This window comes from Pyrus communis, chromosome 1 (assembly GCF_041283825.1).
Source record: "Pyrus communis isolate YQ-2024b chromosome 1, ASM4128382v1, whole genome shotgun sequence".
Classification (NCBI taxonomy): Eukaryota; Viridiplantae; Streptophyta; class Magnoliopsida; order Rosales; family Rosaceae; genus Pyrus; species Pyrus communis.
In genome coordinates this window covers 14,025,840-14,166,291 of record NC_142565.1, presented here as the reverse complement: position 1 = coordinate 14,166,291, position 140,452 = coordinate 14,025,840, and the positions used below count along the sequence as shown (strand labels likewise).

Here is a 140,452-nt window from a genome sequence, read left to right as displayed (position 1 = left end):
TTTACCTCTGACACAGCTAGACGACGCTAAAGTTTCAAAACCACTGCAAAGTTTCGTAAAACCCCTTCCAAAGGGGGCGGAACCAAGCACTTTTCCAACCAAGGTTTTGACCCAAACACCTACAAACTTATGTCAAAGGTTGGGTATGATTTTGCCACCCTTTTAAATCTTGGAAAGAAGGTTTCAAACACCATCAACAACAAAGAATGTGACTTCACCAAGACTCAAAAGAAGTTAAAGGAGTATGTTTAGGGAGTTGACAGCAACAAAGCTAGACTTGGCTTCACACCAAATACACCCGTGAAGATTTCAAGCAAAACAGAAAACGTTAGCGCTCAACACATCAACGTTAGTGTTGAACAAGATCAAAATGAGCCTAAACCAGCCCCTTGAACGTCAATCTTTGATAGGCTGAATCATTCAAAACCCAGAATTTCGGCACTTGATCACATTGGTAGTCAAGACCAAACTTCCATCTTCAAACAGCTCAGCACATCGACACCCCAAAGCTCTGTTTTTGAAAGGTTGTCAAAACCTAAGCAACAAAGCAACACGGCTAGCTCTCCTCCATGACAGTCATCCTTGGAAAGACTTGACTGTCTAACAGTAAAGGATGACGTTGGAAGCTCGATTCTTTCATAGATGAAGTGCCAAACAACCTTGGAAGTTGACACAAAGGACAACTGAAGGTAAAGAGGCATATCATCATCCACACTGCCAATCTTCATGCCAACAAGCCCAAGAGGATGACACTGAAGAGGAGATCCAAGATGTCTTCCACATCCCAATCTAAAAAGACAAAGAAGACGAAATCCCTGAGGAAGACATCACTGTTGCACCACCACAGCTCAAGGATGGGAGGTAAGCCACAGTCAATGATCTCAATGAGCTCAACTTAAGCCCAAGCGAGGAACCAAAGCTTATCGATCTAACAAAAGAAAAGCTTGACGGTCTAACAGTAAAGGATGACATTGGAAGCTCGATTCTTTCATAGATGAAGTGCCAAACAACCTTGGAAGTTGACACAAAAGGACAACTGAAGGTAAAGAGGCATACCATCATCCACACTGGCCAATCTTCATGCTAACAAGCCCAAGAGGATGACACTGAAGAGGTGATCCAAGATGTCTTCCACATCATAATCCAAGAAGACAAAGAAGATGAAATCCCTGAGGAAGACATCATTGCTGCACCACCACAGCTCAAGGATGGAGGCAAGCCAAGGTCAATGATCTTAAGGAACTCAACTTAAGCCAAGCGAGGAACCGAAGCTTATCTTCGTAAGTGCACTACTAAGTGCGGACAAGATCGAGGAATACTACCAACTGCTAATGGAGTACAAAGACGTCTTTGCTTGGACCTACAAAGAAATGCCTGGCCATAACCTTACCATCGTTGTGAATCTTCTTGCAATCAAGCCTAGAACGCGACCAATAAAGCAAACTCAAAGGCGCTATCAATCCGAGATCATCCCACAAATTAAGGCTGAGATTGAGAAGATAATCAAAGTAGGCTTCATTCGAGAGGTGCAATACCCCAAATGGATTTCCAACGTTGTCATTGTCCTTAAGAAAATTGGACAAATACGTGTTTGCGTAGATTTCCGCAACCTTAACGATGCTTGCCCGAATGATGACTTTCCTTTGCCAATCATCGAAATCATGGTGGATGCAACCATTGGCCACGAGGTACTATCATTCATGGACGACTCTTCAGGGTACAATCAAATCCGTATGGCTCCCGAAGACGAGGAACTAATAACCTTCCGCACTCCAAAAGGTATCTATCGCTACAAGGTAATGCCATTGGGCTTGAAGAACGATGGGGCTATATATCAACGTGCAATGTAGAAGATCTTCAATGACATGCTACACAAAAATGTAGATTGTTACATAAATGACATAGTTGTCAAGACCAAGAAGAGATCCAATCACTTGAAGGATTTACAAATGGTGTTCGACAAACTACGGCACTATAACCTCAAAATGAACCTACTGAAGTGTGCATTTGGTGTCATTTTTGGGAAGTTCCTCAGCTTCATTGTCAAGCACCGTGGCACTGAAGTAGACCAATCGAAGATCAAGACCATCGTAAGCATGCTCGAACCAAGGAACTTACACGAGCTAAAAAGTCTACAAGGGCAGCTAACCTTCATCAGACGCTTTATCTTCACCCTCGCTGAGCGCAATCAACTCTTCAGTTGACTCATGAAGAATGACGCTCCGTTCATATAGGATGACACATGTCGCAATGCCTTTGATAACCTAAAAAGGTACTTGGTAAGCCCACTTGTTTTAGGAGCTTATGTGCCTGGAAAGCCGCTCATCCTATACATTGCCGCACAAGAAGGTTCCATTGGAGCACTCTTCGCACAAGAAAATGAAGACCAAAAGGAAAGAGCACTCTATTACCTAAGTAGAACTCTCATTGGTGCTGAGCTTAACTACTCACCAATTGAGAAGATATGCCTTGCCCTAGTCTTTGTCGTCCAAAAGCTAAGACACTACATGCATGCTTACACCATCCATTTGGTTACTAAAGCCAACCCAGTCAAGTATGTTATGTCTAAACCCGTCTCAGCTAAAGCCGTGAAGGGACAAGCACTAACAGACTTCCTTGCCGATCATCCAATCTCAGTCGATTGGAAAATCTCAGACGACTTGCTTGACAAGCAGGTGTTCTACATCGACATCTTCCCGACATGGACAATGTTCTTCGACGGATCAACACGAACGGACGGAGGGGGGAATGAGTAGTACTCATGTCACCACAAAGATAAGTACTATATTATTCCTTTCGATTAATCAAGCTATGCTCCAACAATGTCACTGAGTACCAAACGCTAATCATTGGACTCCAAATGGCAATCGACAAGGAAATCACAACGCTAGAAGTGTATGGCGACTCCAAGCGCATAATCAATCAACTCTTGACTAAATATGAAGTGAGGAAAGATGATCTCATCCCATAGTTTCAGCTAGCAACTCAACAGTTACAAAAGTTTGAGGCCGTGATGCTAGAACACGTGCCATGAAAAGAAAATCAAATGGTGGACGCTCTTGCCAGCTTAGCCTCAAGTATGGTGCTAGGACAAGACGAAGCTACAGACGTGCCAGTTTGCCAAAGATAGGTGATCCCGCTCGTCACTGAAATGCTACTGGATTATACAAACATCATCTCAGTACTTCCAATCAACACTGAAGAGTAAAGACAACCATTGATCGACTACTTAGAGCATGGAAAGCTTTCAAACGATCCTAGACACCACTCTGAAATATGTCGATGGGCACCTCGTTTCCTCTACGACAAAGGAACACTCTACCGACGCTCTTTTGAATGAGTATTTCTGAAATGCTTAGGTGAGGAAGAAGCCAATCAAGACATGGAAGAAGCACACTCAGGTGTATGCGGGGCGCATCAGTCTGGACCAAAGCTACATTTCCAACTCAAAAGAATGGGTTACTATTGGCCAAGCATGGTGAAGGATTACCTGGAGTACACCAAAAGGTGTTGTAAACACAAAAATTCTGTAACAAAGGAAATGAGAACACGTGTACAAAGTAGATTTGTATTGATGAATTTGTAGGGTTACAATCTCTGTTTTCAACTTTCCTCTACTTCAGTCTTCAAATTTGATGTAGATGGTGTAGATTGTTGATCCAAGGGTCACGATCACTTGATCTTGGATGAATGATTGAATGATTGCTTCAAGTTTTGAGCTTGAAGTAATGTGTGGATGGTCTTCACCTTTAGGTTTGTGTATGACCTGCGGCAAAGGTGATGTTGATGTGGGATTTTGTTGATTCAAGGGTCTTAGCGACTTGATCTTGAATCGAATGTCGGTACAAGTTTTAAGCTTGCAACAAAGTCTTGAAGGAATTAGCATAAGTGTTTGTTGATTCTTCAAGGGAATGCTTCGACTTTGGTTGAAATAAAGCTTCGGCTTTGGTTATATATTCTTCGAAGAGAGCTTTAGCAACATATTAGTCTTCAAAGATTTGGCAGAGGTTCTCCTTTTGTGAGAATTTTGGCCCTTCAATGTAGAAAATTGTCGACCTTTGAATGTAGAAATTGTCGACTTTTATGCTTGTCTGAGGACCTTGCATTTATAGACTTCTCAAAACTTGCCTTTAGATGGATTTGGCTTTGATTTGTGTCTTTATTCGTCCATGGGAAAATTTAGGCATGTTTTGGTCTTAATTTCAACCACTTTCCCTTACCTTGGTCGACTTATAGGGCTTTCTTGCCTATTTTGTGAGCAATCTTCAATTCTTGCTTGTTTTGTGAAGAAACTTTAGCTTTCTTTCCTGATTTTTATAGGAGCATATTTATGCGATTTTGTTATCTTATTTCTTTGCATTTACTTAGTTAATTTCCATTTATTTTGGTAATTTAAGTTATTTTCGTATTATTGTAGATCCAATTGGCAAAGGTGACAAAAAAAGGGCAAAATGGAGCAATTTGGAGCAATTTTGGACTTAGATTGGATAGCATGCGTGGGGAGCACTTCGGATGGACGTTTTTGGTGGTCAAATGAGGCTAGGAATGTGCTACAATCTAGAAGAATTAGGATTGAGGCTTGGAAGACAAGGAATCAGAAATTAAAGGGAAACCTTATCCAATCTTATCTTATTCAACCTTATCCTTAACAAACCTTATCTTATCTTATCCTATTCCTACTTTACCTTATCTCCAGCTGCAAGAGGGATTCCTTATCACATTAAACCACTTCCTATCTAATTTAAGGAGTCCTAAAACAATGCAAACAACCTAATCCTTTTCCTCCACAAATTGGGCCGTGCCCCATGCTTATAAATACTATCTATTGCCGCAACTTTCAAGGGGGGAGAGGAGAAAAATACAGAGAGTGCCGTAAGTTTCTGAGATTAAAAGAGTGATTTGTGCTTGCAAGGAAGGAGAGGAGGAGGAGTGTCGTGCACCTGCACCTAAGGATTGTGTCGAATCTGCCATTGGAGTGTTAGGGAATTCCAGAGTTCTTTTTATCCTTATTTTAGTTTCAATGTTTATTTTAGATTGCTTTTCAACTATGACGAACATGTGTAACTAAATTTCTTTTTAGCTGAAGGTGAATTCAAAGCCATGAACATATGTTTTATATGAATTGATTATATCCAGTTATTGTTTCATAAAACATGAATGCGATTTACTTATCTGTTTTATTAAGAACTTGTTCTTGTGTGTTGATTAAGGGTGCACACTTAGTTTGCATGCAGGGATTTGATGCTAGAATATAAGGGAATTTCATCTAATCATTATGAACTTATATTTACAAGTACTAAAGGTCACTAATCATGATTGTGTTAAGTAAATTCCTAGCAGGAGTATCATGCAGTTCATAGTTACGAATGCCTTGTCAATGCTTATGATTTTCACATAATTTAATGATCTTCGATATGTATCTATCATGCTGTTCATATAAGGAACTTGATAAGAATAATTTGATTGCGTTGCTAAGTCCAATTCAATGAAATTAGGAAAATCTGAGAGTTAATTAGTGTTGTTGATGATTAATTTGGGGCATTGTCAATCATGGTTTATAGGAATAATAATTGGAAATCGATTTGTATGCATATATTTTATGTGTGGAGAAGAATCCTCTAGCTAGCCTTTCACCTAATTTTCGTTCAAATTCACTTTGTTTCTGCAATTTAGTTGTTTCAGTGCAAAATTCGTCCAAAAACCCCTTTTAGTTCCTATTTGCATTAGTTTCGTCTAGTTTACAGTTTTTAAGTCTAGTTTATGTTGATTAGCATCCCTTCTAATCCCCGGCTTAGAACGATCCTTACTTACTCATACTACAATTGTCTAAAAAGGGTTTAATTTGTGTGTTAATTTCTACCACATCAGTTTTGGGAGCAATTTGGACCCCTTGCCGATTTTAAAGGATTTCTTCCCCTTTTTGCCAAGTTTTGGGGAAGTTTTATTCTTCATTTACTTGATTTGTACCACATGTCATTGATGACTTGCCTATTTATGATGAGTCATATGCCACGTGGAGCTTTGTGATGCATCATTTGCATGCAACGAAATTTACATGTCTACAGGTGCCAAGCCTGCCAATTCCACACCAACTTCATACATCAATCGCCTAAACCATTACACCCTACTATTGCTTCATGGCCGTTTAATGCATGAGGATTGGACGTCGTAGGACCAATCACACCAAAGTTATATGTAGGAGAAGCCTACATCCTAGCCACAATGGATTACTTTTCCAAGTAGGCTGAAGTTGTACCCCTAAAGGAAGTCAAGAAGAAAACTGTTGCCCATTTCATCAAAGAGCATATCATCCATCGATATGGTATGCCTCACTACATCATCATCGACAACGGAAAACAGTTCTCCAACTGACTCAAGGATGAGCTTTGCGAGAAATACAAGTTCAAGCAACACAAGCCTTCTATGTATCATGCTCCAGCCAACGGTCTCGTGGAAGCATTCAACAAAACGTTGTGCAACCTCCTAAAGAAGGTAATCGGCCGAACAAAGAGAGATCGGCATGAAAGAATAAGCGAACCATTTTGGGCATATAGGACGACACATAGAACTCCTACCCAAGCTACACTTATTCTCTCGTATATGGCATGGAAGTTGTTCTGGCACTTGAAAGTCAAATCCCCTAAGTAAGGATGGCTATACAAGAAGGCTTAACTGAAGAGGAAAATGCAAAGCTACGACTTCAAGAGTTGGAAGCACTCGACGAAAGGAGGCTCGAAGCTCAGCAACTCTTGGAATGCTACCAAGAATGGCTATCCAAGGCACTCAGCAAGAAGGTCCGCCCAAGGTCTTTCCAAACTGGAGATATTGTCTTGGCATTACGAAGGCCTATCATCACAACTGACAAGATAAAAAGCACGTTCACACCAAAGTGAGACGCACCTTATGTAATACAAGAGGTCTACACCAACGATGCCTACTTAATCATGGCGGAAGACGGCTTAAAGATCGACCCCATCAATGGCAGATTCTTGAAACGTTGCTACCCTTAAACCAAACAAGCAATACTCCTTACCTGTGTAAGCCTAAACTGCACACAGCACAAAGCTCTGCGCCTACACGAGCCTAAACTACACACAGCAACAATGCTCTTTGTTCGCACGAGCTTAAAAGGTGACACCCAACGCTCCTGGCCCATAAGAGCATAAATTGTGTACAGCAAAACAGAAACAAAAAATTTCAAAATCATCATCAAAATTGTCAAAACCATCGAAAGCAATCCATCATTCCTTCGAACTATATCATGACTTGATCCCTCATCAACCAAGGGTACGTAGGTAACTTGAAACTTCAAAACTTCAAGTACAGTCACATCATCAACAAAAACACAAATACTTTGAAGAATAAAGAGCAAATTCAAGAATGTGAATACTTTATTTCTTTAAAGGAAGAATTCAGCTACAAAACTGTATTACAAAATGAGCAAAAAAATAAAGACGTCTTCCCAGCAGTTGACAAGATGTTATTCCAAGTCATAGCTCTACTACAGAAGCGATCACCAAGAAGCTCAAACGAAGCCGGCAAATTGTCACGAACATGGTGCGAAGGATTCAAGATAAGAATCCTCGAAGCATATAACTTTTTCTTCGTATTTGGTCGACCCATATCTGTCCCCTCCCAAATTACTTCAGAAAACCACAACTTGATATACATCGAGTTGTCTTTTGCAGGAAGAACAAGCTCCTTAGAACTAGTCAACGACGCACAAAGTTTCAATGTCGTTCCCCTATCTAGCGAATCACCTTCCATCGCAAGAATGTTGATGGTATTGCTCTTAAAGCGCTTGAAAAATACCATGGCTGCAATAAAACAAACAAGGCAACATAAGCACAAGAGTGGGGCAGTAAGAAGGAAAAAAATTGCTTCACTAAAGCAAAAGATATGTGAGACAAACCTCCTGAGCGTTGAAGGATAACAATGACAAAGTCACAACGATGAAAAGAAATCAGCCACAAAACTTGAGCAACACAACAAAGAAGGCAACTACAAGACGATTCTTCAAAGCACGATATAGTAGCAAAGAAAACAAAAATGCTAAGTAACCCCACAGCGATTACACAAGCAGTTTCTTGCACTGCACGACAACGTCATCGCTGAGGGAAAACTGTGACTAAAATGCACTACACAGTGTAACCCCGCTGCAGTCTTTTGCCCAGCACCACGTGGTAAAAAGTGACGCGCTGCAACAAGCTTCAAGCAGCTACAACTCATGACAACAAGGATGTCTTGTGGTAAGATCACACACCTAATTGTCCTATAAATAAGGGTCAATTGCTTCTTAATGCTATATGGAAGATACATAGTAAAAGGAAAATCAAAACAAGGAAGCACGTTCCAGCTGTAACAAGGAAGCACATTCTACATTGAAAGGCCTAAATTCTTACAAAATGAGAACCTTTGCCAAATCTTTGAAGACTAATACGCTGCCAAAGCTCTATTCAAAGAATGTACAACCAAAGCCGAAGCATTCTCTTGAAGAATCAACAAGCACTTGTGTTGATTCCTTCAAGACTTTGTTGTAAGCTTAAAACTTGTAACGACATTCCATTCAAGATCAAGTAGCCAAGACCCTTGAATCAACAAAATCCCATATCAACATCACCTTTGCCGCAGGTCATACGCAAACCTAGAGGTGAAAACTATCCATGTATTGTTTAAGCTCAAAACTTGAAGCAATCGTTCAATAATTCGTCCGAGATCAAGTCATCGCGACCCTTGGATTAACAACCTACGCATCTACATCAAATTTGAAGACTGGATCAGAGGAAAATTATAAACAGAGATTGTAACCCTACAAATTCATCAATACAAATCTGCTTTGTACACATGTTCTTGTTTCATTAGTTACAAAAATTTTGTATTTACAATGGGCACTAGGAGTCACGGATCTGGGTTATGGGCATGCGGGCACGGATCCGGGTCAACTTGACTCGCGTTGACTGTGCTAGGGCCTGCCTTCTTGGTTCTCCAATTGGGCACTGCTGATTAGGCTCTGTAGCTTGGCCTACGTGGCTGTGAGCTGGGACAACATGTTGGCCTTGCGCATGGGGGGTCCTGAAGCGCTGGAGCATAGCTCGCACTGCATGGGCTTTTTGGAGGTCTTAGACTAGGCTAGCTCAGATGAGGCTTGCGCGCTGGGGCTTGGGCTCGTTGCCATCACCTATTGCATCTTGGACTTGGCACTTTGGGGTTCCAAATATGCGCTGGGGGCTTTGCTGCTCTGGAGGCTAGCTTTGGCTTAGCCGTGTCTCGTGGCTTAAGCCGTATCATGGATCTTCGTGCGTGAAAATCCGTCGAGAGTACCGTTCGTTGTGGTTTCCGAATTTCTTGTCATTGTACTTTTCTTTTACGTTTATTCAAAGAATTTTTATAAAAAATTCTAGGAATGAGAACGTACGAAAAATCTACAAATGAACAAGAAATGAGAAACCTTGAATGTGAGAGTCTTCTTTGAGTGTGCGAATCAAACTCTCAATGAAAGCACCAATTTGTGGATGCAAATTTCTACCTTATTCTCCTTTGACGAAAATGCACCTGCAAAATAATAACACCTAAGATTATGGCTAAGAGCCTCACGCACCCATGATGAAATGAGGGGGGTGCTATGGCCAAAGAATCTCCGATGCCAAAGTTAGCATTTTAGAGAGAAAGTGTTTAGAGGATTTTTGGGAGAGAATGAACTTAGGTTTTTGGAGAAATATGGGGCTATATATAGGGGTGTGGCCAGCCCTATTCGGAGAAATAGGGACCGGCCACTTATGGTGGTGTTTTGAATATTATTGCAAGATATTATGTCAAATAATATCTTGCAATTAATTTGGTAATTAATCCCAATTTGAAAGGAATAATTGGGAGTCACCTTGTGGGTGAGGATTTGATGAGGAGTGATGAGAGGGTTTTGAATAAATACTATTTTGATCACCTTTGACCTCAATTGAGTCGTTATTGTCCGTTGTATGCGCGTGAGAATCTTGGTGTGCTTCAAGGGTAATTTTGTCCTTTTCACCCAAAAGTCCACTTGCCGCCTCTGTAATTTTCTTGATTATTTTTGGCTCCATAATGTTCTTGGCTTCTGAAAAAGAAGGGGGAGGATTTGTAATCCTCTCAGATGTGGGGATTCCGTGATGTCTTGGATCATTGTAATCTGGCAGATTTGGGTTATAATGATAACACTTTCACTTGGGCAAATTCAATTACAAAATATCGTCTTTGTCGTTGTTTAGCCACTCCAGGATGGCGATCTTCCTTCAGCCACTCGAAGGTAACCCATTTTGCATCCTTGACGTCAGTCCACATTCTAATGGAGGTGCGACAAGTTCCAGAACAAAAAAAAAAAGGAAACATAAGAAATTTTAGTTTGGAGAAGCTTGGCTTCAACGAGAGGATTGTGAGCAGATGGTTGCTACAGGGTGGTCTAAAAATGTTCATGGAGTTCCTTCCAACCGAGTTTGTGAGAAAAATAAGGCTGATCACATTAAGCTTCTAAAATGAAAGCTCTCTTTCCTCTATCAAAGATGAAATTAATGTGGTTAGAGAACAATTGGGGGTGCTCTTTCAACAACCCCCGGGCTTTGTGGCTTAGGACTCGGGAGGTGTATTTCATGAAAAACTTGATTCCCTACTCTCTCAGGAGGAAGCTCATTGGTGACAACGCTCTAAAGTTGCATGGCTATGTGATGGTGACAAAAATATTCAATACTTTCATCAGAAGGCTTCTAATCGACAACGAAAAAGTTGTGTAAAGGGCTTGTCTGATGCAAATGGCGTTTAGCAGACCAGTTTGGGGAGCTACACAACAGGTATCTCGTGTGGATGTTCAAGATTGACACTTGGGCCTTCCTGATGCGAGATTTATACGCACACAAATTAAACCCTCTTTTCGTCAAATTGTAGTATATGTATAAGTAGGGATCGTTCTGGACCGGGGATTAGGAGGGATTGTTAACCACTTGGATTTGACTCAAAAACGTAAAATAACAATATGAAACACTATACTAGACTCAAAGAATGCAAAACTAAACTTTAAAACACTAAGACAAACCAAAAGACTCAAAACAACACAAACACACTCAAATCTGCCTAAAAACCACTTTCTGGGCAGATTTGAGCACAAACACAAATTTGGACGAAATTAAGTAATAACTTGACTCAAGAACGTAAAAACACAATATAAAACACTAAACTAACTCAAAGAATGTAAAACTAAACACTTAGAACATTAAAACAAACCAAAAGACTCAAACATCACCCAAAACACTCAAAACTGCCTTAAAATCACTTTCTGGGCAGTTTTGAGCACTTTGGTGAATTTGGACGAAATTGGGAAATAAAATGAATCAAAACACTTAAAAGCACAAAATAAATTGATTTCTAACTAAATTGGTCATTAAAGTAAAGGGGGATTTAGATTTATACGAAAATTGAAATAACAAAACAAGTTAATAAACGAAACAGATTGTAAAACGAATTTGATGGAATGGAATGAATGGATGATAGAATGGCTAAGGGGTTCATCTCCATACATGTTATACTTGCATAATAAAATGATTTCCAATTGCATTTCAATAAACCATGAAACTCAACACCCCGGGTTAACCGTGATGCACTAATTAACCTTCAAATCTTCCTAACGTTATTGAATTGGATGGGTTAGCGCATACAACAATTCAAAACATTCCCCACAAGTCCTCAACATGAATGCATAGAAGAGATACAAGCAAGAATCATTACGCTCTATGAAAATTATAAGTGTTGACGAGGCATTCGTTACTATGGATTGCATGAAACTTATGCCAAGAATTCATTTAACGCGATTGTTTATAAGCAACCTCCACTACTTGTGAATATAAGTTCATAACGATTAGGTGAAACTCACTTATATTCTAGTGTCATATTCATGCATGAAAATTAAGTGTGCACTCTCAATGAACATACATAAATAAGTTATCAATCAAACAGTTAAACGAATTGAATCCACAACTTATGAAACGCAATTAGAAGTATTCAAATCAAAATGCAAGCATAAACATATATTCGAATCACCCCCTAACCAAAGGGGGGTTTAGTTCCTCATGGTACAAAACAAAGAGAATCGAAGAAACACCTAAACATTCCAACAACTCAAACTTGAATTGTATGAACGTTTAGGTCCTCTTCTCTTCCATTCCTCATTCGTACAAAACAAAGAGTATTGAAATTAAACATTGAAATCAAAGAAACACCTAAACATTCCAACAACTCAAACTTGAATTGTATGAACGTTTAGGCACTCTTCTCTTCCTCTTCGTTGTAGCACAAGGTCTAAGGATAGTTTGATGGTGTGAATGGTTTGGGGAGTGGTGAAGATGGAAGGATGGTGTTTGGATTGTAAGGGAGTGGTGCCTCAAGGCCACGGCACCAAGGGCAGTTTGTGATGGTCTACATTCTGAAAATGGAAGGGTTTGTGTTGTGGTATGTACAATGGATGAATTTCTGAAATGGAGGAGTGAATGAGAATGAATGCAATGGATGCTTATTTATAGGTGAAATGGGGGGAACATGACAGCTAGGAGGGAATGTGGCTGCATGTTTGAATGATTAAAGGATGCATGTGGGTTAGAATTGCATGTGCAATGAATATGTGGCTGCATGTGCAAGGGGACAATCTGAAAATGCATGTGAAAGCATGTGTTGGCTGCAATGATGAAATGGATGGGAGTGCATGTGGCTTAATTAATTAAAGGGAGTGCATGTGCAATGTTTTAAAGGATGGAATGCATGTGAATATGATGGAAATCTGATGGGAACTCATGGCAAGGATGATTTCTGGTGGTGAATGGGTGTATGTTTGAATGATTAAAGGGACATGTGGGTTGGAAATGATGAAGGAAATGCATGTGAGTGACAACTAGATATGTTGATGAATGCATGTGAATTAAAGAGTGAATGCATGTGCAATGAAGTGGAATGACAGCTAGGTTATGATGATGAATGCATGTGGCTGATTTAATTGAATAGGAAAGCATGTGGATTTAATGGTTAAAAGGGTGAATGCATGTGGATGCATGTGTTGATGAATGGGATTATGAAAGGTTTAAATGTCCTAAAACTAAAGGGAACAAGGTTCCAACACTTTGGTCTTCAATTAGGTCTTCAATTTCGTCCAACACTTTGGCTCCAAGCATAAGCTATCCATCCTTAGCCCAAAAGTGCTCCAAAAGTCTCCAAAATGCATCTTTTTGCTCCTTTAGCCCTTTGGACCTACAAACACACGAAAATAGCTTAAAGTACTAAAATAACTAAAGAAACATAACGTAAATGCACGAGAACAAGCCATTTAAGTCGCATGAATATGCTCCTATCACTTCCTATTGTTCTAGGGCGTAATAATTCGGAATGATTTGCTAATGTTAAAGACTGTTTGTGGAAAAAATTAAATGGCTAGAAGGATAAACTTCTTAGTGTGGTAGGTAAGGAAATACTCATCAAGGTTGTTGCTCAGATATTCCCTGTCTATTCGATGAATTGTTTCCTTTTTCCTAAGACCTTTTTGACAATCTGCAACATATTCTCTGTTGATTTTAGTAGGGTGACAGTGACAATACTCAGCGTGTACGGTGGCTCTTTTTGTGAAATATTCTAACACTCAAATTAAAACCCTATGATTGTAGTATATGAAAGTAGGGATCGTTTTAGGCCGGGGATTAGAAGGGATGCTAATCTACTCAATTTAAACTCTAAATCACTAAACCAGACTCAATAATAGAAAACTAGACTCTTATGACTCAAAACAAACTAAAAAGACTCAAAATAGCACAAAATAATCAAATAGACTCAAACTAGACACTAAAGGATGATTTGGATGAAAATTACTTTTAACTTGACTCAAAACACTTAAAAACACAAGTTTGGACATATTCTAACTAATTTGACACAACAAAGTAAAGGGGGATTGGATTTTGGACAAAATTAAAGTAAAAACAAACATAATGTAAACTTAAACTAAGTTGCACGAAATTGGGGTGAATGGATGGGTGATCAGCTAGCTAGAGGGTCCTTCTCCACACATGACACACTTGCATACAAATTGATTTCCAGTTTTTTTTCCAATAAACCATGAACCTCAACACCCCAGATTAACCGTGAATAGCACTAATTAACCCTCAGATTTTCCTTAAGTCATTGAATTGGATGGAATACGCATCGGCAACCAAATTATTCTTCAATAGTTCCCTACATGAACAACATAATAGAGATACAATCAAAGATCATTAAGCTTTGTGAAAATCATAAGCATTGACAAGGCATTCGTAATTATGAACAGCATGATACTCCTGCCAGGAATTCACTTAACACGATTGTGACTAGCAACCTCCACTACTTATGAATATAAGTTCATAACGATTATGTGAAACTCCTTTATATTCTAGCATCAAATTCATGCATGCAAACTAAGCGGGCCCTCTTAATCAACACACAAGAATAAGTTCTTAATCAAACAGTTAAGTAAATTGCATTCACAATTTATGAAATCACAACTAGAAGTAATCAATTCATATTGCAAATATAATCATGGTTTCAAAGTCTCCTCTAGCTAAAACAAGTTTATCTCCTCATGCTCGCGAAACAAAGATAATTAAACTTAAATATTGAAAACAAAAGATTGAATACACCTAGAAACGCTCAAACAATCCAACGTCTTGAATAGCAAGCACGGTTCCAGGTGGCTCCTCATTCTTTCCTTGCTGCGGCACAATGGGGATTTTCTGAATTTAGGCTCTTGAGGTGTGGTGGATGGTGTGGTAATCTGATGGTAGATGGTTGTGTGAATTGTGGTGAATGATGGGGTATTTATAGGGCAGGAATGCGGCACAAATCATTGGAGGACAAGGATAGGGTAAGGCACAAGTCCAAAAGGAAAAATAACTAGGGAAATTCAGCAGAAACTAGGGCTTCTAGAAAAGGGGTATTGTGACAGGTTTCTAGAAGGACAAAGGATAAGGTAAGGTGCGGCATGGATTTAGGGCTTCTAGAACCAGATATTAGGTGTTCTAATGTAAAAAGGAGTCCTCTTTACAGCTGGAATTAAGGTAGGAAAAGATTAGGTTAGGATAAGATTTGGATAAGATAAGGTTGTTTAGATAATGTTCCTTCTTTGTAGCTGATTCCTTATCTTCAATGCTTCCAAATTTGTTTCTCCAAATATTAAGCACATTCCTAGCCTCTCTTGATCTTCAAATTCGTCCATCCACCTTGCTCCATGCATATGCAATCCATTCCAAGCCCAAAACTGCTCTAAAATGCTCCAGATTGCACTTTCTTGCCAACTTTGTCAATTGAACCTACAAACACACAAAGATAACTTAAATAACTATAATAAATAAAAACTAACTACGTAATTGTAAGAAAACAAGCTAACTAAGTCGCATAAATATGCTCCTATCAACTCTCTTGGGAATTCATGTGTCGTTCGAAGTGCGAAGGTGGTCTTGGCTTTCGCTCCTTGTATGATTCCAATCTCTCTCTTCTTGCAAAACAAGGCTAACGTCTCATACATAATCTGGACTCACTCACTTCTCAATTGCTTAAAGCTAAGTACTTTCCTATAATTCATTTTGGGAAACTTCTATTGGTTCTGCCCCTTCAGTGTTTTGGAGAATGATTATGGGAGTTTGGTCAATATTGGAGAAAGGTTCTCGTTAGCTAGTTGGAAATGGAAATTCGATTTAGATTTGGCATGACAGGTGGTTAGACCGTCCTCACCTTTTTGGTCTCTTCTCTCATCCGCAGACAGATTGTGACATGGAGTTTGTTTCATCCTTGATAAGTTCAGGCTTGGCTTCGTGGAATCAAGAACTGATATCTGCTTTGTTCCCGCCATGTAAGGCTTCTGTGATACTTTCCATCCCACTTAGTGACAAATTATTACCTTACCATCTGATATGTCATTTCTTAGAAGTCAAAAGAAAAATCAATGCCAATAGTTGAAATTGTTGGCTTTATAACTCTATTTTACAACTAGCGTGTTTTTTAATCTTTCTACAAGTTGTTATGTTTGTTTTCCAATAGCAGCAACTTGGGCTGCCTAGGTTGACCGAATGGAACCTCACTTCGGTGCCTCATGGAAAAAGCTTGGCATCTTTGATGCCATCAAACTATCCACTATTGAGATTAGCATAGACCGAGAGCTCTTGATAGTTGCTTTAAGTTTTTGGTGCTTGGCCACCAACACTATGGTACTCCCTCTTAACCTTATTGGGCCGACTATATTGGATGTGACTGCTATCCTCGGCACCTCCCCATCCGGCCTCCTAATTGATACCGTCATCTTTAGGTATCAAATCAACTTGGACCTAAAAAAGGTCTTTGAACATGCCTATGAGGTTCTGAAGAAGAAGGACCAAGAAGTGCTAAAAGATGAGGCGAACAAGCTCCATAATTTTTTTTTCAATTACAACATGCTCATCAACCACTTTCCTAGTCAAGAAAAGCGTGACCTCAAGAAAGGGGAACACAAGGCATTCTTGTTCAACTGGTACAATAAATTCATCTTTTGTACCAAGTCAAACAAATGCCTTATCGAGAACATGTCAATTGCTGAAGCCCTAGCTAGTGGTCACCAACTGGCTCTTAGTCCTGTTATTCTCGCTAACCTTACACACTGCCTCACCGAGGCCACGTTCAAGAAAATTGACCCGCACCAGAACGGCTCACTTTAGGTTTTCCGACTCTGGCTGCAGGTTTATTTTACAACTTTAAGGCCAGAATGCCTCAGCTTAGATTCCTTTAAAGCATTAGGTCTCTACCTAACCTTTCGCCCAACTCTAACCCACTCGACCGAAGAGATATTCAAATACTTATTCGGGCTAGAAGATTTTTCTGACGATGAATTTCTAATTTGTCGTTGAATGAACTACCCCTCCTCCATCAACCTACCCACATCGGCTTGGGAAGAAATAGAAGATGTCGTCCTTCAGCAAAACTGGGGATCCTTTATGCTGGTTCGTGACCTTCCATTTGGTTGCGACGAACGTTAAGCCAGCTGGGAAGTTTACCACCCCCACTTTTTGGCTCGGCAGCTTGGCTCTCTCCAAGGCTACCCTTGCCTATGCTCATTTGTCGCTCACTTTTGAAACAAGAAAGACTCTCTGGTACCTCAAAACAAGAGTGCTACGAAGTGGAGAAAGAGTTTGAAGAACGATATGCCAAATTCCATCTTCGATCGTACGCACCTGAAACTTATGGCACCATCACCTTTATTGACTGGTGTTCCATCTACACCAAAGAATTCTTCAGCACACCATCTACATAAAAGAATTCTTCAGCACACCGATCAAAAAGACAATAAAGAAAGTCTTTGGCAATCAACCAAAGAAAACCCCTACCCTAAAATCCAAGGAGATGGCTCAAGGTATCCTTTGTTCCCTATATGTTTCAACGTATTTAATCAATTATTTCCAAAACTAATTTCTTATCAGTTTTTTTTCATCTAGCCATTCAATAAAATGCACTGAAGTGATAGTGATGGTCACGGCGAAGAAAAAACTTGCCCTACCTCCTAAACAAGTGGTCGTCACTTTGACTATCGTTCCTAAATCTGTTTCGGCTACTCCAACCTCGGCGAGTGACACTATCATGCCCCCAATGAAGGCAAAAAGGCATCGCGTCCCTTCACCGAAGACCACTACAATAATAGCCTCACAAGCTAAATGTCTGAAGAAAAAGGCTAACAAGGGGCGGTGTGAAACTCATGTAATCTTCAGCCAAGATACGGGGATGATTACTCCTGAAGCCAATCATCTTCCTCTTATTGCTAAGTTACAAATAGGAGCGCTACCAGATTCCTCAGCCCCGACTGCTGATCAAACGGCCACTATACAAACAATGACACAACCTGCCGCCTTGGTTGAAAGACCAACACAAACACTATTAGTCGAGGAACCTGTAATTCAAACCCCGATCAACCCTCAAATTGACGCAATTGTCATCGACCCTAAGCCTTGTGCTATTCCTAACGAAGCGACAACCGACTCAGCTGCAGCTCCTTCATCCAATCCAAAGACCATCGTTGTATCGTTCATTTTGGACGAAGAGCTATGTAAACACCCTAGCATTGTTACATATATCTCAATAGACAATTGAATTTTCTAACTTTCTTTTATTATCAGGGTGATGACCAGCCGAGTCCTCTAGTAAGGCACTCTCGACCAATTGGGCAACCAAGTACGACTCCCTTGCCTCTAAACAAAGGCAAGACTGTTATGTCCTCAATGTCTGGTCCAAACCAGGATATGGTTCATCTACATGTTTAGGCAACTGGCAGTGCCCATCCCAAGATGGCCGTTAAAGGGCCAGAGGTCGATCCGGTGGGTTTTTGCAAAGCATGAAGTGACTGCAGAGATGCCGATTCATCCTCAGGACCAAGATCTTGGCATCCATGCACAAGACATCACTTTGGCCTTTGTAAGTTTTTTTTCATATATATTTTGATTTTGACATTTTGTCCTAGAATGCTAAACCAAAACAAAACCATCAATTATCAGGTACCCAGTTGTTCATTTCATTGAAAGTTCTATGTGCCAACCAATAGCCCAACAGCCTAAATGGCCATCAAACATAGATAACCTTCATCAGTCGTATGAATTAAAGAGTTGTCTTCAACATTGGGCTTAGCCATTAAGCTCTCTCGGTTCGACTAACATCCTAGAAGATATGGTCGAAGTCACCTCTAGACAGGTTTAAAACATTTCTATGTCATCATCTCTCTAAACTTTGCTTAGCTAATATTTACTTTTGTGCAGCCTTCATAGGTAGTTGAGCTTGACGCCTTGCTAACCAGCATATCTGGGACAGCTGGCCTTTCTGTAGCCCCAGCTGAATCCAATGCTCTGACAAAACTACAGCAACTTTTATCCCTCTCGGCTTTGCAAGTTCTCCAATCAAGAAGTCTCGACTCTATAAGAAAGTGCCTGAATAGCTTTGCAATTTTCGTTTGGTGAGCAATGAAAATGTTGTTCACTTAACGACTATCCTTGAGAGAACTCGATTATACTTTGATATTTTTTAGAAAGCTCTGCAAACTAACGAGGACTTGAAAGATGTAACAGCTACCTAGGAAGTCATCTCAGTAGATCTTGAGGCAATTAAAACAAAGAAAGAGAAAATGGCAGGCCTCGACTGTCAGATTACCAAGCTTCAATCCCAAAGGTCTTCCATTGCCTCTGAGCTTGAAAAGAACTTTGAGGTGGTCAAACCTCGGTTGGCAAAGTATACTACAGGTATGAAACGAATACAGACGTTGAAAGCTGATAAAAAGACTCAGCAGGCCAAGATTACTATAGGTGAAGTAAAGTGGCTAGAGCTGAAGGCTACACTCGAAGCCTTCCTTCCCTCGAACCAATAAATTAGATTCCCGGTGTCGACCTGTGGATCGGTTGAATTTTTTTTTTATGTATTTTTTGGCAGTATTAATGAAAAATCTTATTTACTCTTACATCACCCAAGTAACTGGATAATATTTCTTTAAGAATTTCCCATTAATCGGCAGCTTGTGTACTAAACCAGTTTGATCCTTGAGATGATATGCCCCTTTGCCAAGAACCTTGTGAACAATAAACGGCCCTTCCCAATTCGATGATCATTTCCCAAATCTGAGATCCTTGGTCCCAACTGGCAACACCATTTTCCAGACCAAGTCACCCTCGCCAAACATCTTTTGCTTTACCCGTTTGTTTTAAACTCGCTCGACGATCTTTTTATGTGCCACTAACAAATTATAGGCATCAAGTCGAGCCTCTTCTAGATCCTCTAAATCTTGCCTCATTGCTTGGCTATATCCAATGCTGAACATACTACTTTGTTCAATAATTCGCAATGAGTTTATACTTAGCTCGACCAGAAGAGCTGCATCATGTTCATAGGTTAAGGCATATGGGGTCATTCCTATTGCTGATCGAAGGGAAGTCCCATATGCCAGGAACCATTTTCTCGAGAATACCAATTAAAACTTTGTTGCTCGCTTTAGTCTGCCTGTTCGCCTATGGATAATACGGTGTGGATTGTTCGAGCAAAATTTTCTGATTAGCTACATAATCTTTAAATTTTTTTACTGTGAAAATTGTATCGTTATCTATGATGATTGTTTTTAGAACACCGAACCTTGTCACGATATTTTCTTCTACAAAATCACAAACTTCTTTAAATGTTAACTCGGCGTACGACATTGCCTCAACCCACTTGGTAAAGTAATCTGTTGCTATAAGTATCCACGTATGTTTCGCCAAACCACATGACTGTGAGATTTTGCCAATTATGTCCATAGCCCATCCTCTGAATAACCATGGTTTGGTAACTAAATAAAGTAATTTGGTTGGGATTCTCTGGACAGGTCCACGGATTTGACATTGTAAGCAACTGCGTGTGTATTCTATGCAATCTTTCAAAATACTCGGCCAGAAATATTCGTGTCACGAAAACAACCAACGCAGTTTTTAGCCGGATTGATGGGCACCACATATTCTTTCATGGACTTCTGTAATAGCTTGAACAGCCTCTTCTGGGCCATACAGCAATAACAAGCCATCCTCGTCTTTTCAATATAACTCGTTTTGGTATACCATATGATTTGTAGCGTGTACCTTCATCTTGCAGTCATACTTGCCGCTAGAATTATCGAGATAATGTATGATCGATTTTCTCCAATCATCTGGTAACGGTTCGATTATGTAAATATCTATTGGACCCTCTCGTTTTAGCAACAAAGGCAAAGATAGCATCAGTGTTTTGAATTCGAGAAATATGTTTAAAGGTCATTTGAGCCTATCTCACCCCCCCCCCCCAGGAATTATGGGTTGGAGGCTATTTGAGCCAATTCGTCAGCATAAGTGTTTTGAATTCGAGAAATATGCTTGAAGGTGATGTCTGCGAATGATTAGGCCAAATAGCTAACGACCATATGATAGGGCGCCAAAGTACAACTCATGCAACGGAAAGTCTCATTAAGTTGGTTAATTACTAGCTCGGAGTCGTCGAGGACAAGTACTTGGGTTTCCTTTTAAGTCATGGAGAATATTGAGACCGATAACAAGGACTTCATACTCAGCTTGGTTGTTGGTGCAGTCACAATCTAACTTGTAAGCAAAGAGCCAATGGTAGTGTTCAAAAGATTGAATAACAATGCCTACATCGGTCGAGGTCGTAGTACTGGACCCATCGAAATACATCATCCAATGATTATCACGCATCAGTACCATATCGATTTCGACATCGTTGCCTCCAAACCCTGGATGGAGAAGAATGTTAGGCAAGGAAATTGGCTAGAGCCTGACCTTTGATGGCCTTTTGAGGCACGTATTGTAAACTAAATTCAAATAAAGCTGTTGTCCACTTACCAATTCGGCCTTTGACAATTGGCCAAGTAAGCATATAACAGATGACATTAGTCTGGGCAATGACTTAGGTGATGGAAGGAAGCATATAATGTCTAAGTTTAGATGCGGCAAAGAATAAGGCAAGGCAAAGTTTTTCGACGGCCAAATAAATTCGCCCGAGTTGAGGTTTCGGCTAAGGTAAAAAATGGCTTGTTCCCGGCCGGTATCACTAACTTGTGCCAAAAGACAACCAATGGATTCTTCAGCAGCCAAGATATACAACTTGAGAGGTTTTCCATGCTAAGGAGGCATGAGGACTGAAGGACGAGTAAGAGAGACCTTAATTTGGGTAAAGACATCCTGATATTCTTCACGCCATTCAAATCGGTCTGAATCTTTCAGCTTTAAGAGTGTGGAGAAAGCTTTCATCTTTCCCACCGAATTAGATATAAATCAGCGAAGAATTTCCTAGGGATACACCAAAGTTGCATTTAGTAAGATTCATTTTGAGTTTATGCTAACGTATGTAGATAAAAGTTCGCCGAATATCCTCTAAATGTGTATGGTGGTGCTTGGACTTGACCACAATGTCGTCAATGTATACTTCAACAATGGTGCCAATTAGATCATGGAAAATAGTATTCATGGCACGGTGATATTTGGCATCAGCATTCTTAAGACTGAAAGGCATAACAACCCATTCATAAGTTCCTAATGCCCTAGGGCACCGAAAAGCAATCTTATGGACATCTGCCTCGGCGATGAAAATTTGATTGTAGCTAGTATGGCCATCTATGAAAGATAAGATCTTGTGGCTTGCCACGACGTTGATTAATAAATTTGAAATTGGCATTGGATATTTGTCTTTAGGTGTTGCCAAATTCATATTACAAAAATCGAGCAGATACGCAAAGCACTATTTTTCTTCAAAACAGGTACAATGTTTGCCATCCATTCGATGTATCAAGCTGTCCGAGTAAAGCCAGCTTTTAAAAGCTAAACAAGTTCGTCTTTTATGTCAAGCTGAACTTCAGTCGTGAATCGTTGTGGAGATTGGCAAAATGGTTTACATTCTGTTTTAATGCACAATAAGTGCTCGACCAGTTTCCTGTCAAGTCCAGGCATCTTTTGGTAACTCCAAGCAAAGCGATTTTAAATTCCTCAAGTAATTTACAAAGTTCAGCCTTCATAGGTTGAGGCAACAAAGAACTAATAAATAAAGGCCGAGGTACATCGGCAGTTCCAACATTTATTTCCTCTAAAGGATCTTTGACTTCAGGCTGATTATCTTCGAGCTCGGTCCATGTAGCTTGAATTTTATCAAGTAACAGTACAGGGCCATTATTTCCTTCGGCGAGGAACTCTACTAAGTTAACGCCAAAATTGAACTGAACCAGCAGCAGTTCCATAGTAGATAAAACCGCAGCCCTGCGTTTGTCCTATCGTGTTATATCTGTCATCAGGATAGTCAACTAAGATAACCAATCCAGGCCTCATCGAATCCTGTTGAATAGTTTCGGCGTCAACCTCGATGGCTTTCTGGACAGAGATCCTGGTCAGCCTTCCTTCTTCTTTGAAGCCTTATAGAATGATGTAGCCGACTTGGTCGTCATAATAACGTGCTTAGATCATATTGGCTTCGAACGGCTGGTTATTGGCCAGATTGACTATGGTCGCTTTGCTGTCCCAAAAGATAAGAACTTGATACAACGAGGAATGGATGCAACCAGTCTAGTGAATCCAATCGCGACTAAGCAATACATTGTACTCAGTCTTTAAATCAACTATGAAAAATATGGTCATATGATTTCAACCTGCGATATTGACTTCCAAAAGTAGCGGTCCTTTGGTCTGAGATTTATCACCTATAAAGCTGCTCATGGTCATACCAGATAGGTTGAGTTCATCTTTGAAACGTCGTAGAGCTTTCATCATGGAAACAAACATGATGTTGACTGTTGCCCCACAATCAACAATACTTTAGAAATTAGATACCTTTCAGTATGAGCCATGACGTATAATGGTTTCAAATGATGAAGGTTAACAGCCAAAGAACAGGGAAATAGTTATGCTAAAGCTGCTCTGAGCTTGTCCTCTTTATTAATTGGCTCGGCCTCTTCTACAGCCACGAAGTCGACTTGCATAGTCTATTCGGCAACCACGTCGCCGTCCAAAAAACTTGGTTGGGACGTGGTTAGCTGGAACTCTGTAGGTAAGACAAGGACCATTATCCTGGTTTTCAGCCGCTCCAACCGCCTCGTCCACAACAACAGGTGAAAAAAATATATGGTAGGCGTGACCATTTCATCTTCGACTTCGACATCTGTCTCCAACAATGCCGAGGCTTGGTCTTGGGTTTGTAAAGCCTTACGAGTCCCTTCCTAATACGAGATACAGGCGTCTCGGGTGTCCAAATAGGCATTTAGTCTCTTAACACGTACCATCTCTTCCATCGTGAAGCCGAATACAAACTCGATTGAGAAACTTCAAAATGATATCGTAAATATTGCAGATCATCTAAAGAAAATGAAAGGTCTGCAGGATCTAGATCGACATATGGATCCACGTCGAAGATGAGAACACTGGCTTCACGAATATGTGGAATCTTGCCTTCATTCTTAAATTCAACCACTTGATTTGTTCAACGTCGGGGCTAGTCAGAGCTAAGTTAAGAGATTATTGACATGCCTTTGGGAGGCCGTATAAGTCGTTTGCAGATTTCTTATGAAATTCCCGCATATACTCTAAAGCTTCACTGAAAAATGGTGGATGTTGATTTTAATTGACTTTGATCAATGGCTCTTGTGGCAGCAACAGAGGAAGTTTACTTTTGGCCTCTTTTCTAAAATGCTTGATGCGAGCTTTCATTTCTCCAGGTTGAAGAAGAAGCTTGATTCTCTTTTCAGATTCTTCAATCTCAATTTCAACGTCGTGATCGATCACCTTCTTCCCTTGAAGTAGCTTGGTCATGATTATCGAAGCTTGTCGGTCATCCTCCTTTTTTTCTGCTTCTTTAGGTTGCCATTTCGTGACCTGAACTTCCTGAGTTGTTCGTCGATAGGCCATAGAGTCCATCCTTTGTTGGCGACATTTCTGGGACTTGGATAGAACCGTGTATGCACTGATAGGGAGATTGTAACCATGCCAATGGTGGTCATGGTGTTCAGGTGGCTTGAAAGTTTGCTGAGCCGTGGATGAACTCGAACTCCCAGATTTGTGGGCGTAATAATCTTCATTATAAAATGGCCCCTCAAAATTAAGTCACCATCTAACTGAATAAGGTTTGTAATCCTGTGTTTGGGGGTCAAGTCTATCGAAAACTCTTTGTTGGCATTGCCCCAAACCAAGCAACGCGTGGGATTTCGTCGAAACCATATACGTAGGTCGTAGTGATTTGGCCAAAGACTTTCGCAGCTCTGACTTGGCCACAATGACTTCTGCTTGGCATCTACTGCACAACATCATTGGGTTTCAGATCCACTTGAACTAGAGTCAGACACTCGCTCGACATATACTGGATTTAAGAAGCTCCGCAGTTTGTTTTGGGATGAGAAGTCGATCTTCAAACACAGCCGAAAATTCTATTTTGTGGCATGGTATATTAGAATGAACTCATTTTTTCCTTTTTTCTTATCTTTCGGTAAATGAGCATCTACCATGTTTACCGTTGCCGAATGGAAATGATCGGCGTCACCTAGCATCTATGTCTTCTTGGGAAATTTCAGTTTGCCATTATCGATCCAGCTTTGGATGCCATCACGAAACACGACACAGTTATTCGTACTATGCTTATTTTAGTTATGATACTTGTAGTATGTTTTCCCTTTTAAATCTTCATCCTTAGGAATGTCATGCCCTGGCTAAAGCTTAATAATCTTTGCAAGTAAGAACTAGTCGAAGGTGGCATCAACTTTAGATGTCTTGACAGCTGCTTCAACGGAGGCCAAGTGTGTTTTGACATCCTTAGTACTAGCATGAGCTAACATCTTGCATACATAAGGTTTGTCAATTATTACCTCGACCGCGTCCACACTAACATATTGGGACTCATCGGTCTTAGCTGATGCATAACTCACCGTTGGATTCTTATAAATTGTCCCACGGGGATTGAGTCTTCGTGATTTTCTCTTCTTTGAGCAAATAATTGTATTGCTCGACGTGCTGAGCCAGCTCATACATATCTCAGAAGTTTGATCTCAAAAATTTCTTCTTGTATTCTACATCTAGACCGTTATAGGTAATCCTAACATATTCGGCCTCGGGAAAGGGTACTCGACACCAATTCCTGGCCAATTTGAACCTGATAAGATATTCCATTGGTGACTCATCTGATGATTGAGCCATTTTGGCCAAAGATGATACTGACACTTCCATCCCAGGGCGATAGAATTGCTCGTGAAATTTCTCGACCAACTCCTCCTAGTTTTGTACAGAATTTGGTAGAAGGTTGATATACCAAGCAAATGACGTGCCTGTCAACAGAAGTTAAACAATTGTAAGTAATCATTGTTGACATCTCCGCATTGGGCAATGAATCTGACCACGTATTCCAATGAAGACAATGATGATTCCCCAGCGAAAATACTGAGATCTAGGATTTTGAATCCTTGGGGATACTCAAACCTTTCGACGAAAACCGAATATGGATGGATAAATTTTGAAACTTTTGGCCCTTTCTTCAAAGCTGAATAAATCATTCTCTGGACTTCACCCATATCAACAAATGTCGTTTCTATTATTCGGCCAAATTCGGTCCAATTGGTGCTTGTTTCACTGTATAGTTTTTCAAGAACAATCATCCTGAGCCGATTGAATTCTACGTCAGCATGCACTAGCGGCAACCTTTCCCCTCCTAAGGGAGTATTTTTCTTTAACGAGATGTTTTGTCTTTGTTGATCGATGAGCCCACTCTCGTGAACTTTGTTAACTAGAGTCTCGAGCAACTTGTTGGTCAATGTGTGGCTCTCATTCACTATGTCTTATTGAGCACGTAAGCCCCTCATCTCTCGGCTAATGACTTGCTCAAACTGTCGAGATTGTTCTTCCAGTCGTCAAAAAAAAGATTTAAATGGTGCACTAGAAGTCTCATCGTCTTAGTCGTTGCAATCCTTTATCAGACCTTCAATAAATATGTCTTTTGCCACTCTAGTAGTTTGAGTGAAAACTACAGCATTATGGTTCTAGCCGCAGAGATTAATTTCTACTTCTCAGCTAACCGTGCATGTGGCTTCTGGTGTCACGGCAACAGGAAGATCTTGTGCATGTGACATATTACCTTGGACTGGACTTTGAACTACAGGTGCCAAACGAGTAGTCGATTTACCCATAGTTGTTTTCCTTTTTTATTAACCGTGTTTCAATGGTCATGAACTTTGTAGCTTTAGCATTAGGTCTCATTGGACGTGCCAAAATGTTGATCCTAAAAACTACCTAGCCTACGTGGCATGCAAGTCGAATAGCTAATAAGCTAACTACGTCATTCGATTGAATGCAGGGCATGCCAACTCGTCAGTCGAGCTCAATCACGGAGTAAAATGAATGTTGATGTGGCGTTGGGCACACTGATGACTTCTGAATCTTGCAACTGCGGCCAAGGAAGGAACACGTCTCAGCCTTTGGGTTTTAAAGCTTGAAGACAAGGTTGCTAGTTCTACGAAGTTCAATATCAAATTCAGCTTTTAGTGTGTCGAATGTCGTAACATAGTAACACCTTACTTCACCGATAAGGCTAATGAGATAACCTCTACCAACAAGGACTCAAAAATCCTTGCTAACTGAGACTTGGATAGATAACCAATCGGTCACAAAGCAGTGTTGTTTATCTAAACTAAAAGTGCTCCTAGGAGGGTCAGCTAATTCTACGACTCTATTGCTGTTTATCCAAACTAAAGATGTTGTCGGTTGCCACCACATTGCTGTTTATCCAAACTGAATATGTGTTGGCAGGAAAAAGGAAAATAGAAATCTCAAGGTCCTTGAGATGTTTCTTGTAGAGCAAGAGTTTGCACATGGCAGTTTTGTGTGTTGATTTGGAGGGGCTTTGAATGATGCACACCCATTTCTATTCATAGTAGTAATTCCCTCATGGCCGAAGTAGAGTTTTACTCGGGCTAGAATTCCTTAACCCAATCTGAATAGGTTTCGGCCAGTCCTAACTCTTGTAGGAATCTGAATCAAGCTCTTTTATCACCTAAATTCAACCATTGATTCTTGGCATCTTTTCTTATTTGAAGCATAACTATCCCCTGAGGATTCCTTATTGTACTAGGATTCGGCCACTCACCCTTATCCAGATGAAACCATTTCCTGATAGGATTCGGCCAAATTCCACTGGGCCAGGCCCTTGGTGGAAATATTCTTGATATTTCTTATTAAACCGAGATCAAACATGGGCTTGGCCCAAAAGCGTCATTTTGGGTCCAAACACATCCACAAGTGGAATCCACTGTGATTCATGTGGATAACAAATCAGCAATCAAGCTTGCAAAGAATCATGTTCAACATGGGAGGAGCAAGCACATCAATACCAGGTTCCATTTTCTTAGGGACCGTGTGAAACAAAAGACAATTAAGCTTGTCTATTGTCACACAAGGGAACAAGTGGCTGACATCTTCACAAAGCCACTGCCAGTTGAGCCATTCAAGTTGTTGCGTGAAATGCTGGCATGAAGGCATTTTGATTTTGAAGGGATGTGTTGGAAGTCAAAAGCAAATAAATGCCAATAGTTGAAATTGTTGGCTTCATAACTCTATTTTACAGCTAGCATGTTTTTTAATCTTTCTACAAGTTGCCGTGTTTGTTTTTCAACAGCAGCAACCATATATGACTTTTGCATGGATAGCATTCAATGCTATGTTTAGAAAATCTAGTAAAATCTCTGTAAGAGAGATGTTTGTGTACGTTTGAAGTATTCCCATTTCAGCAGTAGAGTTGAAACTCTTTTAATATATCAAGTACATGTTTTCCAAGAAGCTTGCTGCTTCTTTCTTTTCTTTTTGTCCATCTTCGTAAAGAGAGATACAAGTGAGAGGTGTGATAGAGTTAGAAAACCTATCACCCATAAATTGGTATTGAGTTAGTAAACTTTGAATACCAACAACATTATGATTCTAAAGGGCTTTTCTCTGTTAAAAATGCTTATAAAATTGCTTGCTCTTTGCATGAACGGCCATCTTCCTCGAGCTCCCATGCTACTGATTATTCATTTTGGAACTCTATTTGGAAAGCCAACGTCCCGGGTAGAGTTAAACTTTGTGTTTGGCGGGCTTGTTTGGATATTCTCCCTACTCGTACTAATCTGGAGAAAAAAAGGGTTGCGTTGGACAATATTTGTGTCTTGTGTAGTTCCTCTCGGGAGTTGGTGCTACATGTGTTTAGTGCTTGTCCATTTGCACGTGCTGTATTTTTCTCCTCCAATATCGAAACTGGTACTAGAGGTGTTGTACCTTCTTCATTTTGTAATTGGCTTAACCAATGTCCTGCTGCTCCCTCCTCAAGTCAGTTTGGCCTTCTCTTGATGCGATGCTTGTTCACTCTATATGGTGAGCTAATTCTCTCCTATGGGACGGCAAGGTGGAGAACCCTGCACTCGTGAGTCATCTTGCAGGACTTCATCTCTCTGATTTTATTAAAGCTCAGCCAACCCTCAAACTTGTCAACTTCAGTCTCCTTCTCGCTGACTTCCTCCCCCACCGTGATGGATCAAGATTAATGTTGACGTGCTTTCTATGCAGCTACAAATTCTGGGGGTGTTGGTGTGTGAGATTTTCCGACGAAGTCGGCTGCTATGCTAGAGATTTTGCTCGTAAAATATCTAATGTGACAACTCCCAAGATGTTTGAGGTCTTAGCAGCACGAGATGGTGTTTGTTTGGCTTCACAACGAAGTTGGCAGCAAGTTATTTTGGAATGTGGTCCAAGCTCTTGGAAGCTTGAATGGTGGCTCTTCCGCTATTGATTTGCTGATTGATGATACTAAAACTAAAGCGCGGGGTTTTGATACTTCAACAGTTTGTCATGTTCATATATCCGCTAACGGATAGAATGGCAAAGTTGGCCTTAACTTTTAATTTAACTATTTGTAGGTTTGAGGAGGCCCTCGAGGATTGTATGCTTTCTTAACGTTATAAATAAAAGTACTATTGTTTCTTCTAAAAAAAAAAACACAAAGGAAAATATTTTACAACTTCAAACAAATTACCGGAGAGGGGCATTCACAAACATATTTTGAAACAGACATTCTTATTTTAGCATGGGTCCACGTTCAACCTACGTGAGGGGCAGATAACGGTTTTAACCGAAACTCGAGGGACGCCTGGCTTTCCTAGAGTCAGAGACCTCTTCCTTCTCTGTTTGACATAATTATAGCCTCACTTAATCTTCCTCGCAAATCTTCTTCCCATTAACCAAATCCCCATTTCTCTCACTCAAACACAAAAAAACGCAGACTGTGTTTCCCTCTCATCTCTGAAAGCCATGGATGAAGAATACGACGTCATCGTGCTCGGAACCGGCCTCAAAGAGTGCATTCTCAGTGGCCTTCTCTCAGTTGATGGTCTCAAGGTAATTAAACCTCCGCTTCATTATGAATTAAACTATTCTTTCTTTGCAAATTAATTACAAGAAAAACTAGGTCTCTTATCTCTCCGACGTTGGATTCATATTCTCAAAAACCACCCATTCATTAATCATGTAGATGATTTTGGTCTATATATATTTAGGTTAACATTCTTGATTAGATTTTAATTCCCCAATATATATATATATGAATTCGAAATGTAGGTTAATAATACACTCTAGCTGTTTGAATTTTGTGGAAGGGAGACATTATTGTGACTCCACAATAATGATTCCGCACTCCTCTCTAATGATAAAAATGACTGATGAAGGAGTGCATAATGACTATTTTGGAGTGCGAATAATATTGTACATTTGAGGTGCATTTTCATAAAGCTAAAAAGTGAATATTGATGAGTCTTTTCTATGTACCATGGATGATTTCTTCTCACTCTGATAATCTGATTAGGTTTCATTCATTGCAATTTGTAAGAGAGATCACTTATCAATAAGAATGTTTAGGCTTTTCATATGTTATTTAATTACCTGAAATAGGTACTGCATATGGATAGGAATGACTACTATGGAGGAGAGTCTACCTCACTTAATCTGAACCAGGTAAGTATCTTAATAATATTTGGTAATTTTTTTGGCTACACAGTTTGGCATACTTTCTGGTGAGATGTTATAATGCATGTAATTTTTTACGGCTTCGGTTTGTTTTCGAGTTTTGGATTTTAGCTTTGGAAGCGATTCAGGGGAGAGGATAAGCCTCCAGAAACTTTGGGCTCGAGTAAAGACTACAATGTTGATATGATCCCCAAGGTAAAAAGAATGATGCATATATTTCTTATGGTTGTTCTTTGATTTCTTTTCTTAGTTTTACTTTCGCTTGCCCCAATCTTTATATATAGGTGATGATCATGATGTAACATCTTCTGTGTTAATTTGCATGTTAATTTTTAAGCCTGTCAATGATGTGATCTAGATATTCAGCAGCTCATCGGTTAGCAACAATCTCGTCTTTACCATATTCAATGTTTCTCAATGAAGAAACCTGTTTCAGGAATTTCATTTTGTTTCGTTAGTCTGAACTGTTTTATTACATGAAGTCTGCTTAAAAGCTCACTATTTCTGACAAGTGATCTCTTAAAAGTACTAGGTCATTCGATTTGTTCAACGTGTTGTTCTGATAATTTGATTCTTTACAACCTCTGTGCATTTTTGACAGTTCATGATGGCCAATGGTGGTTTGGTTCGCGTCCTGATTCACACTAACGTTACTAAATATCTGAATTTCAAGGCTGTTGATGGTAGTTTTGTGTATAACAAAGGGAAGGTGTGATTCCTAACAAGTTCCAATTACTCATCTGTCATCTAAACGACATATATGGAACGACTAACTTTGCTTCACCCTAATTTCGTTGTGATTGTGCATTATGCTTCCAGGTCCACAAAGTACCAGCTAATGATGTGGAAGCACTTAAATCTCCACTAATGGGATTATTTGAGAAACGACGAGCTCGCAAGTTTTTCATATATGTGCAAGACTATGATGAGAATGATCCAAAATCTCATGAAGGAATGGACCTCAACAAAGTTACAGCGCAGGAGCTTATTTCGTACTTCTTCCTCACATCCAAAATCTCATTAATTGTGCTATATGTTTAATTTCTACACGATGGAATTAGAATTTTTTGTTTCTGACATAGGAAGTACGGGCTAGATGACAATACAGTTGATTTCATTGGGCATGCACTAGCTCTCCACCGAGATGATAATTACTTAGCCGAGCCTGCTATGGCTTTTGTGAAGAGGATGAAGGTAACAAAGCATGAATTTTTTATTTAAAGATTGTTGGTGATTGATACTTATGACTATGAATAAGTTGCATATGTATTTTTAAGCTTCATGCCCAATCGAGTCCTATACATGTGCTAAATATGTTCTACGAGGCAATATATGGCAATATATGGACAATGGCAGATTTTTCAAAAGCATTAATTAGAAGTACCCCAGAAATTTTTCTCAATCCAACTTTACAGTGTTCTATAATATACTCTACCTTCCTCCTCTCTGAAAGTTATATGCAGAGTCGCTAGCACGCTTTCAAGGAGGATCTCCATATATTTATCCCCTGTATGGTCTAGGAGAGCTCCCCCAGGTATGCTTTCAACCATTAGTTCTAGTATCACTTGGATATGCAACTTAGTTCCTCTGACTATATGTGCTATGAAATTTGCAGGCATTTGCTCGGTTGAGTGCTGTTTATGGCGGCACCTACATGCTCAGCAAGCCAGAATGCAAGGTCATTTTTTTTTTTTTCATGCATATCGAAAATTTAAACCCACCCTTTTTGTTCGTATTATCGATACTTGACTGATGTTGCACAATGGCAGGTAGAGTTTGAAAACAAGAAGGCCATTGGTGTGACTTCCGAAGGAGAAACTGCAAAATGCAAAAAAGTTGTATGTGATCCTTCATATTTGCCTGACAAGGTAACGTCGAGAAAAAAAATTTAATATCAGTAGGGTCATCTGGCATGAAAAGTTTTTTGAACTGATTTGAGTTCAAATCTCCATCTCGTGTAACAGGTGAAGAAGGTAGGGAAAGTTGCCCGTGCCATATGTATTATGAGTCATCCAATCCCAAACACCCAGGATTCTCACTCAGTCCAGGTTATTCTACCCCAGAAGCAACTTGGACGTAAATCTGATATGTAAGTTGATACCTCGAATGCCAATAACACAAATTCAATTAATTATTCTCTAACAGTAAGTCCTTATTCAAGGACCTTTTGAAGGACACTTGATCTGTACAAACATATGCATTTCAACCCACACAACAAGGGTTAAGTTAAATGAGTTATTTGTTTGCGTAAGTCGTTTTCATTTTGTGTCATTCCTCCATAGAACTCAAAATCATTGAGAATCGGGTAACATGTAATGCATATATAAAATAAACAGAAGTTGTGACGATGCCATACTCACGGTGCTTGCTAGAAGCCACATTGCAATTAGAATTAAATTACCATGAGAATGGTAAGACCTTGCAAATGAAGTTCTTTGACCGGATATGCCTCTGTTGCAGGTACTTGTTTTGCTGCTCCTACTCCCACAATGTAGCTCCAAAAGGGAAATACATTGCTTTTGTGTTAACAGAGGCAGAGACCGATAACCCCCAAGTGGAACTGAAGCCTGGAACAGATCTCCTTGGGGCTGTAGATGAAATCTTTTTTGACACTTACGACAGATACGAACCTACTAACCAGGATGCTGGGGACAATTGTTTCATATCCGCGGTGAGAATAAATGAATTCTTACATCTTCGTTTTGATTATTTGTAAGCTCATACATTTATACTTTAATTTGTACTCATGACAACTAATGGTGCTTAACTCGCAAACCCTACTTTCACTTGCTTTCGACACAAAAGCCGGCCATAAGTTCATTATAAAGCCGATTAATCCAAATAGTTGTCAATGTTACATTCTAGCCTGTCTGTATTTGAATTGATACTTTGAAGTCATTGTTCATTTCTTGGAGTTGGAATGCATTGCAGAGTTATGACGCAACGACGCACTTTGAGACTACTGTGCAAGATGTGATTGCCATGTACAGCAAGATAACTGGAAAGGTAAATTTCAAATCCATTTAGCCAACTCAAATAATTGAACATTAAGGATCAATCTAATCCCGCCCGTTAAACGAGGAATATAAATGTAGGACTTAATCAGCAGCTGCTTTATATACAAATCAGTCGAGGTTACATTTGAGCTCTTGCATTAGTACTCGAAGTTGATTTATCTTACTGCACCATGTTTTCAGGCCCTTGACTTGAGCGTGGATCTGAGTGCTGCTAGCGCTGCTGAAGAATGAAATTTCGGAACAAGAGCAATTAAAACACTATAGTTCCTTTAATTTCCTCTTCTTTCAATTTTTTTTTATTTTTTTCAAGTTCCAAGCTTATTCATAATCTGTTTCTGTTCTTATATATGTTGTATTCGTTAAACATGTTAATTAGCAGCACCTTCGTTGCTTAAAAACTTATTCCGCTCCGAAGGTGTAGATTAATTTGAACATTCTCAAAGGAGGATATAGAATTTTCGTTCTTCTGCTTCTGACACCAATACATGGCTCACATATATAATGGTTAAGGAAATTTTAGTTGTTTCCTGCTGCAATTTTACGTCTATTCAAGTTTAAAAGATAATTGATGACGTACGTCGAGCATGTGTGCATGTGATATGCTAACATGAAATTGGGACTGGCCCTGAGATTCAAGGGCTCCGAGGCGAGCCACTCAAAGGGGCCCTTGAATTCTCAGACCCTTAATGCGTTGTGAATTCATATTATTTTTTGATCCGCCACCAACGCATCAACAATACTGGTAGGATTTGGCTGTTCCTTTACCATCGCTTCAACAACGCTGAAAGCAGAAGGATACCAGAACGCGAAAACTTTAGTGGAATCTAGGCTTGGTTGCCCTATTACCATAGAAACTTGAAACTTTTCCACCGGGCTCCGACATTGCCAATTCCATCGCATCCCTTCGGATTTCGTCCTATGCCTCCTTCAGAATACGTTTGCCACGAACGTTCTCTATTGCAATTCGCAAGCCGGACTGTTTTTTCTTACAGAGATTCGCTGAATGAACAGATGTAGAGAGAGATTGATATTAGGAAGATTATATTCACACATCCTAAATTACTTATCCGACACCTTTTTAATTTTTTAATATTTATTTCTCAAGTGCTAGTGATGTGTAGAAAATATTAAAAAATTAAAAGAGCGTGGAAGAAGTAATTTGAGATGTGTGAATATAATCTCTCTTGATCTTATTTGTAATCTAATTTCAAAAATAGTTTCCCGTTTTTTACCAACTTGGAAATTACTTTTACTTTTCCTGTTTTATTCACCCTCCTTATTTTTCTTTTCTTTTGAAAGTCCTTTTTCTTTTTTCGCTTTCCTTGAGGAACAAGTTTCCTGCTTTTAACCGCGTAGCAGCAAATCTCTGTAAATACATCCACATATATTCCTGTTTTTAACTTTATGGTGACCTGAATCTTGGCTAAACAAGTTTATCGTGTTAAGATCGAATAATTTTTGTTCGGCGCTAACCAGGATGATTAGTTAGTCTCGTTAGCATGTTAAGAAATTCGTCAAAACAAAAATGATTCTGGCTGAAAACCTTTTTAAGAATAAAATTCCATCTTACACACAAAACCGTATGATTAATCATGATGAGAAATACATTGAAACTTTGTTGCTGTCTACTCCCCTTTGGCTTTTGCAAGAGCTTTCTTCCTCTGTCCAAGCATATACCCGTACATGTGAGGACTCCCTGCAACAGATAAATCCACCAGAAAATAAACAAAAACCGGCCAAATAGTTTTAAGTGTGGTTAAAATATGCCAGTGAAAGAGATGCGTACCTGGGACATAGATTCCTAGTGCAACAATTGCAGCATAGAAGTAATCGAAAGAGAAGTTCCACTTGTTTGGCATCCTTATAGAATACTTCTCAGAGTTCTGTGAATACAAGAACATAAGTGGTGAACATAAATAAACACTTTCAAAGACTACGCTATACGCTCTTTGTAGCTGCTGTGGACAAGTAGAAGATGATGTGCAAAGTTGCATGTATTAGATGAGTAATAAACGACTAGCACACCTAACTTGCAAAACCCAGAAAACCACTCCTTTTGGAACACCCTCCTCAACAAAAAAGCAAAGAAAGATTTTGCTTTTATGAATCATATAATTTGATACCTTAATGTGTGGCAGGGCAATATATATTAGACCAACTTCACTTGTGATGCCAGTTGGATACAACAAGATGAAGGTGCTATACCTGCATGGCATTGAATACAAAATAATGATGAATGAATGAATCGCAGGACTAAAACTACTTCCCGTCACATCCAATGATCACAAAACTGATGAACTACCTGAGCCACAAGAGCCATGAAGGTGCAAAACCAAGTGCCTCCTTCATACCAAAGAAAGAGTATCGAATAATCTGCAATTACAAACAAATGAATCTGAATTTGTTCACTCCTACAACTGAAGAAAAAGCCAACATGATTGCAATCAGCATCAGGATGCAAGTATTAATGCAATGAACATCAGACGGCAGCATGAATTTAACTGGCTTCACAAGTGAAATTAGTCTAATATATATCGCACTTTAAACCCTAAGACGGCAGCATGTATTAATGCAATCAACGCCTGGTTTCAGTATGTATTACCTTAAGTTAGGAATTTGGAAAGTGTTTTGGAAAGTTAAACAAAGAAGCAATTGTCTGAGAATTTTCAAATATTCTGTATAAACCCAACTTGTTATAAAAGCCAGCTATGACATACAAATTTTAAATTAGAAATTAGAAATTTCCGTCCAGAAATTTTTTGAGCCTTAGCATATGAGGTTTCTAAGTAATTTGGGAGCAGAAAACATACATACTGAGTTGCTCTTATTACATGCTTTCGAAGCAAAAGTTCAAGACAAACTTTAGACAAAAATTTCTTTCGTTCTTAAAGCAAGAAACTAGGATTTACTAAAATCATTTCATCAAGCTAAAAGCCTAGGTATTAAAAGGTCCCTTCATACACAATCTAAACCAAAATGCCAAGTCTTACAATTCCACAATAAAATTCCTTTTATCCACAATCTGATAAGAGACATCACACTCAGATAAAACAAATCAAAACAAACTTGGTCATGCCATTTTATCAGACAAAATCAGATTGCGAGATCAATGGTTTAGAACAATACTTAATGACCCAGATTGCTTAAGGCACCAAAAATTTGAAAACAAAAGTGCATATACTTGCAATAATAACACTTTTACACAGATGCAAACACAGAACAGAGCAAAAAGCGCAAGAAATGAAGATCGGATAACACTTGCCTCGGTGATAGACCAGCTGATGACCAAAGAGCTAACAAGCATATGACTCCGAGTCTGCAGCAAATAAGCTTCATCTTGTTACTTAAATATCCAAAAGAAATGAACTTTCATGTATAATAAAATGCTACTAAAAATTTAAACCCCAAACTTTGTATTTGCATTTGAACCTCAGGAAAACTCCACAGGATTCCCCATGTCAGATACAATCTCGAACCAATTTGCGGCAGTGTTGCTGTTATTGGAGATCTCACCAAACCTGCATCAAATGCAATCCCATATGAGAACTAACAATTAACAAAACCCACAAAATATAATTCAATCAGCTGAATTTTAACATATAAACAAAGGAAACTAAGGTACTCACCCACTAGCCCATGAAGAATCTGTTGCTCCATCCCAGCATTTCAAAACCCAATTCAAAGAATAACCCAAGAAAAATGAAACGTGAAAATACATTCTCCAATATTCAAAAAATAAATAGTAAGCAAGTGGAGGGAGTAGTGGAAGTAGAACCTCCAAAACGGCAGCGGATTGGGCGAGAAGCAGAGGGCGTTCGACGGCACTGTAGACATGTTGGTGGCCGGATTCATTGAGAGTCTTGAGAGCAAGATACAGTACCTGAAACCTGAAACACAAATCGAATCCAGTTGGGGAGAGAGAGAGAGAGAGAGAGAGAGAGAGAGAGAGAGAGTGGGGACTGGGTACCATCCGAGGAAGACAGTCCAGTTGTAGAGGGAAAGGTATAGGCGCCTGAGAGCGGATAACGGTACCGCCATGACTGATGTCTATGGCAGATCTACGAGCCTAGACAGCAATTATAGAGAGCGAGAGAGCGATGGGAAGAAGAATAATAAATGAGGAGTAAAGGGCATGTAGGTGAGTAGCTCAACGCTTCAACCAATTAGATATGCTGGCGCCTGAAATTTTTCTTGCACCGTTTTTAGTATTTCCTAACTTCCAACCCCCAACGATTTCAATTTTGTTTCATTAATAAAAATACCAAAACCCATTAAAGGTCAATGCTACTGCTTTCATCATAATAACCCATTTTAGGACTAATCTGCAATTGCTGTGTTTTTTTCAAAACTGTTTTTATTGTGATTTGAGAAGAAATATCTATGAACTAAAGTAATTAATTAATTGTTTGGTAAATTATAAGGGAAGTGTTATTGGCACTCCAAAAATCTCATTCGACACTCCTCACAAATATATTTTTCTTTCCAAATATAGAAAGTTTGGAGTGTAGAATGAGATTTTTGGAATGCCAATAACAATTCTCAATTATAATTGTAAAAGTGCTTTTAGCAAAAGAAAAAAATAAAAAAAAATAAAAAAAAATAAAAAAAAAAAAAGAAAGAAAAAGACTAATTCGACCTAGTCCTTGTGACAACCCGTCTCAAATTTTACATTTTTATTAATTTTAATGGTGTGAGTTTACGAAAATGCCCTAGAGGCAAAGACTTTGACTTCCGTTGACCATCGCCTAGAGAGACGTATAACTTATTCGTTTAGCATGTCCTTGTGGTACTCGTTGGTGTGAACGCATAGGCGAAAGCCGTTTGCGAGTCCGGATTATAACAGTATGGTTGTGAATGTTTGAAAATGATTATTTAAAGTTTAGTTATAAATTATTTGAATTCCCACCTTGTGGGAAAGTGGCCAATCAGATTTTAGGCACATTAAGAAGGAACCAATCCGAATTTGAGGGAGAGAGGGGAGAGCCAATCAGGAAAAAAAAAAAAAAAAAAGATGGAGAAGCTCCCGGTGCACCCCTGCCCAAACCAGCGTGACCACCCATTTTCCAAGGCCGATTCCGGCCAACTTCGGTGGAGTTTTTTCGACGCCACCACCACCATCTTGAAGCTTTCATTCCCTTCTACATAACTCACCCAAGAACCACCTTGATTAACCATGGTATGTGGCGGTTGGAGGCCACAAAAGTCGATGGAAATCAACAGTGCTCCGGCCACTCTTTTCGATTTTTCGGCAAATCGGCAAAGCGATGGCCGATGCCACCACTTGGGCTTTGTAGCCCATCATCCCAGGAGCAAAACTCAACCAACCTTGACCCCGTTGGACCACTGTAGAAGACGAATTGACACCGAGAAGCTTTAGGCACCCGCCGGCTTCGTGGGCAAAATTGACTATCTTCTGTCCACTTTTGGACTTCATGGCAGGTATGGAAGTTGTTCCTCTCTTTGAAATCTTTATTTTTGTGAAATTTGAGAATTTTTAGAAATAGTGAAATTTTCCGGCGAACCGTGGTGGCGCATGTGCCGAGACTCCACCTGACCTTCCTAGGCTAATTTTGAAGCCCCGATTCCATATTGGACATCCGTTTAGTGAAATTATGATGTTTAATATAGTTTCATAGTTGACCACCTAGTTGGCCATTAAGAGGTCCTTGCATGAATTGATGATCCGACCGTTAGATCATCACCAAATTTTAATACATTATGGTATGTAATATTTGAGGATATTAGTAACTTACAGATTGGAAATCTGACATTCGGATCCTCCCAAATTGGATTTGTAAGTTCGTGAAATAAAACGTTGACCGCCACTTGAATTGGCAATTAGTGGAGATCCAACTGTTGGATCGTAATGAAACTTTAGTATTATTTTCTAGAAGTATAATGTGGATCTTTAGAAGTTTCGGATTGGAAATCCAAAATGCGGATCTCCCGGATTAAGTTACGTAGGGTCGTGGACCCTACCGTTGATCTTTGACTGAAGGTTAATTTTTGGTCAATGGATCTCAAATCATTCTAGAACGTCCTTGGAATGTGTTTTATGTAAATTACAGGTTCTATGAATAAGAGTTCTGAGATGTGACTAAATAATTGTTCTAAGTGAGGATCGTTCATGACGTCTCGATATTCGTGCTTAGGAGTTGTAGCGCGGACCTGAGGTAAGTAGGTCTTTTCCTTTCTATTGTGTGTGTGTGTGTGTGTATAAGATTGACATCTCCACAAATGTTTATAAATTGAATATTTCATATAATTTCTGTGAATGTTTAGAAGTACATAGGTGAACTGCGAATGGCTTGATCCTCCTCCTCTGCCTCCGACATTTGCAGCGCCGACGATTCCGACAAAGCCTTTGTCGAGTCCCTCCATATTGCCGCGTCTAATTGGCTTCTAGCAAAGAGAGAGAAGATTCATCAATACCTGAAGAATCCCACAGCTCTCAAAAACTCCAAATTTGGGGAAATAGGTTAGGTGGAGAAGCATATGATTTAATGGAAATTGGGAAGGGAAGGTGCACAAGATAAGGGATGAGACATGAATTAAGAAGGGAGGTGTATGTTGGAAAAAAGTGATGGGAAGGGGTTGTGTTTGGTGGTAGAAGAACAAGGAAGGCCTCATCTTCAACTGTCATGTGGGGAGAAGATGGTGTAGGGAAGCCTTTTGTTGGGTGTCACCTTCCAATGTCTTTTTTTTTTTCCATTGTTTTTTCCACTAAGAAATTAGGTAAATGTTTAGGAGGGGACGGTAGAGGAGAATAGGTCGCGGGATGGGAGGCATAATCACATAGAGAGAGAGAGAGTGAGAGGAAAAGAGATGAAGGCACAGAGATTGAAAGAGAGAAAAAGACCAACGAGTACGGTTGGACATTTTTATCCCCACATTGAATAGAGATTTAACATAAATATCTCTTTTGAGTTAAATTTGCTAGTAATCTTCACCACAAGGGTATAAATTCTAATTTTTTTTTACCATAGGGTTGTCTTCCAAATACCCTATCACCACAGAGATCATTAATCTGATTCGGCCAATTTTGATATATTGAATTGGTGGAGGGTGAATGGGTATCTAAATATCCTATTTTGGCACATGTTGCAAGAGAGATTTTTAGCTATTCGTGTATCAACCGTTGTTTCGGATCCTCCTTTAGTACACGTGGATGGATAATTGATCTATATCGTAGTTCTTTAAGTCCAAAAATGGTGGGGGCTTTGATATGTACCCAAAATTAGCTTAGGTCTATCCATGTTGCATTACATCATGAGTCAATTATTGAGAAGATTGAGTTTTGTAAAGAAGTTGAGATAGGTAATCTTATTTATTGTATGAATTATTTGATTTTGTCAGATTATTTTAGAATAATGTTTTAATTATATGTTCTTTCTTTTTTTATTGTATGTAGAAATGACAAGTGGAAATTGAAAAAAAGAAAAAAGGTGCTATGTTGCCCCCTAGGCTGCCTAAGTATTAGCAAGCAAACTCTAATTCAAGCTTGAAATGGTTAGGTGTTGAAGTGTTGAACTTGAGGACTTGAAGAAGTGTGAAAGACATTGAACTTTAATGTTTATTTGAAATTTTCTAGTTGAAATGTTTATTTTAATTCAGAATATTTATTTGAAGCTATGACTTTGGATTTTTTATATTAAGTGTGGAAGACTTGAACTTTGGTTTTTTGTTTTAAGTTAGAAGACTTGAACTTTGATGTATAGTTTAAGTTTGGACTTTAGAAGATTTGAACTTGGAATGTTTATTTTAAGTGTGGAAGACTTGAACTTGAAACGTTTATTTTATTATGATTCTAGTTAGAATGTTAACTTTGAATTTAAAAAATATATATATGTTGAAAATTTGAAATGTTAATTAAAAAAAAAAAAAAAAACACTAAAGCAAGCCGAAATTGAACTGAGGAAACCGAACCAAACAATGACTTCCATTTGATTTTCGATTTTGGCAAAAAACCAAAACGAACCGAACCCACCCTCTAAAAGAAAAGGGTGGATACTGCATTTACAAAGGATAAAACAAAGATTGACAAAGTTATTGAATTACATGATTTGTAGAGCACATGTGTTCAAGATTTTAACACATTCAAACTTGTTTATTTAAATGTTTCTACAAGAAAATCAATTGAACCGATTCTCCATTTTATGAGTATGGTGGTATGTTTTTTTTTATTCTAATGGTAGTTGGTAGGAGATCCAATCGATTACAAACGTCGAAAATCCGGGTTTCTCAAACTCTCCGCCATGGCTATCACCGCACGTGGCAGTGTGTGACCTACTTTAATGTGTTATTTAAGCACTATAGACCTTCTAGTGACCTTGTGAACCTATGTCTAGTTTGGTCTCCCTAGATTCCATTGTTTGGTGTAGTTCAAATTGGACCATTACTAGTTTGTATGATTGGCGTTGTCAATTTGTAGAACGTTGTTGTTCATATGTTTTAAGGACCTTAGGAACTTACGGATCGGAAATCCAATGTACGAATTTTCTGGATTGGATTACTAAGGTTGTTGATCCTACGATCGACCATTGGATTGTCATGAAATTATAATATGTTGTTACACATAATATTTGAGGACCTTAGAAACTTATAGATTGTAATTTCAACATACAAATCTTCCAAATTGGATTATTAGGGTTGTTGATCATACCGTTGACCACATTGACCACGGGTTGACTTTTGGTCAAAATGTTCCGAGTTGTTCCTAAATACTGAAACTAGTATTACTAGAGACCCGATAAAGTTTAGCAGACTTACTCCAGTCAGCGGGCAATCATGGGGATGTGCACCTTGGTTTATGTGCAAGTGGCACCTTGATGTGGTATACGTGTTTATTGAACTTCTAGATGATATAAATGATATGTATGATTACTTGTATGAATATATGAGCCTAGAACCCTATTAGAAGTGTTGTGTAGAACTTGTATGTCTGTATGACAAGATATTTAGTTGCTATGTGAAATTAATAGTATATGTGCTCAAGTTGTAAATCATAGGTGTTGTTGTATTAGGTATAATGTGTGATGATGCGACTACACCATGAAACAATGGTGGATGGTCCTACTTGACATATTTGCGATGGGGACCATACGTATTTAGGGGTGATCATGCTTGGAATATTCGCGATGGGTGATCACTGCTTACACGGTTAGATTATGCATATGGCTTTGCTTGGTATATCCGTGATGGGAGACCATATGCAATCTAGGAGTGATTATGCTTGGTGTGGAACCATTATTTTCTAGGGTTAGAGTAAGGCTTATCCATTTAGAAGTCCGGTCATAGATTCACCAGCTCCGTGCAAAGCTGTTGATGAGTCAATTTTATATTATATATTTAACCCTATTTTTAGTATATTTTGGTTGATATTTTGGAAGAATTTTGATACTTTGAATTGTATTTCTAATATAGGACATTCGACTTCCTCTGGAGCAAAACGTTATCAAATGGATGAATTTTGGAGCAATTCTAGTTGGAGGACATTCGTGAGTCACTTGGCTTGATTGTATCAAAATATCAGATTTTTCCACCAAGCAGTTATTTTCTGGCGATAAAATAAATGAGCAATGTGTGGTGCTGGAATAGTGACGTTTTGGGCTTGACTTGCGTTTTTGGAGCCCAATATGACTTCGGATGGTTTTGTGACCTTCTAGAGAAGTGTTCAGAACGTCTTGATCTTTAAAACAAGCTATCTTGAGCCAGATTTGGAGGATATTTGAGGCTAAAACGTGGTTGGACAAGTACTTGGCAGATTCTCCTAGTTTAATTAGGGCTTTATTTTCTAAGATATTTTATTATTATTTAGTTTCCTAGTTGGAATAAAGAACCTATGTTTTAGGGTTTGTGCGATGGCTTAGCAAATATATTGCTTTGCCGTTCTCACTTTTTGGCTACGCTTATTATTATGCAACTTTGGAGACAGAAAGTAATTGCTAGGGTTCTTGAAGATTTTCTACTTTAAAGTGTTTTCATTCCTTTTATTCTTAATAATATTTTCTATGATTTCAATTATGAATATGCGTAACTAATTCTTTATGCTATGGCAAAGCCTTGAGCCTTAGCATGAATATATAATTTTTATTTAATTGCTTATGATTGATTGCATGCACACTTTGAATTATTAACCACCATGATTAAAATTATCTAATTGTCTTAATGCTTGATCACATTAGGATCTTTAGAAAAGTAATTTGATTCAATTGTGGTCGGAAGGTTCCCTAAAATTGGTGTTGGCTTTCTTGTGATTAATAATTGTAATTTCACTTAGGATGAACACCACATCCTAAGGGTTGCATGGTTTTTCAAAGGGTTTTCATAAAGCATAATGAGTCTCTCATGTTCAGATTTGCTCCGAACGTCCAAATGGGTTGCATGTTAGATATACGTTCTATGTTGGAGGTTCCAAGTAGAATATAAATTAGGAAAAACTAACCTTCAAAATGGCATGTGTAGATCATAAGTAATTGGTAAAAATACATAGGATTGCTAGGTGATGGTGGAACCCTAGTGCTTTTTTAATTTGATTTTTCCAAAACAGTTTCTTTCCCCTTCATCTTTAATATTGCAAATTAGTTTATTTTTATTAAATAAATTCATTTTAATTTAAGTAGGTCATAAAAATCAATCATCTCAACTTTTTGCTTCACAATATATAATTGGAATTTGGTTTGCTTCGATTTATTTAATAATCCCTATGGAGAACGACCTTGCGAAAACCATTGATACTACAATATCCTTGTCATTCTTGCAAGTATCATAGGAGTTTTTAACCCGTTTGTGTGTGTGGTAAGTTCCCTATCAGGTGTATCAGAAGGAGTAGCAATGTCACCATCACCTTATTCCAGGGCAATAGACAGAGTCCTTACAACACTGTTGGATGATCATACTTATTCCGCAAAATGCACGATTTGATCTGAATATGAACACAATCAGATCCTTTAAGTCTTCGAGTTCCTACAATCTAAGGATATTGGTGTGCACTACAAATAATCACAACTTTTAAGAGGGTGCAATATCTACTCCTAAACATTCTCTAGGATTCCTCCTAGCTTAGAACGAGGATTCTATCCTAAAAAGGTCTATCTCCCACGATATGAATACACCCATCTAGGGTTCATCTCTGGTAACGTAGTCTAAACACTTGAATTTTCCTACTTACTGCTTGAGTCTAAACTCATTCACTAACTTGATTATCGGAGCCTTTGGTCAGCATACCCCTCTTGGTCTTAGGCTTGCTCACAGATGTTTACTGTTTTGCAGGTTGCTCGAGTTTGTACACACCCACCACTCACAGTGCGCGAATTTTGGTTCCAACAATTAGTGCTTTCATTGAGAGTGAACTCTTATTCCTGTCGGCCAGATCAGTTTACCCATTGACATGTATGAGAGTTCAATTAACAACATCAGCTTTGTCATCTTCCATGGCAATGGCCACCAATAGTACGATGGGGTCACCGTTATAAATGAGATGTAGGAGAACGTCATGGAAATCTGTCTGTCTCTGGAAAGCGTTCGACAAAGCCCGCTGGTTATAGAACCCACTCGACTTGCCAACATGAAAGCGTGCATTGAAAACTTAAAGGAAGCTATTTCCTATTTCAAAGAATTGGCTACCTGAAGGACAAAAGTAATTGATCTGACCTCTAAAGAATCGCCTCAACCTCTTACCCTAGAAGAACATTGCAGGAAACCCAAAAGGCTTTTGGGTCTCCACCTTGTCTTGTGCCCAAGGTAGAAAACATTTTGTAGAGTTAATTACACATATGGCAAGCAAGAATACTTGGAAATACCTGGAGAGAAAGAAAGGCAGCTTGCAAGAAGCCAAAAATGGTGGCTTCCATCAACAAGCCACTAGCCATCGATTCCAATATCTTGATGTTCTCAAACCGAGACTTGGAAGATGTCAACTTGCCCCATGTCGATGCCTTCTTCATCAAAATACAAACCTCCAATGCCCTAGTAAACCGCATCCTGGTTAACAACTGCTACCCAAGTTTTGTTCGAGCAAAAGTCTTATTAGAGATAAAAGAGCTTAAGAAAATAATAAAATCCAAGTAAGGGCATGGGTACCCAATGACAAATATCTATTTTGAATACAATGGATATAGAGAATTGTGGAATTACAAAGTGATGATCATCAATGATATATATTGGTTTATATAATTGTAACCCAAAAGCTTGAACACCTCCAATTTATGGAGCAGGACCCGCTGAGGCAAACCGAAAATTGGTTCTCGTCACTACTGGAGCTCCTACGCTAGCATGAAGAAGCAGAAGCTCCTCCAAGATGGCAAATTGAAAGGTCGAGTGTTGGGCTATTTGCATAGACAATAGCTAATGGATATTAGCGATTTTCGTTTGGAAACCGTCTTGTCGAGCCACCAAGGTTGCTAAGGAGTCTGAAATTTCCTGATTTGGGTCTAGGAAAACCTCCACAGAGGAAGAAGGCTCTACTGTGGCAGCCCTCTTACCCATGGCGAAGGAGGCTCTGAAAACTAATTGATGGGCTCACAACAATGTTGTAGCAGGAAGAAAATGAAATACGCAGGAAAAGGAAAGGAAATAAGAAAATACTCTTCTTCATTCATATGCCAAAAAACTGTAGCTAGGGTTCTAAATACGTGAGAACCTACTCTTACCCTACGAGACCACTAATACAGTGATTACAACACGTAGCAAACCAAAAAAGAAATACAAAAGGATAATATTAGAGACTAGGCTTAATAGTTCGAATACCTTGGGCCTCCCATGACTCGAAGTCCATCATAATATGTACTAAAGTTATTAAGAGCGAAGATGGTTGAACATCGTTTATTAATAATGCATGTCTGCGACTAACGGGGAATGATGCAAACACCAAAAGACAAAAAGGTTACTATTTAGGCCTGAAATCTTGGGTTTGGGCTGAAATAGTCTCTACTTAATAAGGGTGTATTTAATTGAGAATTTGAAGGATTTTAATTCTTTTAATGAATTTAGGGGTATTTAATCAGGATTTTAAGTAATTCTCAGAAATTCAACGTGTATTCAATCAGGATTTTAAGATAATTTATTAAATTCCTTAAAAATCCAGGTTTATTCAATTATGACTTCAAAGAAGTTTATAACATTCCAGGTGTATTCAATTAGAAATTTATTTTAAAGAATTGTAAAAAGTTTAGGAATTCGAGAGAACTGAAGAGATTCCCTAGTGCAATTTAAGTATTCACAAATGTCTCATCTCTCCTGAGATTTCGAGAAAATTGAATCAAATTTTTTTATGAAATCTCTATAAACCAATTAAACTCCTTTAAACTGCATGAATTTATAAATCTATTAAAAACTTTCAAATTTTCAATTGAATACGTGATTGATTTTCAGATAGTGGCACTTTTGAGAATCTCGGAAATGGGCATTCTCTCCCTTTTTCTTCCGCCAAGCAAACATCTATATAAACCCAAACACAACAATATGTCGTCAGTTGGAACACCGAGCTCTCTCTCCCTCCTCTCTCTCTAAGATCGAAAGAAGATCTATCTTTTTTATTGCTGTGATCAGAGATGAACTGTCTCCAGATTCTCACAGGGTCTCTCATCCATTTCCCTACACACATATTCCATAAACATTCACCGATTAATGAATCTTTTTTCATTTCAATTTTTTCCAAATTTCAGATCCCCTGTTTTGCCTCTCCGGAGCTTCGGAAGCAGTCCCAGGAGGCCTTCCTTCTATATAGCAACTCTGGTATGATCATCTTTCTCCCCCATTACATATAATCTGCGTATGCAGGCGTGGTACGGAATGTTTTGCAGATTTTACCAACTTCTCTCACTCAAGTGCAGGGAACAATGAGCTGCATCGATCTACCCGGAAGCATGGCCGTCAAGGTAAATTAAGAATTTTTGAAAGCTTCTGTGATTTTTTCATGCTTGGATCTTATAAACTTGTCTTTTTTTTTATTTTATTGGGTTGGTTTCTGTTTTGGGTAGTTTTTCTGTCTATTTTTTTCTTGTGTTAATGAAAATTAAGTCTGGGAGATGGAAGCAGTTATGAATGCATTTTGTGTCATTTGTAATTGAAATTACTTCAGCTGTATCATTTTCCGAATTTGGGGTTCGGTGTTTCTCAGAAGATAATTTGAAATGAATTAACAGCCTTGTGTTACTGGTTTAAGCTTCTAAAGTCAGTGGTAAATTGTCATGGTTTAGGAGAAGTGGATAATGGATTCATTGTTGACGTGCTAAGATATTAACCCGCATATGATATAGGCCTTTGGACCATAATTTGTATCTCCTAGTAATGACATAGTACTTGGTAGGGTATGAATTATGCTCATTGATAAGCATCAATGGGTGACATAGTGCATGATAGGATATAAGTCTTTTGGCACAATATCATTTGACTGTGATGGCCCAATTATGTTAAGTAGTTTCTGTGGATCTATGTGTTTTTCTGTAGGGTAATTGGGGATGAGCAGTATGCATGCCTTCATTCAATTGGTTGTTCAATTTGTGAGACATGTTGTCTCGTATCTGTCGTCGATCATGCTACTTGGTGTGATTCTGTAGGCAATTTCTGGTTCCACCTCTAGTGCTGAGACAAGTGGTGCTGAAGCGAAAGAGGAAAAGTCTGAGATATATAGTAATAACATGACAGAAGCCATGGGTGCTGGTAAGTTAAAATGCTTGAAGTTTTCATAGGAATGGCTCGTACACTGAGAAACAAGATATGAAATTGTAGGATTTTTCAGTGTTGGAATCTGGTTTGGAGGGTGTGCACAGTGTTTAGAATTTAGATTGATTTCTTTCGGTGTTACATTTTTATTGTTACTTTGTTTCTGTCATTATAGCTAACAATTTCTCATATAATCTTGATGCAGTCTTGACCTATAGGCATGAGCTAGGTATAAACTACAACTTCATACTTCCAGACTTGATTGTGGGGTCTTGCCTACAGGTGATCATTGTTTTTATAACTGGTCATAGTAACAACTTTTATCCATTGTTAAAGTTTCCTAGACCGAGTATTTCGTTTTACTTATAACCAGACTCCTAAAGATGTTGACAAACTTCGAAGCATCGGCGTGAAGACTATATTTTGCTTGCAACAAGATTCAGATTTGGAGTATCCTGAATATTTTGTCTTCGAAGTTTTCTTTTGCCATAAACTCATTACTGGAAAAAAATTCACTTGACTCACTTCATTAGGCATGAGGTAATATTTGTAATGTGTTGGCCATTTGAGGCAACTGTCACAATTTAAGTTTATTTAGAGGAAAATTAAACATTAATTTCCTTAATTAAAACTTCCAGATATTTTAGTGTTGACATTGGTGCCATTCAAGAGTATGTCAAAACATTTGATGACATTGAGCACTTGCGTGCTGAAATAAGGTCAGTTATTTGAAAATTTTTGGTGTTTCTCTTATTGTTGTTCGTTTTCTGGATGAATTTCTGACATTGAAGCATGATAGTTTGTCTCTCATTACTGAAAAGTAGAAGCAGTTAACTTAAGTTTCTATTTCCCAATTCTATCCATGCCAATCATATCGAATGATCATTTTAGTTGTTTGGAGAGCAATATCAATAACCAGCTTATGAACTTTCACATACAGTTTTTTTTCATTAGAAATTTACTAATTATTCGTCTGTCTGTGCTTCTCTGTCCCTCTCTGGGGGAGAGTCTGTGTCTGGATGAGCATGTACATTAGCACACATGACACAATACATGTATAGTTGCTTCATATATTCAGCCGGGTAATGTTTGATGTTGCAGGGACTTTGATTCATATGATCTACGTCTCCGGCTTCCTGTTGTCCTTAGCAAATTATATAACGCCATAAATCAAAATGGAGGTGTCACTTATGTGCATTGCACTGCTGGACTTGGAAGGGCTCCTGCAGCTGTGGTATGTTGTTAATGGTGTATTTAAAAATAATGTTATTCTTCCCAATGTTTGCGTAAAATAGCAGACACCTTATGGAACTAATGGATTTAACCATTCACATGGAAGCTCACCCACCCGCCTATCAATTTCTTATTACTTATAAAATAGTGTTATGCGTTTGTGCTTTTGATATGCGTATTTTCATCCATGACCATTTATGTTTGTGTTTAGTACTTTGCGGCTTTTTTTTTTTTTTTCAGCCAGAATTAATGCAATTGTATTTAGTTCAATACGAATTAAAATGAACCTGTTTGACGTCCAAGGTTTACTATTAGTAAGTGGACCAGGAAAAATGAACAAGGGGGAAAGGTTTTAGTAAATTAACCTAAAACGTAGGAATAGTTTTTTGTCAAAGCCAAAACATATGTTAGTAGATTACGTACAAGGGAAAGCTCATACTGTTTAGACAAGGAGAAAATGTGGGACTATTTTAGTTTCTTGTATTTTAGTGAACCCATGTGACGTGTGTTTTCCGCATGGGGTCTCATATTTCCCTGCAGCTAAAAATTTTCTTTTTTCTTTAGACCATCCGCAGACCTGGCAGTTTTTGAGCCCTCTTGACAGATGCTTCCAATCCTGCGAAGAAATTTTTTCAGTTGTCTTTACAGTCTCTCAAGATACCTCAAGAAACTGCCAGGTCTGGGAAACACACTCATTAGTAATTCCCTATGTAGGGGGAGATGTGGTATTATTTTAATGTTAAATGCGAAACATTTAACCTACACAGTCAAGAATTTAGTAAATTTGTTAGAAAATCATTTAAATCATATGAAGCCAGCAACAATAGACAGGCATACACAAATAAATGCATATCCAAATAAGTCTTTGAAAGTAAGAAAAAACAATGAGAACTGTTAGTAACATCAATTTTTTTAATATACAGCTTGCATTGTCTTTCATTTCATATATACTTATTGAATTGTCCATTACACAGATCAGTCTGGTGTGTTGGTTATCTCATTTTAACGTTGTTCTTGAATGTTGTTATGATGGCAGTTGGCTTACATGTTCTGGGTACTGGGATACAAACTTACAGATGCTGTCAATTTACTTATGGTAACCTTTTTTTTTACTCATTCTGATGTGGAATTTATCAATAATTCAATACAACATATCTTTTTGGTAAAAGAGCTCCTGTGCATTTTATTTAGTGAAAATGAAAATCCTAGAAGTTTAGTTTTGTATTCACAAATCTTTGAGAGAACCTTGCATGTCAAGCTTTAAAATCATTAATGAGTTTTATGTAGTTGTAAGACATTGCTATTTTCAGAAGAAAAAAGATTCAGAAAGTTTGAATCAATGATATGACAGCTAAGCCGCTGTACTGCATGAATTAATCTGGAACTTCATAACGTCTCAGAAGTATCTTTCTATGGATTTAATGCAGAGAAAACGTCCGTGCTTCCCAAAACTGGATGCTATAAAAAATGCTACTGCAGATATTGTGAGTATTTTTTTCTTTAATGCTATTTTATATAAATAATTGCTTAAGTCGTCTTTACATGTTACCAGTTTTTCACATGTATCAATTTTCAACTTGAAAATATGATGATATTGTAAAAGTTTCAGGGTGCATGGTGACTATCTATTTAATAGAAAGTTTAGAAATTAGAGCAGTATTCAACCGCAATACAGTAATAGATCCATTCCTTAATGAAAAAATCTTGCCAAAATTGCCAGGTGGTAAATGCATGCTGGTGATTGTTTTCATTTATTAATGCTTGAATTCATTAGTAATATGAATTACTGAGGGTGGATAGTTTCCCTTTCTTCTGTTTTTTTATTGAAATTTGCACAAGCCACCCGGACTTTCGGGTTATGTGCATTTGCCACCCAAAGAATTTTTTTAACAATTAGCACCGAGACTTTAGATTTTTCGCTAATTTACCATCTCCATCTATCTCTGAAACAGTTTAAGTTCATTTGATCTGATATCTGTCTTCTTTTGTTATGTAAAGAGGAAGTTATTAAAAATCCACATGTCACATATCTTCTCGTATAAAGCTTACAGGCATGACAAAAAAGGTTGTCACGTTGACTTGGGGAGGTGATAATTGCTCTACAGTGGAAATCTCTGGACTTGATATTGGATGGGATCAGGTAGTAATCTTTTTTATTTCAACCTTAGCGGCAGACTTCTATTCTTGCTATAGCCTCAAATTGTGGTTTTAATGTATAGTGCTTTCTATCTCTAAATGCGTAGTATGGTATGGACTGTTTTGGACTGACTCTTGGGTATTGCTTTTCCGATGCTCATTTTTCAAGATAATGTGATAGAGATGATGGGGAAGATTAGTCTTATAAGAAGAGTATATGTATATAATCATGTATAGAGATGCTCGCACCTTAAGAAAGCATGTGGTTCTCCAAATGACCTAGAAACAAGTAGAGCTGTTGCAACATATTGTTCAAAGCAGATTTGCATGTCCTAGTAAAAGAATTTAATCCCTATTTGTAAAGGTCCAAGTCGCGGCTTATTAGATAGGATACAGATGTTACGATTAAACTCATCTTGGGTCACTACAAGACATAATATGTCATTGTGGTGCACATACATTAGATTGATTGATTGTTCTGTGCGGGAAGGTCAAGGAAGTTGGTGACCTGATGACAGGAGAGCCAGTGATGGCTCATGATGTTCTTATCAATCTATTATGTGCCTGTGCGTAAAACTTTGGTTCGATTTGAGCAAGCAATCCATTAAATTTGAATAATTAACAATACATATCATCAAGATGTTGAAGAAGATTATATGGGATTGGACATGAAAAAGCATAGACATATTGAAGTTTTTGTTCAAACATCATAAGAACAGAACTGCTGTTGACTTGAATAGTGCGGTGAAAAAGTAGTTGCTTCTTCTTTGAGCAATGGCCAAGAAGTTTTCCATTTTACTTCTATGTTTATTGAGGATAAATGAAACATAGTGATTTTGAATGCTTAAGATCTTATAATTTCAACTGTTGGAATTCTGGTGATAGTGATACTGATACATATTTTACGGTTTGTGTTCATTTCAATCTGTGACTTTCGCTTGTGATGCTTGTCCAGAGGATTCCTTTAGAGTTTAATGACAAACAGGGTTCATGGTTTCTCAAGAGGAAATTGCCGGTGAGGATTTTTCTGAATAAAAAATTTGCTTATGTTTGGTCTTTCAGGTTCAGCATTGGTTTTCATAACATTCAAACTTTGAATGTTTTATTCATCGACCAGCTTATTAAAATGAACTTATGCTTTACAGGAAGGACGATATGAATATAAATACATTATTGATGGTGGATGGACGCACAATAAGCACGAGCCTTTCACCTCTCCCAACAAGGATGGCCATGTCAACAATTATGTTCATGTAAGGTTCAGCTTTGAGTCTTTGTACATAATTAAATAATCTAAAAGGAAAATATAGATATATATTCCTTTATAAAACAATCTTGAGGTTCTTTTGCCTATTGGAGGCAGGAAGAAAACGGTAAAATCTTAAGATATAATGCCCTTCAGGGCTTTGTTTTGGAAAATTTTGTCTGCACATAATTTTTTTGTATAAGGAAGCAATTTGGCCACTGGGCATCAAGAATATGCCAGATATCTTTCTTTCTTTGTTAAATAATGCCAGATATGTTTCGGGGAAATTGGAAAGGAAGTTTTATAAAGTTGCTGCTTACTTTGTGGGATTAGAAACTTTGATCGCATGAATGGATTTTAATTGTTCAGGTCGCACCAATTTTCTTCTCATTGGCTGAGCTTCTCGTGCAGGTTGTTGAGGAGGATCCTAACAGTGCTAGTGCGGCCATACGGAAGAGGATGACTGGTGATGATCCTCAACTTACAACAGAGGAACGACTGAAAATAAGACAGTTTCTCGAATCTTGTCCCAGTGATGAGTGAATTACAAAAGGGCAATACAGTTGTTCTAGCATGTAAAGTAGTAACTGTACGAGTTCCCTATTCTTATGTGTTAACATATATGAAATAATGTGGTATAGTTAATGATCAATAAATGTAAATTCCTATTCCAGCAACAACTTAATAATAGAAAGGGAGGAGCGGAATTTAAATTGACTGACCTGATTTATAAATGTTGTAGAGATCTTTTCAGAAGGATGAAGATAGGAAAGCTGTGTTTGATTGTGGTAGAGGTAAGTCCTGCTCAACATGAATTTTCCACAGCCTTTTTTCATGATTATTTGTTTGAGTAGATTTGATGCGAGTTTGTTAAGAGGTTGATGATAATTGAATAATCGGTACTGGCACAAAATTCTACTTATATTTGTTTGACCCCTAAACCGTAAACTCAACTATTGTGGGGTTCAAGACTTATTACAGATTATGGTAAATTGCATTCTGCAGAGGTTATTAGAGATCACAATATTCTCAGAGTTTCTGTTAGGAGACCATTTGTGGTGAGCTTGATTTTGTGAATTATGTTAAACTGTTTGTTGAATTCCTTTCTGTTGTTTTTTGAATTATATGTAGCATAATTATGAAGTATCTGGGCTCATGGGTCATGTTTCGGTTTGATGTGAGACGTTGGCATCTGTAAGTTCAAAAGGGAAATTGTTTTAGTGACCTACTCATTATCATTAGGTAGAAACTTTTTGTTTACTTGTGGTGATCGATAAATTTTCTGCTTTCTGCGTTTGTTACTCATGTGTTGATACAAGACTGGGAAACTGCTGACATGAATTGTTAACTTAGATGCGTGGTGGACTCCTGATGTTGCATTTCCGTGTACTTGCACTAGTATTGTATCTTTGTTTGATGTATAATTCTTTTCACCTGTTGAGGTTTCTGGTATCGGATTCTACAGCTGCTTCGCTTCTGTTTTCCTCGGAACCACCAGATTGTGTTGTTGGTGTACTTTTTTGTGATTTAGTTGTAGCTGGCTGCTTCTCAGTTGTATCGTTCTTTCTTCCTTCAAGGAAATCTATCGTTTCCTCCCCGAACCATCAATTGGATCTCCGAGCATTTGACCCAATATCGCCCCTAGATCCAAATACCACAGCACCCTTCTCTCCTGCTACTCTTTTATTGTTTTCGTTTTGGTTCTCCTTCCTCCCCGAACCATCAATGTGATAAGGAACAAGAAAACCAGTAGAGAATGAGTGAATCATCCCAAACATAAGACTTCTCAAAGCTCAAATAAGGAAAGAAAATAGTACTAATTGCTTCGGTTGTGTTTACAAAGTGATCTCGGGCGTGACCATTTGGTGTGGTGGCCTTCAGATTCCGCAGTGGACGCATCAGAGAAATTGAATGCGTTTGTTAGCAAGGAAAGTCTGGTGGTTTGAAAAATCTCGCTTCTATTCAATTTTCTACAACTTATTGACAAGATTGGTTGTTTTGAATGCAAAATCATCTTGAAGGGTTTAGACTTTATAGTTTTAGTCCCATGTCGGTGTCAAACGCTCAAAATTTATAGGTTAACAAACTTAAAATAATAAGCCCTTAGTAGGTTGGAATTGAAATTGAAATGAAGGACTCAAGATTTAAGTGGTTCACTTCTCAAACTGGACTACATTCATTGTGTTGCTCAAGTTGTACTGATTTTAAAGGTTACAAAGAGTGTTCAGCTAAAAACTTATCTTTTTCTCTCTTTAGTCGTCCAACCACCTTACAAGAGGTTCCCACCTCTTTATATAGGCCCTCCATGAACCCAAAAAAAAAAAAAAAAAAACTCCTACATTTCTAGCATTTAATGTGTCACATGCATCGACTAGCGGGTTGGAACTTTCTTTAACCATCAGTCGACATTCGGCGCGTGAAGTGATGCTTGCTCAGTTAGGGCACGTCTTTCTAGATCAATACATACCAAGCAACCAACTTAGCCTTGATTTATCAAAAATGTCATTCTAAACAGTGGGCGAACCACCTTTATGTCGTGTCCTAGAGTTTTGCTTTAGATTGGTGATTGACACGTGGTCTGATTGGTGTCTGAGTAGGCCTACTCCTAAAACTTTGGGCCATAAAGTTATCAGTCTTCCCACGTGTCTTTGGGGGTCAGAAAGTACATTATGTTGCTCAGTCAGACTAGGCTAGTGAGCGGTCCACTCTAGCACTCAGGTATATCCCACTCAGGTATATCCTTAATTGGGTATTGGGCTTCTCAATCTTCTAGGTTTGACCTTAACTAGGCCTTTTGGATCTCTCCCCTGACTTGCACTATTTTATGAGCTGAAAATAACTTGTATTAACGGTCGGTTCATTGCTTTGATTAGGTCTAAAAGATCACTCTATACCTAAACATTGGACACATTTCGGTTTGAAAGGCTTGGCTATTTTATAGTGGATAAGAATCAACTCCGGGAAAGCTGGTCGTTATACCTGCCGTCACTTTGCGAGAGGACAGTCGGAAGAAAAAGAACCTGTGAAGCGTAAACGCAAACAGCTTATACACACCATCTCCTCGATAGAATTTACTGCTCCGCGCGGAATTTACCAGCCAAGAGGCAAGACCCGCATAGGCCTTTTGTTTCCAAAAACGATTCATTTCATTGAGAATACAAGGACCAAACAAGTAGTTTTGGAGAGAGGAGGGCTCTAGCAAATTCAAAGATATACAAACATGTCAATTTAAATCCCCCTCGCCAGAAGTAGAATGATAAAAGAATCAACGAAATTATCAAGCGACCCTTTTATCACAGTGGTGGAAAAGTGTTGAACCCTTGCATGACGGTGTAAGTTTTAATCCTGTCAGTGGCTAATCTAACATCTAATCTAACAAATCTATCGTTTAATAAAAAAAATTTAAAAAACTAAAAACGAAATTATCAATATTGGGTCATTGGACACAGTTTTATCATACAAACTATGATTAAAAAAGGTAAAGTTATGTAAAATTTTGCATCAATGTATATATCAAACATTCAATACAAAACCTTTAACATGCAGTCTTTGTATCCCTACAAAAGCTCAAAAAGAAGCAAGGATATTGCCGGTCAATATGGTGGATCATGTATACGCTCTTGCACAAGTTCATTTGTTCCAAAATATTCCTATCTTCCTGCATGCTTGACTCAGACGACACTGAATGCTGATTGTATTGTAGACGAGAACCGGGATGCAATGGTCTGGGAGGCAAACTGTTGGATCTGCTTTTTCGCGTCTGGAAGCAAAATCAAAGTGTTATTAACCAAGAATATGAAAACAAATTATCCCATCAAACACTACGGGGAGAAAGAAAAAGGAAAGCCAACTAGTGAATCTATCTTCAAATATGGAACTATTCCAATCTAACAGTTGTAGGTGATGAGTAACAGGCGTGTTACCTGCAAGAATGAGAGCTTAATAGCTATAGTACAATATCATCTACTTATTTATACATACCGTTCATATGTTTTGGGTATAAAAGAAAACTTTTAGGGTTCTGTCTTATTTGTGAGTTTTCCACATTCTTGAGTTTTATGTTTGGGTTTTGTGGTTCCAAATTTGTTGGTTTTATCAATTATCATCAATTAAGATCGCCCCAACATAAGTAGAATCCCGAACCAACCACTGTAATAGGATACATGATATGCGTCCAGCATAACATGCACTTCATGTAAAATGGTTTTCGTGTAATCTGTCCCAATAGTTTTTAAACCCTATCCATCCTGCGACACAAAACACAGAAAAATATCCTATATATCCATATATCTAACAACAAAATCAAATCAATGCTTCCATACCTTTCCGGCATTTGGTAAAGCCAACAATATTTGCAATGCTAAGGGTCAAACACACTCCTACGACGAGGAGATAATCTGCCTGAAACTTTATTAGAGAAAATATTCCAAGCACAATCCATGCAACAGCCTGCCCAAAAATGTAAAACAGCAACTTGAGACGTCAAAATAAAACAGTTCACAACTATGTGCACCTTTTACATACATGCACAGTGGACCTTGCTATATATATTTTAAAAATACTTTTTCAGTTTCAATTCTATTCATATCATCTTCAACTCCAAGCAGATCCATCCAGCTTCTTGTAGAACACACAAGTAACACAATGCTTTTAATATCTACTTTTATAACCTAATGCATATAATTTATCAGTATAAATCTTTATGAAAAATCGTACAAACGAAAATTGGTGCTGCACCACTTGTTATATTGAAGCTTATTTGCTTACCGTGATGTAAAGTGTCCACCAGAAGAGCCATGAATCCTTTTTGTTCATCCGGGCCAATGACTAAAGACATACAAGTAAGGATCAGCTTGGATGATAGTCAGGTGGTAACAGAGTCAACAGTAAACACTCTTATATCATTGAGCTTAGTAACAAAGGGAAGAGAAAACGATAATACAGATTTTTGTGATGGTAATACTAACCTCTTGGTCAAGGCATTCAAATTTCCACACACTCTCACCAAGATCATTTATCTCATTCCACCACCTCAACCCAACTAAGATGCGTCCACTAACATTCTTAACTACCCAGAAATCAAGGGCAGAAAGAAGAACAGTCACAACAAAAATGATGACAAAGTTATCAAAAAAGAGGGCAGAAAGTATGTAAAAAGCCAATGCTCCAGCCTGTGAAAGAGAAGGAACATAATGTTACTTAGTGAAGGAGGCAACACATTTAAATGACAATCTTTCGTTTATAAGAAACGGTAAACAAGAAAACTATAGATACTAGACCTTGAAAAGAACGTGGAAGAAACATGTCTTCGGGTTGGCATAGTTTTCCCCTTGTGGCTGCACATGAAAGTAGAGTAGAATTAGCTAAACGGAAACAAAAATGAAAAATGGTTACAACATAATGGGTCCCCGAGTTCAAAACAACACCATCTTACTTTCAACCACAACATAACGAGTCCCCAAGTTCACCGGAAAGGGCCAAAATTAAAGGGAAGTTTTCACATTCAAAGTCGCATTCATATTATTATCTATTTTCTGGTAAGGGCAAATAATGTAACACCTTTGATAAGAAACTCAATCCTTTTGCGACATATTACACTCTGAAATTGAACTCTTTCTTCGGGTGACATAACAACAAAAGCCCTCTTCCTATTTTTTGTTTCCCTTCAATAAAACCTTTCCTATTCGAAAATTAGATTTAGCTGCCGATTATACAACAGATTAGAATTAAGTCCCTGCACAATGCTAGACCTCCTCTAAGCAGCAAGCACCATACGGATCTTTACGAAAAATAAAATTCAGTATAAATTGTAGCGATTCAAGGCCTCATTAATGAATGATACTCAATTTCCTCTCCCTTTCCACAATTTTCTACTCAACCAAACAAATTACTAAGCTCAAAACATATCAACGAAAACATCCACCTAAAGAAAATCAGAAATCGAGATTACCATGGAAATTTTCCAAATGAAATGTTAGCTAATATTCTAATCGTTTTCCATTATTTTCTCAGCAACCAAACAAGAACGCAAAACGCATAAGCCAGATCCAGTAATAATCCAAAAACCCTTTCAATCCCAACATTAAACCCAGAAACGAATGGCCCACAAATCCGAGAAACTGGAGCAACTGAAATCGGAAATAGTAAGCAAGAAATTGAAGAAACGAGTCAACTCACCTGGCTGAGATCCATATTTCCCAGCTTGTGGATTTATGGGGTTATCTCCGCTCCTGTCTGAATTCCGAACAACAATTTTCTGAGCTCTCTTCTTCTTCCTCTTCTTCTTCCTCTTATAATACGTTTGCTTCGTTAGATGCAGCCTCCCTTTTTTGTTTTTTTTGTTTTTTTGTTTTTTTGTTTATATTTATTTTATTTTATTTTCACAATATTCAGGTGGCCTCGGCCTCATCTCAACTAAATTGGGCCCAACATGGGCTTGGCCCTGTCCAAAGTAAACGTGGGTGGGAACATTAAGTATTAAATTAAGGTATTGTATACGTTTCGATTCCTGACCCTAATGAAATGTCTTTGTGAGTATTCTCGGCTTCTAAAATGGTAGACCATCATAGGTAAGCTATTAGCTAGTCCCCTTTTAAACGAAAGGAAAAATTAAAGTATGATATGAGCAATTTAAAAACAATACAATACACGGAACGATACGTATAATGTGAACTTAAAGATTAACGTCATATAACAATGTTAAATTGAGGTACTGGTACCAAGTATGGATGTGATATCAACGATTCTCATAATGGCACCATATCAACAACATCACTGAATATCGTCAAATTTGCCGACGACGACCAAGTAGAAGATGGTGCAGGATAACCCAGAGCGCAACAACATCCATATTAGATCTTCATCTTGGTGACAGCAGACATCATTGAAACCATTACCACCACCAAGATTAAGTGGTTTTGGTGGTTGTAAGTTAAACCTCATTATTATTAGGTCCATTGTCTTAGATTCTTTTTTCGAATGCGGTCTTAAAAACTCCCTCATGAAACTTCCTTAGTGTAGAATTTTCAAATGTGAGTTAGGCCAGTTACAATTCAATTCTTTTGTCTTTACATTACAATAGTTTAACGCTTTTTCTATTTTTTATACATCCTTATTAAGTTCTGTCCCTTAATCTTTTTTAATTCATTCGATTCAATCGTTAGAAACTTAGAAACGGGTGTGAGATGTAAAAACTGGTTGTGGATAGCACCACTCGTTTACAATATGTCAAGTCTGCTAGGGTGGGCATCCGACTAAATAGAGTATTAAAGTAATGGATGGTTTTGAGGACTCCAGCGGGTTAAGGTGTTTCAAATATGTTCACCACCATATGGTCAGTGAAGTTACAAAAGCACACCCTAGATTACACGGGTTAGTGATTAGGGTTCTCTTTCTCTTTTCATCTTCTTCTATCTCCTCCTCTCACATTCTCTATTTTATCTTTCTTCTTTTTTTTTCTTTTTTTTTTTAATAAAAAATTAATATAAGATGTTGACATGACTTAACCATGACCGGTTCAAAGAGGAGGGGAGGGAATGAGAGGGAATAAAAAAATGGAGAGAATCTACTCCTTCGTTATGAGTGGTAGTATGACAACCTCATTCACTATGAAGTGGCAACAATCAAAAGTTTACAACATCACTTGTATCCAAAAACCAATTTCAAAAAAGGCTTATTTTTAGCACATCCGTTGGAAGTCTATTTTAATTTCACTTTACTTCTTATAACTCAAAAGTTGCTACTTTATTCATTGAAAATCAAAATTTGCTCCGCTTTGCCTCCTGAAACTCGATTTTGATTTCATTTTGCCCCCTGAAACCTGTATTGTTAAACTTGTATTGTACTGGACTTTGTGCCTTACACTTGTAAATAAAAATACCAAAATAAAAGTACCAAAATACTATTATTAAACTTGTATTGTACTGAACTTTGTGCCTTACACTTATTATACTGGATCGTGTGTCCAATACACTAAAAAATCTCTTTTTGTGGGCCGGGTGACCGCAACGCTCTCCAAACACAATAATGTAAGAAAGATGAGGTTTGGGGTCAGGGGGAGGAATGGAGAAAATCAGCATTCATTTCTTGTTGCTCCAACAGCAGGCACAAGCAAAAGCAACCACCTTACCCTAGTTCCCGTTATGGCTATGTTCAATAAGATTGGGAGGTTTGCAAATTTGGACATTGGAGAATATCCAAATACCAAAATGCTAGAAAACAAGAACAATTGAGCGAAGCATCTCTGAGCCACCACAAATTTGCACATTTTGTTTGGAGGGATTCAATTCCACTTTGTGAATTTTTCTTTTTATTTTTTTTATACAAAGATATATTATATACTAATGGATCTGATCCCGTTACTCCAAATATTCAAATCTAAAAATTCTTACCTATAAATGCAGAGAAATATTGTTAATTGTAGTGCTAAACGAAATTAATCCTTCCAATCTAGGTTAGAAAGATCATTCTATTCTATATACCTACAACATGCAGAAATAACATACACGAAGCCGTTGGATTGGAAGAACCGAAACATCCCATGTGATGTAATTCCCAGTTCCATCCATGTAAAATTTGAACAGTTACTAACTGACTGTAGTGTCGGTGCTGCCTGGCTGGAGCACCAAAAGCCAATCTATTAGGTATCGTTTGGTATGCAGACGGGACGGGACGGAACGGAATGGAACGGGACGGGACGGGACGGGATAGGACGGAACAGAACGGAGCGGGAGCAAATATGCCCTCGGATGAAAACAAGGAGGAAGAAGAAGGAGACGGAGAGGTTATAATTTTGTGTTCCACGGATGTGGAATGAGTCGTTCCAGGGGGTGAGGTGGAACGAAAATTCACCCAAAACTCGTCCCGTGGAACAGCTCGTTCCACCCGTTTTAGGCGCACCAAACGTGGGACGGAACGCCCTGTCCCACTCTGTTCCGTCCCGTTCCACGTACCAAACGGTACCTTAAGTACGGATGAGAATCCTCTCCTGATCTCTTTTGCAGTTTTATCTTATCTGTTTATCGGACATCGTTCGATTACTTTTTATCAAGTATTGTTTGTGTTCAATTTTAAATAAAAAAATAAAAAAAATTTCTAACTGCAGGATGTTAAATAAACGAACAAGATAAAGTAATTTTCGCGATCCTTCACAAAAAAGATTTGGATAAGATCTTATTCCATCAAGTACATAGAGTCATAGGGATACCCTAAAAAAAGTATGAAAGAGTCATAGAGATACTCACCCAGAAGCGAACCCAATGCTCCAATTTGCAAACCTTGTACACTGCAATTATCCCCTCACTCATCACTCTCTCCCCCTAAAAAAAACCAAGGAAAGAAAATTAGATGAGTCCTACAATTAATGTTAATATCTTATCACACATTTACGTGTGTGACAATTAATCTTTGTATGGTAATTTTTTTTATTATTTTTTTACAGAAAAAAAGAAATTTAGGGTTTTTGTTTATATATTTGTATTAAAAATATAAATTGGAAGGTAACCACAAGCCGCCCTTGGGTTTTTTTTTTATTTTGGAAAGCAATGGGGACTATGTGTTTAACTAAACAGAGGGGTCCGAAAGCAAACAAAAGCACTCTGTTTTGCAATTTTTTTTTATTGGAACTTTAACGAAAAGTTTATGGTATTATTTACTTTAACGAAAAATCATATTTTTACACTAAAAAATTAATCATGATACTATTTACTTTACTCTTTATTTTGTCATTTTTCTTAAAACTTAAAATTTCCAAAGTATTTTCATTATTTTTTATTCGATTAAAAGCCCTTAAAAAAAAAAAAAAAAAAAAGGCTCTTTATCTCTGAGAGTGACACGCTTATCAATCCAAACTACAAAGCAAGCAGTCCAGGTGTCCTCTCAAAGTGCCTTTACTCTCTCGCTCGCTCTCCCATCTGCTTTGTAGGCCGCTACATTTATAGTCGCGTTATTCCCTCGGTCTCGGTCTCGGTCTCGGTCTTGTTTCTGGGTCTTTGTAGTTTCCAGTGCAGAGCAAAACCCAGATTTTAGTTTTCAGATTGAAGTTTTGGAACAATGGTGGTCCAGTTTCAGTTTTCTCCCAGAGGAGGAGCTCTCGGTGCTCTTCTGCTCCTTCTCCTCCCAGTTTTCTTGCCCACTTTGTTCAGTCCGTTGGGCCATGCTTCTCCTTCCATGTACTCGGTATGTTTCTTCCTCTTCTTTAATTACCTGTTTTCCTTGGATTATACTTCCCCTTCCACGTACTCGGTAAGTGGTAACGAGGTTTTCCTGCTTTTTCTTAGAGGGATTTTCTGGCCTTTTTCTAGTGGTTTTGGTTATTGTTCAATTTACTAATGCTGTACAACACGGTAATTTCCTTTTCTTAGAGGGATTGCATGCAGTTTTTGCTTTGATTTGTTTGCTGCTGCCATTTTTCTTGTAAATTCGATCACCGACAAACTGAGGAACAAAGATTATCATAGCAATTAAGGCGTACATGCTAGAGCTAGAGCATGAGTCGGTCTTATGATGTCGGAACTACTCCAAATAACGCTTATACTTGTTGGGTTAGGCACTAAGCTGAATTAAAAAGTTGTTACATTGATGAAATTTGATTAACTCCGCTAGAAATTTTGGGACCCGTGAATGGCGCCAAGCGAGGTTAAGATGGAAATTGTTTTGTATGCTTGGGATCATGAACACATTGTTTGTACTTGTAAGAATAGGAAGGGCCTTAAAATTTACAAAAACGAAATGCCGAGGCGCCCATCAATTGTTATGCGATGTTTGTGCAAGTAGATATGTGTGCCATTAGTGATATATAAGTGCATTTCCCACCTGTTGCAAAGATCAGGATCATTTAAATACTGCTTTTCTTTTAGGGGCTTGATGTGATGACGAAGTCGACTTTTCAGGAGTGGAATGTTCCAAAATCTAAGCACCTACGCCTTCTCAAGAGTGCTTTACAACGCCAAACTGTGAGTAAGAGTTTATTAGTTTGACTGATTTGTACGCATAAAATTAGACTGAAAAGATTAAAAAAAAAAATCTTTACCTTGTGTAGTCAGAAGGGGAACTCTCGGATCTATGGACACCATTGGCTAAGGAATCATGGAAACCTTGTGCAGAATCATCAGTTGCCCCTTGTGAGTGTTTACGGAAAACAGCGTTACTTTGGTTATGTCTCTGTATCTAAAGTAGTTTTACTGTAGGTTGCAGAACTAATGTGTTTTACAATGTTAAGTGCTACTTTTTCGCAATTGATTCTTTTATCTCATGCAGCATTACCGGAAAAATCTGAGGGATTTATCCAAGTTTTTCTTGATGGAGGGCTGAACCAGCAGAGGATGGGGGTAGGTCTTAAAAGTTTGTAATTCATCCAACTTGTATCTGTTTCAAAGTTGTGTATAACCACCTGGCTAGTTCTTAAAATTATTTTATTTGTAGATATGTGATGCAGTAGCAGTTGCTAAAATACTGAATGCAACCCTTGTGATCCCGTACCTTGAAGTGAATCCTGTATGGCGAGATTCAAGGTATTTGTAGAAGCAAACGTTGATTTATATTTGCATTATACATGTCTTTATCTCTTGAATCCTTATTGGTACTTATTCTTCTACCGGTTCTTTTCTCTGCAGCTCCTTCATGGATATATTTGATGTTGATCATTTCATTAATGTATTGAAGGATGATATTAGAATAGTTAAAGAGCTCCCTTCTGATTTCTCGTGGAGCACAAGGGAGTACTATGCAACTGCCATCCGAGCTACGAGAGTTAAGACAGCACCTGTCCATGCTTCAGCAAACTGGTATCTAGAGAATGTATTGCCCCTAGTTCAGAGGTCAGTGTCACCTGAACTTGTTGGCTTAAATTATAGTGTTCTTCTTGTTTAATTTTCAGACCTTTAGTAGCTGTTGAAGTCAATGGAAAACTATGGCTTCATATCTTAAATTTCATATATGCTGAATTGTATGTGGTTCAGTTATGGAATAGCAGCTATTGCCCCATTCTCGCACCGCCTGACATTTGACAACTTGCCTATGGACATCCAACGACTACGCTGTAAGGTCAACTTTCAAGCATTAGAGTTTGTCCCTCATATTAGAGCTCTTGGAGATGCTCTGGTCAGCCGTCTTAGATATCCTTCTAGCAAAAGTGGGGGAGCTAGTTCCAATTATTTGCAGGAGATGCCTAATGTGAATGACAAGCAAGGGGCAGGGAAATTTGTTGTGCTGCATCTACGGTTTGATAAGGTTTGCCCCTCATAATTTGATTCACATCCATTTAGATTGACTCCTTTATTTTTCCCCAAAATTTGTGTCGTGCACAGTGAAATTCTGGCATTGCTGGTGGATGGAACTGCTATATGTAAACAATCGATGTCTAACTTGCAGTATTTTATGTTCTGCGGTACACAAACAATGGACAGATTGTATTTGTAACACATTATGTGCCACTTTAACAACTTACAATTGATTTGTAACTGTTGAAAAGTATGAAAATTTTGTGTTTGCAATATGGAAATTATGTTCTGGATTTATTTTTCGTTCTGCAGGATATGGCAGCCCATTCGGCCTGTGATTTTGGAGGTGGAAAAGCTGAAAAATTGGCTCTGGCCAAATACCGACAAGTGATCTGGCAGGGAAGAGTCCTTAACTCCCAGTTCACGGACGAGGAGCTGAGGAGTCAGGGGCGTTGTCCATTAACTCCAGAAGAGATTGGATTGCTTCTTGCGGCTTTAGGATTTGACAACAATACCCGCCTCTATCTTGCTTCCCACAAGGTTATTAGTGTTCCTTATATCCAACTCATGTCAGCCAAGTCTCATCCAGTGAATGGGCAAATATCAGTTAGGAAATTCAAATCTAATGTTTCTGGTTACCATAGGTCTAATTCGCAATTTCGTTTTGTTTTCTTCAGGTATACGGTGGGGAAGCTAGGATTGCTACTTTGCGAAAAGTGTTTCCACTTATGGAAGATAAAAAGAGCCTTGCTTCTTCAGAAGAACGGGCCCAAATCAAAGGAAAGGCTTCTCTGTTAGCAGCGGTTGATTACTACGTTAGCATGCACAGCGATATCTTCATATCTGCTTCCCCAGGAAACATGCACAATGCACTGGTAAGACTTCCAAATAAATTTTTTTTTATCAATTCTATGATGTCATATATTCCTGTTGCCATGGCTGGTACTTTCAACTTGTGAGGGTAGTCACTCACCTGCATAATGTCTTTGAGCACCCATCCTTACACGAAGGCACGAGATGTTCACTGCAATTTGGTGAACTGTAGATATGTTTTCACATGCTCTCCATATCATAATGTTCTGCAACTCATAGAATGCTGACGAAGAAGAAATTAATGTCAACAGGTAGGGCACCGAACTTACGAGAACTTGAAGACCATCAGGCCGAGTATGCCACTATTGGGGCAACTCTTCCTAAACAAAACCCTTAGCTGGTCGGAATTCCAGCAGTCGGTGGTAAAAGGGCACGAAAACAGGCAAGGACAAATCAGGATTAGAAAGCCTAAGCAGTCCATATACACGTATCCTGCTCCGGACTGCATGTGCCAGGCATGAGTTTAATGTCACAGCGAAGGCGGGTATGGCGAGTTTGACATCTCGTTATTTGGTACCACTAGATTTTGAGACTTGTATTATTTGGTAAATAAAAAAACAATGCCCATTTCCGTTACTCGTAAAACTACATAGCTAATATCTTTCGATAAGGTGCAATAGGTGTGATAGGTGCTTGTGGCCCTGTGGGGATGTATTGGGAGGAAAAAATAGTGTAAAAGTGGGGTTGTAAACTTGTAATATTTGTTGATGTGTTTGTTTCATTCTCTACAACCTTGAAGGACAAAAGGAATTTGGAGGCTGGTTTTCGTATTCTTGTATCGAAATGGAGAGGGGAAGAGCGATGAAATGAAAGGCAAAAGAATATGATATAATTTCATTAAAAGCCAAGAATAGGCTACTCAGTATGAGGGCTCAATCAAATTACTCAATGAGGGAGTTTCATGTTTGCCCTAACTTTTGTGGGTTTCCATTCTGGTCCCTTAATTCTTTTCGTCCCTAGTTTTTTGTTTTGATACTTTGGAGTTTGGAGATTGGTTAACTCGATTAGCATAATTTGGTAAAGAAAAGTCGAACATAAAACTTCTCATTTACATCTCATGATAATTTGTACCAGAGATTATAGTTTTCTCTACTGACTTATTGATCGGCTATGAAGGATAAAAAGCAGAATGAGAACGAGATTAATGAAATTTTGTCATATATGTTTTGTTTGAAATATATATTTAGTTATTTTTTATACAATAAAAATAAAAATAAAAAGTGATTAAAGCGTGGCTGTAGCGTTGCTTCTAATTCTTTCTCACGTCAAGAAAAAAATTGTGTGTACTTGATTTATTAGAAAACATCTTTCGATGATCAATCCTTACAAAACGTGCAATTTTGCACTCATATTTAAAATAAGAATACGATTGTGTAAATCTTAGTGTATCTAGGTATATCTTGGAATATTCTCTTTAGTAGATATGATCCTATTAGAGTTGTAATCCTATTAAGGTAAGGATTTAACGTATCATACTACTATAAATAAAGCCACAATGGGGTAACACAACACACACCTCACAATAAAATCTCTCTTTTTTTTCTCTTATTGCCGCCGGCCTCCCCCTCTATATTCCCCTAGAATAGTTCAGCTAATTAGGCCTACAACACGTTATTAGCACTTTCTTACCAGAAGCTAAGGAACTGAAGGATCATAGGAGGAGATTTTCTTCTACAAAATTCAAAGGCTCTTCTTTGTTTTCTGCCAATTAAGTATGCTTAAAATAAAGTAAGATATTTGAAACATTCACAAATCATCAAAACATTCCCCATGATACATGAACCCCCTATATTTATATTTTCCTTCTGATATATATTGTATATGATTTATTTATTTGTCAATATATATATACACACACACACACGTTTCATGCATTACGCAATTATTATTTTTCTATGTGGAATTTGTGAGTCAAAGCATATAAATAAATTAGAAGCAATTTAGGGCTTTTCAACCCCTAGCGAAGTCGGAAAAAGAACAAAAAAAAAAAAAAAAAAAGAACCTAGGAAATATGCGGTATTGGTTGCGGCTCGCTGTCACTAGCCGAGTGGAGCACACATGGGAGCGGCATCATCTGATGCCTTGGACCACACTAAAGTAGCCCTTTGGGATTTACTGCTCAAGCATGACAACCCAGGCCCTTGCCCTGGTAGGGTATTCACGGGCCTGCAGCCCCAGCCCAACCCGAGAATTATGGATATTATTTCTCGATTGATTAATTGAATGAATGAAATTATATTTATATATGTGACCGATTCAATTAATTTATTTCTAGTTACGACTAATGGAGAAGTTAGTTGTCTGGCTGACTGATAGTGCTAACACGCACACCATCTTGCGTGAGCGACGCTATTTTACTAACTTCGTACCTAAGAATGCACATTTGACAACCCTCTCAGGCTCATCCAACTTGATTGAAGGATACGGAAAGACGCATATAATGTTGTCTATGAAGTTGCTTTTCAAATATATATATGTTCAATGGTTTTGTACTTACCTAGTGGTTCCTATTCCACTACGGGGCAAGAGATAGATTCCGTCCTAGGCGACGGTTACGGTGTTGGCATAATGCCAGAAAATGGTTTTCCTCTGGCTATTAACACAGGGACGGGGAGCTGGCACGAGGCTTGGGGGTGATTTTCCTCTGGCAATTGGCACAGAGAAGGGGAGCTAGTATGGGGTCTGGAAGGATATTACTTGTAGTTCTCTTATTTGGAAGTTATGTCTAACTCAGGGGGAGTATCCTGAAGTATACTCACTTGAACTTTATGTACTTTTTTTTTCCTATGATTAGGAGCATTTTTCCCATTGGGTTTTTGCTACCAAACGAGGTTTTGATGAGACACCTATCCTAGGATGATCATACTCCGTTGAGTTCACTACTTTCGTCTTGTATGACGTTTATTTTAGACATTATGCATACTTCTCACTTTTCTCCTTAGTATATGGGTTCATCTGCCTTAGGTTTTACCATAGCAAGGTTCTGTGAGTTTTATTACCAATGCATACTTTCTTTAAATTTGAGACTCTCATTTTCCCGTTGTGTCGACGACTTCATCAACTATTCTACCTTAACTGCTGAAGACCTGATGCGATGTTTTGTTTCAGTATTTACACACTCAAGGGAAATGTTGCAGTCATATTTAAAATAAAAATGTGATTATGTAAATTTTAGTGTATGTAAGGATGTCTTGAAATATTCTCTTTGTAAATATTATTCTATTAAAAATGTAATCCTATTAAGATAATGATTTAACTTATCATACTACAATAAATAAATAAATAAATAAATAAAAACAGCCATAATAAAATAAAATGACAACACACCCCCACAATTAAATCTCGCTTTTCTTTCTTATTGCCGTCGGCCTCCCCCTCGCTATTCCCCTTCAGTGCCTACACCAGTACGGTCAAATTTTGATTATTTTTTCAGGTTTTCAACCTACGCCAAAAGGGAACAATGGGCGACGACGAGAAGGTGAAGAGCGAGGCTCTGCAGATAATCGAACGACACCAGAACTTGCCGAGTCTCGTTGTCTTCGATCTCGACTACACCCTCTGGCCCTTCTTCTGCGAGTGCTGCTACTACGACGACACGCCGTATCTTTACCCGCAAGCCTCGGGAATATTGTATGCGCTCAAGGACAAGGGAATATCCATGGCTGTTGCTTCGAGATCTCCAACTTCTGACGTTGCCAAATCTTTCCTCCAAACACTGGGTATCCCCTCATTGTTTCTCACCCAGGTTGGTTGATCATTTTCTTGTTTTATTTTCTAATCTTTAATTCGCAATTTGTTTAATTGAAATTAAAAATAAAAGACCTATTAGTTATGAAAATCCAATCTATCGAGTGGTAAGTAGAATTGAAACCACACCGTTTGATAAACAATTTGTGATTAGTTCTTGGTTATCATTTTTTCTAATGATGCACATATACTTCTATTTGGTCGTGTATCCCGTATTCGATACTTGCTCGATACTCTTGGATACTATTCAGACACGTATCATGGTCAATGCACACGGCTTTGACTTGATGAATAGGCGTAGGATACACGTATCCGACTTTTAAGATACATTTATATTTTCAAAAATGATAATAAAAAGGAGAAAATTAATAGCTATATCTATAATTGAAAGTTGGATACATTTACACTTTCAAAAGTGATAATGAGGTGGAGAAAATTGATAGGAGATATTTATAATTGAAAGTTGATGAATACAAAGAGTTCCCCTCTAATTAGAACTATGAATACAACTCTCACGCTTCTTCTACTGTATATTAGTTTTCTAACTTTTCTCCTCCAACAACTCAAATGTACTTTAATTTGAAATTTTGAATGATGAATTATGCTTTAAATCGTATATTTTTATTTTCCATATTTATAGAGTATCGTGTCTTAACTTTTAGAGATTTTTCGTATTGCAGTGTCATATCATATTGTGTCTCCGTTTCTGTATCCATGATTCATAGATTTTTTTTCTTTTTTGAGCTGGATATATGAGGAGAGTATATATAATGGGAGAGCGGAAAAAACGAAATGGTTATCAAATGAATGTTAAATGTTATATATGTTAGATAAAGCGACTAACCTACATTTGCGTAAACTGAATGTATTATGTGTTTGTAATTATGCAGGAGATTTTCTCCAGCAGGACTCACAAGACAGAGCATTTCCAAAGAATTCATGCAACCACTGGGGTACCCTTTACTGAGATGCTTTTCTTTGACGACGAGGATAGAAATATTCAAACGGTAATCTATCTACCATTTATATCCGTTTTGGAAGATTTTCCCAATAAGACTGCATTGAATTGAAAAACATAGATATTAAAATGGAATTCGGGTATTTGAAATGATTAGATTCAATGAGTCATCCGAAATTCGTGTGTTTGATCAATCACACGGTGTTTACAGGTATCAAAAATGGGTGTGACAAGCATTTTAGTTGGTAATGGTGTGAACCTTGGAGCTTTGAGGCAGGGTTTGTCCGAATTTGCGCGAAAGTCAGCTTCATCGAGCAGGAGCTAGTAGAGATCGTTTTCCCCCATCTCAGGACTGCAATGCTTGTTTCAGCATTTGGTTGCTCTGGTACCAATTCATACGACGAGATTGATGTATTGTTGCTCATACTACTTGAATGTAACTATCATTCGTATAGTCGCTTAGATACATTGTACTGATTAACTTGTCATTGGCTAGATTGTACCACATTGTTGTACTATTGGAAAGAAACGATCATTTATGTTAGTAAATTTGAAAATTGTGGTGTATACTGTCCATTTCCTTCAGATTTTAGGACAGTTGATGTTGTTTTGATGTAGCATTTCATCTTGCCTCTCTGTTTGTTCTTGCTAATCAGACAAAATGACAATCGATCTCAAGCTTAATCTGCATAGGACTTTATAAAACACGCAGTTAAGGGGTGTTTGTTCTTATTGGAAAACCGCATTCTGCTAAATAAATGCTCGAGAGGTAAGACAACATTGGCAATTCTCAGAAAAAATTTTGCGTTCGTTGAGCTCGATTTTACTTAAGACCAAACCCTAACTGGTTACATTTTAATTTAGCATTCTAACATTTAGACTTACCGTCGAGGTTGATTCTTCATGTTAACTGGTGTAATTGACAGCAGAACAGTGAACACTGTGAAAGGTTAAACCTTTTGAGTTTGACTAAAGGCGAACCATTGTTCTGATGAACCAATTTCAATTTTTCTCGTCGAAAACGAGTTTGCAAAGAGAAACTTAATAAATTGCAGAAACATTGGCTGATGCACATAAGCAAAAGAAAATTACATGCTTAAAAGGATAAGTCAAATTTGTGGAAACTTGTTGTGGTTGGAAATAAAATACTTACACACGCGTGGGTCGTCATACACAAGCTAAAAAATTCCATGCTATGACTAAACTGCATGATATTCTGAAACATGTACTAGCTAATGGTTGAGGTCTCTAAACGGAGATCTTTTATCAGAAATGGCTTCAGATATCTTGACGATGATAGGCGTACACACATTCTCTTGTTCTGGATCAACAAGTTCATCATCCCATTTCAAATCCATTCCTGAACCTTTGTCGTCGAAAGAGAGCATTATCCTTTCCAACATTCCCATCAGTTGTTTATCCGTAGCGCAGAACTCCCCGATCTTATCACCCAGCCCTCCTATAAACCGCAATAAATTTTCCTTTTCCGATGACAACTGAATGACATCTTCAAGTAAATTTCTTCTTTTATTCTTGAGCTCCTCAACCAAGGGATCCGAGTTTATTAGCTTTGTCTTCATTTGATTAGTCAGTCTCTTCACTTCCTGCTCTTTTGTTTCCAACTGAGCTTCGACCTCCAATGCTTTCTGTTTCGACTCACACAAGGATTTTTGTTGTGATTCGAGTTTCTGCTGTATATTACAGATTTCATCCTCAAGTTCCATGGCCATCAATTTCTTTTCTTCAATTTCAAGTGCAGCCATAACCTCAGCAGCAGTGATTTTCTCCCAAGCTTCGTAAATCATATCAATTTCTGACTGTTTCTCGGCTAGCTGTGAAGAGAAAGAAGCTAATGAGCTGTTAAACTTGTGTTCCAAGGACTCCACAAGCTGGAGAAGAACATTCACTCTCTGGTATTTCTCTTCGACTTGCTGGATGAGTTTCTCTTTCTCATACTCAAATGTTCTCTCTGCATCAGTTTGTGCCATCACGAGACCTGCGAATTCCCTTCTCAATGATTCCTGCTCTAGCCAGTGGACCTCTTTCTCGAGTTGCTCAAAGTTCTTGTCCTTCTCTCTTGTGAATTGGAGAAAGATTGAATTCTCTGACTCTAAGGACATCGATGTCTCTGTCTTTACTGACTCAGCATCGTCGAGCTTCTGCTCCAGTAACACAATCTTCTCCTGGAGGTTATCTATTATTTTGTCTTTCTCTTCAAAAATAGAAAGAAGACCCTTTTTTTGTTGCTTTATGGTTTCCTCGACTTCTACCTGTGCAAGAAGAGAAGCTTCCAACTCTTTACACATTCCTACACTTGCTTCAAGATCACTTCTTAAGCGCTCTGCAATTGATTTCCATATTTGCAATTCAAATTCAATTTCATTTTCTTCAAATATTTTTTCAGCCAACTCAACATTTGCTCTCTCCAAGGCATCATTAACTTCTCTAAGCTCTCTTTCAACTTCTTTCTGTATAAGAAGCTTCTGGTTGTCAATGAGATCCATAACTTCAATTCTACTCGATAAAGATGCTGCCTTTTCATGCTCTTCTTCAGTACCTGCCAGTGCTCTAATAAGAACATCATTCTTCATCTCCAGCTGTTGCATCAACAGAGAAATCTTTTCTTCATTCTCTTTATCATGCCGATCCATTTCAGACTTCTCATTTGCAATCTTTAACTGTGCCTCAGAAATTCCAAGTTTTAAAACCAATAACATGACGGAAAGCTCCTCATTTTCCAACTTTAGCTGCATACTTAGAAAATGATTGGATTCCAACTCCATCTCGAGCTCTTCTATCGTTGCATCTTTCCTTTCTAGCTCATTCATATAGTTGCGCACATCACTCGTCATCTTTTCTAGTTGAGAGTTGCATACAACTTTGTTGAGCCGATTATCTGTACAGTCCCTGTGCTTCTGCTCCACTTCCATCCTGAGTTCTTTTAGTGCTGCACAGTTACTCTTTAACTCAGACTTATGGTTGTTCAGGTCTGCCGTCATACTTTCCAGTTGAGAGCTCCATTCAGCTTCTTTGGCCCTATGATTGGCAACAGATTCTCTGTGCATCTGCTCCAAACTTTTGAGCTTGTTTCGTAGCTTTGCCAGGGAAGGTGAACCTGGTGCTGATTGGATTTGGGCTTCCTGGAGTTCTTTCAGCAAAGCTCGCAACTCCTGATTTTCTTGTTCCAGCTTCCTTGTTTGATATCCCATTTCTTTATGAAGTGCCTCTTTGGTGCTTAGAGACTGTCTCAATGATGCAATTTGTTTGTCCCTCTGAGCAGTCAAGCATTCCAGCTGCGATTTGGCATGCTCATGATCAGAAAAGACGTTCTCAAAGCGTGTTTGGAATTCAGAGACTTGAACCTCCAGACACTTTGTCCGGCTTTCTTCATGAGCCAGGGCTTGGTTGCACCCCTGCAGCCGGTTTTGAAGATTATCTGAAATTTGGGTTTTAGAATCTAAACTCATCTGCAATTGACAAATCTCATCGAGAAATGAAGACTTCTCCATCTCCCATTCCTTCTTACCAGCCTTGAATTGTTCACGTAGCTTGTTGTGGGCTTCTTCCAGATGTCTGAACTGCTCCGTCTTCCATTTTATTTTATCTTGAACTTTATGATTTTCCTCCTCTAGTTTGAGTATCACCTCATCTCTTTCTCTCGGCTCTTTGGGTGCATTTGCTTTCTTTTCTGCTTCCGAACATTTCTTCTGTGAGACTGATAGACGGCCTTTGAGGTCTTTAATCTCGTCTTTATATGCACAAAGTGTTTGCTCTTGATCCATTTTCTTTTCATTTGCCTCGTCTAAAGCCAATGCCAACGCTTTGTTCATGTCTTCCAATTTTCTAAACTTCTCATCACAATCAACTCGAAGTTTATCGTTTGCAGCCCTTAGATGTTGAACTATGGACTCTTCCTCTTTCAAAGCGCATTTAAGATCTTCACACGTCTGCTTTGCCATCGAGATTTCCTCTGTCTTCTTGTTTAGTTCTTGTGTCTGCTGCTCGATTTTGGAACTTGCCTGCTGGAATTTTGTGAGCTGCTCATTGTGTGCTTTCCTCAAGCTCTCGTATGGTTCTGATTTGCTTTTATATTCTGCCCTGAGCTTCTCAAGCTCAGCTTTAACTTCGTCCAGCTCTTCGTAAACCTTTTCCATATTTTTTCCCCTTTCAGTTTAACAAAAAAGACCTGTTTGCAAACAGAACAAAACTTCAATATCCAACACATCCCAAATTCTTATCACATGAATACTAAGAACAATATAACACAAGACAACGTGAACCGAAAACAATACAGCTGAAGCGCTAGAACTGGAAATGGAAAATCATGTTTCAACGGCTCAACAACCGAAAAACACCTCCGTCTTTCTGACCTTTTTCTTTCCTTACAGGATGAACCATACTCATAAGAAATGTCAAGAATTTAGCACAATTAGATGCCAACTTGAAATTTTGCACCACACGCATCTTTTCAGTTAAAATTTGTGGCTAAATGTGTGTAGACACTCAAAAGTTATTCACTTCTAGAAAACATTTCAGTCAAGATTCAATACAACAGAAAATAATGAGGACACCAAGGAATCAGAAAATGTTCCGAAACAACATATCAGTACATGTATATTAAATGAATGGAGAAACAAACTGATATGAATCTATAACTACATTGTGTCTATTCTTCGTCTCGGGTATCGTAATAAGACCTTGATTCGGATAAAAAGGTCCCCATAAAATCTGAATGTGGAAATTTCATGCTTTGTTCCATTGTTTGTTTGGTGAGAAAAAGTGAGAAGCACAAAGAAACTAAGAGCTTGAATCTAAACCCAACAAAGAACAAAAGGGCAAACATCAAGATTTCAATTTTTCTTCTTCTTCTTCTTTTTCTTGGCAGTCTTAGCAACCAAACATTGTTGGAAACCCCACATCGGAGATTTGAGAAAACAAAATCTATAGAAATCAACTTGGAAATTAAGAATTTGACAGTCCAGACCCAAAAATCACAAGAAGAAAAAAAAAATGCAACAAATAGTGAAGGAAAACTGCTTAAATCTAGCATAATACAACCAATGACTTAGTGTTTGGTCTCCAGGAAAACACAGGAAATGAACATGTTTCCTAGTTAGACTGGTTTTACATCCGAAACCGAGAATTCTATCAATTTCCTGAAATTTTCTCACTAACCAAACAAGATTTGAGAAAAACAAAGAGAACCCAGAAACGTACCTGGCGAGATCACAGATTCGACATTCGAGTAGGACTTCACGCAAGTGTTGCGGGTTTTCGATTTTCTGGTTGTTTCACTTCTTTGTGCTGAGGAAAGTGAGAGGAAAAGCAAATGCGAGAAAACTCGGAAAGAAAGAGAAGTAGCCGTTAGGATTCGAGTGTGGAAATTGAAAAGGTATTGTACGACCCTACACTAACGGCGTTATAGTGTTGGCTACTAACGGCGTTAGTGCTTTAAACTGTGTTGGAACTTGGAAGTTTAGGACAGGATGGGAATCGTGAAATACTAGCCGTTGGAATTTGGGATTGGATTTGTGTTGGGCCTTTCAATCCCAATTCCTAAGAAATTCGTTTAGGGTTTGCATCATCTACAGAAACAAAAAGGGGTCGATAATGGATGAAACCTACAACACAAACCCTAGCTTTAACCAAGATTTGATTAGGCCTCAGGAATCTCTAATGAACTTTTGACATTTGGTAAAGGAAAAAAAAGTCAAGATTGTTGGGGTATATACATACAAAGATCGATTTTCCATTTTTTTTTTCTGGGGAATAATTTAGACGGGTTCAACTAGATATTTGCTCGAACGAAAATAGAAATCTAAAATCCATACGGATGAGTCACGAGGATTTTGTTAAGCCTGAATTAACAAATTGCGTACCAGGTCAAACTCTGGTTGAGCTCGAAATTATGAGTTCAACATGTCCAAACTTAGAGATCTTGGCCTTTGGTTAAGACCATTGGCCAAGATTGAAACATAAATCGACGGTGTCACTTTCACCTCATTTTATCACAATATCCGTGAAACTCTCTTTGATGCTTTCTCCATATCATGTAGCCTTCATTTGACCCAAAGAAGTGATTCCCCTTCATCTTACCTTGAAAATCCCATGTGGCTTTTTTTTCTTTTCACCTTGGAGTTTTACCATATGGTAAATTTGAGAGAGCTTTATGGACATTGGTAGAATTGCATGGAAGCTCACTGGTTGGGCATCTGATTCCTTTACTTCCTAAAATGGGTTGTGAGAGTGGAGGAAACAAATGAAATGTTGATGAAAATAAAAAAGAATGCACTCCGAATTTGAAGGAGAAGGTTACAATTTCGGAAGGAGTGGAGCTTTTTTCTCAAATGAAAATAAAAGACGAAATGGTTGTACAAAATTGACTCAAAATGATACTTTTTTGTTTTGAAAAAAAAACTACTTTTTTTTATTTCTAAACTGCATCTATATTAGGTTGGTATTGTAAATTACGCTTCAGCTAACATAAAAAAAAAAAAAAAGAACTAACAAGATTTCATAATGCGCTACAATTGCCAGTGTTTAAAGCAAATAAATCGATAACATGAGCTACCACATTGACCTCATGACATTTTCAGCGACACGAAAACTCACGAAACCATAGAGACATAGCCTTATCGCCTTTGAGAAACCTAGGGTTAAGTTAACCCAAAGAATCTCCCTATCAATTGGTGGTTGTTCAATAACTGTCGATAGTAGGTGGTGTCATCCATATGAATGGTACATTTCATTCATGTGCACTTTTGGTGTTGAAAGAGGGTCCATTTTGACGGTTTTAATTTGTAGGACGGTGGCAACTAGCAAGTTATCCATTTGCCATTTTTGTGCCACACAACACAAGTTATGATAAGAGCCTTGTCACCACAACCACATACTCAGAAACACTAGATACACCACATTCTACTGCCTCTTTGTAATTACACTATTATATCCAAAAGCTCAAACCTTGAAAGCTTTGCTTCCACACACCAATACTTGGCTCCACAAAAAAAATTGTTAGGAATCCATCCTTTTACTATTTCGTGGCTGGCTAACGGAACTTTTCATGTTATAGATCAGTACATATCATTATTTAAAAAAAATGAATATAAAATGAGATCATGTAGTCATCAAGCTATATAAAGAATGGATGATAAGAATTGGTAACCTTTAATTATTTCGTTGCTGCCTCACAGAACATTTCATGTTATAGATTGTGTAAATATCATCATTTTAAAAAATGAATATAAAATGAGATCATGTAGTCATCAAGTTGTATAAAAATAGATGATTGGAATTAGCAAAACAAAAAAATTATAATATGAGCTGTTTATTTATTTACTACAATTAATTAACTAAATAACTTTAATTTTTATTTATTTATTTACATAAATGATATTTACAGAATAACTTATAATATAATAGCCTCTTACTATTTTTTGGTAACCTTTTGGTGGTAGCCTTTTCATCATTTCATTCTCATGTAACGTGCCAAATGGAGGGGCTGTTGGTCCTTTTTGTATCCATTAGGCTGTGCATATGAGTCATTGATCACGACATTACCCATGCAAATTGCAACTATCAAACGAGAGCACAAGACAAGAGTTTATTCAACTTGCGGTTCATTTTTTATAATAAACATTTATTAAACATGCGATGGCACTAAGAATGTATCTCAAATTCAGCACTCTTATTGTTTCTGTTTCTTTTTCCAATGAAATAATAGTATTATCACTTAGTACTATGGTTTGATAATATTCCTCATTTGCTTAAAAGTGAAAGGTCTTAGGTTCGAATTTCATAAATGACGAATTCGATACCAAATTAAACTACCTATTATGTGACTTAGCTCAACTCCCAAATCCCCTAATGTAACAATATGATGTATTAAAAAAAATAAAATGAAATAACGGTATTATTCATTGAGCCTTGAGGAATCTGATATGAGTTTCATTTTTTAACAAACGATATTATCTATACTAAGAGAGATGAGATGAGTTTAACCTCATAATGGGCCTACCAATAATGTGATTCAAATTCGGCTTTAGCGTGAATCGAATCTAAAATCTCTCACTTATAAATAAAAAAAAATATCACTAAACCACAGCACTAAGTGACAATTAGATGTCAGTTATCATTTCAATAATTCAATGCAAAGAGTCAAACTCCTTCATATATTTTCATGCTCGTTTCTTAATGTTTTCTTCGAAGCCTTAACCCATAGGTTGACATAGGTTACACGTGTCAGTAACTTGCACCGCAAACACACGCAATGATTGGGGTTTAGATCCACCGCGTCAGCAAATTTGGAATCCACCCCACTAATCACCCTAATTTTAAATTAGCCCATTAATTAATTACACGACTCGGAAAGGATGCCAAACGATCGGAGGAGCACAGTAAGATTCATACTCCGCCGCACTATCTGAACAGAAAGGCTAGATCACGACCGTCGAATGTGCCACGGTAGAGTCCAAAATAAAATGAAAAATAAATAAATAAATAAATTGGAGAGGATTTTTTTTATAAATTCGGAAGCAGACGTTCACTCGCAGTTGGTTTCTCAGAAAACACAGAGAGAGCGAGAGGAAGAAGAAGAAAGAAGAAGACGACGGTGGCGATGACGGGGCTGCGAAAACCCTATTAATTCCTTTTCTCTTTCTGAAATTTTCCTTCGCGGTTACTCCACCTCCGTCTGCCGCCATAGTTTTGGGGTTTTTTTTTTCTTCTGGGCAATAAAGTACCGATTTCACCCCTTTGGAATCTCGAAAAATTCAGACTTTGTACTCGTGGTCTTGACCCAAGTCTTCCTTTTCAAGTTTTTGGGGTGGGTTTTGTTCTATAAGTAAGATATTGTCAGTTTGCGGACTCAAAATTTGGGGATTGTTTTCTGGGTTTGTGATTTTCCGGTGTTTTAACTGTGAATTTTTCTGGGTATATTTGGAACTAAAAAAAAGAGGGAGTTGAAGTAATTTTTGAATATTTTCAATTGGGTCATTGTGTTTTTGGAGTTCGATTAAGTTCAAGTTGGTTTTCTTTGAGTTTGATTCTTGAGACTTTTCTATTAATGGAAAGTTTTAAGCTTGATTACTGAAATTTGGTTTTACTAATTCATTGGACTAAGTTTCTATCTTGTTTGATTTGACCCCTTGATCTATGAGGAAAACAAGATCAATGGCTTTTTGCTATCTTTAGATTTGGTTAATTGATCCTTACCTTTTTAAATGGTCTTAATTATTGCTTTCGGTAGTGGATTTTGAGTTAGGATATGATTTACTTTTGTTAGTGATTGACAGTTGGTTGCTGCTGCAACAGGGAGGAACCGTTTGGGCTTCCCATTCTTTTGGTCTCAAATTTTGAGTCTCTCTGGGCTTTTACTCCTTTTTCCCTCAATTCTTTGCCATCATCTTTTAGCTTTCCACTAAATTGGGGTTCCGAAAAATGGCAGTCTCTTTCACTCGTCTGTCATGGTGTTGGTGGGGTGGGAAGGAGAAGGAGCCTGCTAACAGTGGCTCCTCAATGAATTCTTCTTTTGAGTGTGGTTTTGGTGGTCTGAGGGAACCGGGGGCGGTTCAATTCTCTTCGGTTAAGGGCCCAAAAATGGCCTCGTCTCCGAGGAAGGTTAAGAGGAAATGGCAGAGTAGGGAAGAGAGGAGGGTTGATAGGGAGTATGATATTGTTATTGTGCCATCGGATGGTGGTGGGTTTTTGTCAGGGTCCGAATCCGACGATTCGGACTGGTCTATTGGGTGGTTGGAGCCTCATGGCTCTGGTTTCCAGAGTGACGATGACGAATCGGATAATAGCTTTGCAGTGCTGGTCCCGTGCTATACCCCTGGCTGCAAGGAGGTGGTGGATGATTCTAACAAGGAGCTCTTGAGTGCCATCAAGAAGCTCCCTGGTGAATTCTCATCTGGTAAGAAATATACTTCTTGTATCTTTTCTGCTTTTGATTGAGTATGACTGCAAACAGCAATCTATTGAAACTGTTGAGTAATTTTTTATTCGAGAGATAATCTAATTTAAATTCCAACTGTTGGGGAATTTAAGTTAATTGATATTTGGATGCTTCTGAGGTAAAACAAAATCTTGTTTTTGGTGATTACTTGCTCTAGGAATAGATAAGGTTGGGTTGTTCATTTCATACCAAACAATTTGTTGGTTCTATTTTGGGGATTTTGAGTCAATTATTGTCATTTATGAAGACATCAATCTGTGACCTTCTTTTATGCTGGGAAATCTGGTGGATAGGATCCTCCTCTTCATCCCACTGCATTCCGTGTTCCAACCCTTCCCCTCCCCTTAGATAAGCTTAGATTAAAGTAGAAATATCTCTTGTAATAAAACTAAAAAGAAATTGGCGTATTTGGTTAGTATCTACTACCAAAAATGACAAGGCATCCTATTGTGGTCCTTTCCTGTAAGTAGACAACGTTGTGGTTGCAATTCTCAAAACCAATTGAAAGTATATGGGGGGAAGTGGAAATGCACTGCTCTGTGCAAAATATTATGGTTTTTGGGACCTCATGTTCCAGTTTTTTGGAGACTAGTCAAAAAGGTTGTAATTTGCAGAACTCATTTTCTTGGAGCTTCAAGTTGATCGATCAGCCACTTGGATAACTCTCATCTTCACAACCTGGTCTGATTGGCAGATTGACTGCATGACCTTTGCAAAACTTGAAGAAAGACTTGGTTTTTGACCTCTTTCTGAATGCTGTGAAAGCACATGAGAATATTTCCAAGTGAACTGCAAATTGTGCATGAGAACAAAATCACAGTTACCCTTTTGTGAGCATAAGTCTTGAGATGATTTATTGCTATTTTTGTTTTCTTCTTTCGGAGGTGCGTGGGGCAATTGTGCCGAACATTTCTGAACTTATTATGTCAGTTGGCTCCTCGTTTACACGAGGAATCAAATTGCTTGTTCGTTTCTTGATCTTTTTAGGCTTCTCAGACTTTACTGATTGTGTAATATTGCAAAGGTTCTGTTAAGTTTTTATGCTCTTAGTATGTCATCTGTGCTAATCAGCATTTTGGTTGCATATGCAGATTGCAAGAACTATATGGAACAGTGGCTTTCTTCTCTTCAGAACTTCGACGCCTAAACTAGCTTATTTATATCTCAAGAATGGCCCTATTTTGACGAGTTCTTTGCCGTGTGATCCTTTTTCCGAAGAATCAAGTCTGTTACATAATTGGATATAAGTAGAAAATAATGCGATTAGGCCTCCTTGCATCAGCAAAATCCTGCCGAGAAACGCAGAAGATTAACATCCATCAGACTTATGAGAATGATTTCGACACGCCTTTAATTTTGAAGATAGCAGGGAAGACAAACACTAGTTGCTTTCCAGCATATGCAGCACCAAATGTGAAATATCAAATATCCTTGGACAATGGAGAATGCTGTTTTTGGGTTTGTAAATACTGATTTTGTGAATATAATCATGTTTGTGGTCTCTAAGCTCGCTACTATTGTAACTAAACATTTTCCTGCCGTAGTTAATTAAGGGCCAATGCTGTACTGAATTTTGCAGTAAACACTAACATGTTTGCAAGTGCTTTTAAGATGGTTAAAAGTGTTTTCAGATAGTCAAATATATTTTTGATAGAGCTTGACAGAAAATAAGAAAATGCTTTTGCTTTTTAAAAGAACTTTTTCACCGAACACTTAACAGTTCATGAGTAAGAGTGCTTCTTGCATAGGTAAAAAAAAAAAAAAGTGAGTGCTTCTTTTAAAGCATTTTCAAATGAGCAATTGTGAGTGGGACTATTTTTTTTAGAAAACACTTCTGCTCACAACACTTTGAAAGTGCCTTTAGAAGAAGCATTTGATAAGTGCTTCTTCCAAAATCACCTTTATAAACAAAGAGCATTTGTTTTGTCAAATGTAGTTAGAAACGTTTTTAGTGGCCAGAGACACTCCGAATTAGATTTTCGAAATAGGTCGTTTGAAGGGTCAATTTGTGTGGGTGGTACTTTGAGCCTACGGCCGCATTTTTCTGTGGTGGTGGATTGCAGTGACAATGATGAGAGTCTGAGTGTTTGTTTTAGTATTTGTCCTTTGAGATTTGCAACTTGCAATTGAGGGAAAAATTGATTCGTTGTTGGTAGTGGCCAAGTAGCGTTCAGTCTGTCTTTGACGCTGCACAAAGCTGCTTTAATTAACTCCTTTTCATTGGTGGAGGAGAGAATGTGTTCGGATCGTGGTGGGATGCCCCCGCATGGTCTTGACCTCTCCAATTTTGGTGTTGAAAATTCAACATAAACCTTACTATATTTATTATGCTTACGTGAGTAGACATGTTCAGAGTACAAAATTATCCATCAAACGTACAAAATTATCCATCAAACGTTATAATTTTTTAATGTTGAAAATAATAGTACAATGATATATTTACATTAATGGGTGAAAAATTTGAAATATGCTGCACAATGAGTTAACTAAAATGATTTGACATCGAACTCGTCAGTCACAAAAGTCGAATTTAAAACTTTTACTTACAAATGAAGACAAATTTCACTAGATCGTAATACTAAATAACACTCTCATATGCTTTTAAATTCAAGCATTAAATAAAAGGAAAACTAATAAAAAAAAGGCTTAAAAACTTTGAGTTTTAACGATGATGACAAAATAAAGGGTAAAGTGAATAGTACCAGGATTAACTTTTTAGTATAAAAATATGATTTTTCATTAAAATGAACAGTACTGGAAACTTTTCGTTAAAGTTCCCTTAAATAAAACCACAATCTCTTAGAAATCATGACGAATTAAAAGATAGTGGTGCTGAGCTACTGAACATAATTATGTTCACTAGAAAGCAACTGAAAAATGTTGAAGATTTTTGTTGCTAACTATTAAGATGTTCATAGCTTTCGGTTAGCCGTTTTCAAAATATTGAGTATTAAAGCAATAAATAATATCTTCACAATGATTCTGTAATTTCTTTTATTCAATATGAATGACTAAACGTTCATCAAATCAAGTAATTTTTTCTACAAAAGATCTTTAGATGATAAAAAGAGCGAACAGTTTCAAATATAAAGTTTGAACAGTGAAATGATGCTATGTTAGGAGGGGAGAGAAGGGGAGAAATTTTGTACGATTTTTTTTTTAATACAATGATATTATTCACCCTAAGAGAATGAATGATTGTACCATTGTATTAAAAAAATATCTTAGTGTGAACAATACTATTCCCATTATTCACACTAACAGAAAAACACGACACGGGTGTCACACTAAGTCATTGAATGGATCAACCATGTTTGAATACGCCTTAGATAAAAATCGACCATAAGACTTCTCACTTACTAGTTAAAATGAATACCACTAAACTATGATACTAAGTCACATTGTAAGAATAATATTTGGCTCATAAAATTGTGAAGGAATTCCTTCACAAATCATTTCGTGACCAAATTACAAAACTGCATACAATTTTATATGGAATCAACTTGACTCCTCAACACATTTTGTAGTGAAATCACAGAACTTCCCACTTATGATCAGACCTACTAATTGTTCGAGGCAAAGGTGGATGGCCCCTCACACAGCTCCCTAAGGGTGAATGGCACTTTTGGTGATGTTGGTCGTCGGGTGATCTCTTGCTGCTTTGTATGCCGCAAGATGAGTTTGAAGTTAGTTTGAAAGGTGCCTTTGTGGAGCATTAGGTGTAGGCCTTGAGGTTCACAATCAAAACTAACAAAGTCTAGGCGTGCCACTGTTATCTCAGTATAACATATGTTGAAATAGATGTGTTTTGAGTGGTTACTTGCGTCCCAAGTTACTCAAACTTCTTGTTATCAAATGACTATCATAGATGGGTTAAGTCTCCATTAAGTTCTTTTTCTTGCCTTGTAAACAAGGACTTTTAGTTTATGATCTTGTGTGTTCAAATGAAGGGAGTCCAGAGCCCTTTAAACCATTTCCTCCATTTCATATTATTCTTAATGAAAACAGGTTTACTAAGTTAACTAGATCTAGGTGCAAATGAGACTCTTAAGTAGGTAATAACTAGTAATGACTTGAATACATGCTGAAAAGTACATTTAAATGATAGATCTACGAAATTAAAGGATAAACAAAAAGACTTGGGCAAGGTTGAATGTTTTACAGCCATTTCTCTTTGAGTTTACAGAGGTTGTATGCTAAAAGAGATGGATGGTAAACAGGTTTTACACGAGGGAATTGATACTACAACACTAGGGAAGGTAACAGAGCTTTTAAACTAGATAAATGATAGCTTTTCTAAGAAACTATGACTAAAAAGACTGAATCTAGGTTGGTTTCAGCTTTTCTGGATGCAAATATGGCTTGAGAGCAGAGTTTGTATGTTGTTTAATTGGTTGTTTGAGTGTCCTTGTCTCTGTTGTCTCTTCTTCCTTTTATAGGTGATTTGACCTGACTGTTACAACTTTGTTCTTGGCCGAGGGCTTTCAAGGGCAGTGAGTCATCATGTATTTACACCTTTATGCCATTATAAAGTGCTTTTTGGCTACTAATGAGTTGGTCTCTGTCAGTTGTCACTTCAGTCAAAGGCACATGGCCTATGCCTTGGCTGAGAGGGCTTTAGTTTGTCTCTGGGCTTGATGCTGGGCTTCGGGCAAGTCCTCATTTAATTTGGCATCCTTGGGCCTTCCTTCATTCAAGCCCAATATTCAAATACTAACCCAAATAGTGCTCCCTTTAATCATTGTTAAGTCTACAAATCGAGGCCTTAATGATGATTAAAATGAACTACTTGCTTTTACTTGGGACTTGCACCATTTTAAATAGCCATTTTTAACTAAACCTTTGCACTAACCCATGATCTCCAACATTAACTAACTGTTCCTTATATAATCTTCACTTAAATTCTTCGGCCAAATACCTTAGCAATTCTAATCCTCTGAATTTCCAAAATTTCTAGATTTCCTAGAACTCACTTGTCTTCAACCTCTTTCTTGATTTCTGCCCTTCATTTTCTTCCATCTCTTCAAAAATCATCAAATGGCACCCAAAACTACTCGTCCTACATACGAGTTTGGCGAAGGTATTGTCAATATGCGCCGCATTCTCATCGGTCTTCATCGCCCTTATGCTAGCCTAAACACTTCAATGTTCTTCGAAGAGGGATGAGTACACTCCCTGGGGCCTGCTTGGACTTCCAGGGTCCTAGTTGTTGTGGAGAACAACATGCCTAAAGCAAATTGGTTCACCCCCAACCCATATTTCGCCGAAGCTGGCATTTCCTCCTCCAAATGGTATACTCATCGAAGAGGCTTTCCCTTGATGAAGGACGAGGCCTGGGCACAATGGGTAAATGAGCTTGAGCCTATTTTAAAAAAGAAGTGGATAAATAACGGCATCTACGAGCTCATTATGCTCTCCAAGGTCACGGTGGTTGCCAAGCCTAAGCTTTTGACCACAGCTCTTCTCTTTTGGAACACGGGGACCAACATATTCAATTTTTGAATGGGTCCCATGTCTCCGACCGTCCTTGACATGGCCTAAGTCTTCGAGCTAAGGCCCTCGGGCCGATGTGTAGATGTGACCCATAACTGGTTTTCCTCCTTTCGCCCGACTGCTGAAGGTTCGGGCGACTCTGACTCTATCATTCAGCTAGAGTACGCCTATTCAATGTTCAAGAGCTATGAGACTTCATTTGTAGGCTTCATCCCGTTTGCCAAGAGCACCTTTAGTCTGCCTGCCACCGCAAATAGGGACTAGGAGCACATGCATTTTCTCTTGTACTAGCTCAACAAACATGTCTTCCCTAATAAATCCGAAGGAGTGAAGTTAGAGTGGATTCCTTTGGTGGAGGCACTACACTCCTTCGATGATGTGGCCACGGGGCCCTTCCTCCTTGCCTACCTTTACCATCTCGTGTATGAGATAACCAAGGGTGAGCCCTATGAGACTAACCTTAATAGGCCAACCTGGATGGTCCAGTTGTGGCTGCAATGGTATTTCCCCGAGCTTTAGGTGCTAAACTTGGAGTTCCCCAAATGAGTGGTTCCTGCCCGCATTTTGGCCTAGGCATCCCCAACTAATCATTCAACATTCTCCTGCTTCTATTTCTTCCGAGTTTGCAGGACTCGAGCAAACTTAGAGTTAGGTGCTTCTGTTCGGCGAAGATACCCATGGTTCTCAGACCAAATCTTTCAGGACGCATTCGGGGAAGACGTTAGCCCGCTATGTAAGGAAAAGTTTGTGAGTTGCATCCAGCAACAAGACTTAGCTTGCGAAGTGCGAAATGCTGCACATGATATGAGCACGGGTTGGAGGTTTACCACCCCAACTTTTGTGCTAGGTAATGGGGGGTTTAGACAAGCTATTTTAGTCCATTTTTTCGACTCTGTGCACTGCGAAACCTCCTGTTGCCTCCGTTCTCCTCAGAAGATCACATTTTGGGTAACTTGGCGTATCTTAGAGGTGATGAGCAAGATTGCCCGCAAGCTCGTGGCCCTCAACTTTGAGTGCACTCCTTCCTTCTCTACTTGGTGGGAGGCCAAGTGGTCCAGGAAGTATGGATGAGATATAAGGAAGTCCCATGATCATTTTTTCAAGCAACTCTCCTTCAAATCCTATTGATGCGTGATTTATACGCGCACAAATTAAACCCTCTTTTCGTCAAATTGTAGTATATGTATAAGTAGGGATCGTTCTAGACCGGGGATTAGGAGGGATTGTTAACCACTTGGATTTGACTCAAAAACGTAAAATAACAATATGAAACACTATACTAGACTCAAAGAATGCAAAACTAAACTTTAAAACACTAAGACAAACCAAAAGACTCAAAACAACACAAACACACTCAAATCTGCCTAAAAACCACTTTCTGGGCAGATTTGAGCACAAACACAAATTTGGACGAAATTAAGTAATAACTTGACTCAAGAACGTAAAAACACAATATAAAACACTAAACTAACTCAAAGAATGTAAAACTAAACACTTAAAACATTAAAACAAACCAAAAGACTCAAACATCACCCAAAACACTCAAAACTGCCTTAAAATCACTTTCTGGGCAGTTTTGAGCACTTTGGTGAATTTGGACGAAATTGGGAAATAAAATTGAATCAAAACACTTTAAAACATAAACTAAACAAATTCTAAACACTAAAGAACAAGAAAGTAAAGGGGGGTTTTAAATTGACGAGAATTGAAATAACAAAACAAGTTAATAAACTAAACAGATTGTAAAACGAATTTGATGGAATGGAATGAATGGATGATAGAATGGCTAAGGGGTTCATCTCCATACATGTTATACTTGCATAATAAAATGATTTCCAATTGCATTTCAATAAACCATGAAACTCAACACCCCGGGTTAACCGTGATGCACTAATTAACCTTCAAATCTTCCTAACGTTATTGAATTGGATGGGTTAGCGCATACAACAATTCAAAACATTCCCCACAAGTCCTCAACATGAATGCATAGAAGAGATACAAGCAAGAATCATTACGCTCTATGAAAATTATAAGTGTTGACGAGGCAATTGTAACTATGAATGCATGATACTCTTGCCAAGAATTCATTTAACGCGATTGTTTATAAGCAACCTCCACTACTTGTGAATATAAGTTCGTAACTATTAGGTGAAACTCACTTATATTCTAGCGTCATATTCATGCATGAAAATTAAGTGTGCACTCTTAATAAACATACATAAATAAGTTATCAATCAAATAGTTAAACAAATTGAATCACAACTTATGAAACGAAATTAGAAGTAATCAAATCAAAACGCAAGCATAAACATATATTTCAAATTACCCCCTAGCCAAGGGGGGTTTAGTTCCTTATGATACAAAACAAAGAGAATCAAAGAAACACCTAAACATTCCAACAACTCAAACTTGAATTGTATGAACGTTTAGGCACTCTTCTCTTCCATGCCTCATTCGTACAAAACATAGAGTATTGAAATTAAACATAGAAATCAAAGAAACACCTAAACATTCCAACAACTCAAACTTGAATTGTATGAACGTTTAGGCACTCTTATCTTCCTCTTCGTTGTAGCACAAGGTCTAGGGATAGTTTGATGGTGTGAATGGTTTGGGTAGTGGTGAAGGAATGGAAGGATGGTGTTTGGATTTGTAGGGGAAGGCACGGCACAATGGTGGTTTGATGTCTACATTTCTGCAATGGATGAGTGTTTGAATGGAATGGATGGACTTTGTGAAGGGCACGGCCCCAAGGGACCAATTTCTGTTGTGAAAATGAATTGTGTATGAATGAGTGTGAATGAATGAGTATTTATAGGTGAAATGGGGGGAACATGACAGCTAGGTTGCATGTGCACATGTTGGTTGAATGATTATGAGTGCATGTGGCTGAAATAGCATGTGGAATGGCTGGAAATGCAAGGAGAAGGCATGTGCACGGTTTTGGGAGAGAATGGGAGTGCAAGTGGCTGAAATGTTAGAGGAACAAGTGCATGTGGCTGCATTGTGGTGCAATGATGGAGGAACAATCTGAAAATGCAAGGTATGGCTGGAATGATTGTGTTTGTTTGAATGTGCATGTGATTAAATTAAAGGATGCAAAGTAAATAAATAATGAATGCATGTGTTGAATTATGAAGATGCATGTGCAATGAAGTGGAATGACAATCTGAAATGGGATAGGTACCCACGACAATGATGATTTCTGGTGGTGTTTTGGGTGCATGTGGAATGAATGATTTCTTGGTGAGTGGATGCATGTGTTGATTAAAGGGGGAATGCAAAGGAAAAGCTAGAAATGCATGTGGAGTGGCTGCAAGGTGAATGAATAATGAAATGGGAAAGCATGTGCAAGGTTTTGGTGTGAATGATTGAATGTGCATGTGGCTGCAATGGAGGAGGAATCCTTCAATTTCGTCCATCCTCTTGGCTCCAAGCATATGATATCCATTCCAATCTCTAATTTGCTCCAAAAGGCTCCAAAAGGCATCCTTTTGCATACTTTGCCCTTAGAACCTGAAAACACACAAAAGAAGCATAAAGGACTAAAATAACTAAAGAAACATAACGTAAATGCACGAGAACAAGCCATTTAAGTCGCATGAATATGCTCCTATCACCTATCCTAAGCCAAATGAGCTCAAGAGTTGGAAGAAGATGATCCACCAGAAGAACCAACTTCTTCTAATAGGTATCTTCCATTGCCTTAACTTGAACTTTATGATGCTTTTATAATCTGTCATCCATTATCATTCTTGGTTATTTTGAACTTGCAGCCCAAGGCAACACTGGAGAAGCGGACGTCGGGTTGAATGAAGAGGCTGCAGATGCCTTGGTCGTTCATGAGGCTGCTAGACAAGAAGTTGGGTCCAGTCACACTGTTGGAGAGGCTGGGGATGTCTCTAAGCTATTTGGGGACTCTGAGGATGAAGCCGGGCCTGAAGTGGACTTGGGCACCTCGGCGGGTAAGGGCATCTGTGGTGGAAACTTCAAAGTCCGAGCCTGAAAAATAGCTCGAGCCTCGACTAGCCTTGGCTGTTCTGCGAGCAACTCCAACAAGGAAGAGGACTAGGGCTCAAACCTCCAAAGCTTCAAAACCTTCCAGATCCTTCCCTGCCCCTTTAGTCGAAGCAGACAGGAAAAAACATAAGTCTTCTAGTAAGTAATCTTATTTTCTTAGTTGTAGTTTCAGTTTCCTTGGGGGCATGAGCTAATACCTCATTCTTTCTTTTAACTAAGGCCTTCAGCAACCAAAAGACCTACTCTTGTTGTAAGAGAGGAACCATTCGATGCAAAAATGCACCAAAGGGACAAGGGGCTTCTTGACACTATCCTTAAGGAGCTGAAGGTATGGCCTCTATTCTTTTGAGCACTAAGTCGCCTTTTTGAAGTTTTTCCTTATTTAACTATTGTATTAATCCTTTGCTTGATTGCTTGAAACACGACACCAGGTAAGAAGGGATTTCTTAGCTCGAAGCTTCTTCTTTTCCGGCCCGAATGGTGTATGTTTCCCCTTCTCAGGCTAAACCTTCAAAGGTATACTTATTTTCTTTCTTAGATAAGGCTTGTGACTTTACAAATTTTGAAGTTAATGACCAATTTCCATTCCTTCATAAGCCAAGGTTGGAGAACTTGCATCTTCACTCGAGCAGAGCTCTATTTCCACTCATACAACTTTTTCTCCAACGCTTATGGTGACTTTAACTTCTCGGTTCAATCTAAGAACTGGGGAGATGCTACATTATGTGGAGGACAATAGCACTTCAGTAAGTATCTTTCCCATCAAATTTTCATGAATTCCTTTTTGAAGTTCTTCTAATATGATATTCATACTTTATTTTTATTTTTGTTTTTGTTTTTCTAGTCCTCTCTAATGCATGAGGCCTATCAACCACCACCAACCACTTTTGGGGAGCCAATAGTCCCCAAGATCCTAGTGGTCTCAGAAGTGACTAGCCCGAGGGCTCCCTAAATTGTTTCTTGGGCAAATCCCCCGGTTTCTCCTAAGGCCACTGCCATCACAGAGGTGCCTCCTTATTCTGTTTAGGGTCTCGCTCAGGTATACAAGTATTTCTACTTCTATTTTCTTCATTGCACAAGTTAGCTTGTTAACACTTGTCTTTTCTCTTGGTGTTTCAGGTTTCTGGTATGGACTCGGGCAACACTTCTCCTCATTCAGCAAGCGAGGCTGATCCTCTTTAACCGTCAAAGGCAACAACAACTCCCCCTCATTCTTCCAAGGCTCAAAGCTTAACCCAAGTATGTGAACTCTACTTTTTTCCTTTTCTTTCTTTTAATTTCGTTTGTAGACTATCTTCCTAATCCATTTTTCCTTAGATTGCAATAGGGTTTTGGCGAGGGCTCGGGCCAATCTCCTCCGCCCTTAGTGCGTAAATTAGCTTTTCCTAGGCCTTCCTTGGCTTCTGGTATTACGGGGATCTCTATTCCTCGGACAAAGAAGAAGAACACTGCTGCTATCATTCTTATTTCTGGGTCCCTTCCCCTTCTTCCAACTAAAGTTGCTTCTACTGCCTCTGCCTTTGGATGAGCTGGAGTGATGCCCTTACCACCTCTTGCATCTATCCCTCCAACAACTTCTTTGCCTGAGCTTGTCAAAGAGTTCAGGCAAATTAGGACAAGGCTATGATCTCTAAGCCGTCATTCTGAGCCTCAGCTTTTTCAAGATGTGCGCCAAGTCTTCAGGGAATGGATGAGGAGAGATTTCACATCTTCCTTTAGCTTTAAGGCTCTCCATAATGTTGAGAAGGCTTTGACTGAGCTCTACAAGGCTCAATACGAGTCTTTTCTTAATTTCTTTGAGAATTTAAGGGCGCTGAGGGATCAACATCAGTGGGTAGAGTGGGCATTCAACAGAATGAAGTGTTATAAAGAAAAACACACTCAGACTTCAGACACACTTCAACAGCTGGTAGAGAAGAGATCAACCATGGAAGATAGGATCATGGTGGTAGAGTTTGAGATTTAAAGGTTGGAGGAGCAACTTTCCACTTTAAAAGCTGAAAAGATGACCCTGGCAAGTCAACTTTACAAGAAAATAGAAGAAGTGAAGAAGGTGAACCAGGAGGTTGAAGACTCTGAAGCCCAACTAGCCAACAACAACATGTATCTATAAGAACCTGGTAGGATTTTCACTATTATACAAACAAATTACTCTAGAATATCTGCCTTGGCCAAAGTGTAAAACTGTTGAGCTAAAGTTTTTGTAATCTTCCTTCTCTTGTTGAAATGAAATGACTTCCTTCTTCCTATCAACTTGTCTTTTTTGTTCTTTGAATCTTTAACTATGGTAAATCCAGGAACTAACTTTGACTTTCTTAAAATGCTTATACTTCCTCAATATAACAATCTCTTACACCCCACAAGGTTAGGTGATATTTCTTCAAAAACTTAGCATTGACTGGATGCATTTGCAAGGTTCCTTCTAAATCTGCCAAGTAGTAACCCCATTTTTCCAACACTTTGTTGATACAGAAAGATCATTCCTAAGTAGGACTCCATTTCCCAAAACCTCTAAGTTAAGCTCCCAAGGGCAGAATTGCCTTCCATACTAACTCTCATTCCTTGAAGGTTTTCAACTTCACTTTCTTGTTATAGGCTTGTGCAATAGCTCTCTTCCCTTCTTGGATTTTGTTCAAGGCTTCGATTCGGGCTACATCTAAATCTTCAACTCTTTGACACATAGCTTGAAGGTATTCCTCACTGTGTAGACCAAACTGTCTTTGGAGTCTGATAGAACTAACATTGATTTCCATAGGAAGCACAGTATCATGCCTGAAGGTTAAAGCATAAGGAGTAGTTCTAGTTCCTGCCTACTTCGAGGTTCTATAAGCCCAAAGAGTGTCTCCTAACTTTTCATGCCATTTCTCTAGACTATCTGGCACCATTCTCTTAATATCATTTACCAAGATCTTATTGCTGGCCTCTACTTGACCATTTGATTGGGGGTAATAAGGACTAGACTGGATCATCTTTACCTTGAACTTGTTTGCAAATTCCTCTACTTCTTTCAAGATAAAAGATGGCTCGCGGTCTGTAACAATTGTCTAAAGCACCCTATATCTGTGTAAGATCTTGGTCCTAATGAACTTCTTGACAGCAATTGAAGTGATAGTCTTACAGCTGAAGCCTCTACCCATTTGGTAAAATAGTCTGTTGCCACAATTATGAAAGTGTGCCTCTTGCTAGAAGCTGGGTAAATTTGCTCGATGAAGTCCATTGCCTATCCTCGGAAAGGCCAAGGCTTCACCACAAGATTTAAGGGTATTGAGGGCACATGTTGGAGGGGTCCATATCTTTGACATTTTTCACACCCTCGAGCATAAGCCTTGCAATCCTTTTCCATCTCGAGCCAGAAATAACCATATCTTCTCAGTAACCACCTCATTTTGGTTCTAGCTTGATATGCTCCACAAATTCCTTCATGTACTTCAACCATCAATCTCATCGATTTTTCTTGGCCTAAGTACTTCAACAAAAAGTCCATCTGGGGTCTTCCTTAATAGAGTTTTATCCCACATACAAACTTAGTTAATTATTGTCGATTTTTCTTACTTGTGGGAAAAGAAGGATCATTCAGGTATTAGATGATGGGTGTTCTCTAATCTTCTATCTCAAGCTCTTTGGTCATTACATCTAGGCTGAACTCTCTCTCAAAGATAAAATGGAGATTTCTCCTTTGTACTTCCACATCTATCTCGAACCTTCTTTCTTGGATTGGTGCTCCAGAAGCTAATTGTGCCATCTCATTGGCAATTGAATTTGATTATCTGGGAATATGACTGACTGAAATCTTAGTGCCCCAATAACCCAGTAGCTAAGTCACTGCCAAGTAATAACCTGCCATGATGATGTGTCTGCACTTATAGTCTCTATTTAGCTGATTGATCACCAATTCTAAATCACCAAACACCTCAACTTCAGTTGCCCTCAACTCTATCAAGATTTCTAAGCCAATTATCAGTGCCTCATACTCTGCCTGATTGTTGGTAGTATCTTGATAATCTAGAAGGAATGAATAACAATATTGAACACCATCGGGATCAATACTGACAATCCAAGGAGTGATCCAAAGGCTGGTTATCCTTTTTATCTCTTACTGAATCCATTCATCTTTGCCCGATGGGGCTTTGCTTGGTGGGATCCAGAGATTGGCCACTTCTAGAGTTCCTAGGACATTGATAAGCTCATCCTGTGATTCTTGGTGCTTGGCCAAGAAGTCTGCAATTGCTTGCCCCTTTATTGCTTTTTGAGGCACATATTGAAAACTGAATTTTGATAGTGCTATAATCCATTTTCCAATTTTTCCAGTTAGCATTGGCTTTGACAGCATATACTTGACAACATTGGTCTTGGCAATAATATGGATGTGATAAGGCAATACGTAATGCCTCAACTTGCAGGCTGTGAAATATAATGCCAAACATAACTTCTCAATTGGGGAATATCTTGTCTCCACCTCAATAAGGATCCTACTAAGGTACTATACTGCTTGCTCATTCCTTCCTTTGTTGTTTTGGGCCAACAAGCTTCCTATTGACTTTCAAAGGTAGAAATATAAAGCTTTAAAGGTTTTCTTCTTTGAGGTGGCATGAGTACTGGTGGAGAGGCCAAGTAAGCCTTTACTTTATCAAAGGCTTCCTGGTGTTGTGGGCTTTACCTGAAATCTTCTTGGTTTTTCAACCTTAGTAGAGGAGTCAACGGCTGAATCTTGCCCACCAAGTTAGCAATAAATCTCCTTAAGAAGTTGATTTTTTCCAAAAGGTTTTGCAAATGCACTTTGTTGGTAGGGGATCATGACTCTATTATTGCTCGAGCTTTATTTTTGTCTACCTCAACCCTTCTTTGATGAACAAGGAATCCCAAAAAGTTGCCCGATCTGAAAGCACATTTCTTGGGATTCAATTTAAATTTATAGGTTCTCATTATGGTTAAGGCTTGTTTGAGGTCTTCTAAGTGTTGCTCTTTAGTTTTGGATTTCACCACAATGTCATCAATGTACACCTCCACACTATGGCCGATTAAGTCATGAAAAATGGCATTCATTGCTCTTTGATAAGTTGCACCAGCATTTTTTTAGTCTAAATGACATGACTACATATTCATATGCTCCTATATGTCCTAGGCACCTAAAGGCTGTTTTATGTATATCTTCTTTAGCCATTTTTATCTGATTATAATTGGCATTCCCATCCATAAAAATAGAACTTTGTGTTTTGCAACTGCATATATGGATAGGTTAGCCATTGGCATGGGATATTCATCTTTAGGCATGGCTCCATTAATGTTTCTATAGTCAACACAACATCAAACTGCATTAGTTACAGCTTTTAATACGGGTACAATGTTGGCCAACCACTCAACATACTTGGCAGGCTTAATAAATCCAGCCTTTACCAGCTTCTCAATTTCTTCTTTGACCTTTTCTTCAATCTCCTTTGACATTCTTTTGGGAGCTTGCTTCACAAGTTTATATCCCTCCTTAATAGGCATTTTGTGTTCTACTAAGGCGGAATCTAAACCTGGCATCTCAGTGTAATGTCAAGCAAAACAATCTTTAAATTCATGTAAAAGGCTCACTATCTTTGCCCGACTCCCAACTTCCAACAAGCCACTGAGTTGTATGGGCCTTGGATCCTCCTTAATTCCCAAATTAAAGGTTTCTAAGGTGTCTTGTACCTTTGGTGCTGGCTTATCAAGCTCAGTGCACAAAAAATTCAACTGACTTTGGACCCTTGGGCACATCATCTACCCAATCCAAGTCATGTATACACTTAGCCATGTATATGGCTGCTTCCACCTCTTCTCCAAAAAAAAAAAAAATTCCTCTTCTTCTCTGTTCTGAGTGCTTGAAGCCTCCTTTTCCTACTCTGCCTCTTCTTTGGCTAAACTATCTCTCACTTCTATTCTCTCTCTTCTATATACCAACAGTCTTTTGATTAAAGACTTAACTGCAACTACTTGGTCCTTCCTTATTTGTTCTGACATCATTGGTGTTGGTGGTCTGGGACAATATGAATTTTGTCCTATTCATCCTTAGTGAGAAACAATCCTTGCTTTAGAAGCTTTGGGCCGTCACCTTGGTTGAGCGGCAGTTCTCATTAGCTCCTAGACACTGTAAAATCCCAATATTGGGGGTTATAGAAGCTTGCCTTTGCCACATTAGCTGTGGGGAGAAATGGCGTGACTCAGCCTCTACTATCTCCCAAAATCTTGGTTCTTTGGGCTTGGCCTCATGGTAAAATGCGACTTGCTAATGCAAAGTGGATGGCACAGACAGACTTTGGTGAATCCAATCCCTACCAAGAAAAGCTCCATAAGTAGAGCTACGATCCACCACGAAGAAAGTTAACATAATTTGCTTGGACCCAAGTCCACCTCTAAGGGCAGTATTCCATGTGTTCTGGTAATGGCCCCAGAGAAACTGGAAACTATCAGATAAGTAGGAATGAGATTTCTTTCAATTCTACCCAATCTCTTCATTTGTTTAAATGGAAGAACATTGACCGCAACACCACCATCAATCACTTCCTTGTTGGTTTGGGCAAACCTGTCATGCCTGTTTCTCCTTTCCCAGCTTCTTCAACACTAACAAATGCCATCATTAGTTCTGTTGCCAAGTAATCACCCTCCATCATGGAAGGTTAATTAGGTTCAGGGCAAAACATGGCAGATAACACATAAGTCATGTTTACGTGGAAGTTGCTAGATCTAGATAAATCTTCCTTCTTTCCTCCAATTTGACCTACAAATTCATCTATCCATGTCTGTGCATGTTCGAGCAACATTAACTCGAGCACCTTTTCTTCTACTGTTATGTCAAAATGGAGTAATTGTCTTAGCATTTGATAAGGTATATCTTCCAGTAGAGGTGGGGGTATCCCCCTCTCAAGGGAGATGGTCCCAAAACACAGAGGTTCTGGCCTCCAACCTGGTGTAGGCATCATTACTACATTTTCCTAAGCTCTTCTCAACACTCTGTATTTTCCTGTATGGGGATTCTAAGGTACATAATCTCATTATCCCTCCATCCTCTCTATCTCATTCTTACTCTTCCATTAAAGTTACCTTCCTTGCGTAGCTTTTTCAAACTTGACATTTCCAAAGGCTTTTGAAATGGTAGGGATCTTTAATGACTTCATGTGGGCTGTATACTGCCTTTGAACCCTTTTGATCATAGATGCTCCCATTTCTCTAATAGGCTTGCTATACTTCCCAACTATGTACCATTTACGACTAGTCGCGCTAAATCCTTCTTAGTAACTGGAGGAATTAAGTTCCTGGACTTTTCTCTCCATCCCTGCCTTGAACTGCCATGATAACTTGGCTGGGGTTGCCTCACTTCTACCCACTTTGGCATCTTGGCTTCTTTATCCTCAGCTTCTTTAGAGACGTCATAATTTATGAATACCTTAGACAAGCCTTTAGGTTCAAAGTTTCTACCCAACCTCTGGAATACATTCTTGGAAGTTTCCTTTTTTGTTGCCCACACAACACCTCTGCAAGCATCATGTTCTTTTTTCTCTCTTCTTTTGATTAATTATTGCTCAATGATTGCTCCTGATGCTGGCACCTCGAGCTCACACTCACACTGACACTTGCTACACAACACTACTCCCTTAACCACAATTGTCTGTGGTTTGTCAGGCAAACCTTTAACTCCTTGTGTAGGCCTGATAACCTTTTTTTTTTCTCCTCTAGCTTCCCAGGTAACCTTTGTCTTCCCTTTCTTTACCTAGTTCAGGTTAATCATGTTTATTGGGGCTTCTGGGAAAAGATTTGTATCTATCATCATATTTGCCTGAGGTTTCTCTAGCAATAGTTTTCCCTTAACTATCAAGTCCTGGATCCAGTCCCTGAATTGTACACAGTTGGTGATAGAGTGATTAAAAGTGTAATGCAGCTTGCAGTACTTATTTCCTCTCAACTCTTCAGGCTTAGGCATTTTTTTAGTGTTGTCGGGCACAATGATTCTTGCCCACACCAATTCTTCATAAATCTCTTACGCCTTAGTCAAATTGAAAGAATAAGCCTGGTAATTTGGAGGCTTCATGGGCATAAATCCTCCATCATTCATCACTACTTTTTGATCTTTCACTAGCTGGACCAACCCCTTCACCATTAACAGTTTAAAAGGAGTGGTCATCTTGGCCGCACACATCTCTATTCCCTCTTCTCCATTGTTTTCACTTTCTCCAAGCTCAGGACTTTCAAACTCCAACTGGTGAATTACAACTTTGTTTTTGTAGAAGGGAGGCACCTTGGACGAGTGTTTCACTTGTTGTTCTTCAATCAACAACTTCTCATACTTCATGGCAACAATTACGAATTCTTGTAGCTCATTGAATTGCACATCATAAAACTTCTTTCTCAAGGGCAGTCTCAATGCCTTCTGAGCAATGGATATAAGTTGGGCATGGTTGATAAGGAATTGGCACCTCATCTTTGTCTTTTTAAACCTCATCATGAAGTCCTCTATGGACTTGTACTCATATTGTTTCACCTTAACTAGGTCATTGATAGTCATCTCGAGCTTTACCCTATAACACTGCTCGTGGAAAACCATCTTCATTAGCCCTCAGTTGGTAATGGAATTAGGGGGGGTAATAAAGAAGACCACTAAGATGCTAGGCCTACCAACGAATCCTAAACAACCTCAACTTGTAGTTAGGATTGTCTTCAAATGCCACACAGTAGTTGAAAAACTTGAAAATGTGGTCTCTAAATGACACATTACAGTCCTCCCCACTGAAGGTTGGGAATGCGGGCATTTTGAAGTTGAGGGGAAAAGGGTTCTGCTCATCAATATACTCGGGGTAGGGTTTCTAGTAGGTGATCCTGAATAGCGGGCGAGCTTATGGTTGGGCATTTTGGACCATCATCCTTATTAGCTTAGCCAACTCATTTCTAAGTTGCTGATTAGCTGCATTATTGTGTGGAATGTAAGGAGGTCCCCACTTCGGGCTACGATCATTGCCCAAGAAAGTCTTCTTATTTGGTTTAGGCTGTCTCCATTTAGCCTCTCTTCCCTTATCAGCTAATAGTGGTGGCTTATAAGAAGGAGGTTTACCCGCAACTAAGATCACACCTTTCACTGGATTACCCAATTTGATGAGTCATCCCATACTTATTTCCATTATGCTCGACCTGCCCCCTACTATATGGTGGAAATAATAAACGATCGGGCAAATTTGCCTCTAGGATTTCTTCTACTCCTGGTTGATTGGTTCCAGGTTCAACTTTCTTCTTCCTCTTATCTTTTATTTTTTTATTTTTTTTATTTTTTTTCTCTCAAGCAAAGGGAATAGGCGAATCACTGGTTCCTTCTCAGGACTTGTTTCTCTCATCACCTCCCTAGCATAACCCTTTTTTGGGGTAGAGTATTCCAGATCAAATCTTCTTTGCAGATTCTCTGTAAGAGAACAGAGTCTACTCACTTCTCCTCTAGTCTTCAGAGAAATTTTCTCCATACTTTTCAATGCTTGCACCATGGTGGCTTGCAAGTCTTTATTGGTCACCTTTCTTCCTGACTTCTTAGATGAAGTCGGGCTTTCCAGAATAGCTAGTCCTCGTAGGGAGGGAAATCTTCTTGATGGTCTGCCACGTTTGACCTTGGTAGACATCAAGATGGCCTGTACAACATCTCTGCATTCCACCTGAAGGTTCTCTCGTTCCTTCTTCTTCTTGGCATACAAGAAAATGGGTTCCACTAGGCATGCCAAAACTATGTTCGAGGCAAAGGTGGATGGCCTCTCGCACAACTCCCTAAGAGTGAATGACACTTTTGGTGATGTTGGTCGTGGGGTGATCTCTTGCTACTTGGTATACTGCAAAATGAGTTTGAAGTTAGTTTGAAAGGTGCTTTTGTGGGGCCTTAGGTGTAAGCCTTGAGACTCACAATCAAAACTAACAAAGTGTTAGGCGTGCCACTGTTATCTTAGTATACCAGATGTTGAAATAGATGTGTTTTTAGTAGTTACTTGTGCCCCAAGTTACTCAAACTTCTTGTTATCAAAAGACTGTCACAGATGACTTAAGTCTGCATTAAGTTCTTTTTCTTGCCTTATAAACAAGGACTTTTAGTGTATGATCTTGTATGTTCAAATGAAGGGAGTCCAGAGCCCTTTAAACCATTTCCTCCATTTCATATTATTCTTAATGAAAATAGGTTTATTAAGTTAACTAGATCTAGGTGCAAATGAGACTCTTAAGTAGGAAATAACTAGTGATAACCTAAATATATGTTGAAAAGTACATTTAGACGATATATCTAATAAATTAAAGGATAAACAAAGAGACTTAGGCAAGATTTCACCTTGTCGGGTAAGGTTAAACATCTTGCAACCATTTTTCTTTGAGTTTATAGGGATTGTATGCTAAAAGGGATGGATGGTAAACAAGTTTTACACGAGGGAATCGATACTACAACACTAGGGAAGGTAGTAGAGCTTTTAAACTAGACAAAAGATAGCTTTTCTAAGGAGACTATGACTAAAAAGACTGAATCTAGGTTGGTTTTAGCTTTTTTGGATGCAAATATAGGTTGAGATTGGAGTTTGTATGTTGTTTGATTGATTGTTTGAGTGTCCTTGTTTTTGTTGTCTCATCTTCCTTTTATAGGTGATTTGGCCCCACTGTTAGAGCTTTGTTCTTGGCCGAGGGCTCCTAGAGGCTGTGAGTCATCATGTGTTTACACCTTTATGCCATTAGAAAGTGTTTTTTGGTTGGTAGTGAACTGGTCTCTGTCAGTTGTCACTTCAGTCATAGGCACATGGCCTATGCCTTGGCTGAGAGGGCTTTAGTTTGTTTTTGGGCTCGATGTTGGGCTTCGGGCAAGTCCTCATTCAATTTGGCATCCTTGGGCCATTCTTCATTCAAATCCAATATTCAAATATTAACCCAGACACTAATGTTATAAATCATTATGTAAAAACCATCTATGCAAAAATCAATAAAATATAACATCATTTGATCATCAAACTCAAACTATATAAAAATAAATGATAAAAATTAGTAAAAGTATTATGAACTGTTTTTCCATTTGTTACCATTGATTTTTTATTGATTTCTTACAAAAATGATCTTTACAAAATAGTTTATACTATAAACAATTTCAATTATAAACATAAAATATAAATAAATAAAAACCAACAAAAATTGTACATGCAATATGTTGAAAAAGAATTTCTCGCTATCCTTGAACAACCAACTCAACCAAGCATTCCTCAAATATATAAAGTTTTTTTTGCTTTTTTGCTTTTTAGCTTTTTTGCTTTTTTGCTTTTTCGCTGTTGTTATTCCATCCCAAATATGTGATTTTGAGAGAAGACAACAAGACAACTACATAGGCATAGGCTAGACTAGAGTCCCATGTCATCATGCCAAAGAAAAGAAGAAGCATCCCTCCAAAATAACAGAAATACCCGTCCAGTCCTTGTTCCAATGATTTGGGCACCCAAGTCTGTTTCATGTCCGCCAAACTGTCCAAAGGACCACCCTCCTTAGTCCTTAAGAATGGGGTGCCCACCCATCAAATTTAGGTTGCTTCCTAAAGATTTATTTTACTAGAGTCGGTGACACATTACTTGCACGCCTTCTGCACCCAAATTTTCATTAGAAAATAATTACTCATAATTAACTATTCTTTCTTTTTTAGTTATTTTCTTTTTCAACTTTATTTTTCGTTACACGATTAATCATATTTTCATAGAAAAACAACGTAACTATTTATGTTTTTGATAATTTGACACATCTTACAGCCAACTTTATATTTGTTTTTGCTAATTTCTTGAAAATTTGAAAAGGAGGAAGAGAAAGGCAAATAGTTGGCAAAAAGTCACTTGTGCCGGCCCAGGCGAAAATGGGTGCCATTGGAAAAAGCAAACATGCCATTGCCGGTGGTGTTCTTTCTATTGAGGGACTTTATTTTACATATTTGGTGTCCGTTTATTTTTTAATTTTTTTTTCTTCAGCTACTTAGTATTATATTCTAATGATATTTTTTTTACTTGTAAGTCAGAGATCTTAAGTTTAATTTTATCCAAAGGCGAATTTGAGTTATATTATTGCTAACACATTATGAGGCGTAGTCCACTCTCACATCCACTTAATTTAAATAATATCGTATAGTAAAAAAATGAAAAAATTTAATGTTTTTCATAAAAGGAAGTGGTTTGACAAAACAAAATATTCGGAGCGAGGTTTGCTCCCTTCCATGATCCTAATATTAGAAAGGTGACAGAGTTGGTGGCGTGCAAGCACATTCCAGTGCACGTTCTTTCCTCCAGCTCGCTCTGTCTGTCTGTCTGTCTTTTCTTTTCTTTTCTTTTAATTTCCCTAATTAAACATTAATTAACAATAATTAAGTTAGTTAATATTGTTGGTGTTTTGGTTTAGAGAAGAAGGGTTGCATGGTTTTGGTCTGAAGAGAAAGAAGACGACGACGAAGAAAGATGTTGCAGAGAGCTGCAAGCAATGCATATTCATGGTGGTGGGCCAGCCACATCAGAACTAAGCAATCCAAATGGCTCGATCAAAACCTCCAAGGTACCCACCCGCCTACCTTCCTGTTTTTCTTTTTTTTTTTCGAGTAGATTTGGAGAAAATCGAACCCTGAACCTATACTAATCGCATCCGCTCTTAAACGAGTTTTTGCTTCTTGTTTATTGGATATGTTTTGATGATTTGGCTATCCGCATATTTTGGATCTGATCCAAATGGATTCAGAGATAGAATTTGTGTACTAGAGTTACAAGATTTTAACTCAATTTGTTTGGTTCATAAAATATAATTAATATGAGAGAATATATAGCTGCATGCATGCATTGAGATTTATGAACGCCTTCATATTTCATTTGAAATCTTCCAAATATTGCAACTGATACAAACAATTTGTTAATTAGATTTTGGTTAACTTGAAACAATCATTCATCGTCGTCGAAGGTTCTGCAGGAGCTGCTGCACTTTTGCTTGTCATGTTTAGTTTTTCGCTTATCCGAAAACAGGTTGTATGTATCTGTCTGCTGAGAATTGAACGTATAGTATTATGGAAATTGCAGATATGGAGGAAAAGGTGCAGAGTGTGCTTAAACTCATTGAAGAGGATGGAGACTCCTTTGCCAAGAGAGCAGAAATGTACTTCAAAAATAGACCGGAGCTGATACACTTCGTCGAAGAAACATACAGAGCTTACCGGTCCTTAGCTGAGCGATATGATCACATTTCAACAGAGCTACAAAATGCCAACAACACAATCGCTTCTGTTTTCCCGGAACAAGTTCAGTTTGCCATGGATGACGAAGATGAATATCCCTCGACTAAAACGCCTAGGAGGCCTCCAGATATCTCAAAAGGGAACATCCCAAACGTTCCCCCGAAGGGTCCTACTAAGGATTTAAGGAGTCTTCTCACGAAAGCAACAGAGAAAAATAAGCTGCAGCCTCAGCGATCAATGAAATCGACGTCTGCTAAAACAGTTCCTAAATCCGGCTTGACTAAACCTCAGGCACGTGAAGAGATTGACAAGACGCAGAAACAGATTCTGTCCCTACAAACAGAGAAAGAGTTTGTAAAGAGTTCGTACGAGAATGGACTTGCCAAGTACTGGGAAATTGAGAACCAAATAAAGGGATTGCAGGAGAAAGTATGCGTTTTGCAAGATGAATTTGGTGATGGAACGGTCATTGAAGATAATGAGGCTCGGAATTTGATGGCAGCAGCTGCTTTAAAGTCATGCCAACAGACATTGGTTGAATTGCAGGCAAAACAGGAAACTACAGCTGAGGAAGCGAGGGTTGAGTCGAAAAGGGTTAAGGATGCCCGGAAGAACTTAGAGACTCTTAAGAATGAGTTTCATCCTGATCAACCCAATCCGGAAAAGCCAAATGCAAAGGATGAATCTGTAAATGCAGCAAATGAGAAAAGCTTGGACCAGGAAGTGGACAAAGCAGCCCATCAGAAGCAGAAATTAGAGTTGTTACGGGAGAAAATTAAGGAACACTATGACGCCGCACCAGATTCATCTCTCACTGTTGCGGAAATGGCAGAAAAGATTGATGAGCTCGTGACTAAGGTGATCAGTTTAGAGGGTGCAGTTTCATCACAGACTGCTCTAGTCAAGAGACTAAGAAGCGAAAATGATGAGATTCAAGAACAGATTAAAAATCTGGAAGGTGACAAGGCAACTCTCGTCGGTGACAAGAAAGACTTGAGCGAAAAGTTGAAGGAAATGGAGGAAAAGCTGCATGAAGTTCAGGATCTCAACCAAAGTGTTGAAAACCAGAATGACAATCTCCAGACACATTTTACTGAAGCGACTTGTAACCTCGATCACATTTCTCATAAACTGGAAGCCGTGAAGCCAGATGAGGAGGTCAAGGTCACAGGCTCATCAGAAACAAAAGAGGAATCTCTTGTCGAAACCAAGTTGCAGAAACAGCTTGAAGGAGAAGTAAATGCGGTTAATCCTGTTGCTGGATCCAAGGTACTGCAGGAAGCAAAGTCAGATGAGGAACTGAAGCCTACAGTTTCACTGCAAAAAGATGAAGAACTTCCGCCTGAAGTGAGAGCGTTAAAAGAGTCAACAGAACATAAGGAAATGGCAAAGTCTACTGATGGTTCTGTAAAAGCTACAGATGCTCTCAGTACTTCTGCAGGAAAAGATGTTTCTCAATCCCTGGAAAGTAAAAATGCGGTTAATCCTGTTGCTGGATCCAAGGTACTGCAGGAAGCGAAGTCAGATGAGGTTCAGCCTACAGTTTCACTGCGAAAAGATGAAGAACTTCCACCTAAAGTGAGACCGTTAATAGAGTCAACCGAACATAAGGAAATGGAAAAGTCTACTGATGGTTCAGCTACAGATGCTCTCAGTACTTCTGCCGGCAATCAAGGAAAAGAAGTTTCTCAATCCCCGGAAATTGAAAAGTCGGTTAGTCCTGTTGCTGGCTCCAAGGTAGTGCAGGAAGCGAAGTTGGATGAGGAACTGAAGGCTACAGTTTCACAGCGAAAAGAAGAAGAATCTCTGGATGAAGGGAGACCGTCCAAAGAGTCCATAGAGCATAAGCAAACAGAAAATCCTGCTGATGGTTCTCTAACAGCTACAGATGCTCTCAGTACTTCCGCTGGAAATCAAGGAAAAGATGTTTGTGAATCTCCAGAAATTAATAACGAAGTTGTGGAACAAGCAGCAAGGAACGAAGATGAGCCAGATTGGCAGAAATTGTTTGTGAATGGGATGGAGGGCAGAGAAAAGATTCTATTGACAGAGTACACGATAACTCTTCGGAACTACAAGGATCTGAAGAAGAAGTTCAGCGAAGCAGAGAACGACCTCTTTGAAACATCAGTGCAGATAAAAGAACTGAAGAGTGCCAGTGCCATGAAAGATGAAGAGATTAAATCATTGCATAAGAAATTGGATCTTCTGCTACAGAGTTTAGGTAAAAGTAAAGACTCAGAAGAGCTTAAAGCTTTAGATACCCAGCAGACCGCGACAAGTATTTCAGCAGATAGGAAAGAGGATGACGAATTTGAGGGAACTTCAGAAATAGAAGAAAAATTCCGATCGAACATTGATGAACTGTTGGAGGAGAACTTGGATTTCTGGTTAAAATTTAGCGCTTCATTCCACCAAGTACAACAATTTGAAACTACCGTCCAAGATTTGCAGTCTGAGATATCCAAGCTTGAGGAGAAAACTAAGAAACAAGATGGAAGTAGTCATGCAAAATATTCTATGAAATCAGATGCACGACCAATATACAAGCACCTAATGGAGATACAAACTGAACTGAATGTTTGGTTGGAAAAGGGTGCGCTACTGAAGGACGAACTGCAGTGCAGATTCACGTCTTTGTGCGACATTCAAGAAGAAATAACAAAGGCTCTGAAGACAAGTGCTGAGGATGGTGACTTCAAGTTTACAAGCTACCAAGCTGCAAAGTTCCAAGGCGAAATTTTAAATATGAAACAAGAGAATAACAAGGTTGCAGATGAGTTGCAAGCAGGATTGGATCATGTTAACGCACTCCAAATTGAAATAGAGAAAACTATGGCAAAATTGAACGAGGATTACAGGCTCGTTGGATCAAAGAAGCAACCGCCTCCACAGCTGGCTCACTCTGAGAGTCGTTCACGAGTTCCCTTGAGGTCATTTATATTTGGCGTCACACCAAAGAAGCAAAAGCGATCAATCTTCTCCGTTGTGGCCCCTGCAATGCATAAGAGATACCAAGATTCAAAAGCTAAGTCATCTCAGCTGTAGATCGTTTCATTGTGTGCATTTTGTTTTCTTTGCTTTCGTTTCCACTTTTGAACAGCATTTCGACAGATTTCCTCCATTTTTTTTTCCTTTTCTTTTGGGTCTCCTTCCTTTTCGGGATTTTTTTTTTTTTTTTAATCCTCTCTTTCTGGGAGATCATGTCATTTAATTACCATACATTATTGTAGCTTGTGTAAGTATCAAACAGCAGGAGCATTTAAACCATCTATTACCATTAAAACATGGTCTTTAACTCAAATTTTCATACATTATGTTGCAATGAAGCATGAAACTGCAGGATTTCGTTCCACTTCCACATAATAGCACGAACAGCATACATGATCATACAATTTGCCTTATCATTCAGTGAACTACAGTGAAAGATGTAAAGCTTTCCTATACATTTATTGGTCACAAATCTAATTCTAAAGTCTTTATTCTGTGATCCTTCAAGCTGCCAACCGATAGTTGTAAAGCTTTTGGGATTTCTATACATGCACCACTTCTAGCTAACCTTTCATGTAACCTCCCACTTAACATATAGAGAACATCCTTTCACTCTTTAGAAACGGGCACCCCTCGCGAAAGAGAAGGCTTCAATGCCAATCTCTATAGGATCATGGCTCTTTTGTGTCGAATGACACTTCTGACACTAACTTCGCTCCTCTTCCTTTGGCCATGTAAAGGCCTATGTGCTGCATCAGCTCCTGGAAAAAACATTCAAAATATCAAGCATTAAGAACTCTGTTACTTGACAGCATTCTGCACTTGACGATGGATCTTAATGGGATTACCTATCTACCGTCATTTCAAAACTTAGCATCTTAATACATCCATTGCTGACTTAATGAGAATATCAACTCACAGAACACACGTCAATGACACATACAGGCATTTTGACACACAGAATTTATATCTGATTGACGCAGCAAACCAAAAAAAAATAAGAAGGCAAGAAGAAGCAGAAAGAAGACAGATTTCTCTATTCCCCTTGCTTATACCTTATACTTTCTGGGATTACATTTTAACATTCAAATTCAGCGCTGTCTCAATCTTAGGTATCCTAAATCATGTGAGTTCAAATTATCTGGTCAGAGTTGTGGCTTTTAAAGAAAAATTTCCAATGTATACACTGTCTAAAGGGAAAATGAGAAGTAAAAAATAACATATCAGAACAAGACAACGAGTAACGATAAAACGATCTGATCTGAAGTACCTGGGGATGAGCTATAACATCTTTGGCATTTTTTGCAATTTCAACTGGAAGATCAAAAGTGGCACAACCACGGGAATACACAATGACATCCTCCAGAGGGGCAAGGAGACGATGATTTCTTGCAGACAAAGTGGTACATACAAAGTCTAGCACACATATATCCGTGCATATTCCTACAACCAAGATCTTAAAAAACAAGAACAAGAAATAGCAAAATTAGACAGAAATGATAGAATTCTGACAGGCACCAACTAGCGAGTCAACATCAATTACAAACTGCAAAATCACAAGAGGATGAACACATTTTGGGGTTTAGGAAATGCTTACAGCTTTTATCTGATTACTTTGAATCCAATTAACAAACAGATTAGAGCCATCTTTCTCAATCGATCCTAGAAACCCGTTAATGCAATCTTTGCGTCTAAGTGTCACATTTGGTTCGTTCTCCAACCATTGCAGGTCTGTGTATGTAATAATATCATTAAAAGAGAGCTACTAACATAACAAGACATAAGAGAGCTACAGCAATAACCGGAAAGAAAAAGATCGAAAACAGAAACAAAAAAAGGGTACCTGGGACTAGATTTGATTCATCAGTTCCAACAATGCAATGAGGAGGGTAAGGATGCTCAGGAATGTCAGGGTGATGAGAATCAAGGAAAGCAAAGACAGGCCATTTCTTGTCACAGAAAACACTGGCTAGTCTCACTGACTCTTCCACCATTTCAGATATTTGCTTATCAGGCTGTCTTGGCGCCTATTGCCAATTCCCACATGCATAAAAATGATATAATTCCACTAAAAATACAAACTTTTATATGTACAAAAACTTATAGCCTGCGTTTGGTGTCTAAGATTGCGTTGGATAGGATGACTCACTGAATTCAATGTTTGTTAAACAAATTGGTTTAGTAAGGAAGAAAACTTATCCATCCCCATCCCAAAACGTGTGGAAGTTGGTATCCATTTTATTCATTCAACATACATTAAATCCAGTAAATTATCCGTCCAAATCTCATATGTGAAACCAACCAAAGATGTAGAGTAATACATCCAAAATCTTCAGTATTGGTTATACTGTTCATTTAGGAGGGTGTATTCAATTGAGATTTTGAAGAATTTAATGGATTTATAAATTATGGATTTTGATAGAGTTTAATTGATTTGTAGTGAATAATATATAAAATTTTGATTCAATTCCCTCGAAATCTCGGTGGAAGATACGAGATTTGTGATTGCTTAAAATACACTACGAAATCTCTCTAATTCCCTCAAATTCCTCAACTTTTTAAAATTCTTTAAAACAAATTCCTTGAATTCACGTAAAATGGTATAAACTTTTTTAAAAATCCTTATTGAATTTGAATCCACCTGGATTCTTAAGGATTTTAATGAACTATTTTGAAAATTATAATTGAATACAAATTGAATTTTAGCGAATCACTTAAAATCCTAATTAAACACCCTTCGATTCATTAAAAAATTAAAATCTCTCAAAATCCCAATTGAATACACCTTTATTCTAATCTAAACTTTACAGAAAACTCTAGCTGACTTGGATACGCCTAGGTCGGCAAAATTTTATTGTTGTTTTTGATATGGTTAACGGTTGGGTGATTAAATTTGTAGATTAAATTTTGTAAACTAAATGACATGAAAATTGATGATTGAATTATTTCTTAGTTGTTGATTGACGTGCTTATTTTTATTAGTAACACATTATTTAGCTTATAAATTTAGTTTACAAATTTAGTTTATCTTGATCCTGAAAAATAAAACGTCTGGAAGGGTAAGACTGAAATTACCAAATTGCCAGCACCAACGGTGCAGAAGCCATTAACGAGGTCGACGAGGACAAGGCCGGTGGTGGTGTGACCGGTGAGCAGCAGGGATTCTTGGTGCACCGGAAGCTGCTCCTTCAACAAATCAATCGTATGAGGAACCATTTTTCTTCTTTTTTGTTTCTTTCCTTCAACGTTTGCTGCTGATAAAGAAAATATGACCCCCAGAAAGAATCAAGTGACTTTTGGACTCCGGGTGAAGGAAGGAACCTTGACCAAGAAAATGAAAGGGGTTTTGGACCGTTGGATTAGATAAGTTAGTTGAGTAAAGAACCTCATGCTGACAACCACAGCAAATAGTCCAGCAGTAAGAGCGCGAATTTCGACTCCCAAAATACAAAAAGCAAGGCAGACTCGGGCTCGAGGCACAAGCTGGTGAGTTTGCTGGACTATGGTCAAGGGAGCTGAAATGTCTCTGTCAGTATTCTCAACCCTTGAAATAGATGAATAACCGCGATTTACCAACATTTGTCTCTTTTTAACAAAAAAAAAAAAAAAAAAAAAAGCCTCAAACTAGAGTACGGTCCTCATATGTTTTCATTCTACTAAAAAAATACAAGCATTATTACTTTTTAGATCATACTTTATAAAATATACAGGGGTAGTAGTTAGTGCCTGAATTTCTCATTAAAAAGAAATCATCAATTGCCTAATATCTCTCAAATTATTAATATACTTTTATTATATAGTCCACATGTCATAATATAATAAGCTTACATAACGGTATTTTCAGCGTATTTTCACTATTTTATTTGAGCTGATACAGAAATCCGAAAAGAATGGAGGAACAGAAAGATACAAACAGCAACTTTGGTTTTTGGCATTTGGGTTTACACGACGGTTGGTATTTGGTACCATTTTGCTTTTTTGACTTTTAAGTAGCTTATCGCTTCCTTGAAAACTTGGAAAACAAAAGAAACAAAAACAGTGGGATTCTTCTTCCAGCCAATCAGCAACCCATGAGGAATGGACACGAGTGTAATTGCAGCTATTGTATCCAAAGCCCAAACAAGTTCCCGAGCACAAGGCCCAATTTTAATTGGGCTCCACCTCAGCCTAAAGAACAAAACGAAGGGCCAGGCCCCAAGTAACTTATTACACCTAGGGCTGGGCACGGGCCGGGCCGGGTCAGGGATTACATTTTTTAATATAAGAACCGGACATTACCCGGCCCGGTTGAAACGGGCCGGTTCGGGCCGGGTCCACAGGTCCTTTTTTTTTTTTTTTTTTGGTTGTTTGAAAAAAAAAAAAAAATTGTACAGAATACAGATTGCAAACTGCACAGATTGCAATCTGCACAAAAAACTGCACAGATTGCAAACTGCACATTATTTTTTAAATCAAGCAGCTGGATGTTGTAGACTTTTAAACACCTAAAAATAGAGATTCAAAAGATCCAAATTAAGTTACTCACAAGCCTGCAAATCAATAATAGTATATATATGCAAGCATGAGACTGTATCCACAAGGATTACTTTAAAACCAATTTACCAGTTAATTACGCCACACTTAATTTAAGAACGAAAGTTGATTGATTTGAAAGAATAGATTAAAGAAAACTTCTTTTTAATTGAATATCCTTGCAAAGACTAAGGATAAATGTTATAAAAACATGACAAATAATGGACCTATCACTGCAAGTATTAACAAAAAGAGGGGGGAGGGCAGGGAGATCATATTAACACCAATCTTTGGCTCAGTGACTATTAAAAAAATACGACGAAGGTATCTTGTAGTTGAACAGCCTTGTCTGTAGAAGCTAAGGCAAGGAGAAAAGTGAATAAATTCCTCATATCCAACAAGACTGACAAGGAAGTGTTTACCTTAAAGTTTCTGCATCAGCTCTAACATCAATTGTCTCTATCTCTCTGGAAATTAAAGATTTCAACCGTGACGTGTATGAAGTAATTGCCTGAAGCAATTGAGGGGGATTCTTCAAGCCATTCACTATTGCAGCTCTGACCTCATCAGGTAATTCCCCATCAAAATCAAAACCTAACTTGGCTGCTTCTAACTGAGGATTCAAATGAATACCACTTCCTTCATATGCAGGAAAAGAACTGCGAATTTTTTCAATCATATGTGCTGCAAGAGATTCACAGGCCTTTCGGATGTTTCTTTCCCGAGTGGTTTCGATAAGAAGCACATCATCTGCTGCTTTACTGCCCTTAAGAGTTGAATAAACAGCTTCCTTTTCACTGTTTGAACCAAAGCTGTTAACCAATTCAAGAGATGAATCAACACCTGACCTTTGAGCATCCCTTGCTTGATTAACATAATAACGAAGACGTTTATGATACTCTGCAAATATCTTTTCCGCTTCATCACACTGTTGATAGTAAGCCTCCAACATTACTTGCTTATGCCTGCATCAAGATCAAGGATATATCAACATAGCCCGCAATCCGCATTGAATAACTTGAAATACTATCCTGTGGCTGTGAATATCATTTGAATTTACACGGCCTTCCAAAAAAGGGGTTATTTTTTTTGTTGTGTGGATCAATGAACTAAACACAAATTTTCAAACAACAAGACTATTCTCAAATAAACCTTGCAAAGAGGAATAGCACCGTGTTTCCTCTCTAAATAATCTACATAGCTCATTTCATTCTTAAATATGATGATAATGACATACCATGATAAATTTAACGTTACAAAACAAGTTTTCAACCCAACCAAATCATGTACTGGAGTATGCAAATGTTTAAAAAAAGCTCAAACCTTTTTTTAGAGCGTTCATCAAGCATCCTCTTCCGTTCAGCCTCAGCCCTCGAAACCTCCAACATTCTGGCCTTCAAATCCTTCCTCTGTCTCTTCACAATGTTCCTTAATTTCTCCACCTCCTTTACCGCCAAGTCCCTCTCTTGCAGCGCGGGCTCCCTGGTCTCTGCCGCACTCGCAGCCTCAATTGGCTTTGACTTACATGCATTAAGATTGCAGCTTCAATTACCAATTTTAGTTCAAAAATTGTAACAATTCGAAATTTTTCTGCAAATTTAAATACCAAAGTATTTAACCAAACAACTTAAAATCTACAAACAACTTAAATTTCTGCAAATTTAACCAAACAACTTAAAATCTACAATCTATAAGCAGATCCATAAAATTCAAAACCAATAAACAGGTTTCTGCTAGTAATCAAATCGCAGCAGTCCATATAATCAATCGAAAAGCTTATGCAATCATAGCCCCAAAAACCCTAAATTCCCAAATCAGAAACCCTAATTCATAAATTACCTAGGAATTTGCAGGATGATGGTAGTGTTCTCGACGGCGAGGTTGGTGTCGACCGTGTGGTGGTGGTCGGAACTCACGATTGGGGAGGATTGATGTAATGTCGACAGACATAGTCGAGGTCGACAGTCACAGACTCACTATGAGTCTCAAGGAGTCGAGTCGAGTCGAGTCAGTAGGGGTGGAGAATCGATGGAAAAAGATGGGAGCGATCGAGGTCTGACTCTGAGATGAGAGAGTAGAGAGGAGAGGAGATTTGGGGAGTGGGGGAAGGGAACTGTCGAGTGTCGACTGTGGGAGTCTCTGGGAGAGTCTGACTGTCTGAGACTGAGAGTCTGATCTGAGAGACTCTTGAGTGCGATCGTGCGATCGTGGTTTTAATCAACGGATCAGATTAAATCTTAAATTTTTGGAAGGTGGAAACGGTTCGGGTCGGGGACCCGTTTCCTCAGCAATTACGACCCGTCCCGCCCCGCAAATAACATGGATCCGCCCCGCCCCGCCCCGTTTCAGATTTTTAAAAATAGGACCCGCCCCGTACCCGCCCCGATCCGCTTGGACCCGCCCCTAACCGCGGGTCCAGGGCCCGTTTGCCCAGCCCTAATTACACCTTTATTAAACTATTTTAGCTTAAATTAAAAAATATAAAAGTAAGAAGTTGCAGTTCAATTGATTACAAATATTTTATCTTATATTCAGAACTTCGAGTTTGTGTTAGGGGTGGGCAAATGGGCATGGACCCGTGGGTAGGGGCAGGTACTAGCAGTTCGGTACGGATTGGGGACAGGTCTATATTATTTATATAAAAAACAAAGCAGGGCAGGTCGGTTCCAAATTTCTAAAGACATGACCATATCCATTGAACCTGTATGCTCAAATCTCACGCAAACACACGAGCCTCACCAAGCCTAGCCTCACTCAGTTTACTTTCCCGAAGACTCTCCCAAATTCAGACCGAATCTTCTCTCCTCAATCTTCCCTCTTGTATCTTGATCTCCTCCGTCTCAATCTCTCTCTCCAGAGTCCAAACTAACTCTCCTCCCTCTTGATTCTTAATCTCTCTCTCTATGTCGAACTCAAAGGGATGAACGATGAAGTTAGTTTCTCTTTGTGTCGAACTCGAAGGGATGAACGATGAAGTTGAACGACAAATTAGTCATCTTCTCCGTCTAAGAAGACGAAAATTGCGAGGGGCCGTCCTTTTTAATTTCTTCAATTTTGAATCATTATCCAAGAAGAAGAAGATTTAAACCTTCAATCTTGCCCCAAAATTAACTTCGATATTCGTTGTCTAATATGGGAATACCCATATCCAGATTAAACTTATCCTTCCCATTCTTTCACCTATTCATCCTTGTTTAGTTCTCCCTCAGAATCTTAACCATCAAGTATTTTCAATTTTTTATATTGTCTCTTTGATTGCTGAGAAAAATAGAGGAAATGTTCAATCTTTGTGGTAATGCAGTTGTAAAGTTTGAATCTTTGATGGTGCTCCAAATCGAAGAAAATTGTTGGATCAAATAGATTGGAGAAGATGAAGGGGAACAACTTGCTTGTTGTCCACTCAATTTGGTCCGACTTAGCTGATTTCACAGCGCTCTTTACTTGTTCTTGACTCGCACGTCTTGAGGATGATGACCGAGGAAAACGGTAACTACATCTGGGGGAAACTTGTTCTCCCATGGCCGATTCCTTTATGTCCCAACTGGCCTGTGCCCACCCCTAATTTGTGTTGCTGGGAAGATGTCCAACTTTTTGTTTTTTTGTTTTTGAACAAACAATATTATCTACACTAAGGGGGATGAGAGATGGGCTTAGCCTCACAATGGGCTAAGCAATAATGTGGTTCAAATTCGGCTTTGGCGAGAAACGAACCTAAGACCTCTTACTTGCAAATGAAGAGGAATATCACTAGATCGAGTAATAAGTGGCGGGAAGATATCCAACTTAGCCTCATATCTAAATGATTTACGAGTGCTATGGGATTGAAACCAAGTTATTAAGGACTGAATTATAAAATGTCAAAGAGAGGAGATTTTTTTTTTTTTGGTCGGATGATATATTTTATGTTAGATGGATGTTAGATTAGTCATCGACGGGGTTCAAACCCACGTCGTCATGCAAGGGCTTAACTCATTTCCACTGCTGTGGTAAATGACCACTTGCACAAAAAAAAAAAAAAAAAAAAAAAACCAAAGGAGAATAGAAATGTATCAACGATCATCGCAAGTGCATTTATGTGAAATTTGTAAATGACTCATTTTAAGTAAGGATTTGCAAATGTTAGATCCCACATCGCCCATAGGAGTGGATCCTCTATGCCTCATATGTGTACATGCCCACCTCCTTTAGCATGAGGCATTTTGGGAGCTAACTGGCTTCGGATTCCATCGGAACTCCGAAGTTAAGCGAGTTTGGGCTGGAGCAATCCCATGATGGGTGACCCACTGGGAAGTTGCTCGTGAGTCCCCAGAAACAAAACCATGAGGGCATGGTCGGGGCCTAAAGCGGACAATATCGTGCTATAGTTGAGTTGTGCTTGGGATGTGGTGGAGTCCGGGTCGGGTCGAATATCTATGATCGTAGCCGAAGGCTAAACTATGACCGTATGATTGTAGCCAAAGGGTAAACATTCACCTATGATCGTAGTCGAATGCTAAACTATGACTGCATGAACGTAGAAGGCTAAACATTACCATATGATCGTAGCCGAAGGCTAAATATTCACCTATGATCGTAGCCGAAGGCTAAACTATGACCGTATGAAGGTAGCAGAAGGCTAAACATTGACCGTATGATTGTAGCCGAAGGCTAAACATTCACCTATGATCGTAGCCAAAGGCTAAACATTGACCCTTTGGTCGTAGTCGAAGGTTAAATTATGACCGTATAATCGTAGCCAAATGTTAAATTATGATCATGAGATCATAATAAAAGGCTAAGTTATAACCAATTGATCATGGCCGAAGGATAATATATGACTGTGTGATCGTAACTAAAGGCTAAACTATGATTGTAGACACAAGCTAAACTATGATTGTAGCCAAAGGCTAAACTCATGATGATATCTCAAGTCGAATGAATTTTTGCAAAGAAAACATTTTTCCTCTACAAACCCTAAATGATATATGTTTGCAGGAAAAAAAAACGAGGCAATGTGGGAGCCAAAAATTACTCCACTAAACGAGCCACTAGCATGCTAAACATAAGGAGTTGGGCTAAAATAAAGGAGCATAATCAGATACTTCATGGAATGTGGAATGTGGAACATGGAGAAATAGAAGGAAAGTGGGACTTGGAGCCCAAGACTTGAATGCCTATAAAAAGGCTAATAATCCCACCAGAAAAAATGGGGGAAAAAGAGAGTATAAGATCGTTATATATTTTATAAGCATTCTGAACAAACACTGACTTGAGCATCAGAGTGTTTGTTTTTGCAGGTCCCCCCGCCCTCATTGTTGCCAAGATGGTGTCCAAGGCTTCTCAATGTGTTCAAGATTATTTGTTGGTGGAGAATTGGAGTACCTGAAATTTTCCACGCCAACAAAATCCCTTACCTAGCATGATGGTAATTAATTTGGCCTGATTGGCCTTTGTGTTTTGTTGAAATCTCCTTGGATTGACCATTGAGAATCTTTTGGATGCTATCTTTTATATCATTTTAATATTTGCAAAAAGTTGCTAATGGTTTATGATCTGGGAACATATGCTTTTGATACATATTTTGACACCGATTTTGTAGGCCCATTTTATAATGTATTTCAATGATCCAAACAGTCTGTATTTTAGTACATCATTCATAAATCATCTTGCAAAAAGTTAGACAAATCCAAAAGCTATTATAACATTCATTTGTAGTGAGGAAAATTGATGAATTCTCTACAAAGAAATACTAAATTTCCAACGGTCAATATGGTTTTGCATTTGGGTTTAGTAGACATGATCTTTGAAGTAAGATATAAGAAATAAAAAGTTCATTACCCGTTTTTAATATAGTAAAACAACAATCGCTTTTACTTAACAAAAAAAAAAAAAAAAAAAAGGAGTTAATTTAAAATTTATAAATTCTTTTAAAATTTGACAACAATACTTAAATGTATTTAATAGAGTATTTAACAATCAATATAATTTATGTAAATAAATGTATTAAGTACAAGGTCCTCCCTTTTAAAACTCAGCCCAATTTCGATATTGTAGAATGTAGTTGGCAAAAGAAAATAAAAATCTTCATTCTTCTCCTTTAGCAGCAAAAACACTTTCCAAACCTTCATTCATCAATCAAATCATGTGTTACGGTCAGCAACCACCCTTCTCCAGAGACAACCCGACCCCACAACGCGCCGTCCGACCGCGGAACGACAACGCGGTGGCGGTCGCAGATCTGCGCGGCCGCCTTGCCCAGACGGAGGCGCGGCTGGCGCGAGCCAGGGCTCGTGAGGCGGAGCTCAGCCGTCGCCTCGAAGACATGAAACGATTCGTCTCCGTCATGGAGATCCTCGAAACGTTCCTCAAACGACGCTTCCGCGAGCAACAGGAATACGTAGCCCGACTCTTCTCTCCCTCTCCCCTGCCATCACGGAAGTGAAAAAAAACAGTCGCTCTCTGCGACATTTTATCGAACACTTGGTGCGCATAGCCTTCCCCTTTTATTTTGGGTTCATTTTGCTGGGTCTGGATTTATGTATGTATTATACAAAATTACTACCAATGTAATGCTGATTGTTCGAAATTAATCATGTGTTATTCTGCAATGGTGCTTTTTATAAGAGTAATTACTACTGTATTATAACCACTAATTTTTTGTTCTTCCAAAATTAACAAAAGGGCTACATTGAAAGTAACCGTATTACATTGATCTGTAGGTTCATACAGTGGAGTACAAAAAAAATGTTTTTACATAGGGGTTCAAGATAATCGAGTAGGGCTGCGAAATCTAGCCACAGAGACTTTATGCTACACGAAATCTCCAGGATGTAGATTCAAATTCAACCATCTGATAGCAGTGGTTGCAAGCTCTTTTGGAGAAATGCAGACATCTTTGCAGTGGCAGCGCGCCCTCGTTCTAAACAGTGAAGATAGTCGTCGACTGGAAAAATATAGAGTGAGGACTGGTCGGATCAAGTATCGTAAATCTTACTAACACAACCAGTATAGCATAAAACACCAGGAAATTTCCCATATTGTTAGATTAGAGAGGGGAGATGAAGAGTGGTAAATACCTGACATTGCTCCCTGGGTCACCGAGGTGATGATCCCGTGCTCCATGGGTTCACCTCCCACCTGTGATCCTCCTTGAAGGATTGTGAGAGCGTTTGGGAAGACCAAGTACGCAAACGCCTTCATTTTCTGCCGTTACAAATTCAAACACCATTAAGGATGGAGAAATACGTAATGCCAAAGATTGTGAATCACCAGGTAAGGTATGGGTTGAGGGCGCAACAAGTCATAGTTCAAGGTATTACCAATATAGAGACAACGAAAATACACAAATTCAAACATCTCACATACAGAGATTGATGTGCCGTAAAAGAAACAGGTTAAGGGAAGGGTTAAGGATGGAGTACATAGGTTCAACTTATACAAATATAACTGCATTTAGCACGTGCACACATTTAGATATGAAAACAACCCAGCTTCTATAACTCTGGAAAGCTTATAGCTTGGTGCCTCACTTCCTTAAAGAAAATGGATATGTAACGAAGACATGTATGTGCTAATACGATCCTCCTTAAAGAAGCTATAGAATTTTGGAGTATAATTGAACTACAATTAGATGTTTATAGAGATGAACTAAGAAAAACCTGCTCTTCCAGCTTGCTGGGGTCCAAAATGACGTATCCACTCTCTGCCAGGCAACAACATATGGCAACTGCAAAAAACATAAAAACACCTCAGGACATATTCATCAAACGAAGGATAGAAGAGCAAAACATAGGTCTCATTTACCAGCAAGATGTTTTAGAGGAGCCCCAGCATCAACAAGGGCAGCACACGCTGCATTTATGGCACATGGGAGAAGCTATACACGTAGTTGTTAAGGTACTTCTACTTGTATCAACACGTATAGAAGATAACAAAGAAGAAAGGGAGAAGCTAACATGTTCTTGGATATGTGCAAATGTCAAACAAGATATTGCATGCCTCGAGGTTATTCAACTCATAAAAAAAAAAAAAAAAAAAAAAATACCTGTTCCTTGTGCAGTATGGAACCTTATGTAACATGAATTCACTCCATGGGAGTTCTAAAATACCTTTTACCTGAGGAGCTTGAGAATCCTGAGCTTTGACATGGAAGACTAGTCTGATTTTGTCAATTAACTGATTTAACCTCCAAGGGACGTTGTAATGCCGTCATTTAGGATCAGAGAGAAAGGGAAAGGCACCCAGAGAATAACAACACTACCAGCAGGCAGCACCCCAAGGTTTTATAATTATTTTTATACTCCCAATGTCCAAAAAATGCAAAACGTTTAAGGATACAGCACCATCATCATTGACAACCTGCAACAGAACATAACACTTTTTAAACAAATGGATGATAACTTGACCATAGCTGTAAACGAGTTAATAACAAATACCCAAGGAAACTGAAGAAGTATTCGGTGACTCAGTTACTGGGTGTATAAAAAGGTCAAAATCGCATACATGAAGATAAACAAGAGATGGGAGCTTATATTACTAGATGGACATAACTTCAAACAAAATCAGCATTTAGGGAGACAACAATTAGTAAACTGGTTTTGCATAGCTATTCATCTTACGGGTTGGAAAAACTACATAATCTAGCCTGTCTCTTTAATACATGACTTATAATTGGCGGATGCATTTCTATGCACAGGCTCAAAAGCCAAACCACAGTTACACTTCCTGGAAACTTTTACCTGTCTACGTAACAAGGGCCAATGTCCATATTTTGCACCATAAGCCCTTTAAAACTCATAAATTTAACATGTCCTTAAAGTGATCTACTACTTGATTCTGCAAAACAATGACTACGATTCGGACATAATGTATTTCATACAAATAAAATCACCTCACCTGAACAATGACCGAGGTTGTGGTATTTGGGTTTAGAGTCAGTATGCAGATGCTTTGCAAGGTCCTCTCCAATATCATCTCATATTCCCTTTCAAGTTTTCCTATATCATGCAAAAAAAATGTTCAAATTAAACAGAAAGAACAGAATTCGCCGCACTCTATGTACACATTGTCCAGTCCAGAGCAATAAGAGTAAGTTAGTAGAGGCGAAAACTCACCACTCTGGCCTGTTTTAGGCTTCCAAATAACCTCTATGCAAGCTTTTTCGGGATTTTCGTTCTTCTTTGTTCCTGCTTTAGGTCCATAAACAACAGCAAGAACTTTCGTATCTCCTATAGAAAGTTAAAAACCAACAAAACAAACCTAAACATAAATATCAATACCAATAATAAACACAGTTAAAGAAAATGAAATTCCAAATTTTAGCCAAAACCCACAAAAAAGTATTAACTAAATTGGGCAATCAGTTAAAATAATCAGAAACCAAATCTCAACTGTTGGACTTATCATAATTAAATATGGATCACAGAGGTGGCAAATCAACACATTGGATTGTTATTAGGTAACCATTAAGACAGGTGTACTTTGATTTCACTATAATAAGGTGCATTACACCATCATCACCACTACCAATCTCACCACCATATTACGTAATCAAACTAAAAAGGGATTTTGATGATTACCCATTAACAATCTAATAGGTTGATTTGCACCTCTATCGACGACATATCAATTGAATATTGATCACGTACTGAAAAACCGATCATTTCAGCAATTTTGAATAAAAACAGAATTTCAGTAGCAATAATATTCCAAAAGGCGGCCAGCCCATTGAAGAAGAAGACAAGCTAAAAATACAGAGTAGAATGGCCAGATTGCGCAGATAGAGAATATATGTGGATTTTGAGGTGAAGTAAGAACCTTGAGTCCAACTTGCAGAGCCATGAGCGCGGTTGAGGACGCTGCGAGAACAAGCCAATGGTCTCAACTGGTTTGGTGTGCGTCCGTCGACTCTGTCAATTTCCATTGTCTTTCGCTGTTAAAATTGGCGAGATTGATTCTTCCCAGAGTCAGATTAACTGCGATGCGAGTTCAATCATCAATACTGGTAGCTCTGTGAAAAATTGTAGCCGAAGAAGAAGAGTGGGGTTTTGGGAATGGGCCGTTAGGGTTTTTGAGGGTCAATTTTGACTTTGTAATCCTGTGTTTGTTGGGAAATTTTAATTAAACGTGTAACCTTTTTTTACACCCAACTTAAATTTTAAATGTTAATTATCTATTTTACTCTATTGCATAATTACTATTAAATTTTTCAATAAACCCAAACACTATAATTAAACCTTAGCATCATCATTTGTTTATCATACGTTCATTCCGGTTAAAACCCTAATAGTTCTCATAGAGAAAAATAAGCTTTTCTATTAATGAATGGTGATTTTGAAGTTTTGAATCTTCCAACTAAGGTATGACTCGATCTATGAATATTTTATTTGTTTGCTTCATCTTCGGATTAAGTTTCATACTTATTATATTATATTGTATTTGTTTTTCTCTGTCGTCTGTCTACGCCCCAAAACACCATTGCAAGGACTTTTGATTAGTAGTGCAAAGACATATAACTTGATTCTTGGTGCAAATAAAGATTGCCCAACCACATAAACCTTGACCACTAACTAGCAGGTGGCATGTCTCCATCCAAATCCAAAGCGTCAAGGTCAAATGTTTCTAGCAAAGTGATGGACTGAACTGGAGCTTGCATTGCATTCTCTGGAAAATTCAAATCTATGGAAGGATTTCTTGGATCCCAAGTCTATGGATGGGTTTGGTAGTAGAAAGAAAAAAAGCAGCCATGAAAATGCTAGTCATATGCAATTATACAGGGGCAAAGGACGCCTCTTTGAAGAAAAAAAAAATTCAATTAGAGATGTTATTTTATAAAAGGAGTAGGTGTACATATAACTTTACATTTTGAATTGGGTTTAAGAGGATAGTTTAGGTAATAAATTTGGGTTTAAAGAGAAATTAATTCTTTAATAAAAAAACAATATGGGTGAAGAAAGTAAGTTGGGTGTAGAAAGAGGTTAAATGGGTTCAAATAAAATTTCCCGTATTTGTTTTTGGCCAACTACACATAGGCTTTACGAAGCAATACGTAGGAATACGCACCGGGTAAGTCTAAATGCTGGTTTGTGATTGCTTTATGAAGTATTTTTTAGCTTATTTGCTTGTGCTTGAAGTTTGTATTAGAAACATGTTAAAATTTTATTAGAAGTTTAAGTGCTTGTTAAAGAAAACACTTAGAATTTCTTTTTGAAAAGCATGTGACAAGTAGGGGTGGGCATTTTCATGGGTCACCCACCCAAACCGACCAACCCACCTATGATAAGTTGGGTTGGGTCGGTTTTACACTCTTAAAAATTGAAACTTAGGACATAACCCATTGGAGGGAGCAGTTGAGGTCAGTTTTCAACATTAACAACCCATTCGAACCTGACCCATATGCCTATGTTTCCTTAGTTGTTGCAATTGACAGAAGTATAGAGCAAGCCTTTTTTTTTTTTTTTTTGAGAGAAAAAGGAAAAGGAGAGAATTGGCAAATGATTGTCAACCACTGCTCTTTCTCATCCCTATTGGAAATTCCTTCACGAAGTTGGCTTTTACAGTATCTATAGAATGAGCACTGTGAATTATTTGCTTCAAAAAGATAGTTGTAGGAATGAAAGTTCAACCTCGATCGAAATACAGATGAGATAAAAAGTCCATCATTAGGGCAAACGATGCAATAGCTTCGGTTAGAGCAAAGCCCAAAATGGCATAACCAAATGATTGTTTAGCCAATGATGGATTTCTATTATCTACCACTTGAGTTTCTTTTTGGTCAACTACTATTTTTGACTTTACACTTGGCATGCTTGGGTTGGCTTAATTTCAGGACTAGCAAAATATTGTGATTAATATACTAGCACACTGCATCAATTCACAGATAAAAACCTCCATTACAGACATTTCTCCTATAGTCTTTCTTGCATCCAATGCTTCTCTAAGCTCAGCGTGCAGTCATAACTACTTACTCCTCCCTTACTGTTCTATGTAATCTCCCCTTATCCCTCACTCCAAGTCTCAACCCACCAAACCACCCAACCCAACCCACTAATTATTGGGCCGGGTGGGTTAGTCAACCAATTTTTCCTGCCGGCAATGGTTTGGATGATTGTCAAACCGACACCCCTTGATCGGCCAGTGGATTGAGGTTAAATCCGAGCCGACCCTTCCGTTGCCCACCCTCAGTGACAGGTGTTTTTCAAAAAAAAAAAAAAAAAAGCTTCTAAGATATGTCAAAGTGCTTTTGAAAACTAAAATCAAGTTTACCAAAAATCGAGAAAGACTTCAAATTAGCCCTGTACCAAAGTTCCTACAGGAATATAACTTTCACGGGACTGATTTGTGGAATTGGAACAATTGGATTCATGGAAAATTATGAAAGTTAGACACATAGATCTTCAGCCTCTTAACTTTGTCCTCCAATTGGCCTTGCACCAAAGCTCCTACGGAAAGTCCATTTACCATCAAAAGCCTCTTAAGCGTACATGACACACCCCGATCCCAATGTCCAAAGGACAACGGGATGGCCACGTGTTGACCGACACCCGAGGATGACACAAGCCATTTAATGAATGCATATGCTGAGAACAAGTGAAACATGCATATAAATTTCCCGCGAACTACACAATGTAATATTTAAATATAAACCTTACCAAAATAATATAATAATATTCAGTCGTCAAATAAAATGATAGTGATAATTCATGACATGTTCAGAGCATACATCTAATTTAGAATACAAGGGGAAGGTATAGCAGAAGATGTTATTACAAGTGATGTCAAAAGCAGAGTGGACAACACAAAATCACTGGTAGGGGAATGCCTCGTAGCTCGAATTGTATGCCTCGTTCCTATATCCTGAGGGGGTGCAAAACAAAACATGAGTAGACCAAGTTGATATATATGTAATACTAAAACAGTTATTCAACAATGTACTAACCCCCAAAGTTTATGAAAACTTAGTAGTATAATATGTAATAGGTTTTCCGAAAATCCTAGCATGCCATAAAACCTTCATAAAACATATATACATCTATATAGTGTGCTATGTAGTGGTATCATATATCAGTATCTTACGGCCAAAGCCACCAACCTACGCCTAGCCAAATCCAATATAAGTATCTCCTGGCCGAAGCCACCAACCTACCCCCGGCCAAAGCCAATATAACTATCATCTCCCGTAGGCAGAAGAGTGACCACTAGATAAGCACAAAATCATTGAACATAATCTTTCCAAACATAAGTACAGATATCTCAACGGAGCTCAGTAGCTCAAATATCATATCTTAAAACATCTTCATAGTATATAGTCATCAATCATATATACTACAAAGAACATAAAATCAATAAAGCTTGAATGTAATAAAGCGTAAATCCAATTTACTCATAAACGTTTTAGAAAACGTAATCAATTAATCATGCTTTTCATTTATGCATTTCTAATAATAAAATATGCATTTTAGAAGGGGTCCACTCACAAATACTCCGTCATTGAAGAGCCGTGCGAAATAGAAGAGATGGAAACGCCGCTAATAATTGCACCTAAGCACATAAAAGGGTCCAATTAATAAAAGTCTACCATAACGATTGAATTTCTAAAAACGGACGTCATAAACGGATTTAAGACATCTAAAAACATAAGGGGGGACCTCTGGTACCCCACATGCCACCGCATGCGCGGCCATAAGGCGGTGGCCCCGACAGCCATACGTCGAGATGGGTCACCGGAAAGTTGGCCGAAAAAGTCACTGGCGTCGTCGTCTACGGCGGCAGAGCACAGTACCTCAGGTGGAGGCGCATGTGCTCCACGTCCGACCAAGGCTCGCCCTCACGCGAGCCCACGCACAGGTCCACGCGTTGGCTAGGCTCAGGGTTTGGGTCGGTCCGATTTTGGGTTTTGGGCCGGTTCACTTTGGTTGGGCTGGGCTGGGTGACCTGGCCCAAAGGAATTTGGGTTGAGGTTTATCGGGTCGGGTCGACCCATTTTCAGGCCAAAGGTGGTCGGTTTCTGGGCATACTTTTAAACGTTCATAACTTCTCCGATACTCAACCAAATTAAGTTATTCAAAAACCAAATTTGTAGTACTCAACGAGATGAAGAGAATGGTACCTTGCATGATAGCTAACTTGTCGTGGTTTGGTCGGAAATTGCCTCGAAAGTGGTGGTGCTTCCCAAAAAAATTGGCGAAGCTTTCCCCGTGAGATTCCTACGTCCAAATATCACCAAAACTTCTCAAAACTACATTCAAACATACACGAAGACACGATCTACAACTTTTGGAAGAGATTCAAGGCTTACCTTTGCCGGAGAATGTGGAAATTCGTCGGAAAACTCAGTGAACAGTGCAACTACATTGTGTAGTGATAGAGGAGGTGTTTGGAGGGTTCCTTGTTCGTTTTAAGCTTGTGGTTTCAACCAAGGAGCAGGTGGTGGTGGTAGTGGTGTCATTGATGTTGTTGTTGTTATAGGTGTAGTACCCTCGGGGAGGGTAGTTTTTGAGAAAAGAAGGGGGAGGGCTGAGAGTTGAAGGAGAGAGTTTAAGAGAGTGAGAGTGTTTAGAGAGAGAGAGAGAGAGAGAGAGAGAGAGCTTGATATTTTCAGAAAAAGGGGGGGGGACTCATGGGTACAAGGGGAAACATGTGGGCCCTAATGGCTCACAAAACAATGTCACTAAAGATGAAATACGAAAATATCCGAAAAATGGCTCACATATGGCTCCAAAACAATGTCACTAATGGCTCACATAAAATCTTCATTATAAATCCGAATTTAAAACTGTTTGTGCCTACGCGTTCATGGCGATAAGTACGTTAAGAATCATTTAATAAAATGAAAACTACACGTTTCAACGAGACAGTCAAACAAAATCAACTCAAGGGTAAAAAGGTAATTTCATAAGTCCATTAATAGGAAAATACACTAAATTCGGGATGGAGTTTCACAGAACAAATTGACTAAAATTGAAAAAAAAAAAAAAAGTAATAAAGTTTTCTAAGACCAATTCTTTAACAAAACCTATGAATATTAATTAACATGAAAAAAAAATTTGGTTAATTTTTAACATGAAAATATAGGAAATAATACATTTATCAATGCCTAGAGTGTAGCACGTGTGTATATCATGTTTTGATACCATTTAACAATTTAAGCATCCAACGTAATCAATTGATAACTAATAAAGATGCAATGATTTTTGAGCAACTTTTGCCAGACTTCTAATGTAAAATTCTCTCAACAATACTCAATATCATTTCACACATATTATGTTGAATTCATTTAATTACTAAATATGAACACTTGATGTGTCATATTGTACTATATATTTTACCATATTTTTAGTATTAATTTATTGGTTACTTTGGCGAAATTTGAGACTTTGAATTATATTTCCAATGTAGCTCATTCAACTTCCTCTTGAGCGTTAAGTACTCAAACGGATGAATTTTAGAGTGATTCCAATTGGTGGATGTTCATGAGTCTTTCAAGGTGATAATATCAAAATTCCAGATTCTTCTACAAAGCCTTTTGACCGTGACAAAGAAAAAAAATGCCCATTGTGCAGCTTTCCCATATTGACATTTTTGGATGTTTTGAGTATTTTAAAGGTCAATATGGCATATTTTGAGGAAGGTTCTATAGGAGGATTTGTTGGGGACGTCTTAAGCTTTGAAAAGAGACCTTTTGGAACCAAATCAAAGTTGATTTGCTCAGTCAAAAGTCTATTTTTCTGAGAAGTTTGACTTTAAATAGGAAACATTTTATTTGCTAGTTTAATATTTTGTTTTATGATTGTTCATAACTAATTTCTTTTGCTAGGGCGAGGCCACGAGTCTTAGCAAGAATATGTAGTTTTTTTTTAGTTTACTTATGATATTATACATGCAGGTTTTGAATTATTAATTACCATGTTTGAAACTATCTAATAGTGATAGACACCACGTCTTAAGGGTTGCATGATTTTTCAAAAGGTTTTCACAAAATTTATTGAGTCTTGCATTTTCTTGTTCAATATGGACATCACGGATGGGGTGCATGTTTGATAAGTTCTATGTTGGGGGTCCAAGTAGTGCATATTTTAGGAAAATCTAACCTCAAAATATGCATGTGTAAGTCATAAGTAATTGGAAGATTTACATAGGATTGTTAAAGTGACGGCGGAACTCTAGTACTTAAATTGGTTTCCAAAACTATTTTCTTTTGTTTTCTTTACTTTGCCAATTTATTTAATTGTTTTTAATTAAATTCGTTTTTAATACTTTAGGTCATAAAATCAACATTTTCCAAACGTTTATAATTAATTAAGATTTGATTTTAACATAAATTATTCATTCAATTCCTATGGAGAATGATCTTGCTAGAGCCATCTATACTACGATTACCTTATTTCTCTGGGAAGTTATTTTAAGTGTTTTATCCTTCCTTTTGCATGTCGTAAAAATCCTATCAAGAAATTGAAAAACAATTTTTTTATTTTGTGTAAAAAGGGAAAAGGAGATCAAGCTAGGAAAAGGATCATCGCGAGATCCTTTTCCTGAGAATCCGGAGGATCCCGTGATCATGACCGTTCATCGTACACCGTGCGATCAGTTTTCGTTAGGTACTATTTATATTTAATTTTAAATTTTAAATTTCAAATAATTTATGACCATGCGATGTACAATGAACATATATGATCACGGGATTCTCCAGATCCCTAAGAAAATGATCCGGCGAGAATCCCTTTCCATCAAGCTACACCTTTAGTACCAGCTGAACTTTGGACATTATTCCGCTTTGCCCTCCCAACTTTTAATTAACTCGTTTTTGGGTCTCCTCGAACTTTCAGTTAGTGCCAATCTTTCCCCCAACCGTCAATTTTGTCATTATATTTTTTGAAAACCAGGCCGTTTTAAAAAGAAAACAAACTTGTGTGGTTGAAATACAAATATTGGCATGAGATCAACATGAATGACATGAGCAAAATAAGTGAAAGGTCTAAAACACTCTTGTATAGATTTAATAAGAGTTGTTTATTGACACCCCACTAAAAAATTTAATTAAATGAGAGAGATGATATACCCACCCATCAACATTATTTCTCCACCCACTTTTTAATGATACTTTAAATTACAACTCTAACCATTTGCAAAATGACTTATAAGACCATCTTTAACTATTTTATTATTTTGTTTTTGTATTAAATTATGAAAATAGAAGGAACAAAAACATGAACCCAGCAAGTTGAAACCACCGCACACGACACTTGAATCCACTGTTTTCCTCATCTCTTATGTCAATTCCTTCCCATCCATTCGAAATCTTCATCAAACACCATAGACCCATTACAATTACCTTAAGAAGTAATTGGATTCTCTCATACCCATTTGACGTGGTTTTGATTTCCCTCTTCTACGATTAGTCCTCTACTTGAGTTGTAATTGCAGAGAGCAACTACGAGGTCAACCGAGGATGTTGCTCATCCTCATAGTCTTGATTAAATTAGAGACAAAGTTGGCTGACGGTGAGAAGGGGGTTGCTTGCCAACGAGTGGGTGGATGTGTGGTATTGACTAATTTTCTTTGTAAGGGATAGTTTAGGAATATCAGTGGGTGAGAAAAGAGTGTTTTTCATTTTTACCTTTTGAGTGGGGTGGGAAAATAAGGTGGGGTGGGGAAATAGAATTGTGGGGTGGGTCTAGTAGCTCTCTTAAATAATCATGTCCTAATATGAAATGACTCTTTAGGCCAGAATTTTAAAAAAAATAATTATTTAATGTTTACACCCCAAATCCTTTTTAGAGAGATCTAATCGCGAATAAATATATATAATTTTGTATATACGCTTGCATTATCCGATCATTATATTTTTCCTCAAATGTGAAGTATTATGCAGCATAACAAAGGTAATCTAAATAATCAAATGTTTTTTAGATGGTGTAGTAGTAGTATTGTTTTCTTTTGTTTTGTTAAAAATTATTTAAGAAATGTTTTCTATTTTATTTCTTATGATGGATGGGGGTGCAATTTCGTTGAGGTATCTATGATTGCAGAACCGAGAAACTGGAAGGGCTAATTGTTAAATTGTGGCCCTTTCATAAATTATGATAATTTCCAGGGTGACACAATTTCAAACTTAACCGCTAAAAGTTTTTGAAAATTTCTACACAACCAGACAACATATGAAGCAGCAAAATTATGCACGTTGTGTTCGTGGTGAAGACAAAGGCTTGGAATTTTTTCGGAACATAGGAAAACTTGGGATTGGTTTGGCGTGTGGGGTGTGTGGAGTACTGTGTGAGGTATGAGGGTAGTTTCGGTTAGTAAGTGGGGTGTATTTAAATAGTTTTTAATTTAAAAAGTAGGTGTGGAGTGTTTTAAGTAAGCGAGGTGTATTCATAAGAATAATACTTTGCTACTCAAAGATGAGTAAGAACTCCTACTCAAAACGCTTAGTGTTTTAATCTCAAAACTTTTTGCTTATGATCAGAATCGTTCATACTATGAATCATATTGTAAAGATCATCTCTACAAAAAATAAATTAAAAATAAGGTTGTTTAGTCAATCTATTATAGTACATATATAGACGGTTCATAATGTTTTTACTAATACTGTTCATTTGTTTTTAAACAGTTTGATGATTAAATGTCCTTAGTTTTAATTGATTTTTTGAAGAGGCGATCTTTATAGGGTGATTTATAATATGAACGGTTCTGATTATAAACACGAAATTCTATAAAGCACTAGTAGAAAAATATGTTTGCGCGACGGAAACTTGCGCGACGAAGCAAATTTTGTCACGCAAAGTATGTTTGCGCGACGCAAAACACAAAACGTCGCACAAAAGACCTTTGCGCGACCAAACTTTGCGCGACGAAGGTTGGCGTCGCGCAAAATCGCTTTGCGCGACTCAGATACATTTGGGTCGCTCAAAACATCTTTGCGCGACGCCAACCTTCGTCGCGCAAAGTTTGGTCGCGCAAAGGTCTTTTGCGCGACGCCAATCTTCGTCGCGCAAAGGTCTTTTGCGCGACGTTTTGTGCGTCACGCAAGATTTTGGCGGCAAAACATGAATGTTTTACCACTTTTTTCCTATTTTTAATTTATTTATTTTGTACTCATAAGCAAAAGGGCAAAAAGAAAAAAAAAAAAAAAAAAAAAAAAAAAAAAAACACACACACACTTTTTTTTTCTTTGCTTTTCTTTTGGGTTTCTTCCATTGCATTTTTCTCTTGTGGTATCCACTTGTGTAAATGTTTTAAATTGACGATCGAATTAGTTCATTGTATTCATGTAGGTTTAAAGAGTGTAGCTGTAAAAAATCATCAAAATCAAAGTTAAAATGACCGTTAAATCATGATTTTTCGTTTATACCCATCGAAAAGGTTTGTCCCATTACATAATCTCTGAATATTTGTTTTTTGCGATTTTTGGCGTATGCGATCTCGAAGCATATACAAACAAGTTTTACGGTTGGATCGTTGAAACTAGTTTCATACAATGCGTATCCCATCAAAACAATAGATTCACCAACACTTGGAGTTTATTTATACTTTCATTAAGTATAACATAAGATTTTCTAGTATCCATTTGTTTAAATATTTTAAATTGATGATCAAATTTGTTTATTGTATTCATATAGGATCAAGGAGTGTACGTGTAAAAAATCATCAAAATCGGAGTTAAAATAACCGTTAAATCGTGATTTTTTGTTTATACCCGTCGAAAAGGTTTGCCCCGTTACTTGATATCTGAATGTTTTTTTTTTTCAATTTTTGGCGTATGCGATCTCGAAGCATATACAAACAAGTTTGACGGTTAGATCGTTGAAACTAGTTTTGTACAATGAGTTTCCTATCAAAACGATAGATTCACTAACACTTAGAGTTTATTTATACTTTCATTAAGTGTAACATAAGATTTTGTAGTATCCACTTGTAATATTTTAAATTGACGTATAAGATCTCCAAGTATATACAAACAAGTTTGACGGTTGGGGTTCTTGCATTGCCTTTTTCTTTTGTGGTATCCACTTGTGTAAATGTTTTAAATTGACGATCGAATCAATTCATTGTTTTCATATATGTATTTACTGAGTAGATTTTAATTTATTTATTTTGTACTTATAAGCAAAACGGGTTTTAGTGTTTTGGGTGATGTTTGAGTCTTTTGGTTTGTTTTAGTGTTTTAAGCGTTTAGTTTCGCATTCTTTTAGTCTAGTTTAGTGTTTTAAACTTTATTTTATTCCAGATTCTTAATCTTGTTTTGTTTCTTGTTTTAGGTACTAGTTTATGACTCGGAGTTCTCATCCGATTCGTGAACATATCCTGGAGTAAAAATAAAAAAAATAAAACAAAACATGTTCATAAAAAATAAAACAAAATAAAAAATAAAACAATACACTGAATAAAACAAAACATGTTCATAAAAAATAAAAATAAAATAAAAAAAAAAAACATGGCAAAATGATGGAGCCTTCACAAAGGTTGTTTACGTGAAGCCCCACTACGTGGCAAAACTCTAGAAGCGGAAGGCATCGGAGCGAAAGGCATCGGAGCAGGAGGCATCGGAGCGGGAGGCATCGAAGATAGAGCATTCGAGGCCTCAATACTGGGTGGAACGCTAGATGACCCAGGAAAAAGGTGCCTCTGGAGATAAGCCGCAAACCTTTGACGGTCACTTTGAATTCGACCTTCAGATTCTTGCAGCTCATCAAGCTTTCTCTTCATACCCGTCGAATAGTTATTTGCAAGCACATGCAAACTTCTATTCTCGTACTTAAGCTGTTTGATCTCTTGCTTAAGATTTTCCACCTCTGCCATCAATGATTCCACTTGACGGGATCGAGCAAGCAGGCGTTGGCCCATGTTGGACACAGAGCCCGCACACTGAACACTGAGAGCGAGGGACTCTTGAACGGCCAACTCATCGGACCGTCCTGAAAGCAGCCTACTATCTTTGGGAGTAAGGAGGTTCCTAGCTACTATCGTAGCTGTTGTTGCATCCGTCATCACGGAGTCTTCACCTGTAAGAGGGCCATTAGAAGATAAGAAAGACGGGCACCATACATTACCTTGACGCGGCGCAACCGGATCACTGCTGAGACTCAAATCTAAGCAAATGTTAGATGGGTTAGCCATTTTCAAAAATGTTAAAAGAGAAGGGTTGGATGGAGTAAAATCTCAAAGGGCCGGAGACGATTTTCACGGATGGGCAATCTTCAAAGTGTGCATGTTAGAGGTGATCGATCACCTCTATAAAGACTTTGCGACACAACCACCGGATTTTCCTGCGTAAATTTCGTCAACACTCTTCAGACACAATCTCGGCTTTTCATATCTCTGACAAAGTTGAAGACGCGTGGAGGTTTGAAATGAGAGTAGTGAGATATGTCTCTCATTTTTCTAGAGAGAACAAAGGGCTTCGGGGTTTACAACAAATAATATTATTATCCTTCTGCACAGGGGATGGGAATGGACAGAAGAGAGCCGTTTGGCTCTGGGCTCGAGAAATCGAAGGGCCGCTTATTCAGAAATCGAAGGGCCGCTTATTCAAAGATCGAAGAGTCATCACTATTTGAAGTTCAGAAATCGAAGAGGCGTCGTTCAGAAATCGAAGAGGCGTTGTTCAGAACTTTTGTCGACAAGGGTAAAAGAACAGTACCACCACTTGCTATTGAGAAATCCCTATATATGTCGACCTTCATCTTTTATGGCAAGGCAGACCTGAAGAAAATGCCCAACTCTTCCTCACCTTTGAGGGCGCACTCCCAGCAAAGCCTTTCGAAATACTCAATTTTTTCTTCTTCCCCAAAGAAGATACCAGATGCCTGGTGTACAGATGACCCAGGAGGAAACGGTAGATTGAAGCATGTGGAGACAAGCACAACAAATACATGTGCTGATTCATTCACCGCTTCTTCAAAAGCAAAGGTATCTCATATCATCAAGGTCAAAAGCAAAAGTATCTCATATCATGCTCTTTCCCTGTCTTTTTCTTTGTCCTTGTTCTTACTCGCATGGCAAAGTGAAAGAAGCAATCAGCCGGCACTTGGAGTCAGTCTTCCGATCTGGGTCCGACTGCCTGGAATCTATTCCCTGGTTGCTTACCTAGCGTTGCTCTCGAGTAGTCATCTTCAGTTGTAGCATGTGGAGACAAGCAACAACTGCATATGCTGAGCTATCCTCTAACCCTCTTCAATACGAATTGGAAAGATTGAACAAAGAAACAGATAAAAGGAGGAAGCTCAGACCTTCGGGGGAGACCAAAAGAATCCTGCTGCCCAGTTCAAGAGTAGCACAAAGGAAAATCAACAAGTGGAGGAGACCAAAAGAATCTTCCAGCCCAGTTCAAGAGTAGCCTGTGGAAAATCAACGATTGGAGGAAACCAAAAGAATCTTCCAGCCCAGTTCAAGAGTAGCCTGTGGAAAATCAACGATTGGAGGAAACCAAAAGAATCTTCCAGCCCAGTTCACGAGTAAGCCTGTGGAATCACCAAGATCAAGCCTCAATGCAATCACCAAGGAGAAGATGGAATTGAATAATATATGTAAAAAAAATTATTATGGGTTTATGTGAAATAAAAATTGAACTTGAAAGGAGTAAAGTCACATTTTTGGTAATTTTTTTAAAGTTAATTCAATTAACTAAAGTTGATTCAATTAACTAAAGTTTGTCTACAAATGTTGTCCCGAAGGTTGGACATAATCATTACTTCCTATTACAATTATTAAAGTTAATTCAATTAACTAAAGTTGATTTGAATGTGATGATGATGGAGATATTTGCATAGGTGATAGAATCTTGCTGACAACTTTCGATATTCAGATGGAATTTGCAATTAACATCTAATATAGTTTGAGATTAGCATCTAATATCTTCTTTAAGACAATTTTTTATATTATATTATCAAAAGCTGTAATATCTTCATGTTCTTTAAGACAATTCTGCTTCTCTCAGGTTGAAGAAGATTTCTCAAGCAGCTATAATTTATTTTGAGATTAGCATCTAATATCTTCTTTAAGACAATTTTTTATATTATATTATCAAAAGCTGTAATATCTTCATGTTCGTTTATCTAATTTGAATTAGCAGCAATGCGATTTTGTTTCTGGTTTCTTCGTTTACATTTTTGTGTTGGTTTGGCTGTTTGATGATCCTCTTATCTGATGCTTGATTTGATTTCCCGGGAAAATTATATTTAGAAAGCTAATTAATCGAGTTATATATGGTTTGGATGATTGTGTGAGCCCTTGACAACTGTAACCGGACATGAAGCACTTGATTTTCCCTCTTTCTTTCCCTCTTTCCCTCCCGTATAAACCTCTTTCCTTCTTCCCTTTTTCCCTTTTTCTTTCCCTCTTTCCCTCTTTCCCTCTTAATCTAATAGACCACTTAATATAATTAATAGACCACTTGATTTTCCCTCTTTCTTTCCCTCTTTCCCTCCCGTATAAACTTCTTTCCTTCTTCCCTTTTTCCCTTTTTCTTTCCCTCTTTCCCTCTTTCCCTCTTTCCCATATATTGAATCCAAATTTGATTTTTAAGACTCATCTTTCTCCCTCTCGTTCGCAAGGCAGTGACGCCAAACTCGAAGCCGACGCAAATTAAGTGTATAGATGTCGCATTTGATCACTCGTCGTCGGAGCGTGACCAATGAGCCTCCTACACCCCTTACTGAGGCTACTCCTATGGGGCCCCAGGTGCCTGTCTCATCGACGTCATCAATATCCATTCACCCGCTCAGTGCACGACGACCTCACCGACGTCGTCGTGAGCCGGACCCTTCTGATCACACTTCCGCAGCATCCAGAGTCGAGGGTGAGGCCTCCCATCCAGGTAGTTTTTTTTCTAATTCTTGATGACTACGTTGTATTTTTTTTTCATTTTAAAATTATTATTTTTATGATGCTAAAAATTTGTTGGATTGTGAAATGCTATACTATTAGGGGAAGTTATGTTGGATTGTGAAATGCTATATTATCATTTTGGGAAATGCTATACTATTAGGGGAAGTTATGTTGAATTTTTTGTGAAAATTTAAGCTTTGGGTTTTCACCATTTAAGTATTTTTGGCCAGCTAAAAAAAAAACTAGGGGGCCTAGTCGAATGCTGAAGCCGGCACAGAGTGTACGTTTGACTGGCTCCAAGATCAAGATTGAGTATGACCCATTACATCATGGAGCGGCTACAGCTCAACAACATAGCATCATCGCTAGTAGCTGTGGTGTTGTTATTAAACAAATTTGTCCTATGCAGTGGGAGAAATGGGCAGAAATTCCAGATTGTACGAAGGATTTGGTGCGAGACAAGTTGTCGGTTAGTGTATTAATTTTTAACCTTTAACTACTTGGTTCTGCATAAAAATATTGTTCTTCTTGATGTTCTGTATATTCATTTTGACTCACTGGATTACTTAGGTATGTATCGAATCTAGTAATGAAATTAAATCATCCAACTCTTGTATCTCGTTATTTAATTCATTTTGATCTATTTCATCAATTTTTGAAATTACCTCTTCTGTTTCTTTTTCAAATTCATAAGCTAATCTTATCGATTCTTGTTTATTATAATCTTGTACTTTATGCCATGTCTGAGTTGCTTGTTCATGAATGTCATTGGGTTCATAAATTATTTTTCCGATTCTTGCATTCTTTTCTTCATAAATTAACAGAAGAAATCTGTTGCTGGCAAGATAGCTCGGGAGTCAAAGACACTTCTCCACCATTCTGGTTCGAAGCCCTTTTCATATAGGCTTCAGACACGACGTCAGGTAAAAGTATATTAATTTAGAAATTTTATACAATTTATTTATTATTATTGATTAATAAAATTTTCTTAATGTTTTTTTTTTCTTTCTTCAGGAGGGTTCTAAGTTCCCAGAGATCGACATGTTCGAGGACGTTTACGTTCGACCTGGAGATGAGACCACTGGGCAGCTTCATGTAAGTATATGTAATTGTTATTATTCTTATATGTATGAATCGTTCAAATATTATTTATATATATGTTTTTTCTTTATTATTACAGGCTCTTATGGTGGAAAAGAGCACTACTGTTCTCCAAGAAGCAACATCGCAACTTCCCCCGGAGACCCCAATTGAGGACGTCATAGTACCTGATGATGCAGGTTTTCAGATTTTGACTGATGTCCTAGATCAGAACTTCGGTCTTTGTCACGGCAAGGTTGTTCGGTGCATGGGGAAAGCACGACTTCGTGAGACTGGTGCCTCTTCTTCCAGATCAAACACCACAGAGGTCGATTCATTGAAGGAGAAAGTGATAACCCTAAAGGGTCAGCTTGAGGTCCAGGGCGAGCAGATGAGGGCCCAGGGTGAGCAGATGAATGAGCAAATAAGGGCCCAGGGCGAGCAGCTGCATACTTATGACGGACAGATGAGAGATCTTATACGAGCCATACAGATGACCGGCCTCCAAATCTCACTACCAATACCTGATCTTGCTACACCTTCAACCTCCGAGCCACTTCACCCTGCCGATACCCAGTAGCCACTTCACCTAGAAGATTACTTGTAGTTTTTTCTTTTTCATTTGGACATCTTGTATGTACATTTTCATATATTGTATAATTAAATACTTTTCTTTGGTTAATTAATTATTATTTAGAATTTAATTACAATATTATTAAAAATTAAGAAAGTAATATTTTTTACCAAAACCAAATTTCCACTTTGCGCGACATACAATACGTCGTGCAAAGCATGTTCCCAAGTTGCGCAAAGTATCTTTGCGTGACGTAGACTGCGTCGCGCAAAGTATCTTTGCGCAACTTGGGAACATGCGTTGCGCAAAGACACTTTGAGCGACTATAGTCTACGTCGCGCAAGGATCTTGAGTGACGTAGGTTGGGTCGTGCAAAATACGTCGCGCAAGATCCTGAGTGACGTAGGTTGAGTCGCGCAAAATACGTCGCGCAAGGATCTTGGGTGACGTAGGTTGAGTCGCGCAAAATACGTCGCGCAAAGACACTTTGCGCGACGAAGCCTTTACATGCGTCGTGCAAAGAAACTTGCGCGACGGATGTTGAGTCGCGCAAAATACGTCGCGCAAAGTGTCTTTGCGCGACGATGGGGTTACTTGCGTCGCGCAAAGCCTTCTGTCACTGCCTTGCCGCGACGTTTATGCGCGACGTTTTTTGACTTTGCGCGACGTTTTTTGATTTTGCGCGACGAAGGACCTGCGTTGTGCAAAGTGTTTTTTGTACTAGTGAAGTGACAATGAACAATTTTGAAAATTTTTAAGTAAGAGTTCCTACTTATCTTTGAGCAGTTATGTATTGTTCTATTCATAATGTGTGGTACTACTAAAAAAATTATCTAATAAAAGGATTTTGCATATATTATTGATATGATATCTACAATAATATTCTAAATCATCTACATGTGTTGGTTATGCTGTCTATATATTCATAATCTAATTGTTGATGGCAATAGACAATTGCCAACAGGAGATTATTACAATTTTTATATGCCTCGTTTAATAGTCTACATGTTCGCCACATTGTTGATATTGTTGATAATTAATGGCAATATATAGTAGTTCTTCTTCGTCTACACACCCATATCTGCAAATTGGAAAAAGAAGAGACTTGATTGAAACTTGTGATTGTAGTTCGCAACTGTTTGATTTTGCTACAACTCTAGCTCCTCTGTTGGGGTATGTGTTGTACTTTGTTCCAAATCTTGTAATTTGACCCTGCATTTCATCAATGAAAATGATTATTATTGTAAAAAAGAAAAAACATAACAAATGTAAAAGAGAATTACACACTACTAGAAATTATGGCTTGCCCTGCCCTATCAAATTTTGAGCGACGCACGAACTTTCGTAAAACTTCTTACCTGATGGATTCATAGGTTCGCAAGGTTTGTAAAGTCAACATTTAAGGTTTGCTAGAAAATCTTTAGAGAGAGAACAATGTCGTATGGTAAAAATATTTCCGGCGGAAAACAGTTGGCGGCAAAGGAAAAATTTGGCGCGCAATTAATGAGGGTTAATGGGGCGGATAGCTGTTCGTCATGTAAATATGGTTTAACCAACAGATTTATCTGTCGTGTAAGATTATGTGGTCGTCTACAAAATCCTAATTTATGACGTGTAAAAAAACAAGGGAACATGTACTTAGGAGAGAAGCAGTTGAAATTGTGCGACGACTGATTTTGTCGAGCAAGATCTAGTTCACCTTTTAGCTCAGAGTCTGCTGCCTTGTTCTCCCATTTTCCTCTCACCGTTTTTCATTGTTGTGCTTTGCAACCCCCAAGTCGTCCCCCGCTGCTTCTCCCTCCCTCTATCTCTTTCTCTGTCTCTCTGTCTATCTCCCTCCATCCTCTGTTGCATCTATCACCATCTCTTCCTCTTCGAAATATTTGAAGGTTAGTTTATTTTGAGTTTGTCATTATTTTTCCTTCGAATGTGTTATTTATGATTAGTTTTTAGTAGGAAGCATGAATTTTTTTAGTTGTGATATTTGTATATGTTGAACTGTGTAGGATGTGAAATTTGTAGTTGTTTTTGAAATATATTTGGAGTCGGGAAATTTAATTGTGCAGCATTTTTAGTGTAGGAATTCGTGGTGTGAAAATTGTTAAATTATGCACATAAAATAGTGGCATTTATATCCCAGGGGAAGATGAAAAAACGTTTTTTTTTTCTTCAGTAAACTGTTGACTGTGGTTCAATCGTGATACACAAAACTGTAAGGAAGAGATGTTGTTCAAGTGTCATTGGTATGATACGAACTCGGACAAACTAAAAAGTGTCATTCAAGATATGTATTTGTTATATGTTAACACAAACACTCGATGGTTTGAAAGTGATCCCTACATCCTCGCCAACACGGTGAAACTAGTATTCTACTTGGATGATCCAAAGCTCAAGGGTGTTGGAAAGTAGTCCAATTCTTACTACATAGAAACATTTGGAACTTGTTGGCTCAAGGTGACGATGAGGATACCGACGATGACCTAGATGATCACGATGCGAGTTCTTCTTCATTCACCACAAACCTTCCTAGAGTCCAAAGAAACCACATTGTTCAACCACCGTTCGAGCTAGAAGGTGCCCTTGAAATTGAAATTGATGCATTGTCTATTGACCTTGGATGCACACCACCAACTCAACGGAATTCCTTGGTAGAAGATAGCTGCAATGACTCAAGCAGTGAAAGTGACATTGAGAGGGACATGAAGAAAGCATATGAGTATACCGACAATGACTGAGAGTTTATTAATGTACAATTATTGTAATAAACTATATGTAATTATCTTTTTTAAAAACAAAAAAAAAAAAAAATTCATGCACTTACTCGACAGACCTTTGTCCCTTAAGTAACATTACGCCATATTTTACATGACAGACGGTTTGTTGGGCAATTTATTAGGGTATTTGTCGAGCATAAATTAGGGTTTAGGATTTAGGGTATTTGTCGGGCACATATTTTAAGTTTTCCCAACAGAGGCTCCTTATTTTAAATTCAAACCTTATTTCACATATCCAAATCCATATACGATTGTTGGACTCTGTATAATTATTGTCGACAATCCAACCGTCGGTATTATTCATATAAACTATGAGATCGTATACGCCAAAAATTACATAGAAAAAATATTTCAACGTCAGGTAATGTGACAAAATTATTCAACGATTACAAACTTAATGTAATTTTCAACAGCCATTTTATCTCCAAACTTTCCCGATTTCTACCAAAACAATAACCGACTCCATAATAATACAACGAACAAGCCCGATCATGAAATAAAAATACTTACAATAGGGATTAGAACAAAATCATAGATTACACCTAACAGTGTTATGGATGAAAACATTAAGTGTTGGTTGAAACACTTGTATTGTGGGGAGTCAAACTCCACAAACATGCTTTCAACGATCCAACCGTCAAATTTGTTTGAACATAGCACGAGATCGTATACATAAAAAATCATGACAAGTACACTTGGATGAACTAGGGATCGGTTAGAAATGTTGGATAGTTGCAAACTTAGCATCACAATTGAATGGCTATATTATTCATGATTTTAGTTATTTTTCCAAATGGTGTTATTTGAAGGTTGAAAAACAAGTCCATTACCCCTTATCTTTTGAGAATCGATTATCTTAATTTATAAAAATAATGGATATCTTAATTTTAAGGGAAAACTAACCAAAACACCCTGAAAGGTTTCATTTTAATCATCAGGACATAAAATTTTGATAATGCCCAAATTGGGCATTAGAAATAAGACAAGGAAGAAAAACATTTTAGAAAGATCACATGCATGCTCAAAACAAAACCAAAAAATGGGCTCCAAGAGACAACCATGCAACAAGCTCACATGCATTTATCAAGACAAAACAAAAGAAGACAATCAAGTTCACATGCAAAGCAAAAAGAAGACAAATAAGTTAGATCACGTTTTAGAAACAGTGATGACAATTTCAGCAACAGTAGAAGATGACAAGTACCAAGGAGATGTCCATACCATACATTTGTAAAGATTTTAATTTTTTCAGAGTATTCTCATTCAATCTATATAAGAGGAGTTCCATTCATTGTAAAAACACACGAAAACAACATAGCAGAGACACACCATACTCACACCATCCTTCAATCCTCACATACTCAAGCATCCAAAACCTTCCTAGCATCATTTGTAAAC

At 38.2% G+C, this 140,452-nt stretch overlaps 14 protein-coding genes and 1 pseudogene across 16 annotated transcripts; 8 read left to right on the top strand and 7 right to left on the bottom strand.

Annotated features, from left to right (window-relative positions):
* Positions 1-29,719: 29,719 nt before the first annotated feature.
* LOC137721314 (guanosine nucleotide diphosphate dissociation inhibitor At5g09550-like) lies at positions 29,720-34,050 on the top strand. Its single transcript, XM_068460414.2, has 13 exons — positions 29,720-29,927; positions 30,477-30,539; positions 30,663-30,746; positions 31,153-31,260; positions 31,371-31,543; positions 31,634-31,745; positions 32,005-32,085; positions 32,167-32,229; positions 32,321-32,419; positions 32,516-32,640; positions 33,012-33,222; positions 33,483-33,557; positions 33,749-34,050. Exons 1-13 carry the CDS (start codon positions 29,841-29,843, stop codon positions 33,797-33,799), a joined length of 1,332 nt encoding a protein of 443 aa, XP_068316515.1. The 5' UTR covers positions 29,720-29,840; the 3' UTR covers positions 33,800-34,050.
* A 1,047-nt stretch (positions 34,051-35,097) lies between these two features.
* Positions 35,098-37,841, bottom strand: LOC137720461 (very-long-chain (3R)-3-hydroxyacyl-CoA dehydratase PASTICCINO 2A). The gene is made up of 9 exons (XM_068459530.2): positions 37,536-37,841; positions 37,344-37,455; positions 37,195-37,213; positions 36,998-37,086; positions 36,831-36,884; positions 35,871-35,941; positions 35,692-35,773; positions 35,355-35,451; positions 35,098-35,264 (listed from the first exon to the last, which is right to left on the bottom strand). Exons 1-9 carry the CDS (start codon positions 37,604-37,606, stop codon positions 35,194-35,196), a joined length of 666 nt encoding a protein of 221 aa, XP_068315631.1. The 5' UTR covers positions 37,607-37,841; the 3' UTR covers positions 35,098-35,193.
* Positions 37,842-46,947: 9,106 nt separating this feature from the next.
* On the top strand, positions 46,948-53,564 carry LOC137720506 (phosphoglucan phosphatase DSP4, amyloplastic). Its single transcript, XM_068459583.2, has 14 exons — positions 46,948-47,144; positions 47,233-47,302; positions 47,401-47,445; positions 48,127-48,229; positions 48,438-48,514; positions 48,606-48,682; positions 48,871-48,951; positions 49,334-49,466; positions 50,502-50,561; positions 50,893-50,949; positions 51,510-51,605; positions 52,557-52,616; positions 52,747-52,854; positions 53,259-53,564. The coding sequence occupies exons 1-14, from the start codon at positions 47,119-47,121 to the stop codon at positions 53,388-53,390; spliced, it is 1,125 nt and encodes a 374-aa protein (XP_068315684.1). The 5' UTR covers positions 46,948-47,118; the 3' UTR covers positions 53,391-53,564.
* A 2,767-nt stretch (positions 53,565-56,331) lies between these two features.
* LOC137720405 (Golgi apparatus membrane protein-like protein ECHIDNA) lies at positions 56,332-59,180 on the bottom strand. The gene is made up of 6 exons (XM_068459473.2): positions 59,025-59,180; positions 58,127-58,183; positions 57,815-58,018; positions 57,615-57,674; positions 57,170-57,296; positions 56,332-56,607 (listed from the first exon to the last, which is right to left on the bottom strand). The coding sequence occupies exons 1-6, from the start codon at positions 59,037-59,039 to the stop codon at positions 56,519-56,521; spliced, it is 552 nt and encodes a 183-aa protein (XP_068315574.1). The 5' UTR covers positions 59,040-59,180; the 3' UTR covers positions 56,332-56,518.
* A 3,511-nt stretch (positions 59,181-62,691) lies between these two features.
* LOC137720001 (O-fucosyltransferase 39) lies at positions 62,692-66,708 on the top strand. Of its 2 annotated transcripts, none has more exons than XM_068458990.2 (10): positions 62,692-63,023; positions 63,704-63,799; positions 63,886-63,967; positions 64,104-64,174; positions 64,269-64,357; positions 64,460-64,663; positions 64,805-65,075; positions 65,378-65,605; positions 65,743-65,940; positions 66,190-66,708. In XM_068458990.2, the coding sequence occupies exons 1-10, from the start codon at positions 62,898-62,900 to the stop codon at positions 66,397-66,399; spliced, it is 1,575 nt and encodes a 524-aa protein (XP_068315091.1). In that variant the 5' UTR covers positions 62,692-62,897; the 3' UTR covers positions 66,400-66,708. The 2 variants fall into 2 exon arrangements, with proteins under 2 accessions (XP_068315091.1, XP_068315092.1); XM_068458991.2 differs by having other exon boundaries at positions 62,693-63,023; positions 63,737-63,799.
* Positions 66,709-69,273: 2,565 nt separating this feature from the next.
* On the top strand, positions 69,274-71,210 carry LOC137720998 (uncharacterized). Its single transcript, XM_068460127.2, has 3 exons — positions 69,274-69,683; positions 70,576-70,692; positions 70,855-71,210. Exons 1-3 carry the CDS (start codon positions 69,399-69,401, stop codon positions 70,966-70,968), a joined length of 516 nt encoding a protein of 171 aa, XP_068316228.1. The 5' UTR covers positions 69,274-69,398; the 3' UTR covers positions 70,969-71,210.
* A 507-nt stretch (positions 71,211-71,717) lies between these two features.
* LOC137720997 (uncharacterized protein At4g38062-like) lies at positions 71,718-76,891 on the bottom strand. Its single transcript, XM_068460126.2, has 2 exons — positions 75,861-76,891; positions 71,718-74,829 (listed from the first exon to the last, which is right to left on the bottom strand). The coding sequence occupies exon 2, from the start codon at positions 74,795-74,797 to the stop codon at positions 71,876-71,878; it is 2,922 nt and encodes a 973-aa protein (XP_068316227.1). The 5' UTR covers positions 74,798-74,829; positions 75,861-76,891; the 3' UTR covers positions 71,718-71,875.
* Positions 76,892-79,173: 2,282 nt separating this feature from the next.
* LOC137720752 (uncharacterized) lies at positions 79,174-82,169 on the top strand. The gene is made up of 2 exons (XM_068459868.2): positions 79,174-80,556; positions 81,690-82,169. Exons 1-2 carry the CDS (start codon positions 80,082-80,084, stop codon positions 81,743-81,745), a joined length of 531 nt encoding a protein of 176 aa, XP_068315969.1. The 5' UTR covers positions 79,174-80,081; the 3' UTR covers positions 81,746-82,169.
* Positions 82,170-93,925: 11,756 nt separating this feature from the next.
* LOC148699218 (uncharacterized) lies at positions 93,926-96,743 on the bottom strand. The gene is made up of 3 exons (XM_088693053.1): positions 96,659-96,743; positions 94,209-94,512; positions 93,926-94,157 (listed from the first exon to the last, which is right to left on the bottom strand). The coding sequence occupies exons 1-3, from the start codon at positions 96,741-96,743 to the stop codon at positions 93,926-93,928; spliced, it is 621 nt and encodes a 206-aa protein (XP_088549179.1).
* Positions 96,744-102,312: 5,569 nt separating this feature from the next.
* On the top strand, positions 102,313-106,625 carry LOC137720755 (protein NETWORKED 2D-like). Its single transcript, XM_068459870.2, has 2 exons — positions 102,313-102,654; positions 103,167-106,625. Exons 1-2 carry the CDS (start codon positions 102,561-102,563, stop codon positions 106,367-106,369), a joined length of 3,297 nt encoding a protein of 1,098 aa, XP_068315971.1. The 5' UTR covers positions 102,313-102,560; the 3' UTR covers positions 106,370-106,625.
* LOC137720756 (nicotinamidase 1) lies at positions 106,583-109,728 on the bottom strand. The gene is made up of 5 exons (XM_068459871.2): positions 109,388-109,728; positions 108,156-108,339; positions 107,910-108,043; positions 107,583-107,768; positions 106,583-107,073 (listed from the first exon to the last, which is right to left on the bottom strand). The coding sequence occupies exons 1-5, from the start codon at positions 109,526-109,528 to the stop codon at positions 106,984-106,986; spliced, it is 735 nt and encodes a 244-aa protein (XP_068315972.1). The 5' UTR covers positions 109,529-109,728; the 3' UTR covers positions 106,583-106,983.
* A 1,338-nt stretch (positions 109,729-111,066) lies between these two features.
* LOC137719859 (AUGMIN subunit 5 pseudogene) lies at positions 111,067-112,583 on the bottom strand (annotated as a pseudogene). The gene is made up of 3 exons (XR_015961849.1): positions 112,510-112,583; positions 112,148-112,366; positions 111,067-111,789 (listed from the first exon to the last, which is right to left on the bottom strand). The product of XR_015961849.1 is annotated as an AUGMIN subunit 5 pseudogene (transcript).
* A 4,246-nt stretch (positions 112,584-116,829) lies between these two features.
* LOC137720408 (protein SKIP34) lies at positions 116,830-117,411 on the top strand. Its single transcript, XM_068459476.2, has one exon. It carries the CDS (start codon positions 116,946-116,948, stop codon positions 117,243-117,245), a length of 300 nt encoding a protein of 99 aa, XP_068315577.1. The 5' UTR covers positions 116,830-116,945; the 3' UTR covers positions 117,246-117,411.
* Positions 117,401-120,893, bottom strand: LOC137720407 (exosome complex exonuclease RRP46 homolog). Its single transcript, XM_068459475.2, has 8 exons — positions 120,620-120,893; positions 119,917-120,030; positions 119,699-119,799; positions 119,141-119,161; positions 118,607-118,679; positions 118,462-118,529; positions 117,880-118,006; positions 117,401-117,746 (listed from the first exon to the last, which is right to left on the bottom strand). The coding sequence occupies exons 1-8, from the start codon at positions 120,723-120,725 to the stop codon at positions 117,646-117,648; spliced, it is 711 nt and encodes a 236-aa protein (XP_068315576.1). The 5' UTR covers positions 120,726-120,893; the 3' UTR covers positions 117,401-117,645.
* Positions 120,894-135,453: 14,560 nt separating this feature from the next.
* LOC148699217 (uncharacterized) lies at positions 135,454-136,293 on the top strand. The gene is made up of 3 exons (XM_088682860.1): positions 135,454-135,549; positions 135,641-135,721; positions 135,807-136,293. Exons 2-3 carry the CDS (start codon positions 135,668-135,670, stop codon positions 136,284-136,286), a joined length of 534 nt encoding a protein of 177 aa, XP_088538986.1. The 5' UTR covers positions 135,454-135,549; positions 135,641-135,667; the 3' UTR covers positions 136,287-136,293.
* Positions 136,294-140,452: the final 4,159 nt, after the last annotated feature.

What these genes read in the sequence shown, in the direction of transcription:
- LOC137721314 (XM_068460414.2), top strand. Translation starts at nt 29,841, where the DNA reads ATGGATGAAGAATACGACGTCATCGTGCTCGGAACCGGCCTCAAAGAG. An exon ending in CCTCACTTAATCTGAACCAG is followed by an intron (nt 30,540 to 30,662) that starts GTAAGTATCTTA and finishes TTTGGATTTTAG; the next exon opens with CTTTGGAAGCGATTCAGGGG. An exon ending in ATGTTGATATGATCCCCAAG is followed by an intron (nt 30,747 to 31,152) that starts GTAAAAAGAATG and finishes CATTTTTGACAG; the next exon opens with TTCATGATGGCCAATGGTGG.
- LOC137720461 (XM_068459530.2), bottom strand. Translation starts at nt 37,606, where the DNA reads ATGGCGGTACCGTTATCCGCTCTCAGGCGCCTATACCTTTCCCTCTAC. An exon ending in TCCTGTGGAGTTTTCCTGAG is followed by an intron (nt 36,885 to 36,997) that starts GTTCAAATGCAA and finishes TATTTGCTGCAG; the next exon opens with ACTCGGAGTCATATGCTTGT. An exon ending in TCAGCTGGTCTATCACCGAG is followed by an intron (nt 35,942 to 36,830) that starts GCAAGTGTTATC and finishes TTGTAATTGCAG; the next exon opens with ATTATTCGATACTCTTTCTT.
- LOC137720506 (XM_068459583.2), top strand. Translation starts at nt 47,119, where the DNA reads ATGAACTGTCTCCAGATTCTCACAGG. An exon ending in AAAATGCTACTGCAGATATT is followed by an intron (nt 50,950 to 51,509) that starts GTGAGTATTTTT and finishes TCTCGTATAAAG; the next exon opens with CTTACAGGCATGACAAAAAA. An exon ending in TTCTCAAGAGGAAATTGCCG is followed by an intron (nt 52,617 to 52,746) that starts GTGAGGATTTTT and finishes TATGCTTTACAG; the next exon opens with GAAGGACGATATGAATATAA.
- LOC137720405 (XM_068459473.2), bottom strand. An exon ending in GGTGGACACTTTACATCACG is followed by an intron (nt 57,297 to 57,614) that starts GTAAGCAAATAA and finishes ATTTTTGGGCAG; the next exon opens with GCTGTTGCATGGATTGTGCT. An exon ending in CTTTACCAAATGCCGGAAAG is followed by an intron (nt 56,608 to 57,169) that starts GTATGGAAGCAT and finishes TTTTGCTTCCAG; the next exon opens with ACGCGAAAAAGCAGATCCAA.
- LOC137720001 (XM_068458990.2), top strand. Translation starts at nt 62,898, where the DNA reads ATGGTGGTCCAGTTTCAGTTTTCTCCCAGAGGAGGAGCTCTCGGTGCT. An exon ending in GTGCTTTACAACGCCAAACT is followed by an intron (nt 63,800 to 63,885) that starts GTGAGTAAGAGT and finishes TACCTTGTGTAG; the next exon opens with TCAGAAGGGGAACTCTCGGA. An exon ending in AGAATCATCAGTTGCCCCTT is followed by an intron (nt 63,968 to 64,103) that starts GTGAGTGTTTAC and finishes TATCTCATGCAG; the next exon opens with CATTACCGGAAAAATCTGAG.
- LOC137720998 (XM_068460127.2), top strand. Translation starts at nt 69,399, where the DNA reads ATGGGCGACGACGAGAAGGTGAAGAGCGAGGCTCTGCAGATAATCGAA. An exon ending in CCTCATTGTTTCTCACCCAG is followed by an intron (nt 69,684 to 70,575) that starts GTTGGTTGATCA and finishes GTAATTATGCAG; the next exon opens with GAGATTTTCTCCAGCAGGAC. An exon ending in AGGATAGAAATATTCAAACG is followed by an intron (nt 70,693 to 70,854) that starts GTAATCTATCTA and finishes CGGTGTTTACAG; the next exon opens with GTATCAAAAATGGGTGTGAC.
- LOC137720997 (XM_068460126.2), bottom strand. Translation starts at nt 74,797, where the DNA reads ATGGAAAAGGTTTACGAAGAGCTGGACGAAGTTAAAGCTGAGCTTGAG.
- LOC137720752 (XM_068459868.2), top strand. Translation starts at nt 80,082, where the DNA reads ATGGCAGTCTCTTTCACTCGTCTGTCATGGTGTTGGTGGGGTGGGAAG. An exon ending in CCCTGGTGAATTCTCATCTG is followed by an intron (nt 80,557 to 81,689) that starts GTAAGAAATATA and finishes TTGCATATGCAG; the next exon opens with ATTGCAAGAACTATATGGAA.
- LOC148699218 (XM_088693053.1), bottom strand. Translation starts at nt 96,743, where the DNA reads ATGGAGGGTGATTACTTGGCAACAGAACTAATGATGGCATTTGTTAGT. An exon ending in AGGAGAAACAGGCATGACAG is followed by an intron (nt 94,513 to 96,658) that starts GTTTGCCCAAAC and finishes TATATTTCACAG; the next exon opens with CCTGCAAGTTGAGGCATTAC. An exon ending in GGCAAAGATGAATGGATTCA is followed by an intron (nt 94,158 to 94,208) that starts GTAAGAGATAAA and finishes TTGGATTGTCAG; the next exon opens with TATTGATCCCGATGGTGTTC.
- LOC137720755 (XM_068459870.2), top strand. Translation starts at nt 102,561, where the DNA reads ATGTTGCAGAGAGCTGCAAGCAATGCATATTCATGGTGGTGGGCCAGC. An exon ending in GCTCGATCAAAACCTCCAAG is followed by an intron (nt 102,655 to 103,166) that starts GTACCCACCCGC and finishes TGGAAATTGCAG; the next exon opens with ATATGGAGGAAAAGGTGCAG.
- LOC137720756 (XM_068459871.2), bottom strand. Translation starts at nt 109,528, where the DNA reads ATGGTTCCTCATACGATTGATTTGTTGAAGGAGCAGCTTCCGGTGCAC. An exon ending in TGAATCAAATCTAGTCCCAG is followed by an intron (nt 108,044 to 108,155) that starts GTACCCTTTTTT and finishes TTACATACACAG; the next exon opens with ACCTGCAATGGTTGGAGAAC. An exon ending in ATGTTATAGCTCATCCCCAG is followed by an intron (nt 107,074 to 107,582) that starts GTACTTCAGATC and finishes TGTTTTTTCCAG; the next exon opens with GAGCTGATGCAGCACATAGG.
- LOC137720408 (XM_068459476.2), top strand. Translation starts at nt 116,946, where the DNA reads ATGTGTTACGGTCAGCAACCACCCTTCTCCAGAGACAACCCGACCCCA.
- LOC137720407 (XM_068459475.2), bottom strand. Translation starts at nt 120,725, where the DNA reads ATGGAAATTGACAGAGTCGACGGACGCACACCAAACCAGTTGAGACCA. An exon ending in CTCTGCAAGTTGGACTCAAG is followed by an intron (nt 120,031 to 120,619) that starts GTTCTTACTTCA and finishes AACTTTCTATAG; the next exon opens with GAGATACGAAAGTTCTTGCT. An exon ending in GACCCAGGGAGCAATGTCAG is followed by an intron (nt 117,747 to 117,879) that starts GTATTTACCACT and finishes ATATTTTTCCAG; the next exon opens with TCGACGACTATCTTCACTGT.
- LOC148699217 (XM_088682860.1), top strand. Translation starts at nt 135,668, where the DNA reads ATGTTCGAGGACGTTTACGTTCGACCTGGAGATGAGACCACTGGGCAG. An exon ending in AGACCACTGGGCAGCTTCAT is followed by an intron (nt 135,722 to 135,806) that starts GTAAGTATATGT and finishes TTATTATTACAG; the next exon opens with GCTCTTATGGTGGAAAAGAG.